Raw genomic sequence first — 144,179 nt, 5'->3', positions numbered from 1 at the left:
GAAACAGACAGAATTATAAATACATTCTAACAAAAACTCAAAGAACAATTAACTTTAATGTTACATAAATTTCTTCCATGACAGAAATGATAAGGGCTTAATACCTAAGCCATGGAGAAATGAAGCAAAGAAGGAAAATTAGAGACTAATATTCCCAACATATTAACACTAAAATGTTAGAAAAGGAGAAATAATCACATGAAAAATTAAACTGATCAGGTTGAATTAGTACCAGGATTGTAGCATTAACTTAATATTTGGAGCAAACATTATATGTAATTGGGAAATTAATATCTAAAAAAATTTACTTATTCAATGCATGCCAGTCAAATTATGAAACTGGAATTCAACCAAAAGAATAAAAGTTTAAAATTTTTTGAGAAAAATATTTTCTTTTTAAATGGAAAGAAAAGAGGCCTTAAAAAATCTGATCTGGAATTACACAAAAGGCAGTTCTATTTCTATTTGATTCTGGTTTAAAAAATAGAGAGAACAATCAATGAAACAGAGTAGTTACACAACAATGAGGATCAAAAGAACACAGTAGCTTAATGTTTGATAAATCCAACGACCCCAATAATCATACTTTGATATGTAGAAAATTTAGAATGCAGTATGAAAGATATTAGGTTAGAATAATATCCCAACTAAACTTTATGTTAAATGTACAAATACTAAATTGAGTATACTACTTTAATATGCTAAATTTAATATAAATTTTATCATAAAATTTATTCTAAAATAATATCTAAATGTATGTGACCTAAATATAAAAAATATATATCATATCATAAACAAATTGTACAGGAATGAAATAAGAATTGAATAAAGGTACAAATATTAGAGGAATAACTTTATAACTATGTACAGAAGAGATCATCATTAACATATCAAAACATGGAGAAATGGGAGGTCAGAAATTAGATATTACTAATTAAAAATAATATTAAAACTGAAAATATCATTGTGCCATAAAAAAATGATAAAAGGGAGGAGTCAGAGAAACCTGGAAAGATTTAACCTGAACTAATATGGAGTTAACTGAACAGAACTAAGAGAACAATTAATATAATGATATTGTAAAGAAAAACAATTTTGAAAGGTTTAACAACTCTCATCAGTGCATGATACCAAACTATCAATAAAAAAGTACTTTTCTTCAATGCCAGGTAAAGAGGTGAGGGTCTGAAGAGACTCAGAAAAAGTCAATCAGTGTGTGGACTGGGAAGAGTGGTACATAAGCCATGGTAGAATGTGTCCTTCTAACATTGCACAGTGAAATTTACTTCATAGTAGATAGAGTTAGGACAGTTGACTTAAGTTCAGGCATCTTTAGGGTCCAAACATCAAACAATTTTCCTGATAACAAACATTTTCCAACAAAGGATTGAGTTGTAGCTTAAAAATTAAAACCCCCCAGCCTCATCCCTTGGGGTTTTTAATTTTTAAGCTACAACTCAATCCTTTGTTGGTTGTCCTCCTCCTTCTCTAAGAAGCATATTGTTAAGCAAATCTCCTCTTTATAGTGGCCTGTGCCCGAAGGATAAAGCTCAGGATACCGATCTTTAAGGTATTGTCAGACTTGGAAGCACTTATTTTAAAATTTTCCTTATGTTAACTTTCAAAGCAGCTCTCCTTTGGACCTGGAGTCAGGAAGACTTTAAGTTCAAATACAGTCTCAGATATTTACTAGCTGTGAGATTTGAAGCAAGTCATTTAACCTCTGTCTGCCTCCACTTTCTCGTCTATAAAATGATAATAATAACAATACATAGGAAAACTAAGCTAAATCCTTCCTTACATTTAGTCTGGACATTGAAGCAAGAGAAAGGAGACCACAAATTTTTCCAACTCATGTTTATAGACTCATGTTTCCTAGAGAAAGGGAAATATTTTTCTACATCTCAATTTCAGCCACTTAAAGTTTCTTGTCATTCACTTTGATCATTAATAACAATGAACATTTATGTAAAATTTCTCAGTCCCCAAATATTTCACCAATGTGTTTATTGCTGAATGTAATAGAAACATGGTTGTTCATCCTGCTTTATATTCACGATAATGGTTTTGCATATTTTTTTCATCCATAGCAAGAAAAATAGCATTTGCTTCCTTTCTCTCCTAAAACCTTATGTAACTCAGTTCATAACCCCTATCTCCCACTCCAACCCAAAGCCAAATTATTCAATAGCAGACATAAGGATTACTATCAAGAAAAATATGTTTCTAGTCATTTTCTTTAGGCCAATAATTAATTGTTTCTCTTGAGTTTTTAGATAAGGGATAAAAAAGTCCCAAAGATACATGCATACATACATACAAATACATACACACACACTCACATTCACACTAATCTCCACCAAGAAAAAAGCAGCTGAATAGGAAGTATGATGTAGTGTAATGTCCACAGGATTTGGAGTTCTTTTTTTTTTTTTTTTCTTTTTTCTTTTTTCTTTCTTTTTTTTTTTTTCTGAGGCTGGGGTTAAGTGGCTTGCCCAGGGTCACACAGCTAGGAAGTGTTAAGTGTCTGAGACCAGATTTGAACTCAGTCCTCCTAAATTCAGGGCTGGTGCTCTATCCACTGAGCCACCTAGCTGCCCCTAGGATTTGGAGTTCTTCAGACTCTTTACTACCAACTAGATGTGTGATTTAAGAAAAATACCTTTTCTAGACTCCTCTCACACTAGGAGGTGAGCAATGCAGTCATTTAAAAAAGTTCCTCAGACCCCCAGGAGTTGCTGAATCTCACTGCTGTTTTAATTCAGTCAAAAGACAACCCAATGTCCTGAGTCACCTATATACAGTGTTGTGGCCTACAGGCCCGTATCCACATTTGCTGCTTCATCACTTGCAGAGGTCCAGAATTTTGGAGAAGTATTCTTGAAACAAGAATACTTACAACAAGGTGTTAGCTCAGTGTGATTGATGAGATGATGGCTGTCTAGTTCACATATATATTTTAGTACTTAGTATGGTGATGTGATGGTTCTCTAGTTCACACATATATAGTGTGCTAAAATGATGTAATTACAATAAGGGCTAACAAGTACTGGAAAAGAGATAGTCTATCTTTGCCTTCATCACTTCTCCACTAATCTGATCCCAAGGACCTCCAGAAAGCTAGCCCAAACATTACATTTTGGTGGCCAACTCGAGTGAGAGTGTGCTCAAGCTCAATCTCAGACTCCAAACTCCAGAGAAATCCTTGAGAAAGCTAGCCCAGACATTACATTTTGGCATCTCAACGTGGGGCACTGAAAGAAGCACACTAAATTTTGGGGCTCTGGATGTAAGGACCTACACTCAGCAGTGTGACTGATGTGATCATAAATTCAATGGAGAAGTTCCTGTGACCCAAAAATAGGGTAAGTACAAAAATAAACAAGAAGGAAACTTTGGTAAGGGCTAAACTAGCCACTTTCATTTTTTTTTTTCAGCTGAAATGAGGACAAATACTAAGAAAAGAGTCTTCTCCACCCCAAGGGAAGTATGTAGAATTCATAGTTAGGTTAATAAAGAAGCAAGGATTGTTGGTAACTTGGAAGCAGATCATTGAACTCTTAAAAATATTAAGAGTGTATATCTCCTTGATTCTCTAAGGAAGAAAAATTAGAGGCAGACATGTGGAAAGTAGTGGGAGAGCAACTATTTGAATATTACGAAGATAATGGTCCTGATTCAATTCCTGAGGAAACATTCTATATATACAACATAATACAATTGGCTTTAAGGAATTCCACGAGTTTTAAAATGAGGAAAAATTTTAATGTGGACAGCCAGACAAGAAAGTGTGAAGAGAAAGAGCAGGAGGGCCACCACAAGGTTGGTCAAAGATGGAATGTGTCATTCCCAGTCCTTCTTAACCCTTATATACCTTATTGTAATTACATCATTACAGCACACTGAATATGTGTGAACTAGAGAACCATTACATCACCATGCTAAGTACTAAGTATATGTATACTAGAGAACCATCATCTCTTCAATTTCACTGAGTTAACACCTTGTAAATATTCTTGTTTCAAGTGTATTTCTCCAAAGTTCTGGCCCTCTACAATCATTCACAACTTCCCAAAGGATTTCAAGATAGATGAGATAGTAAAGTAATAAAATAGTTAATCAGTAAAAGAGTGAATGGTAGGTGATCAATTGCATATGAATTGGATTCAAGTAAGGCAGATTGCACAAAGTTGTCAGCCTCACTCTTCCAGAGTCATCAAAGTCCAGTGGCAAGATAAAATTCAACATGACTGAAGATGGTTATAGATTTTTTTTAAAAAGAGGCATAAAAGAAAATAGATAGGGACAACTTTGAAACTAACTTTAATTTTAAAAACAAATACAAGCAGTATATAATGAAGATGTACCATTTCATAGTCCATAATCTTTTTCATTTCTTTATGTGTATGGAAAGACTGTTTGTCTATGTTTATCAAGTTAACAGTACCAAAAGAAAAAAATTTTTCAACAATTGGAAGATTAAAAAAAATAACTCTAGGAACTAGGGTCAGATAGCCTCCTTTATAGTCTCTTCTCAGAGAATCATGCTTATGATCTTTCTTAAACAGTAAGGTCTATATTTGTCTAATCAAATTCTTTTTTGAGGCAATTTTTATTATTTATCTAAGCTATTAAGGGACAAAAATGCCTGTATTATTGTTCAGAATAATTAATAATGATTAAGAACAGTTAAATAAATCATTCCTTATTTCTTCTCAAAGTTAATCAAAGTTCTTGGCCTTGTTTTTCTTCACAGGTTCTAAGTTTCATGCTTTAAATAGTTTTGCTGTTTTCTTTTAAAATGCAGAGACAACTAATGGCTAAATAAATATACTGGGAAAATTACTTTCTGGCTCTTCTAGGTCACAAAAAGCTTCATAGAGAGTATGTGATCTTGGAAATTATATAAATGATAAAATTCAAAATTCTAAGTGAGTTTCATGATGTGGGGAACAGGAAATGGTTGGGCATATATTCTAAACACTGGAAAAAGGGATAAAATAGGATTCAGTCAGTTGATAGCTATGTGACCTTCACTAAAACCTAGTTATATGACTTTATCTTTCTGAAACTATTTCTTCATCTGTGTTTTCCTTTGCAACTAGGTGGCACAGTTGCTAGAACAATAGACAGGAAGACCAGAATACAAAATCCTTCTTCAGAAGTTTACTAACTATATAAACCAGGACAAAAACACTTAGTCTCTGTTTGCCTTGGTTTCCTCAACTGTAAAATGAGGATAATTGCATTTACCTGTCAGGGTTGTTGTGAAGATCAAATTAAATATCTACAAAGTATTTTACGAACTCTAAAGCACTATATAAGTGCTAGCTATTATTATCTCTATCATTATTATTACTTTCTTATAAAAGTATATAATAATAGTATCTGCCTCACTGGATTGCCATGAGAGCAAATTAGATAATATCTATAAAATGGTTTACAAATATTTATGTATTATATAAATGTGAACCATTATTATCATTATTAAATTTAATTGAATTTCTTTTGTTAAATTATGGGAAGGACTCTTTTATTATTCCCATAAAATTTGTTGGTTCTTCTAGAAAAAAAAATAATAAGAAAATATTTACTTTTAAGCCATTATGGTTTATATAATATTTGAGAATTTTCCAAGGTAATTTATTTATATATGGCTTCAAAGACATTATGATCAGTAGATCTCAACAGTATCTTTCAGCAAATGGTATATTTAATTGTTACTGCTCTCTTCTTCCTTAGATAATCATATAATTGCATATCTGTTCACTTGTAGACTGCAAATTCCATGGGCTGATTCTGTTTTTCATTTTGTCTTTCTATTCTTAGTATAATTCCTTGTCCATAGTAAGAGATTAATAACTACTTGTTGAATTAAATTACTAGGATGTTTTCCTGAGATGAGAAAGGATCAAAGAGTCCCCCCCAAAAAAAAACCAAAAAAAAACCTGAGATACTTTGCATTTGGTAAAATTTTTTTTAATAGCAGCATTTTTTAGTTTGATCTATAGCACAATATGACACTGCCTTGGAATTGTAGCAGATCAAAAGTCAGAAGATATGTAGTAGTCTTTGGAACTAAAGAACTTAGGTTGATATTCTGGCTCTGCCACTCATTAGTTCTATGACTATGGGCAAGTCACTCCCTCCCTCTAGGTTTCAGTGGTGGATTGGTGGATTGGACTAGATCTCTAAGAATCCTAAGAGCTCTCAACTGCTATGACCCTTATGAATTCAGATCAGGGGTTTGAGGATAAACTTGGGGACAACCATGTCAGAGATCAATAAGTCTGGTGAGAAAAGAAAAACAATTTAAGAGACAACTCTAAAACAAACTAAAGTTAAGGCTATAATGAAGACTAACCAATAGATTCTTTTTTATATATAATAACATTTTTATTTTTCAAAATACATGCAAAGATAATATTCATCTACCCTTGCAAAACTTTGTATTCCATCTTTTTCTCCCTCCCTCTCCGGTTTCCTCTCCCCTAAATAACCCAATATAGATTAAACATGTTCATTTCTTCTAAACATACTTCCACATGCTGCACAAGAAAAATCAGATCAAAAAAGGAAAAAATGAGAGAAAAAAACACAAGCAAGCAAACAACAATAAAAAAGGTGAAAATACTATGCTGTGATCCACATTCAATCTCCATAGTCCTCTCTCTGGATGCAGATGGCTCTTTCCATTTCAAATCTATTGGAATTGGCCTGAATGTTGAATGTTCCTTGTTGAAAAAAGCCAAGTTCTTCACAAACTGATCATCACATAATCTTCTTGTTGCTGTGTACAATGTTCTCCTGGTTCTACTCACTTCACTTAGCATCAGCTCATGTAAGTCTCTCCAGGTCCTTCTGAAATTATCTTGCTGATTATTTCTTATAGAACAGTAATATTCTATAATATTCATATACCATAACTTATTCAGCCATTCCCTAACTGATGGGCATTCATTCAGTTTCCAGGTTCTTTCCCCTACAAAAAGTGTTACTACAAATATTTTCCCTTTTTTTATAATCTCTTTGGGTTATAGACCCAGTAGAGACACTATGCACAGTATTCCCTTTGGGCATAGTTCCAAATTAAGCAGTAGTTTTTTGATATGTAAACTAAATATTCAAGTTTTAAAATGTGTTATAAAAGGAGAAAGAAGATCAGGCATCACACTTTTGAAAAATTAAATGATTTTTTAAAAAAGTATTTTAGATCAGGAAAGGGATTTGCATTTGTTTAATAACAACATACATTTAAGTCCATAAAATTTCAGGACAATTTTTCTGACACTCTTTAAGGAAGGAAATAAACATTTATTAAGAAAGAACCTACTAGATGCTTAGTACTGTGCTAAGAGCTTTATAAATATTATCTCACTTGAAACTCACAACAACCCTGTCTGGCAAGTCCTATTATTATTCCCATTTGTTGTTGCTGTTGTTGTTGTTGAATTGTTTTAGTAGTGTCTCATTTGAGGTTTTCTTGGCAAAGATATTAGTTTACCATTTCCTTCTCCAGCTCACTTTACAGATGAGGAAACCAAGACAAATAGGGTTAAGTGTTTTATTCTACGTCAAGGAGTTGTAAATATCTGAGGTCAAATTTGAACTCAAGAAGATGAGGCTTCCTGATTCTAGGTTAGTACTCTATGTACTTTATCACTTAGCTGCCCCATTATTGCACTTTACAGTTGAGTAAACTGGGGCAAACAGGAGTTAAGTGACTTTCCTAAGGTCACAGAACTAGTATTTGAGGCTGGATATAAACCAGGTCTTCCTGATTCCAGGTCTGACTCTGTCTACTGTATTACCTACCTGCCTCTAGTATCAGCATTCTTTGTCCATCAATTCATACTAATTTTTATCATTATAAAATCATGGTTGATGTATACTCTGTCCGGCTTTTGCTTCTTTTATTCTGAATTATTTCATGAAGTCCTTTCCAAGTTACTTTATACACTCTTTATTTTCATCATAGTATTCCTTAACATTAATATAACCCAATTTATTTATTTTTCCCTTATTGTTGAAAATACTGCTTCCAGTTTTTGCAATTTGTAAATTAATTCTATAAAAGTAAGTGAACAGGATGCCTTTTTTGTGTTGTTTCTAATGACATTATCAGGGGATAGTCTTACCAATGGAATTACTGGGTCAATGCATATGACTACTGTTTTGGGAGGTTTTTTCTAAATTTTTTTTTACATGCTAGATCCAATATATGTATACATATTCACATAGCCATCTGGTTGCACAAGAAAAATCATATCACGAAGGAAGAAAGAAAAACTGAGAAAAAAAAGAAACAAAATTCAAGCAAATAATAACAGAGAGTGTGAAAATGCTATGCTGTGTTCTACCTTTTGTTCCCATGGTTCTCTCTCTGGGTGTAGATGATTCTTCTCTTCATCACTGCACAAATGGAACTAGTACGAATCATTTCAATGTTGAAGAGAGCCAGGTCCAATAGAATTGATCGTCATATAAGGACTACTGTTTTAATCTTTAATGTTTTCTGTGAGATTTATCTCCAAAATTTTTTTAGAGTTTTGCAATTTTGCTACCAGTTTCTCCACAATCCCACTAGCAGTGAGGTTCAATGCTTTTTAACTTTTTGTGTGTGTGAAGTAGCATTTCATCTTTTGTTGTTTTTTTTCATCTTTTTTTTTCATTGTTTTTTCATCTTTTTGAATTTTAGTGAACTATGAACTTTTTCAAGTATTTCTTAATAATTTATTCTTCCTTTCCAAGAAATTTTCCATTCATATCCTTTTCATTTATAAAATATGTCAATGTGTCAATTAGACTGGAATCAATCTCTAACCTATGGGTGGTCGGTGCAGAACAAAATAGGTTAGAGAGAGTCAAAAATCAAAGAAAAGTTTAATTTCAAAGTGAGGAAAATGTATAACCAGAAGTCCACCTTTTTGAGAAAAAGAGGTTGTGGCTTATACCAGAGATAGAGATTTTATTCCTGAAAAATCACAAAATGGTAGTACCACAAAATAATTATTCTTAGGCCTTGAGTAAACAATTTCCACAGTTGGCATTTCATGGAACAATACAGGTTATTCTTGGGTCCCTAGTTTATCAGAATCATTGAACTTTGTAATGATCTCAATTCATGAGGATCGTTGAATCTTCAGTGGAGTATAGAACCAGAGTTAAAGGAATGCAGCTCCTAGCTCAGTTCACTTAGCAGTTATAAGCAAGGAAGCTGTCCAGCGTATAAGGAAAGATGATTGATATTGCTTTTTGGTACAGCATGTCAGATGTTGGCTATCAGATCCCTGGGAAATAGAGAAGCTTCAACAAATCTAAGTGGTTACCAATTAATATGAAATTCATAAATTTTTCAGAGAACATCTGGTGCTGGTGAACACAATACATTTTGCCAAAAGGTAAGCACAAAGGATTATTGTTATGCAAAAATTAAGGCACAAGAACTACTTGTTCCACCTTAACTCTGAAAAACAGGGCATCTCCAAATATCTTGTCAAAAGTTAGCAGTTTCTTCTGTATTGTTTAGGTCATATCATATTTTAGCTATTATATTTACTCTATTTTTCCCAACCTACTTTTTTGTTAATTATATTATTTTTATTGTATAATATATAATTATAAATTATATAGTGCATTTAAATGTTTTCAAGCAATCCACTTTGTCTCTAATAATTTGTTTGTTGTAGTGGAAAAAAAATCTATCCTTCATTGTAGAAGGTCACAGAAAGTGGGGGAACTCTTGGTGAGGTGCAAGACCCTTCAGCCCAGAAGGAACCTCTGACAATGTCTGGTTCAGCTCTCAACTCCCTTTGGGGGGGCATCTCAGCCTTCCTGAGAAGTCAGGGGTATGTGGCAACCTATGATCTACTTGAAGCAGAGATACTTGCAGTAATGAGGCATTTCCATATCAATAGCAGAGTGCTTATAGTTAGCACATTTGCCGAGTGCTGTGGTGATGTAATGGTCCTACAGTTAGCATATGCTCATTGTGCTGTGGTATGTAATTGTACTAAGGAATTTAAGGCTGAGAGAACTTGAAATAAAGGGACTCCATATTTGACCATGCATGTAGGTCCCTACCTCATCACTCCTTCTCTAAGACCAAGGACTTGGGCCAGAGAGCTAGTCCTGACAGTACATTTTGGTACCCCAAATCAGAGCTCTAGAAAGCACACTACATTTCATAACTGAGATAACCACATTTTCCCATTTCTATTTTATTTCCACTAAATATAACAACAACAATTTTTTTTTATTTGGGTGCAATTCTTCACAATTCTATTTGGGGATTTCTTGGGATAGATGCTGCACTAGTTGGCCATTTCTTTCTCCATCTTTATGTAGGAAGAAATTGAGGCAAACAGGGTTAAGAGACTTGCCCAAGATCACAGAGCTAGTGTCTGAGGCAAGATCTGAACTCATGAAGATGAGTCTTCCTGACTCGAGCTCTACCCATTCTAGTTGCTCTTGTTTGCAATGGTTTTTTTTTTAAATGTTATAATATATAATAATATATTATTCTCCTGGTTCTGCTAACCTTAATATGCAATCTAAAATTACTTTGAAATTAATCTCTTTTGGACCTGTATGTGCAAGAATGTTTGTGGCAGCCCTCTTTGTAGTGGCCAGAAACTGCAAACTGAGTGGATGCCCATCAATTGGAGAATGGCTGAATAAATTGTGGTATATGAATATTATGGAATATTACTGTTCTGTAAAAAATGACCAGCAGGATGATTTTAGAAAGGTCTAGAGAGACTTGAACTGATGATGAATGAAATGAGCAGGACCAGAGGATCATTATATACTTCAACAACAATACTATATGATGATCAATTCTAATGGACTAGGCTCTCTTCAACAATGAGATGAACCAAATCAGTTCCAATAGAGCAGTAATGAACTAAACCAGCTACACCCTGCAAAAGAACTCTGGGAGATGACTATGAACCACTACATGGAATTCCTAATCCCTCTATTTTTGTCCGCCTGCATTTCTGATTTCCTTCACAGGTTAATTATACACTATTTCAAAGTCCAATTCCTTTTATATAGCAAAATAACTGTGTGGACATGTATACATATATTGTATTTAACTTATACTTTAACATATTTAACACGTATTGGTCAACCTGCCATGGGGGGAAAGGGTGGAGGGAAAGAGGGAATAAAAAAAAATCTGTTCATCAATATTCATTAAAAAAGAAATTAATCCCTTTTGTCATTTGTTATGCCATGATGATGTTCTATTGCATTTATATAATTCATTGTCATTCCTCAATTGACAGGCATCTTATTAATTTCCTTTACTTATGATGGAATTGAATACTACCTTCTTAGACATGGATGAACTATCCTGCTGCTATACGCTATGAAGTTCTCATTTTCTCATTTAGCAGTCTTTGAATTTCCCCATCATTTTCATCAAACAAGTCTTGATTTTTTGACTATTTTGACCCAATGAACAAATGCAGTGCTATACACCAAATTTCTGAAAGTTGCCCACTCCTTTTCTGCTCCATTATTACCAATTGTGTCTTAGCTTAACTTTTCCTCCAAAATGGCAACAAAATGTTCCTTTTCAGCTCCAATTTGTTGACATTGTCTTTTTTTTGCCTTGGTACCACTGCTTTTGCATAATGCAAATATTCAGCTCAGAGAGGATAAGTCTGATCAGTCCACACTCTGACCCACACATGGCCTTTGCCACTCTCACATCCTGTCTTTCTCTTCTTATAATCACATAGTTTATTAAATGCCAATGTTTGCTGCAAGGGTGCATCCATGAAGTTTACCATTTAGGTAAATGGAATACAGTATTGGTGATGAGAAGGTTATGAAATGCAAAAGTCTTCAATAGTAAATGACTATTGTTATTGCTGTTTTCAATTCCATTCCTCCCAAGGACTTCCTTCCATGTCTGATAGTCTGAACCTACTCTAGCATTAAAGTCACCCAGAATTATAAGCTTGTCTTCTTTTGGCACATTGATGATAAAGGTTTCCAAGTCTTCACAAAATTTTTCTTTGACATCATCTATTTAATAATCTAGCTGAGAGTCAGTATAGCCTCAGAAGAGGCTGAGGAACCAGTTGATACAGTGTTTGCTGCCTGACAAACTACAGAAGAAATTCCAGGAATAGAACAGAGGCCTGAAGACAACATCTGTAGATCTGACCAAGGCCTTTGATACCCAGCCATGAGGGCTTTTGGAAAATTATGTCAAATTTTGTTTGCTCAGAGAAGTTCATCACTAGGTATGTCAATTTCATGATAGCATGCTTGCTCAGGTTCTGGACAATGGGCAATGCTCTCAAGCTTTTTCAGTCACCGATGGAACTAAACAAGGTTGCGTGCTTGCTCCCATGCTATTTTTAGCATGATGTTTTCCGCCATGCTGTCAAATTCCTTCAGTGAGGTCAAAATGGAATCAAAATCAATTACAGCACTGATGGTAAAATCATCAACTTGAAAAGGCTACAAGTCAAAACTAAACTGGAGGGAGTATTGATGCATGATTTTTTGTTTGCAAATGATTGGGCACTCAATGCAGCCTCCAAAGCTGAGATGCAGCAAAATATGAATTGATTCTCTACTGCTACTTCTAATTTTGGCCCAACAATTAACACCAAGAAAACAAAGGTTCAGCATCACATCATCCAAATGTGGAACCATCAGTAACAGCAAATGGAGAAGTTTTTAATGCTGTGGATAAGTTTACTTACTTGACAGTACACCTTCCATTGATATTCACATTGATAATAACATTGGCACATGCATTGCCAGAGCTAGCTTGATGCTTGGAAGGCTCCAAAGGAAAGTGTAGGAGAAGAGAGGTATTAGACTGACAATCAAACTGAAAGTCTATGGAGCCATTGTGCTCACCTCATTGCTGTAAGTCTGTGAGACCTGGACAGTCTACAGCACCATGCCAGGAAATGAAATCATTCCAGGTGAATTGTCTTAAAAAGATTCTGAAGATCACCTGGCAGGATGAAATAATCAATTTATGATTCTTTGCTACCACAAAAAGAGCTTCTATAAATATTTTTATGCATATAAGTTCTTTTCAGTCTTTATGTGATCTCTGGAGCATAGGCTTAGTAGTGCTATCAGCGTATTTAACAACATGCATAATTTAGTAACTTTTGGGACATGTCAGAAGTGCTTTCCAAAATAGCTGAACCAATTCACAGTTCTACCAATGGTTTATCAATGTACTTACTAATTACATTGTTAAGTAATTACTTTCTAAGTAATTGCTAAGTGGCACAGTGGATAGAGTACTGAGCCTGGAAGTCACTAAGATCTGAATTCAAATTCAGCCAACTTACTAACTATGTGACCTTTGGCAAGTCTCTTAACCCTATATACTTCAGTTTCAGAACTGGAGAAGAAAATGGCAAAGCATTTCAATACCTTTATCAAGAAAATCCTAAATAAGGTCATAAATAACAACTAAAATGACTGAATAATAATCACAAAGTAATGATTGTAATCTAATTAGCTGCAAATACAGAATGGTATAGTGAAACTCAGTCCTACATCTGCAGTCAATTATTTTGAATTCCTATTCAATCAATCACCTGCATGATGATGACATTTCACCTTTCTTGATATCAGTGTCTTTATTTGGAAAATGAAGGTTGAAAAATATGGTAGCGGATTTATTCTTACCTCTCCAGGCTGTGAATCACAAAGATTTCTTAATAATTATTAGTATGATCATGAAAACTATTTGTTCTTTTTTAGTTTTCAGGAATGTTCTTAAAAATAATAGTGTGCCGCGCTACTACTGGGATTATATCCCAAAGAAATACTAAAGAGCGAAAAGAGACATATATGTGCCAAAATGTTTGTGGCAGCTCTTTTTGTTGTAGCTAGAAACTGGAAGATGAATGGATGTCCATCAGTTGGAGAATGGTTGGGTAAATTGTGGTATATGAAGGTTATGGAATATTATTGCTCTGTAAGAAATGACCAGCAGGAGGAATACAGAGAGGCCTGGAGAGACTTAAATCAACTGATGCTGAGTGAAATGAGCAGAACCAGAAGATCACTGTACACTTCAACAACAATACTGTATGAGGATGTATTCTGATGGAAGTGGAAATCTTCAACATAAAGAAGATCCAACTCACTTCCAGTTGATCAATGATGGACAGAGGTAGCTACACCCAGAGAAGAAACACGGGGAGGGGAATGTAAATTGTTAGCACTAATATCTGTCTGCCCAGGTTGCATGTACCTTCGGATTCTAATGTTTGTTGTGCAACGGGAAAATGATATTCGCGCACATGTATTGTACCTAGACTATATTGTAGCACATGTAAAATGTATGGGATTGCCTGTCATCGGAGGGAGGGGGGGTAATTTGGAAAAATGAATACAAGGGATAATATTATAAAAAATATATATATAATAAAAAAATTAAAAAAAATAAATAAAATAAAATAATAGTGTGCCAAGGGAAAGTCAGGAACTATATGAACAAAACTACAAAATACTTTCCACAAAAATAAAGTCAGATCTAAACAACTGAAATTAAGTGCTCTTGGATAAGTTGAGCAGATATAATAAAGATGACAATATTCTCTAAATTAATCTATTTATTTAATGCTATACCAATCAGACTCCCAAGAAACTATTTTAATGACCTAGAAAAAATAACAACAAAATTCATCTGGAAGAACAAAAGGTCACAAATTTCAAGGGAACTAATGAAAAAAAAAAATCAAATGAAGGTGGGCTAGCTGTGCCTGATCTAAAACTATATGATAAAGCAGTGGTCACCAAAATCATTTGATATTGGCTAAGAAATAGATTAGTTGATCAGTGGAATAGGTTAGGTTCACAGGACAAAATAGTCAATAACTATAGTAATCTAGTGTTTGACAAATCCAAAGCCCCCAGCTTTTGGGATAAGAATTCACTGTTTGACAGTGCTGGGAAAATTGGAAATTAGTATGGCAGAGACTAGACATTGACCCACATTTAACACCGTACACTAAGATAAGATCAAAATGGGTTCATGATCTAGGCATAAAGAATGAGATTATAAATAAATTAGAATATATATAGTATAGTTTACCTCTCAGACCTGTGGAGAAGGAAGGAATTTGTGACCAAAGAATAACTGGAGACCATTATTAGTCACAAAATTAAAAAATTTGATTATATGAGGTTAAAAAGGTTTTGTACAAACAAAACTAATGCAGACAAGATTAGAAGGAAGCAATAAACTGGGAAAATATCTTTATAAAGGTTGTGATAAAGACTTCATTTCCAAAATATATAGAGAATAGCCTCAAATTTATAAAAAATCAAGTCATTCTCCAATTGATAATGGTCAAAAGATATGAACAATTTTCAGATGATGAAATTGAAACTATTTCTACCCATATGAAAATGTGTTCCAAATCATTACTGATCAGAGAAATGCAAATTAAGACAACTCTGAAATACCACTACATACCTCTCAGATTGGCTAAGATGACAGGAAAAGATAGTGACAAATGTTGGAGGGGATGTGGGGAAACTGGGACACTGATGCATTGTTGGTGGAGTTGTGAATGGATCCAACCATTCTGGAGAGCAATTTGGAGCTATGCTTAAAAAGTTGTCAAACTATGTATACCCTTTGATCCAGCAGTGTTACTACTGGGCTTATATCCCAAAAAAGATATTAAAGAAGGGAAAGGGACCTATATGTGAAAAAAAGTTTGCCCTTTTTATAGTGGCTAGAAACTGGAAATTGAATGGATGTCCATCAATTAGAGAATGCTAGGTAACTTGTGGCATATGAATGCTATAGAATATTATTGTTCTGTAAGAAATTACCAGCAGGATGAATACAGAGAGGCTTGGAGAGACTTACATGAACTGATGCTAAGTGAAATGAGCAGAACCAGGAGATCATTATATACTTCAATAACAATGCTATATGAGGATCAATTCTGATGGAAGTGGTTATCTTCAACAATGAGAGGATCCAAATAAGGTCCAATTGATTAATAATGAACCAAACCAGCTACACCCAGCAAAAGAACACTGAGAAATTAGTGTGGACCACAACATAGTATTTACATTCTTTCTGTTATTGTTTGTTTGCATCTGCTTTATTTCCTATCTTAATTTAGTTCTCATACATCAAACAACATCTTACAGAATAGTAAAAAGAGTGCTAATCTTGAAGTCAGGAAGCCTTGGATTCAAATAAAGGCTCAGAATTTACTGGGTAGCTCTGGGCAAATCAACTAACATGGGAAGGAGGTGTCTTCATAGTTAAATAAAGGCAATTAAAAATACCTTCCTCACAGAGCAGTTGTGAGGATTAAATGAGATAATGTAAATTATTATTTTTCCTTAGAGAGGATGAGTTAAATCTCAGAAAATTCACTAAAACTACATAGATTTAATTAATAATCTAGGCAGAATATATTCTGTATTTACCTCTTCCCTGCTGAGAAAACCTTTTGTTGGCTGATATGCCTTGTACAATAACCTGAAAGAGTCACAGTTTATCTTTTATTGGGTCATAGCAATGAAGAATCTAATGGTGCTATCTTAGTGTGCCTTTCAAATCAAATGATAAATTGGAAGTGTTTAACAACATATGGTGGCTTTTTCTTGACATATATCATTAAGAATATATCTTTTTTTTTAAAAATCAAAATGTAAAATACCATCTGTTAGAAGTAACAATTATGATATTGGTCTTATACATTAAATTAATTCACTGTGCTTTCAAATGTAAATATTTTTCTATTTTCTATTTTCTTTCTCTAGATCTGTATTTATTTATAAAACTCAATAATTGTATAATCCAATCATAAGTATAACAATTAATACTGATTTTGTAGCTTGAATATGTTATATTATTTAATCTCTTCCAAATATCATTTACAACTTTTAACAGCTTTACTCAATTCTGAAAGTTTTATTTTTGAATTGCACTATGAGGGGCAACTAAGTGGTGCAGTGAATAGAGCATTAACCCTGGAGTTGGAGGACTTGAAGTCAAATCCAAGGCATAAGACACTTGACATTTACCAACTGTGTGGCTCTGGGAAAGTAACTGAATCTTAATCATCACCCCCCAAAAAGGGAGGGGGCACTTCTAAAAATCTTATGCTATGATTCCTCATTATACTGACTTTTAGTCTTTTTGACACTTGAGAAGAATTTTTTTTTACATACAATTTAATATTTATAACAAATTGGAAGCAATATGATATAGTAGTGATTTTTAAGGTACTAAGCATGTCTAAATTAAATAATTTCTTATTTTTAATGTGTTTCAGCTTTCCAGTATCTACAATGCAGAACTTCAATTGTCTTTTGGGTGATTATCAATTTCAGTTCTTCTAAAATTATAGTAGTAAATGACTCCCAATTACACAAAAGTACCAGAAGAATATTCTTCTAAGACGACTCCCATCCACACATAATAGTTTTTAAAAGATAGGCCTTTATATATTCAAGACTTATGTAAACAGAATTACAAAGCACTCTTTAAAAAGTAAATAACTGAATCAAGCAATCAATAATGATTGCAGAGATATTCACTACTCATGGTGGTGTCTTGACAATAAAATAAAAATGATGCTTTCTTAAATCAATGGACAAATTTAGTGCTATACCAATCAAATTGCAAACAGAATCTTTGTAAAGCTAAAAAAAAGTATGATAATAATGAATTTATAGTAGCTCTTTTCTCAGAACAAAGAATTGGAAATTGAGGGGATGCCCATCAATTGGGGAATGGCTGAATAAATTGTGGAATGTGATTATGATGGAATATTATTCTTTTATGGGAAATGGAAAAAGATGATCTTAGAAAAACCTGGAAAATCCTCCATGAACTCAAGCAAAGTGAAATGTACTGTGTACAGACTAAGAAAAAGAACTGGCTGTGTCTGAAAAAAGATTGAAACATATTGTGGTTTTTTTTCCTTGATGGTTTTTTGAGGGGGAAAGAGAGGGCAATCTATGTTTTCTTTTACAACATGACTTTTGTGGAAATATTTTACATAACTTCATATGTGCCTTCATAAAGAGGACTGGAGATTCAAAGGAAAAGAGGGAATCTGAAACTCAAAAGTTTTAAAAACAAATGAAAAAGTTATTTCACATGTAACTGGGAAAATCAAAAAATTAAATATAAAAAATAAAAAGCAAACTAAAAATTATTTAAAGAAATAAGAAATAAAAAGGAAATAATAAAAGTAGGTATGAAGAGTGTAATATTTTAATGATATTTAAAGTTGAATTATAAAGGAGTAGTTATATTGTAAGGAGTATATTGTAAAGGAGTAGTTATATATATCAGAAACAAATATTGAATTTGTTGCTGATTCTTTCTTAGACTGTTCAATCAATCTTCTTTAACACACTAAGAAAAGATCAGAAACAAATTCAATAATCAGTCTTAAACCAGAGATATAAATTATTTAGGGAAGAACTTTCTATGCAGAAATAAGGTTTAGAGAAACATCTAAATTTTAGATTATTTAATTTCCAATTGATTTTTAACTTATCTTCCCCTATCCCTTTATTAATATGATTTTTATTGCACTGTGGTGTGAAAAGGAAGTATTTACTATTTCTGCCCTTCTGCATTTTATTGTGAGGTTTTTATGCCCTAATAAGTGGTCAGTTTTTGTATAGGTGCCATGTACTGTGGAGAAAAAAGTGTATCCCTTTCTGTCCGTATTCAGTTTTCTCCAGAGGTCTAGCATATCTAGGTTTTCTAGGATTCTATTAACCTCCCTAATTTCTTTTAAATTTTATTTTGTGATTAAATTTGTCTGATTATGAGAGGGGAAGGTTGAGGTTTCCTACTAGTATAGTTTTGCTGTCTATTTCTTCCTGTAATTGGCTTAAAATCTCCTCTAGGAATGTCTGCTCTACCATTTGTAACATTCACATTTAGTACCCTTACTACTTCTTTGTTAATTGTACATTTTATCAAGTTGTACTTTCCTTCCTTATCTCTTTTAATGAGATTAAAAAGAGATCTTTTGTTTTATCTGAGATCAGAATTTCTACCCTTGTTTTTTTTACTTCAGCTGAAACATAATAAATTCTGTTTCAACCTACTCTGTATATGTCAAATGTGTTGTTTGTAAGCTACATATTGTAGGATTTTTTTTTTTAATCCACTCTGCTATTCACTTCCATTTTATGGGAGAGATCACTGCTTTCATATTCACAGTTATGATTACCAGCTTTGTAGTTTCCTCCATCCTATTTTCTCTTGTTATATACTTTTTTTTTCTCTTTCTACCCTATCCTTAGTAGTGGTTTTTTACCTACCTCACCTTATCTTCTATCACCCCTTCCTCCTTTCTCTTACCTTTTTCTCTAGTGTTTCAGCTCTCCTTTCTATCCTGCCACTCCTTTTTCTTTCCTCTTTCTCCTACTACTTCTTTATAGAATTAGATAAATTTCTATATCCTCTTAGAGGCAAAACTGAAGAGATCAAACTTCAGATAATGTTCACTCCCTCCCTTCTTTCTCTGCTTTGTAGTAGGTCTTGTAGGTCTCTTCATGTGACCTAATTTGTCCCATTATACCTTCCCTTTCCTTTTTTTCCAGTACAGTCTTGTAGTGTCTCTTCATGTGACCTAATTTGTACCCATTATACCACACACACACACACACACACACACACACACACACACACACACACATATTTTTTTTTCCCCCTTTCCTTTCTTTTTCTCTTAAGTCCTGTGTTTGAAGATCAAATTTTCTGTTTAGTTCTGGTCTTTTCAATAGAAATTTTTAATTCATTGAAGCCCTGTCTCTTCCCCTAAATGATGATACTGAATCTCTTAGGGTAGTTAATTCTTGGTTGAAACACCAGGTCCTTTGCTATTCTAGAATAAGCTATTCTAGACCCTCTGATCCTTTATTGTAGAAGCTGCCAGATCCTGGGTAATCCTAATGGTTGCTTCTTGATATTTGAATTGTTTTTATCTGGTAGCTTGCAGTATTTTTTCCTTGAGATTGTAGTTTTGAAGTTTTGCTACAGTGTTCCTTGGGGTTTTCCTTGTAAGATTTCTTTCCAGAGGTGATCAATTGATTCTTTCAATGAGTATTTCCCCCTCTTTTTCTACAATATCAGGGTAATTTTCTTTAATGATTTCTTGAAGAATACTATCCAGGCTCTTTTTTTGGTCATGGCCTTCTAGTAGGCAAATAATTTTTAAATTGTCTTTTCTGAATCTATTTTCTAGGTTGGCTGTTTTTCCAATGAGATATTTCACTTTTTCTTCCTTTTTTCATTCATTTTAGTTTGTTTGACTTATTCTTGCTATCTCACAAAGTTATTAGCTCCCATTTGCCCCATTCTAGTTTTTAATATGTGATTTTCTTCAGTTAGCTTTTGTATCTCTTTTTTCCATTTGGTCAATTTTCCTTTTGAAGTTGTTGTTTTCTTCAGTGATTTTTTTTTTTTTTTTTTTTTTTTTTTTTTTTTTGCATTTGGCCAATTGTATTTTTTAAGAAGATATATTCTTCAATTTTTTTTCCTTCCTTTTCCAAGCTGTTGACTCTCTCTTTCATACCTCTTTTCTTAGTTTTTCTTCTACCTCTCTTATTTGCCTTTTAAAGTCTTTATGAGCATTTCCATGAAACCTCTCTGGGCTTAAAACCAATTTATCTCACTCTTTCAGATTTTCTCTGTGGATACTTTGTCCTCATCTGAGTTTGTGTTTTGGTCTGCCCTGTCACCATAGTAGCTTTCTATGGTCAAGGCTCTTTTATGTTTCTTGCTCATTTTTTTTCTTTTCTTTTGGTATTTCTCTCTCTCTCTCTCTCTCTCTCTCTCTCTCTCTCTCTCTCTCTCTCTCTCTCTCTCTTTTCTTAACTTTTAAGGTGGAGCTCTGCTCCTGTGGTAAAGATGGTGCTGTTCCAAGCTTCCTGTGCAACTCTGAGCCTTGGCTTTGAGTATAGTACCCCCTTGTGTTTGCCTGCTCTTTTCAGGAAACAGCTAGTTTCCCAGAGTTTGCCTTCTGAGATGGGACTGGAAGCTGCCCCCCTGATCTGCTTCTCTCCTGAGCCAGGCCTGTGGGTTTTAGTTGCTGATTTGCTGTGATTTAGACCCTCTCACCAGCTTTTCCAGAATCTACTGAGCTGAGCTGAACACTCTTTTCACCCCAGTGAGACTGACCTTGAAGTTTTTCCAGTCTAACTTGAGCTGGAGAGGACGTTCATTCCATCAGACTGTTCAGAGGCTTGGTTTCATGTGATTCCTGGCCAGCTTCCTGGCTTTACTCTGCCATTTTGGCTCCATCCTGCAGAAGATTTCTTAGACAAATATCTTTACCATATACTATCAAACTATCAAAATGGATATGTGGCCTAAATTTAAAAGATACCATAAAGAAATCAAAAGACATAATCAGTATCTTTCATAGTTATAGAGTCAATTGTTAAACACACAAGAGCTAAAAACAATCACAAAAGATTAAATATTATTATTTTAAAATTGACTATTTAAATTAAATGAAAATTAAAATCTTCCAAATAAAAAATTCAATTAGTGAAAGCATCAATTGGAAATTAATTTGTGTACCAAATAGCTCCGGTTTTTGTCTTATATCTAAAATGTATAGGAAATTAATGACAATACATAAGAACACAAACCATCTTCTACTGTATAAAATGGTCAATGGATATGAGCAATTAGTTCTCATTAGAAAAATTTCAAATGGTTTACAACCATATGAAAGATTACTCCAAGTCATTATTAATTAGAGAAATGTTTTAAAATACCTCTAAAGTTTCATTTTATAGCAAGCAAATTGGCAAAGACAAAAAATGGAAATAGTAATGTTGGGAGAGTTGTGGCAAAAGAAGCATATTAAAACATCATTGATGGAAATGTAACTTCATCTAACCATTATGATCTAGAACCAACAATCTGGAATTATGCTTAAAATATAAATTTAAACATCTTTATCTTAACTAAGAAATTCAACTGTTTAGTTGTTTAGTCCCAAAAAAGTTAACGTCACAGAATTGAAATTTATAACAAAATATTCACAGCAGAACTTTTTTGTGATAGCAAAGAACTGGAAACAAGATAGATGTTGATTGGGAAATGGTTATACAAATTGAGGAAAACAAATAGAATGTTACTGAATTCAATAAAATAGGATACAAAAGGATGAACACAAAGAATTCTAAGTAAAGGAAGACATGAAATTATGCAAAATAAGGTAAAACCTAAGATAAACAATGACACACACTTACACACACATATACACAATGACACCAATATAAGTAAGAGTTAACCTGAAATAAAAAAAAGACTACCAAAGTAGCAAAAACTAGGATTGTTAATGGAAATAAGGGAATTGTAATTGCTGCAAAGCACAGAAATCTTGGAGTTCCCAAGAAGAGTGGGACAGAGGACAGGGTTAAATACATTTCAACAGGGAGGAAATCTCACAAAAGGCACAGCTTCAAGATGTTAATTAAAATTTTTTGTACAACTTTTAGTCCATAGAGAAGGCCAGGAAGATCAACATTTGGTCAGAATGGACAACTCCTTTTTTTCTCTTTTTTAACTGGTATCAATACTCCTCTTTTAGGAAAAAGATCCACATGTACAAAAATACTTGTAGTAGCCTTTTTTGTAGTGGCAAGGAACTGGAAACTGAGTGGGTAGATAAGTCATGGTATATGAATGGTTCTATAAGAAATGTTTCTATAATTGTTACATATATATTGTTATATATTATATATAATATATGTATGTATATATATATATATATATATTATGAGATTTTATATATAAAAAACAATAATAAATTGTTCTGTAAGAAATAATCAGCAGGATGATTTCAGAAAGGCCTGGAGAGACTCACATGAACTGATGCTAAATGAATTGAATAGAACTAAGAGAACATTGTACATAGCAACAAGATTATATGATAATCAACTCTGATGGACATGGCTCTTTACAACAAGGAGGTAATTCAGGCCAATTTCAAAACTTGTGATAGAGAGGGATATTTGTATTCAGAGAGAGGACTATGGGAACTGAATGTGGATCACACATAGAATGTGGATCTACATGTTGTTTCTTTGTGTTTTTTTCTTATTTTTTTCCCTTGTTGATTTGATTTTTCTTATTCAGCATGATAAATGTGGGAATATTTATAGAAGAATTGTATATATTTAACATATATTAGATTACTTGCTGTCTAGGGAAGAGGGTGGGAAGAAAGAAAAAGAATTTGGAACGCAAGATTTTGCAAAGGTGAATATATTTTGAAAATAAAAATCTATTTAAAAATAATCCTCCCTTTAACTAGTTTTTAATTACCCTCAGGCAATTGGGCAAGGTCAGCTACATTCAACATTTACTCTTCTTGGTCAAGATGAGTTCCATCACTGACCAAAGGAGGAACTAAGGAGTTAGATATACTACTGAACAATAGTTCAGAAGACAGAGAATAACATAAGTGAAGGTTAGGAAGGCCAGAGACTTAAGGATCCACACCAACTAGCTCCAGGATGGTGGCCAAGCTAAAGATATAAACCTCAAGTCACAAGTTTCATTCTTCTCACTTACTCAAGCTTCCTTCCTATATAAACCATAAGGAGATTAAGTGATATCTGAGAGATCTGTCTTTTAGGAAATTAAAATTCTACTGTACATGGTCATAGTGCTTTGAAAAGAATAAGAATATGTGGGATTTGTCTGGAAGATGGCAATTATATTTTCCACGAAAATATCTTAATGATTTGGCAACACTGTAACTGTTATATAAACTTAATAAAAAAGCATCTTATGCCATCTATCTGATAGTGAATAACAGCAAAATATACATGCAATTTCTTAGGGTGATAAATCTACCATATTCTCAAAAGGAAAAGATGGGTCTTTAGGTTTCTGCATATATATTTGTATGTATATATATATAAAGCTACATATATATATATATATATATATATATATATATATATATATATATATATATATATATATATATATATGAATGAAAAGTTAAACCCCACAGTTTTATACAGTATTATGTGTTTGATTTTAAATTATTGTAAAGCATTCATTGAAGAACTTGCTGACCCATGCTGTCAGCAATAAGAAGGCAACATTATGGCTTAATTAATGTTTTAATATTGATTAAAATGTTTTGATGGCCTGTAAATCATTTGGCATAGATGCACAGAGCAGTGATTAAAGTTAATCTCAATAGCTATCTTGATTTAATTAAATGTGCAATATGCTTTTCGCAGTATCTTTTTTACATTTTCATTAAAAATTAATTGTAACAGTAATCATCAGAAATTTCTTGAGCAGGTATATACACACCAGGACTGCTTATAAGTAATTCACTATGGGGTAGATTTGGAAACATTTAATTACCTTTCAGATAGGAAAGAAAAATTAAAGATAGAAGGTACTTCAGTAAAGTTAGATTTGACATGTCACCTTTAGTATAAAAATGCAACTTGCCTAAAAATACAAAAGCTAAAAAGGAACATAGGCTACCAAAATTCATAAATCTGGCAATGAAATAAAATAACATTAATGGAAGGAAAATGGTTAAAATAGTATGAAGTGCTTTAAAAAAAACCCCACCAAATATTAATAAAACAAATTCTAGTCAAATATCCTATTATAAAATAAAACAATGCTTCTACATACACTTTTCTGCCATTCTAAGAACTGAACCTAAGATACTTAATTTGTAATATTCTTCTGTGCTTATTAATTTAAATTTTTATTTTTAAATTAAAAAATTATGCTTTACCAAAGTGCTTGTTCAATTACATAGCAATGAAAAAATGTAAAATAAATAAACAGAACCATCACCACATTTGAATGCCAAGAGTATGAAAACTAAAATGCCTGTAAAGCTTCTAGGGGGGAAAAAAATAGGACAACTCATTCCCTCATCCATCCAACTTAAGAGAAGGAAATATGTTAAGGGACAGGTCAATTCTCTGAGAGCCTCCACAGGTGTGAATCATAACATCTGAAGGAGTTGCAAGGCAGCCTGTCCTGATACAGGTGTTGCAGACTAGAAATGACATAAATTGGAGGCAGAGGGAAGAGGAGAGAGGTCAGACAATGCAACAGCCTCTCAGTCAAAGAGGTTAGAGAACAGCAATTGTCTCTCAGTCTCCTTGTATCACCTTCTCAAAGAGGAGATTGGGTTGGATCTCCAGCAGCCAAGTCAGGTGGCTCCCGTGTATTCCAACTGAGATGCTAATAAGGATCTAATAACAATGCCCTTATAAGTAGGTGACTTCTGTACCTAAATTTAATGGTCACACAAATGAAATCACCCAAAAGATGCTTATTTTATTTTTTAAATGTATTTATTTAAAACTTTAATACAAATATAAAAAAAATTATCATGTGTTCAGCAGAACTAAGGGAAAATTCAAAATATAAAACAAAACTTTTCATTTAAAGACAGCATCCTATATAATAGTAGAAGATTTTATACTTATAATTGTCAATCTTTGCTTCCTTGTAGTTATCTTTTGTTCTCTGCTATGCGCTTTTTACTCTCTTTTTTTCCCTTCCCTTCCCTCCCCAAAGTTGAACATGGATATACATGCTATACATAACACACACATACATATACTATATATACATACATACACATATATACATACATCATTAACTATATCAGTATGGCTGACATAATATGGGTTTCACTCTTGATTGAATCTTTTTAAACTTTGACTTTGTCTGAAATCAATGACTACTCCTACTTTTTTTTCCTAATAAATTCTACTCCTGATCATTGTCACTATATTTGTGTATATCTCATTTCCTATCCTTAACTCTTCTACTTTATTTTTATGTGTTAACTTACCTTGCTATTACTTTACTTCCCTCCCACCTCAAGATCCCTCCCTCATCTTTTCTTCCCACCCTTCCCTCCAGCACTCCTCCCCAATCTAATTCCTCTGCATTGTTTCTAGTTCTCACACATCATTAGTATAGCATAATTACTATTTTTATCTTTCCCTTCATGGTTTTGCTTTTTTGAATCACATCATATTTAGCTCTACCTCATCTTTCTTTCAGACTACCTAATTGCTAATGACAATCTTAGGCATATAGCTTATATTTCCACATATAAAATATAAACAATTTGTACTGTTCATTGAGTCCCTTGAAATTAGTCTTTGATGTTAGCTCTTATATTTCAAATTTGTTGTTTTCTCCTTTCCTTTTTCATTTATCCCCTCCCTAACACATCAAGCAATCTCATATAGGTTAAATATGTCTAATTCTTCTAAACATATTTCCACATTTGTCATGTTCAAGAAAAATCAGATCAAAAGGGAAAAAACCACAAGAAAGGAAAAAAAAAAAAAAGATGAAAATACTAAGCTTTGATTCACATTGAGTTTCCATAATTCTCTCCCTGGATGTGGATAGCATTTTCTAACCCAACTCTATCGTAATTGCCTTGAATCATTTTATTATTGAGAAGAGGCAAATCCATCATAGTAGATCATCATATAATCTTGCTATTACTACATACAATATTCTCTTGGTTCTGCTCATTTTACTCATATCATTTTATATAAGTCTTTCCAGGCTTTTCTGAAATCAGCCTGCTCATCATTTCTATAGAACTTGGATCTACTTTCTCGTAGATTGGATATGGTAAAATGGAAAAGGAGATTCAAATCTTACAGAATATTCCATAACTTATTAAACCATTTTCCAAATAATGAACATCCACTCAATTTCCAGTTCCTTGCTACTTCAAAAAGGGCTGCTATAAATATTTTTGTACATGGAGGTCCTTTTCTTTCTTATATGATCTTTAGGGGATACAGACTCAGAAATAAGACTGCTGGGTCAAAGGGTATGTATAGTCTTATAACTTTTTGGGCATAGTTTGCTCTTCAGAATGGTTGGATCATTATAACCACCCCAACAATGCATTTGTGTCCTAGTTTTCCCATATCCCCTCCAATATTTATCCAATATTTTCTTGTCATCTTAGCCAATGGCTGAAGTGGTACCTCAGAATTGTCTTAAACTATATTTCTCTAACCAATAGTGATTTAGAATTTTTTTTTCATATGACTAGAAATGGTTTTAATTTCTTCATCTGAAAATTATTCATATCCTTTTGATTATATATCAATTGGGGAATGACTTGTATTCTTATAAATTTGAGTCAGTTCTCTACAAATTTTAAAAACAAAGCCTTTATTAAACACACTGACTATAAAAATCTGCTTCCCTTCTAATCTTGGTTACATTGGTTTTGTTTTTAATTTAATGTAATTAAGATTATCCCTTTTGTATTTCATGATGTTCTCTAGTTCTTCTTTGGACATAAATTCCTTCTTTCTCTACAGATATGATAGGTAATATCCCTCGCTCTCCTAATTTGCTTATAGTATTACCCTTCATAACTAAATCATGAACCCATTTGACCTTATATTAATATAGGCTGTTAAATGTTGGTCAATGTCTAGTTTGTGTCATACTATTTTTCATTTTTCCCAGCAATTCTTGTCAAATAGAAGATTTTTATCCCAGAAGTAGGAGTCTTTGGGCTTGTCAAAGACTATACTATTATAGTCATTAGCCTATTCTACTGATTCACCACACTATTTCTTAGCCAGTATCAACTGCTGCTTTATAATATAGTTTAGGTCTGGAATGGCTAGGTCACCTTTCTTTGCATTTTTTTTCATTAATTCCCATGATATTATTGATGTCTTGCTCTTCCAGATGAATTTTGTTATTTTTTTTCTTGTTCTATAGAGTAAATTTTTGGCAGTTTGATTAGTAAAACACTGAATAAGTAGCATAATTTAGATAGAAATAATTTTTATTATATTAACTTGGGCCTACCTCTGAGGAATTGATATTTCCAATTGTTTAGATCTAACTTTATTTATCTGAAAAGTGTTTTGTAGTTACATTCATATAGTTCTTGGCTATGTCTTGGCAGGTAGACTTCCAAATATTTTATATTGTCTACAGTTATTTTAGATGGAATTTCTCTTTCTCTCTCTTGCTATTGGACTTTGTTGGTAAGATATAGATATGCTGATGATTTATATGGGCTTATTTTATATCCTGAAAATTTGGTAAAGTTTTTCATTATTTCTAGTACTTCTTTAGTTGATTCTCTAGGATTCTTGAAATATATGATTATATTAACTGCAAAGAGTTTTGTTTGCTCATGATGTACCCTAATTCCTTCGATTTCTTTTTCTTCTCTTATTGCTAAAGCTAATATTTCTAGTACAATATTAAATAATAGTAGTGATAAGGGGCAACCTTGTTTGACCCCAGATCTTATTAATGTTTCTAGTTTACACCCATTACATATAATATTTGCTGATGGTTTTATATAGATGCTGCTTATCAAACTCCATTTATTTCTATGTTTTCTAGTGTTTTTACTTAAAATGGGTGTTATATTTCGTCAAATGCTTTTCCTGCATCCATTAAGATAACATATGATTTCTGTTAGTTTTATTACTGATATAGTCATTACTGATAGTTTTCTTAATATAGAAGCAGCCTTGTATTCCTGGTATAAATCCCACTTGGCCACAGTGTATTATCCTGGTAATAAGTTTTTGTAATCTCTTTGCTAACATTTTATTTAAGATTTCTGCATCAATATTCATTAGAGAAATTGGTCTATAATTTTCATTCTCTGTTTTGGCCCTCCTTACTGAAATATCAGCACCACACAAAGATGATTATTTTAACCAAGAGCTGTGAAGTACTGTCTGAATAGAATAAGTAAATAATTCCAGATTTTATTAAATAAATTGTCTATTGTAAAACATATTCAGCTACTAACCATTCTTAGTAAGAGAATAAATACTCACATAGTCCACTGCTTTCAAAGCCTCTTTAAATTCTTGCATAATTTACTTGAATTTCAGAACATGCTCTATCAGTGGTCCTCAAACTTTTAAAATTGGGGGCCAGTTCACTGTCCCTCAGACTGTTGGAGGGCTGGACTATAGTAAAAACAAAAACTCACACTCTGTCTCCGCCCCTAAGCCCATTTGCCATAACCTGTTTTCAGCAGGCTACATGTGGCCCATGGCCATAGTTTGAGAACCCCTGCGAGAGTAACACCATCTTCCCAATCCCTTGGACTCACAACCTAGAAGTGATCTTTCTCTTCTCTGACACTGCTATCATCCTGGTGCAGGTCCTTAGACCTTGAGTAACTGCTTGCTGATGGGTCTACCTGCTTTAAGACTCTCTTCACCTTCCAACCATCTTTCATTCTGTTACTAAAGTGATTTTCCTAGAGGTCAACTCTGATCATGTCACTCCCCTACTTAATAAATTCTAGTAGCCTCTTATTACCTCCAGGAGTAAATACAAAATTTTTTTTTGGCATTCAAAACCCTTCCCAGCTTAGCTTCCCTCCTACCTTTTGCAGGCTTTTTATGCCTTACTCCCTATCACATCCTCAAGGAGGAAAAAGAGATCAACAAAGGCCACAGAGAGGTTAAACAGAATGAAGGTTGAGAGAAGACCATTGCATTTGGCAACTAAAAGATCTTTAGTAACTTTAGAGAAAAATTTTGGTGAAATGATTAGTTTAGAAGCTGGATTATTAAGGCTAAAAAAGAAAGGAGAAAAAGTGAAACCACTTATTGAATAAGGCTTTTGTAGCAGGTTTAGTTACAAAAGCAGAAGAGAAATAAGATGATAGCAAGGATGGAAAGGTCAGGTAAGGATTTTTACAGGATAGGGGAGCAATGGGCATACCTGATGTCCTTGCTGTTCTAGCAAAAAGGCACTTCATCTCTGTTCCAGGCATTGTTTCTAGCTATCTCCCATACCTAAAATATCCTTCCTTTTTGACTCCAACTAATGTCCTCCCTGGTTTCTTTTTAAATCTTAACTAAGATCTTACCATTTACAGAAGCCTTTCCCAATGCATCTTAGTTGCTGTGTCCTCCCTCTATTGATTGTTTCTTATGTATCTAATATATAGTTTGCTTTGTATATAATATACTGCATGTTGTCTCCTCCATTAGATTGTAAACTTTTTGAAAGCAGAAATTGTCTTTTGCTTCTTTTTATATCTTTATATTCTTTTTTATATCATCAGAGTTAGCCCAATGCCTGGCATATAGTAGGTACTAAAACAATGCCATTTCCTTCTATTGATATGTGTATATTTTGCAATCTCCCAAATGTTATGCAAGCAATGTCACCCACAAATGGGAAAATCTGGAAAAAAAATCACACCTTTTAGAATGTATTCCTTGGCCAGGAAAGAGCTAATAGATAAAGAGAAATTAAAGATAAGAGAAAGTAAAGATAGAAGTAGAGGCAATTTACTAGAGAGGAATAGGATTTAGGGTACATGTATAAGTGTTGGCCTTGGTAAGAAAGATCACATGCTATATTCAATTCAAATATATTATAGATATACTTGATATAGGAAATGTGTTATATCAAAATCATAAGAAGATAGGATGTAGAACTAAATTCTATAAGAGGACTGTTCCTTTTTGTTCCTGAGTCATATCTGATTCATGTTGTGACTACATGGACCCCTTACTGCCCATGGGGTTTTCTTAGTAAGGATATTGCAATGGTTTTCCATTTCTTCTATAGATTAAGGAAAACAGAGATTAAATGATTTTTCTAGCGTGTTGTAGCCAGTAAGTGCTTGAGGCTGATTTTAAACTCAGATCTTCCCAATTCTAGGCTCAGTGCTCTATTCATTAGTTATCTAGCTGCCTTGCTGTTTCTTAGGAAGTATATATAAATAATGGGTTTTTGCTAACTTAAATATTTAAAGCATTAAATAAGTTTGTGTTTAAAAAAAAAAAAAGAATGCATTCCTTGAAAGCAGAAATTATGTATTTTGTATTTGTATGTCCAGCCCAGTGATGGGCATATAGTAAGCACTTAATAAATGCTTTTTTGATTGATTTATCTAAAGAAAATTTCTCTTCACTTGAACTCCATGGTGGATCACCGTGACATGTATTTGATTACTATTAATAATCAGAAGGTTCCCAAACAAAATTACATTTTCCAGATATTTCATGTAATGTTGACATATTCATAGTACATATTTTGCTGAAAGAAATTCTTTGAGTTTTTCTGCCTTGTTCTACCAACTCAAATCTTTTCAGTACTCAGCAAAATTGGTTTACAAAAGTTAAGCACAGCGGGATCTTGGATTCTGTCTTTTTTTATATTCTATTTTTATAAAGGTGTGGTCTACTATGGAAACTCATTTGTAAAAACGTGCTAGTTTGCTGAAAACTGCAGGTTTGTATCCTTGACTTTTGTCATTTAACAGCTTTATGATGTGAAGTCCCTTTTCCTTGGGCCTCTATAAAACAAGGGGTCCTGAATTAGGTGATCTCTCTGATCAGAACAGATACTACACAAGACTACGATCTCTATCTAAAAATCAATGAGCACTAAACAATCTTATTCCTTTGAATGAACTATTGGGAAGTAATGCTAAATTTAGGTGAAGAGGCATCCATGGAAAAAGAAAGTGACAATATAGACTTTTCTTGAGGCATTTTTTTTTTTTTTTTTTTTTTTTTTTAGAAGGGATGGTGAGAAGCAGCAAATAATGTTCAGGTTCCAGCTACTACTTAGGGTGACAAACCCACAATCTGTGGGGCGGAGACGCAGAATGGAGAAAGTTTAGAAACCCAGTCAGTTTCTTTCTGCTCTCTCCCTCCTAGCCTGGGGCGGTCCCAGCGGAGCCCCAGAATCTGGGAAGCAGGCGCTCGCGATCCGAGCGTCCGGCGTGGAAAGCGCGAAGTCAAACAAGAAGCGCCGATTCCGACCCAGCCAGGCAAGTTCCCATTCTGTTTATTCCTCCCCGAGAGGTCGTAGCCTCTTACTCACACCCATCTCCCATAGGCTGTTGACGGAACGGAAGCCGAAGAGGATGAGGGTGAACCCGGAAGTGTTTCGCGGCCAAGGCCTGGGCGACTCTTTTGAATGGAATCGAGCTGATTCATCGTGCTTTCTCCGAGCTGGGACTGGGGTGCTAGTCGGAGCTATCGTACCTGCTGCCGCTATACTTAAGCAGCCACGCGTGGAAAAGTCATTTGGCTACCCACCTTCAGGTAAGGACCGTGTGGGGACGAGCTCCACTGGGATCCGGCCGAAAAATCTGCTCGGCTAGGCCGCTCTCAGCCCCGGATTTTCTTTAGTCACGTTGCCCGGTGGAAGCGGTGCAGAATCGGTAAGTCGTCCTTTAGAAGTGTTTGGAGAGAAACCTTCTCAGCCGGGACGTTTCTAGGGCTTTTAGTGATGGTTCCGGGTCATCCATTCCTTTGGCGTTTCTCCACCTAAGATTTGCAAAAAAAAAAAAAAAAGAAAAAAGAAAAGAAAAAAAAAGTCCCAGTTTTTGTCATTACCTTTTAAGAACAAAAGAGGGAAAGCAGAAGGGATAAAGTCAGCGTCTTGTGTTGCTAGAAACTCAGCTCGACCACCAATCACTATTTTCCTTTTGTTTTCAGCAGTGATCCTTTTCTCCCCTGCGCCTTCCCTCCCCAGTTAATTTTTCTTCCTAGAAAAGAACCCCCCAAAACATTGGAACCCATTGATTTGGAACTTTAAAATCTCTTTTTATAACTTAACAAAAAATAAAGTGAAAGCTTTAACCTATTAGATAATTCCGTGGTTGCATCTTCACTCCCACTCCCACCCTTGCGAGAAGAAATCGGAAGTATTTTACTTTTAGGAGATCACTTCCATGGTGAAGAAATTTTCTGGTGTTTCTTTTGGGGGTGGGGGGCGGAGTAATCTCTTTGAGAGATCTCCTTTAAAAGTATAATGAATAAATACATGTTGAAGCCTTTTGCTTCAAACTTTTTCAAGAATGAACAGAAAATAAAGATTGGGTTTAACCTGGAATTTATTTTACAATTGTAGTTCTTACAGACAGTTCAATGAATTGTATGAAATCGAGGGAGAAACCATAAAGTATAGGGAAAGGTAATATGAAAAGGAGAAAAAAAGACAGTTTCTGAGATAGGCCCTAGAAATCATCTTGTCCAAAATCCTATTAGAAGCATTAATGTCTATATATAACATCTACTAAGAAGTTAGATAGCCATCCTTGTAAATTTCAAACCCTAATTCATTTCCAGCTGTTCTTGCCTCTTGGTGGTGACCTTGAAATAGATGTGTGGTTAAGTGAATGAGAAACTTCCAATGAAGTGAAGTTTTGAAAACTGTTCTTCAAGATGTTGCATTATAGTATTTTTATAGGTCAGCTTAATTGAAGTGACCCACTGACCTGGGCATGAAATATTTGTGAAATCAGCCTTTGGGCCTGTTTTAAGCACTTAAAGGTTGAAAATCAACATCAAGAAACAAATTTAGTTTTTATTTTAAAAGTTATTATTTATAATTTTTGTAACAATGTTCTTTGTTTGCTTGATACAATTCGATTATTTAAGCATAAAAGTAACTTTAAAAGGCTGAATCTAAGTACAATACTGTCACTGTAATTTGCACTTTATTTCTAAAAAAAGAATAACTTTTCAGTTCTCCCCTTTTGCATGTAAATTATCTGTTCTCCCAATTCCAGCCCAATTCCTCCTTTCTCTAAAGCTTAATCTAACAAACAAGCAACCGACAATGAAAGTTCTTTCCCTCACATGAATTCTGATCACTTAATGATTAGAGTACTCATTTGGCACTTAACCAGACACTACTTTCTGTTAGAGCTTGTATTATCAATTAACTTTGTGCAGTCTTCTTAGTGAGATTGATTTTAACAGGTACTTTTCACCTAATGTGTGTAAGGGGTTTTGTAACTATTCTATTTTTTGAGTGTGACACATAGATATTTGGTAAATATTTGAAAAATGAAAACAGCACATAATTTTGAACAGACATCATAATAACCATCTAAACTAAGCCAGTCTCAATGAAATTTAATTTTAAGTATCCATTGGTAGAAACACTTTTATTAGATTCTAAGAATCCTTTTTATGCCATTAACTCTGATTTACTTTTAATTCCCATTTTGGTTTTCCTCCCTGAAGGAAGGCTTTAAAACAAGACAAACAAGGGAAAGACTCATAAATTATTCTTTTTATTCATGCCCTGAGAATATTATGACACTCTAAGTAACTAAATATAGCTCAATACTATTAACATCTTAGACATGGTCTTCTAAGCAGTTATTAAGTAAGTGAATAGGTGAAAAAAGAAATAGGCAGGTGTTTTGATAAGCACTGATGTGTCCCCACTCATAAAGGGAGCAAAGTCCCAAACCTTTATTGTCTTTTGGGTTTTTGTTGTTGTTGTTGTTGTTGTTGTTTTAGTTTCTGACTTTTCTTGATCCTGAGAATCATATTCTTTATAGGGTGTTCTTGGCAAACATACTAGAATAGTTTGCGAATTTCTTCAGTGGATTAAGGCAGAAGTTAAATGACTTGCTCAGGGTCACACCGTTAATGAATGTTTGAGCTGGTACCAGATTTGAACTTTGGTCATCCTGAGTCCATGCCTGAACCTATCTACTAAACCAAACAACTGTCTCCTGGTGGGTTTGCTCACCTCCAGTTAGGCAAATGGGACCTATCTAAGCATGAGAGAAATTTTATTTTTAAAAGCAGTGAAGGTGATTTTTTTTTTTTTTTACTTTACTTGATAAATATGTCATTAAAAGAAAATCTACTCAGAAATGTAAAGGTAAGCATAAATTTGCAGCAGTGACCTTAATGTGGATTCCTAGAAAAAACTGTCAGGTTCCTAGAATCCAGGTACCTTAGCAAGCATTAAGTACCTGCCAAACAGTGCTAGTACCTGGGGACGTGAAGATTAAAACAAAACAGCCCTTGCTCTTGGTGAGCTTCCATTTTTTAGAATGGAGCAACATGTACCCAGAGAAGACATTAGCAACTAGAAAGGGATCAGAATAGGTATACTGTGGAGAGGGACCAAAAGCTAAAAAAGGATCCTAGAGTCATCTAAGTTTTGCACAGTCACAGAGGCAGTATTTGAAATCAGATCTTCTGACTCAGGTTTAGCAGTTTTTCCTACTGTACTGAGAATAACAGGTAGTAAACTTGGAAAGGTTGATTGTAGCGGCACCCCCCCCCCCCAAAAAAAAAAAAAAAAGGTATTCATCCACATTTATAATAGCTACTGGAGGATATTGAGCAGGAGAAAGACGTGATCATATTTATGCCTTCTGAATATTAGTTTGGCAGTTTTAGAGAGGAGAGACTTGAGACAAGGAAACCAATTAAGAAACTGCTAAAATAGATAAAGTGAGAGGTAACAAGGACTGTAGTCATGGTAGTGGCTGTGTGAGTGGAGAAGTAGTGAATTCATGAAATATAAAGGAAAAATAAGATTTGGCAAGTGATTAGATAGAAAGGAGAATGAAGTGTCAGGATGTTTTCAGAGTTTCAAATATGAGCAAATGGAAAGGATGAAAGATGAACGTGTTTAGAAAAAGGATATAGTTTTGTTTTGATTAAGTCTGAGAAACATGTGAAACAACTAAATAAAAGTGGTTCTTTGGTAGTTGGTGATCAGGACTGGATATATAGATCTGGGAATCATTCAGATTACAGTGTCTTTATCTTATATAGGTAAACTGAAGATCCTCAGAGAATTCATTTGTCCAAGGGCAACAGAGTAAATCGCAAACCAAACTGGGACCAGAGCTTGCGTTTCCTGATTCTTTGGATTATCAATATTCAGTTAATATATATTAAGATACTAAGTTTACTGTGGCAGGTAAACAAATATGAATAAGAAATATAGCCCCTGCCCTCAAGAAGCTTTCCACTCAAATTGGGGGAGGGGAGGAGAGGGGCAGGGCTAAAGGGCTGAAAAGAAGAGAAAATATCTAGCAGGGGCAGCTACTTGTGGGGAAGTCAAAAAAGGTTCAGAGTGAATTCAGCTTAGTGAAAAATGAAATTCTGAGATGTTACAACTCCATCATGCTTTCTCTCTTAAGAGGATAATGGAAATAGCATGTGAGTCCATGTTAAATTTTTTTCTCTGACCTGTTATGTTCCTTTCATCATGTCCTTGTGCATTTGATTTTTATAACTTTTATACAGAATGTCCCAAAAGCTTTAACAGCCTAAAACTGCACTCAGACTTTTGGGGATACTAAATAAACTTATTAAAAATCCTCCAAATGTGGTGAAGACTGTGCTAAGTGCAGTATGTAGTCAGTCCCTGATTTCAAGGGGGTTATAATTTCGTAGGAGACATATAAGGGAGTGGTGTCCAGAAAAGGAGATTTTTGGTTTGGAAAATTTATAAGGATGATAATTGAAGCCATTGAGAAGCAGATTGATAGACTCTTTCCAGGAGTAATAGCACAATTGATTTAATTATGATTCTAGAACTTGAAAGAGAAGAGAGCTGCATATAGTAGTTGATAAGGGAAATTGGGAGAGAAATGAAGCATAGTTGAAGTCAGACCTGAACATCGTAAATGACTTTCTGTTCCAAAAAAGATTTATCTGGGTATACTGCTTAAAATCAGGATGTTTAGTGTCCAGTGACTTAACTACCTACTAGTCTTGTGTCTTTTGAAGATTTGATAAATAAGGCATCTATATTTTCATGAAAACCACTAATTAAAAATAATGACCAGAATAGGCTAGGGCCCAGGATAAAACCCTGTAGCATATAATCAGATTTGATTTCTTTGACAATAGTTGCTTTGAAGATACAGGTCCATTTTACTATGATCGAATCTATAATCAAAGTATAGGACTCTCCAGAGTTCTTCTAACTCAAAAATGCTATCATTCTGTTAATGCCTTTATATACATACAGAGCAGTTCTATGCTTCCTGGTTCCATTTCTTTCTTGGGAGGATGGAGTGTTGGTATATACAAATGGTGCAATAGAAAAGGTACGTGTATAGGAACCAAAGGACCTAGGTTCAAAATCTGCCACTGATATTTACTACCCTGAAAGAGAAATAAATATAGGGGACAGTTTGTTCTTCCAAATAGATTTATAGATATACTGCTCAAAATCTGAATATTTTGGTCTTAAATGTATTAACTGTACCTCTTAACCTTGTGTCTTTGTTGGACATGCTGTTGTTGTAGGGGAGACAACATATGTATTAATATACAAAATGGATAAAAGATCATTTTTGTGGAAAGACACCAGAAACTAAGAATAAGGAAAAGTTTCATGTAGAAGTTGTTGCTTGAGTGGAGCCTAGTAATTCTGTGAGGCAGAAAGGAGGGGAGTACATTTAGATATAGAAAAAAACCTTTGCAAAGGCATGGGACCAGGACATAGAAGTCTGTGTGAGGAGCCGTAAGAACATTTTGATTCATCCATAATGTGTAAAAGGAAATTGATATATAATGAGGCAAGATTGTTAGGCTTTAAATGTTACACAGAAGATATTAAATCAAATAATAAATATATAAATAATATAAATGAATAACAATAATAATGAGACACTAGAATTTATTTAGAAGGAAAGTGCCAGACCCGCATTTTAATACAATTTCTTTGATAGTTTTTTGGAGGAAGATAAGGTGGATAGATAGGAGAAATTATCTCACTTAGTTTCAATCTCTCCCTGTCTGTTGGATTTCTGCTGCCTAGAAATATGCCCCAAACTTCCCATCCTTAAGAAATTCTCATTTAATAGTTCTAGACCTTTTACCATACTTGCAAGATCTTTGTGGCTAAACTCCTGGAAAAGTTCATCTATTTTAATTGCCTCTATTTTTAACCTCTTAAAAAGCCAGCTTCCCAACTTATAGCTATTGAAATTGCTCTCTCTAAAATTATCAGTGCCAAATACAGTGGTCTTTTCTCAATCTTCAATCACCTTGACCTCTCTTGCAGCCTTTGATACTGTTGATCCTTTGTTTCCTTTGCTGGATCCTCCTCCACGTTATGACATCTAACTGTTGGTATTCCTCAGGGTTTGGCCTTGGGCCTGTTTCACTTGATGATCTCATTAACTCTCAGATTCAATTGCCCCTCTGGATATTGATTTTCAAATCTACCTATCCGGCCCTAACATTTCTTATTAAGTCGGTTCGGTGATGTGCAACTCTTTGTGACCCCATGTTGGATTTTTTTTTTTTTTTTTTTTTGGTGCAAAGATACCCTATTTCTAGCTCATTTTACAGATGAGGAACTGAGGCAAACAGGGTTAAGTGATTTCAGAATCATACAGTAAGTATCTGAGGCTAGATTTAAACTCAGGAAGATAAGAAATCGGCTATGTCATCTTTCTGCTTCCTAACATTTCTGCTAATTTCCAATCTGATATCTCTAACTGCTTTTCAGATATTTTGTATTATATGTACAGTAGACATCTTAAATTCAACATGTCCAAAGCTGAACTTAACTTTTCCCTAAATCTTCTCCCTCTTATCTTCCTTATTCTTATTACCATTAATAATTATAATATAGAAGCCACTACCATCCTCTCAATCCTTCAGACTGGATTCTTCATTATCTTCTCCTTGCCCTAAGTTTGTTGCCAAGGTCTGTTGATTTTACCTTTACTCTTGTATATTCCTCCTTATCTCCTCTGACCCCACTCTATAGTGTAGGCCCTATGTTTCTCTTTTGGATTGTTGTAGTAGTTGCTGGGTTAGTCTACTCACCTCAAGTCTACTCTAATCCATTGTCCATTGAGTCACCAAAGTAATTTTCCCAAATCATAGGGCTGATCATGTCAACCCTCTCTCTGCTCAATAGACTTTAATGTCTCCCTTTCATCTCCAACATCAAATGTAAAATCTTCAGTTTGGCATTTAATGCTCTTCATGATTAGCCTTTTTCTTTCTAGTCCTAGATCTTATTTCCCTCCACATATTCTTCAGTACAGTGACACTCTTTTCTGAATCCACTGAATAAGACCACTCCAGCTCTCTTTTCTAAGCCTTTTTCTCTGTCTCCCAATCTTGAAATGTTCTTCCTCCTCACATCTACTCATGGGATTTCCTGGCTTTCTTTTAAATCCTAACTAAAATTTCATCATATTCAAGAAGCCTTTCCCAATTCCTCTTAATTCAATTGCCTTCTCTCTCATTTCCTGTTTAACCTGTATATACCTTACTTCGTTTACATGTATTTTCACTTTGTCTCCTTGTTAGATTGTCATCTCCATGAGGGCAAGGAATGTCTTTTCCCTTTTTTGTATTTTCTGTGCTTAGCACAATGCCTAAATGACTGATGGGAGACTTGAGGCAAGAGATTAGGAAGATAATATGATAAATATGATAGTGCAGTTGAAGATGATGAGAGCTTTGGCTAATTAGGATGGCAGTGGCCATGTGAGTACAGTGCAGTACCAAATGTGTCAAGTGGTGAGCTTAAAAGTGATGTCTCTTACCCACTTAGATTTGAGGGTAATATATGTAATGCTTTATATAAATGATTTTTCCATTTTATTGTTTTGAGAATGTGAGAGAAACCAGTTTGGGTGGATTGGTGGTAGGGTGAGGAAGTAATATATAATGAGGCCAGAAAGAAAGTTGTAGCTAAGATATAAAAGACTTCAAAAACCAAACAGAGGCTGTATTAGAGGTAGAGGGGAGCCATTGCATTAAAGTAGTTGATGAGATTAGATTCAGGGAACCAAAATGATGAGGTTAGGGTTCCTGGTGGTTAGGGAGTTAAATGTTGAGGCTAGTGGCAGGTTTGGGGTTCAGGGAACAAAATGAAGAGGTTTAGCTCCCCTAAATCCTCTTTAGGATTGGCACAAGGTAGAGAGTTTTGGGAACCCCCTTCTGGTGGGGCAGAGGTCCATAATAATTACGAACTTGAAAAGCTAGACTGATAAAAAGAAGTTTATTATAAGCATTGGGAAGTCAGTCTTTGCTATGCATGAATAGAAAAGCTAAATTCCTTAGTGGCAAGGTGCCCATAGGAGAATAAAGTAGTGGAGGAGTCCTGGCAGAGAAGTAAAATTTCTAGTAGAGAAATCCTGACAGAGAGGTATAGTCTTGTTAGGGAAATAGGTGAGGATAAAGAGAGGGTAGCGCTGAAAGAGAATATCATTCCAGTGGGCAGAGGCTTGCTGCTATGCCAGGAAGAAAGAGTTTCCTTGGCTTGGCATATTAGGTCCTCTGCAAAGATCGAGCCCCAAGTTGCCAATTTTTTTTATAAGGAAATCTGAGACAAATTTCTTTTATTTTCTTTTTTTTAATTTATTTTTAAAATTTTATAATTATAAAGCTTTTTTTACAGTATATATGTATGAGTAATTTTTTTTTTTTTTAATCACATTATCCCTTGTATTCATTTTTCCAAATTTTCCCCTCCCCTCAACTCCCTCCCCTAGATGACAGGCAATCCCATACATTTTACATGTGTTACAGTATAACCTAGATACAATATATGTGTGTAAATCCAATTTTCTTGTTGCACGTTAAGTATTAGATTCCGAAGGTATAAGTAACCTGGGTAGATAGACAGTAGTGCTAACAATTTACATTCACTTCCCAGTGTTCCTTCTCTGGGTGTAGTTGTTTCTGTCCATCATTGATCAACTGGAAGTGAGTTGGATCTTCTTTATGTTGAAGATATCCACTTCCATCAGAATACATCTTCATACAGCATTGTTGTTGAAGTGTATAGTGATCTTCTGGTTCTGTTCATTTCATTCAGCATCAGTTCATGTAAGTCTCTCCAAACCTCTCTGTATTTGTCCTGCTGGTCATTTCTTACAGAGCAATAATATTCCATAACCTTCATATACCATAATTTACCCAACCATTCTCCAATTGATGGACATCCATTCATCTTCCAGTTTCTAGCCCCTACGAAAAGAGCTGCCACAAACATTTTGGCACATACAGGTCCCTTTCCCCTCTTTAGTATTTCCTTGGGATATAAGCCCAATAGCAGCAATGCTGGATCAAAGGGTATGCACAGTTTGATAACTTTTTGGGCATAGTTCCAAATTGCTCTCCAGAATGGCCGGATTCTTTCACAGCCCCACCAGCAATATATTAGTGTCCCAGTTTTCCCACATCCCCTCCAACATTCATCATTATTTGTTCCTGTCATTTTAGCTAATCTGACAGGTGTGTAGTGGTATCTCAGAGTTGTCTTAATTTGCATTTCTCTAATCAGTAGTGATTTGGAACACTCTTTCATATGAGTGGATATAATTTCAATTTCATCATCTGAGAATTGTCTGTTCATATCCTTTGACCATTTATCAATTGGAGAATGGTTTGATTTCTTATATATTAGGGTCAGTTCTCTATATATTTTGGAAATGAGACCTTTATCAGAACTTTTAACTGTAAAATATTTTCCCAATTTGTCACTTCCCTTCTAATCTTGTTTGCATTAGTATTGTTTGTACAGAAACTTTTTAGTTTGATATAATCAAAATCTTCTATTTTGTGATCGATAATGATCTCTAGTTCTCCTCTGGTCATAAATTCCTTCCTCCTCCTCAGGTCTGAGAGGTAGACTATTCTCTGTTCCTCTAATCTATTTATGATCTCATTCTTTATGCCTAAATCATGGACCCATTTTGATCTTATCTTGGTATATGGTGTTGTGTGGATCCATATCTAATTTCTGCCATACTAATTTCCAATTTTCCCAACAGTTTTTTTCAAATAATGAATTTTTATCCCAAATGTTGGTATCTTTGGGTTTGTCAAACACTAGTTTGCTATAGATGTACCCTTTTTTGTCCTTTGTACCTAATCTGTTCCACTGATTGACTGGTCTGTTTCTTAGCCAATACCAAGTGGTTTTGGTGACTGCTACTATATAATATAGCTTTAGATCAGGTACACTTAGACCACCTTCCTCTGACTTTTTTTCATTAATTCCCTTGAAATTCTCGACCTTTTATTCTTCCATATGAATTTTTGTTGTTATTTTTTCTAGGTCATTAAAATAGTTTCTTGGGAGTCTGATTAGTATAGCACTAAATAAATAGATTAGTTTGGGGAGTATTGTCATCTTTATTATATTTGCTCAGCCTATTCAAGAGCACTGGATGTCTTTCCAATTATTTAAATCTGACTTTATTTTTGTGGCAAGTGTTTTGTAATTTTGTTCATACAATTCCTGACTTTTCTTTGGTAGATGGATTCCCAAATATTTTATACTCTCAACATTTGTTTGGAATGGAATTTCTCTTTGTATCTCTTGCTGTTGGATTTTGTTGGTGATGTAAAAAAATGCTGAGGATTTATGTGGATTTATTTTGTATCCAGCAACTTTGCTAAAGTTGTGAATTATTTCTAATAACTTTTTATTAGAATCTCTGGGGTTTTCTAAGTATACCATCATATCATCTGCAAAGAGTGACAGTTTGATTTCCTCATTACCTACTCTTATTCCTTTTCTCGACTCTTATTGCCGAAGCTAACATTTCTAATACAATATTGAATAGTAATGATGATAGTGAGCAACCTTGTTTCACTCCTGATCTTACTGGGAAAGGTTCCAGTTTATGAGACAGAAATTTCAATTGGATGAGATTCCCTTAATGCTGTCACTGCCCTCAGGCCTAGATGAGACCCACTTACTGGGAGTGGTTTTAAGCCAACTATAGTGGTAGAAAACCTTGGAATTGAATGCTTCAACCACTTTATCTTAGTTCCTTGGGGTGGGTCTCATTGAAGCAGGATTCAAGGAGAATTTCTCCTTGAAGGAGAAATTTCAGGGTCCCTCATCATAGTGACAGGTCAGACCTGCACTTGAGGACACTTACTTTGGCAATTGTGTGAATGGAGATTGCACTGGAGTTTAGAGAGACAGATAATGGGTGACAAATTTGAATAGAAAGAAAGTGTTGATATGGGAGAGATATGGAAGTAAATGTGGAAAGATTTGGCAATTAGGTGTGTATTTGTAATAGGGATTTGGGAGAACAGTAGGTTGGGGGGGAGAAGATGTTTTGGATATGTTGAGTTTAAGATGACCTTGAGACAAAGAGTTTGAAATATCCAATAGGCAGTTTAGTGATTATGCCTGACATTCTTCCACATCCCTTGTCACTCCTCCCTTTCCCCCCTATTCCCTACAATCAGTCAGGAACATTTATTAAACACCTGATATGTGTCAGGCATGTATTAGGGACACTGGTGTGTGTGTGTGTGTGTGTGTGTGTGTGTGTGTGTGTGTGTGTGTGTGTGTGTGTGTCTGTACTTTTTAAATCTCAGTTCTTAAAAGACCTTATATTTTATCAGGGAATACACTGTTCTGCACATCTGATAATCTATAGAAAATAAATGCAAGCTTTTGTAGTTAGGGGAGTCAGGAACAGTTTTAGTAGAAAGTGATATTTGAACTGCATCTTAACGGAAGAGAGAGGGATTTTACAAGGTGGAGGTGTGGAACTACATAGTAGACATGGCAAATGAGCAGGGCAAAGGCATTGAGATAGGTCTTGGAGTGACATATATAAGGAACAGAAAGATTAACTTATATGTACTGTAAAATGCATAAGAGGGAATAATGTAAAGTGCTAGAAAGATATATTACATCCAAGAAGTGAGCAATTTTAAAAGCCAAACAGGAATTTGCATTTTATTCTAGTAGCTGTAGGGAGCAACTGGAGTTTGTTGAGTAGAATATTGGCATGGGCAAATTTATGCCTAAAGAATTTACTTTGTCATATGTGTGAAAGCTGGATTGGATTAAGGAGACAGTTGGTACAAGGTGACTAATTAGGAGGACATTACAAAAGTCCACGTGAGAAGTAATAAAGTCCTGAACTTAAAATGTTGGCTTTATAACTAAAGAGGAATTGATGTAGGTAAAATATTGTAGGGGGAAATACAGCAAATTTATCATCTGTTTGGATATATGAAGTAAGGAAAAGCAGGGATTTGAGGATAACACTAAGGTTATGAACTTGAAAGGGACAGAAATAGAAAAGTTTAATATAGGGATAGGATTAGGATAAAGGATTACTAATTTTACTTTCAGCATATTGATTTTTTTAATGTCTCAAGAACATTTGTATTGAAAGGTCCAATGATAATATTTGAAAATCATTTGTGTACAGGTGATAAACCAATAGGAAATGAAGTACCCAAAGGAGAGATTATAGAAAGAGAAAAGGACATAGTGATAGAGCTAAAGGGTATTGATAAGAAAAATCTACCAGAAAAGGTGAAGGATAAAACAAAAATGCAGAGAGGAAAGAGTGCCTGGTATTCCAGAAATAGGTCAAAAAGAATATTGGGTTTCATAATGAGATTTTAAAGAGCAATTTGTTTTGCATGATAAGATCAAAAGGCAAAGTTTAGGAAGTGACAGAAGAGAAAGTAGAAACAAGGAGTGTAAACAAATTTTTTTCTAACAGTTTGAGAGAGGGAGACTTGTGGAATGATGACTTAAGTAGATGGTAAAGTCTAGTGAATGTTTTTTTTTTTTTTTTTTTTAAGTATGGAGGACATTTGTACAGGTTTGAAGGCAGTAGAGAAGGAACCATTAGTGAGGGAAAGGTTGAAGTGATCTAATTGAAGAGGCAATTTATTGGAAAAGAGCATGGAATCAAAAGGTTCTAAAGGTATGAGCTTCACAAGGAAAAGGACCACCTCATTAGAAGTAAAAAGGAGAGAGCAGGGAGAAAAAGGAGATCATGTCAAAATTATCATTTCTTTTCTTAGTAAAGTAAGAAGGTCCTCATTTGAGAGGTTAAGGGTTGATAAAGGAGACTTGAAGAGAAGGTGGAAAGTTTGGAATAGCTTCTGTTCAAAGTGAGAGAATTAATTTGAAAGTTATCAACTCAGTTGATAACTGAAGTGTTCAGAAGATAGTCACCAAGCAAGAGAATGTAGATAGAGAATATAGAAAAAGGAAGAAGAAAAAACAAGAAATTTAGGTAGTCAGAGAAAGGGGAGAAAAATGAGAATGAAGAGTCACAAATAAAGGGTTTCAAGGAAATTTTGGCAAAAGTGGAACATGAATTAGAGAAATTAAAGATGATCTTTAGGAATCTCTATTTAATTCTACTCCAGAAAAGGGTCTACTGTGATATTAAGGTGGGAATGGAGGGGAAAATGAGTCTCCTAGGACCTGCTTCATTAATTCTGCCCTATTTAAAATTAGAGCGTTTGGGGGCAGCTAGGTGGTACAGTGGATAGAGCACCAGCCCTGGAGTCAGTAGGACCTGAGTTCAAATGTGGTCTCAGACATTTAATACTTCCTAGCTGTATGACTCTGGGCAAGTCACTTAATCCCAATTGCCTCAGCAAACACATACACACTTCTCTCTCTCTCTCTCTCTCTCTCTCTCTCTCTCTCTCTCTCTCTCTCTCTCTCTCACACACACACACACACACACCCCCACACACACACCCCCACACAAAGAAATAGAATTATAGCAGTTGAAGGGACTTTTGAGATTCCCCTACCAAAATCATAAGTATTGTCTAGAGGGCTTCTTGTCCTTTTTCTGTTAGTTTAGTGAAACCTATGGACCCCCTTCTCAGAGTTCTCTCTATATAGGATTAAGGGAAATAATTGCATTGAAATACATTTATTAAAATTCCTTCCTTCCCTAGTACCTTCTCTAATCGACTATATCTTCTTTCCTAATAGAACTACTATTATTGACTTGGAATTTTGAAAGTCTCCATTTCTACTATCAATATCAAGGCTACAGAAAAGGGATAGTTTTCATGTACTCTATCTAGGATGTAACTCTTGAATTAATTTTACTTTTCAAAAATGTTTTAAAGGATTTGGGGTGGGAGGGAGGCATTTCTTTTTCAACATAAGCCAATAACCAGACAAACTATCGCCTATCCTAGTACATTTCCATGTAAACATCTAATTAAAATTATTTAATGTTTGCAATGGATACTCTTTGTCACTTTCTATCTTTTCTAGTATTTTGATTAATGTATGCTTTGCCTTTGAGAGTGTGGTAACAAACTTGTTGATTGTATTTGACTAAAGTTTTCTTGTTTCCTTTAATGTTTTCTTTACATTATTGATAGTCATGGTATATGTCAGATTTGTCAAACTCACTTGACCTCCAAACTCCTAAGTGGCTGAATCAAATTAAAATGCAATTGGAAAATATTTAACAAAAATACAGCACAACATAGGTAATATCAATTTGTTATTTTCTAAGTCTATATGTTGTTTGAATTTGAGATCACTGGTATATATTGTTTTTTAAGGTTCTGTCCTTTATATTAAAATTCATTAAAAATAATTATAATAATAAAAACCATTGTATTTTTTACATGACTAATACAAACTAATAGTTCTAAAAAGATTTTGTGTCCTGGCAAGCAGTGATATAAATTTGTTTCAATAGAAAAGTACTTTTCAAATTTTTAAAAAATTACAAAATTGATCATTGTAATGAAAAGAATTTAATAGCTGGTAACTTATTACTATGATAAGCATTGAACTTTGTGGACTCACAAAGCTTCTGTATTGTGGCAGAACATCTGGGGGGAATATTTACATGGAATATCATGATACTGACATGTTAGATAATTCAATAGTGTTGGGAAAAGATGCATGAGAAATTAATTTCTAGCGATGCCTTGGAGTAGAGAAATGATTGGGGCAAAACTTTTTCATTTTTGCTTTGCTTCCTTAATCTTTTTAATCATCAGTTATCTTCCCCCCTCCCCTTTTTTTTTAATTAGGAAAAAAAAGGAAAAAAGGAAATAATTGGGAAGAGTTGCACTTCACAACTGCTACAAGGATCAAAGTTTGAACTAAGAAGAATTTTTGCCAAGTTCAACAGTTTGAAGCCTGAAATTTTATAGTTAGTGACCAGGTGAGAAACAGAATTTATACTTCACTTCTTTGGGTTTTTTTTTTTTCCCCCAGAATATGATTTAAAAAAAAAAAAAAAAAAAAAAAAAAAAAAGGACCTGACTTTGGAAATATATTGTATTTATCTGCCTTGCAAATTTTAATTTGATGTCCTAAATAATAACCCATATTTATAAAGTAAATGGTTCTTAGTAGGTAGTTGGGAACCAGCATTGATTTTGTACCATATTTTAAAATATTGTTTCTATCTTCTATTAACTTTTAAAATAGTGCTTTAAGTGTTTTTAAAATAACATCATTAAGTTTTTTGTTTTTAATATCAAATCAAATTTGTAATCAAAATTTAAACATCAGAAAAAAAATCTTGATTTATATGTATGTAGATCAGTTCTTTTAAAAGTTTTGTTTGTGTAATATATTTTTCTTCTTACTGAAAAACATAATTGTACTGAAAAAACACAAATTTCCCTATAGCCAGATTTTACTTTCCTCTGCTTATTACATTGCTCTCGATTTTCACAGCATCTGGAAATCTGTGTTAAATCTTTTAAAGCTATAAAACACAAAAAGATAAATTAGATTCAATGGAGAAAAACATATTAAGTATTAGATTAGAATACTTTTTTCTTAGTTATGTCTTTTGTTTACTTCTTAAAATTTCGATCTTCAAGGCTGTGTTAAGAAAAAGGATTCTTGTTTTGAGTTTATTTGATGTTGTGCTGAGAACATTTTTCCCTGCTCAATATTAGAGAAATGTATACCAAGCTACTTATTGTTACTATTTACATACTTTGAATATTCTTATCAGCATAGAAATAGTCCATGTAATAGTAGGAATTGTCATAAAACCATAGAGATTTGATGAGGGTTTTTGTTCATTATTTTAGCTACTAATTGAGAATAGAAATTGTATGGTATATTTATTTTTGCTTTAAAAACTCTTTGGAAGCAAACTATGTATTAAGCTATACTTTATCATGAGATTTTTTTTTCCTCCCTTTAATTAAATAGTTATTAAGGTCTAAGTTAAGGGAAATTTAAAAAGTTCCATTTTCAGTATGGTTCAACATGTATGTTTATAAATAGTACTTTTCTTAGTGGTGTGATGATAACAGCACTTTCTTTGATTTCAGTGCCTTTGACAGTTTCACCTGGTAAAACAGTGTAGACAAATGTGTAACCAAGACAGTCATTTTGCTTAGAATTGTTCCCAGTAATAGTAATGACATGTTGTTCTAAAGTACGTGACTTTGGAGGGACAGAAGAATTCTTGAGATGTGGTAGTGATTTTGAAAAAGATGATTACTTAGGGAAAACATAATATTTTAGGTATGCAAGAGTTACAACTTTAGTCTTTTTAAATATTGAGTGTCGATTATGTGGTCATTGAGATCACATAAGTATATATACATATAGATTTTTCTGTGATCTAGCTATTCTATTCTTCATATTCACAGGAATTATTTTTCTTTATCCAAATATGCCAAAATAAATCAAATTGTTTTTATTAATAAGTTAAATCATATTTAGGGACTCATAATTATAATACTTAGTAGATTAATATTTCCTGAATGAAGTAGGTACATTTCTCTACATTTGTTCTCCAGTATCTAAAAGAAATGAAATTTCCGTGTAACTGCTAGAACATTAACTGAATGCATTTAATGTTTACTTTATAGTATTTCTTTTTAGTATAATGAGTTCATTAAAAAAAGCTTTTGATGCTAATTCAGAGATCTATAATCTGCTCACAATGTCTTTCACATGTAGTTTTGATGATAACTGACAAGCTGTAAGTTAATTAGCACAGAACTTACTAATGAGGATGTTAAAATTTAATTTAAAAGTGAGGATTTTTATTTGTACACTCTGGACAAATTGACGCACACTCAATCATATATATGGTAAGTATTCCAGGCACTTCTCTTGTTCAGGTACTGTTATCTGATAACAATAAAAAAAATATAATTAACTGGATAGCAAAGTTTTGAAAACTATGCTAAGATTGCTTGTCTTTAAAACTGGGGATAACCCAAAACCAAAGCAGTAAAATAAGGTCTGTTAATTAGCGTAGAAGACAGCTTCTTGAATTAATATGTGGTGTTAATTAACAGGAAGTCTGATGTTGTGTTGTAATTACCACCAATATTTTTGACATACTGAGTGACTGAAGGTGAATTATATAGATAGCAATTGAGTAAACACTTTTGTGCTTAGGAACATTTTCCTTTGTTTCTGTTTTCTAGAAATATGGACAGACTACTTCGACTTGGAGGAGGTATGCCTGGGCTTGGCCAGGTTAGTATACAGTTTCTCAGTGTATCTTTGAACATTAAAAACAGATAAAATCATTTTCTGGATTTCTAAAAGTAAAAGAAATCTTAAGAAAATGGCCCCACAGATGACCTTATAGCTTTAGTGCTATATTGCCACACTAAAGGTACATGGAGAGCACAGTTCTCTTAATTGATATTCCCCTGGGAATAATAATGTTAACTAATTGTTTTCATTTAATAATTTGAGATATATACAATTTTCAAAGTTGCCTTTTGTTAAAAGGATAAATTACTTGAAATGTCTTACTTGTTTAAATTATAAAGTTTATTAGTAATATTTTTGCAAAATTAGATACTAGTATTATTAGCAGTAATCTAAAAATGATCATCAGAATTAGTTATGTGCTTGAAATCTTACATTATTGGCTACATATGCCTGGTACATAGTAGGTGCAAAATAAATGTTTACTTTTTTTTTAAAGTGATGATTATATGTCTTTTTTCTCCTTTTAATATTTTGTATAGAAATCATTTCTTTTACTTTAACTGATCAATCATTAAATAATGATATGAGTATCTTCTTTGTTTCATTCAATTGATGTGGAAGTTGAAGGAAAGCAGTGTTACTATTCTGTCTTCTGAAACCAGTGAAAATACTCTTTTTTTTTCCCTGAATTCTGCTGCGTATTGCAAAAACAGCTGATGTTTAGTACCAAAAGTAATAAAATTGCAGTCCAAAGAATTGTGTTCAAGTATTATGTCTGCAAATTCATATTAACTTGGTTATTATGGGCAGAATATTCTTTGGCCACTTTCTGAGCCACAATTTCATCATCTTTAAAATTAGGATAATGATATTTCTCTTTCAGACTTTACAGGATTATCAGAAGGATCAAAAAAGAAAAAATATAAAGCACTTTGCAAATTGTAAAGGAGTATTTTTAAAGTCATCTGTCTTTTATCTGTTCTAGTAATCTATGTATCTCTTTATGTTGTTCCTTTCTAATTTTCCATTTTTATAGAAATGTGTTTAGTTGACATATTTAAGTTCATGGTTGAACCCAGAGATAATCTAGACCATTTACTTCACTTTACAGAGCACAGTCCTCTGCAGTCTATTTTTAATATCCCATTTTTGTTATTTGTTTAATCATCAGCATCTCTCTCATTTGGTATTACCATAGGAAATTGTCTTCTTTATTCAAATGTTTGTTGTAAGAACTAATACCTTTGATGTGAAAATTAAAGAAGTTTTTAGATATTGTGTTGTTGAGGCACATTAGCTTCATAGCTTATGTGTAAATTCATTCATTAGATAGACGGCCAAATTCTATTTTGGTTCATAATTATTTCATTTTTTCTTTTGAGCTAAAAATCTCTTCCTGATAGTTTATTGCATCCTGGAGCAGTCTTCAGTTATTTTTAGGTTTGTTTTTTTTTTTTTTTTTTTTCCTTAAACATTTTTGAGTGTTTCTCATGTTTCTTTGCTGCCAGCCTGCTTCATGACTCTTCATTTTTCTAACATCTGTGTAGTCTAATCCTTCAGACGTATGCCTCCTCAGGCCTTTCTGAACTTGACGCCTACCAAAGCTGTTTTGAGAAACATCGTAAATTTTCCAAATGTCTTCTAGAACTTTTCCTAAATTTGATTTGAAATTAATTATAAAAACATAATGATTTAAAAAAAAACACGTTAATATTCATGTTACAGCCAATCATGATAGTTTGTAAATATTTCTTAAGGGAATTAAATTAGCTTATAGAAATATATAAAGGATCCGTAGTCATAGGCATATAGCTGTAGGGAAGAGGCCCCACACATCTCATTTTATAGATGAAGAAAATGAGGCCCAGAGAGATTAATTTACTTGTCTGAGCTCACACCTGGAATTTGAACCTAGGTCTGTAATGTTATTTGTAGGAAATTTCATGGTACAGCAGAGATGGGGATAAATTTTTTTTAAAATTAATTTTTATAATTATAACATTTTCTTTGACAGTACATATTCATAGGTAATTTTTTTTTTTTTTTTACAACATTATCCGTTGTACTCCCTTCTGTTCCAAATTTTTCCCCTCCTTCCCTCCACCCCCTCCCCTAGATGGCAGGCATTCCCATACATATTAAATATTTTATAGTATATCCTAGGTACAATATATATGTGCAGAACCAAATTTTGTTGTTGTTGTTGTTGTTGTTGCAAAGGAAGAATTGTATTCGGAAGCTAAAAATAATCTGGGAAGAAAAACAATTCCCAGTGTTCCTTTTCTGGATGTAGCTGATTCTGTCTATCATTGATCAATTGGAATTGAATTAGCTCTTCTCTATGTTGAAGATATCTACTTCCATCAGAATACATCCTCATACAGTATCATTGTTGAAGTGTATAATGATCTTCTGGTTCTGCTCGTTTCACTTAGCATCAGTTGATGTAAGTCTCTCCAAGCCTCTCTGTATTCCTCCTGTTGGTCATTTCTTACAGAACAATAATATTCCATAACATTCATATACCATAATTTGCCCAACCATTCTCCAATTGATGGACATCCATTCATTTTCCAGTTTCTAGCCACTATGAAAAGGGCTGCCACAAACATTTTGGCACATATAGGTCCCTTTCCCATCTTTAGTATTTCCTTGGTATATAAGCCCAGGAGTAGCACTGCTGGGTCAAAGGGTATGCACATTTTGATAACTTTTTGGGCATAATTCCAGATTGCTCTCCAGAATGGTTGGATTCTTTCACAGCTCCAACAACAATGCATCAGTGTCCCAGTTTTCCCACATCCCCTCCAACATTCATCATTATTTGTTCCTGTCATCTTAGCCAATCTGACAGGTGTGTAATGATATCTCAGAGTTGTCTTAATTTGCATTTCTCTGATCAATAGTGATTTGGAACACTCTTTCATATGAGTGGAAATAGTTTCAATTTCATCATCTGAAAATTGTCTGTTCATATCCTTTGACCATTTTTCAATTGGAGAATGGCTTGATTTCTTATAAATTAGAGTCAGTTCTCTGTATATTTTGGAGATGAGGCCTTTATCAGAACCTTTAACTGTAAAAATGTTTTCCCAATTTGTTACTTCCCTTCTAATCTTGTTTGCATTAGTTTTGTTTGTGCAGAAACTTTTTAATTTGGTGTAATCAAAATGTTCTATTTTGTGATCAATAATGGAGAGATGGATAAATCTTAAGAGTTTCTTGAGGCACAGATAGGATGAGACATTTGTCATGGATCACTTTGCTAGTAAATGTCTGAGGTAGGACTTTTGCTTAGATTATCCTAACGTCATGTTCCAAACATTTTTTCACTCAACCTTACAACTTCTATTTAGGTTTTTAAAAATAAACAGTTGACCTTTATATAGAACTTCCCATTACCTTCACTGTTGGAGCTTCATAGCAGCCCAGGTAGCCTTTAGATAGGTAAAGACAGGCTTAGAGACTTTGCACAAGTTGTCCATGGTTACACAGGTAAAAAGTGTCTGCATTAAAATTTGAACCCAAGTCTCAACTTAATCTAACACTATACCAATTTCCTACTCCTCTCAGTGTTAATTAAGTTCCTTTCGAAGTGACTATATTCATTGTAACACCAGTAGTTTACACAAGAACATTCCTTCTTGAATATCTTTTAAGGACATAAAATAATGGGTGTCATAGTCTGCTTATTGAAATAAATATTATCATGATGACCATTGTTAACCTTTGCTGTATGAATTACTGGAAGGATTTATCATTTGCTAAAATAGCCTTTTTTAAAAAAAATTTTTTTTTTTGATTAATCAACATGAGTATTTAATGGTTGCTTTTTACTTTTATATTTATATTTAGGGCATATTACATAAAGTTCTAATATGACTTGTGCTTGTTTCATATTCCCAAGAAGATTTTAAGCTCTTGAAGCAGTTTAATTCTTTCATCATTCTCTTGAGTTTTATTTCTGTCGTATTTCAGTCATTAGAACTTTGACCCCAGTTAGTGCTAGCAAATGTGATTTCTTTCCCTCTTCCATTTCCCTCCAATTTTTAAAAAAAATTTATTCTCTTTTAACTTTATTCACTTTTAGATATATTTTTTAAAAACTTGCTTATAATGTTTCATTGCAAAATACTTCTCAACATAACTCATTTTAAAAATACATATTTTCTTAATAAGAAAAAGGATGATGCAGAACACTGGATTTGGAATCAGAGCACTTAGCATCAAGTATTAGCTCTGTTCTTTGCTTATGTGACTTAGGGCAAATGTTTATTTAGTCCTCCTGACTCTGACTTTCCACCAGCCAACAGGTTGAATTAGAGGATCTTTAAGATCTCTTTCCACTTTGAATTCTGTGATTTGAAAATCAAAGATAAACTAGTATTTTAATTAATATAGTTACTTATGATTCTGCAATACACATTAATAGGAATAATAATAGCTTGCATTTGTACAGCACTTTCATGTTATAGAGTGCTTTACAGATATTATCTCATTTTACTCTCACTACCCTGGTAAGTTCCATAATATATTTTTCATAGGAAGAACTGAATTTCTGTGCTCTGTGTGTGTGTGTGTGTGTGTGTGTGTGTGTGTGTGCGCGCGCGCGTGCGTGTGCGTGCGTGCGCATGTGCACATGCACGTGCATGTAAGAGTGGAAGAGAGAGAGAGAGACACTCCAACACCAATCATGGCATTTTCTAATTTGACTAATTTTTTCTTTGACTTGAGAGCTCTGTATTTTGAGTCTGGATAACTTATGTTCTTTATATTTTCACTTTGCCCTTTGGTTTTAAAAGATCTGAGAAGTTTGCATTTATATTATCTTGAAATATGGTATTCAGTCTTTTTTCTTGGTCATGATTTTCACTTAGTATGGTGACTTTTAGATGATTTCTTGTTTTGTTTTCCAGGTCAGTTTTTGATAAGGTTTTTTTTTTTTTTTCCAGTCTTGATTTTTATTATCATTATTATTTCTTGTTCCTCAGAATTGCTTTTTAGTTGATCTGATCTGATTTTTATGTAGTTCAGTCAGTTCTCATATAAGGAAAGCTTTTAAACCATTGTCATCTGTTAATCCTTATTGCCTTCTTAACTCATTTCCTTGAACATTACATTTTATATGTTTGGTTTCATTTTCTTTCAAGTATTTTTGTAGTCCATTGTGCTTAGGACATTCTTTTCTCTTAGCTTCTACATGAATCTCTTATTCTGGGTTTACTTTTTGGATTCCTCATTCCAAATTATTTTCTCATTGTGTTCAAATTTTTCACCATTAATATTTTCTGGGTTTAGACCTTGTTCTTAGATCACATCCTTCCCATACATAATCTTGTATGATGTGGGACAGGCTTTACTTGGTTTTAGATGGGGGAGCTAAGACTAAGCTCTCATCTTCTTCAGAACCTGGGTATTGGTTCATTATGCTGGTTTTTCAACTTAGGTTTTGATCTTTGTTACCTCTTTTCCATGTACACTTCCAAACCCTGTCTTTTGCTATGACCCTGACAGGCTCCATATTTTGTTGACTTGCTGTCTATCGACCTTGTACAAGATTCCTTGTATTGTTTTGGACCTTTCTTCTATTGAATGACTATTGAGCTCACTAGGCCCTGTGTTGCAGACTAATCTAGCCTCTTCTCCTGGGGCAGCCTGGGCCCCAGCTACTGTGACCCTAGTTGAGATATTTAACTGGACCTGCCTTCTGTCAGAGAGGGACTGGGATCTCTTTTGTTCTCTAACCTTGCTTTTGATACCCACACATCAGCTCCAACAAGTTTAATTATCCATCTCTATGCAGAGGACTACTTGATCTACATCCAGTCCTCATCTCTTTCTCAAACTCCAGGCACACATCTCCAAATACCTCCTAAACATTTCAAACTCAACATATCCAAAACAGAAACAAATATATGTTTAATAAAACCTTCTGAACATTAATATTTCTACCAAGACATGTGCCCCACCTACTTTTCTGACCCTTATCATACACTGTGATTCTTTCAATATCCTATGGTTCAGTCAAACTGGCTTTTTGATATTCTTCACATATAGTATGCCATATCGAATTCTTCCTATCGCCTTGGCTGTCCTCATGATTGAATGAATTTTTTCTTCACCTCCACCTCTAACAATCCTCTATTTCTTTTAAAACTCAAGTGAAACAGATGTTCTATATTAAAGTATAAAGGGCTGAAACTCTGAATAGGTTCACTTGGAGCACTTAAGGCTAATTACCGCTTGGACAATAACTCTATTAGTATGTTTGGAATTTCTCTTCTCACAATTAAAGCTAGCTCAATGCTTGGGGTTAAGAGATTTGTAGGTAAGAATTAGGGGGTAGAGTGAGAGAGTTGAGAGAATTTCACTTGGTCTCAGGAGGACAAGAAAGGTGTGTAGATTCTGAACTCTAGATCCTTGACAAAACTTGCAGTTTTGTCCATCTCCTGCACTCCTCCCCCTACAGACCAAGGACTTTTGCTTATCCTGACTCCGGATGTTCTTAAAGTCTCTAGAGAGCTAGCCTGGACTAGTAACTTGCAGTCTACAAAGTTGTTTGAAAAATATTTTGATAAATATATTTCAATATAATTCATATCCCTTGGAATGCTAGTTTTTTCTTTTAGTGATTTCAAAACATTATTCTAAAAAGGGACCAATAGGCTTTACCAGACTGCCAAAGGATTCCATGACACAAGAAGGGTTATGAAATTTAAAGACAGTCTTCCATATCATTTGTTGTGTTCTGTGTCAGTTGAGGGAAAATGTACAAAACTTCCCCCTTCCAGCAAATCAGACTATACATACACAAATATTCAAATTTGTAATCCGATGATCAAAATCATTGACTGTAGCCTTACATTGTTTTTCTGTCTGATTTAGTAATTTTCAGGAGCAGTTATACAAAATGACCAGTTGTTTAGAATAATGCATTTTAGTATTTTTCTTTAGTCAAGTAATTCCTAACACCATTTTTTATTTTGTTGAGATAAAGGTTTATAACAAATTGGGTCTACTGTTTGCACTCTTATCATGATTTAAACATACCAGTGATTTTAGAAAATCTTAACTTCCACCTTTAAATACTGGCCTGTTCTAGTCAGAAAAGGATCACAACATTCCTGATAAAAATCCTAAATACTTTGATTTTTATTTCTGCTTCTTGGGCATATTTTTATATATATTTTATAATTATAATACATATTTTATAAACATATATTCCATTGGGCTATATGACCCTTATCACATGATAAACTATTTTAAATGCTTTACATAGCTTTAAAGCTGGCTATTAGAGTTCATACATATTTTACCCTCTACATAACAGAATGTATGCAATACAGTAGCGAGGCAAGACGATGATATTTTAATTTAGTTTTTGCATTGCTTTACCTTACTACAAATAATTTTAGGCCTAAAAACCCTAAAAATTATTCTTTGCTATTAGCACTATTAGAAATGTAGATACTGGGGCAGCTAGATGGCGCAGTGGATAGAACACCAGCCCTGAATTCAGGAGGACCCGAGTTCAAGTGTGATCTCAGACACTTAACACTTCCTAGCTGTGTGACCCTGGGCAAGTCACTTAACCCCAGCCCCAGGGGGGGAAAAAAAAGAAATGTAGATACTATTGTTAACTATACCTTATCTTGTATTTTTACACATTAATAGCTAACATTTATATATATATATATATATATATTTTAAGGTTTGCAATGTGCTTTACATATGTTATTTCAATTGATCTTCATAATAATCATGTAAGTTGCTATTATCCCATTTTACATATGAAGAAACTGAGGCTAAGAGAAATTAAATAACTTGACTAGGCCACATATACTAATAAATGTGTGAGGGTGGATTCGAATTAAGGGCTTCCTGACTTCATTTGCAATTCTTTAACCCCTTTGCCATTAATTTTAAGAAAATTTAAGAAAAGTGTCATACCTCTAACAAACTAATAATGCTTTGGGCTTCTAAAGAAGATTATATCCCTATGATAAGCTATATTGTAGAATGGAGGGAGATCTCATAATCAGTCTTGATATTTCAAGTATTCTGGGTTTTTTTTTTTTGACATTTCAGGAGCCTAGAGCCACAACAGCTAATTAAATTGCTGACATGTTGAGGGAGTTTTGATCAATATTAGTAGAGGGAATACTATATGGATAGAATATAGATCTTATCTATAAGTATCTAAGCACCAAAAATCAGAGCAAGTTGATCGTGATGAAATATGATATCAAAGCAAAGAGATGAGTTAGATTTGCCTGATACTCTTAGGGCAGAAGTTGAGGTGAAAGATTTAGATTTGGAAATGTGTTTTTGTGTGTGTGTGTTTTGTAAAGGATAATTTTCCCCTTTAGGACCTGTGATTTCATTGGTATAAGAGAAGTTTTAGTATAAAAATTCTCTCCCAGGCTGGAAGTACAGTGGCCATTTATGGCCCAATCTCAGTATGGATTGGCACAGAAGCTTTAAGATGTTTCATTTTTCCACTTGGGCCATTTTGCCATCTTCTCCTGGCAGTTCACCATATTGGTTCTGGACTTAGTGCTGACACTTGATTTAATCTTACTACAGCTTACTCCTGGACTTAAGTGATCCACTAGCTAGCCCCAGCTTCCCAGTATCAGGAATTACAGGAATGCCCACCATTCCTGACCACAAATTTATTAAAATATAACTTTAGTGTGCCTTTGTACTTAGAAATAAAATCAAGGCCAGAGAAGAGATTATTTAAAATTTGAAGTAACTGATTGAATTTTTCAAGGTTTTTTCTATCATTCTTTCTTCTTATGTTTTCCTGCCTTTCACATTACTTTCATACTTTTGATTAGCTAGCTGGTGCTACTTTCCTTTAGCTCAGTGGTCCTCAAACTTTTAAAATAGGGCACTGTCCCTCAGACTGTTGGAGGGCCGGACTATAGTAAAAACAAAAATTCACACTCTGTCTCCGCTCCTCATCCCATTTACCATAACTTGGCAGGCCCCATAAATGTCCTCAGCGGTCCACATCTGACCCCCGGGCCATAGTTTGAGAACCACTGTTTTAGCTACTTGAATGTATTTCCTGATTCAAATTTACTTCTGAAGCTTTTAAACTTTATTATATTAAGTTCTAAATCTTTTTCATTAATGACACCAGTAGCAGATTCACTTAATCCTAAACATATAAATATGTTTTCTTGTCTCACATGTTCAATATACCAATGTTGGTTTAGTGATTGGAAGCATGCCAAGCTCAGGGTACTTATTACCATTTTGCACCCACCATGTTGGTTTCCTAATAGTACTTTTTTTGTTCTTCTTTTAAAAATTTGTAATAGTATTTTACTTTTCCAAATATGTAAAGATAATTTTCAACATTCATTTCTATAAGACTTTGTGTTCCAAATCTTTCTCCCTCCCCAAGGGAACAAATAATCCAATATAGGTTAAATATGTTAAATTCTTTTAAACATATTTCCATATTTGTCATGTTGTATGAGAAAAATCAGTTTGTGTTTATGTGGGGGGGGGGACCCTGCTAATGGTACTTTACAAGCCATATTGTGAATGATCTCAGAGTTTGCTTACTCAAACACAAAGTGAATATAGAAGGAGCAAGCACAGTGGGAGGGCTCACAAAAAGTTCATTGACTCATATCCCCCAAACAACAGATAAAATTAGTCTAATTACATTATTTTATTCCCATGTTATTTTATTCCCATGTTTACCTGTGTTTACTCTGACTTTTACTGATCATTTTAGTATTGATTAATTAGTTCTTTATTCCCTGGTATTGTAAATAATAGAAACTAAGTAATAGAAAGAATAATTCTATTTTTTTAATACTTTTTTTATTAGCTTTATAATTATAACTTTTTTTTTTGACAGTACATATGCATGGGTAATTTTTTACATTATCCCTTGCACTCACTTCTGTTCCAAATTTTCCCCTCCTTCCCCTAGCCCTAGATGGCAGGCAGTCCCATTCATATTAAATGTGTTATAGTATATTCTAGAAACAATATATGTGTGCAGAACCGTATAGTTCTCTTGTTGCACAAGAAGAATTGGATTCAGAAGGTAAAAATAACCTGGGAAGAAAAACAAAAATGCAAACAGTTTATACTCATTTCCCAGTGTTCCTTCTCTGGGTGTAGCTGATTCTGTCTATCATTGATCAATTGGAACTGAACTAGATCTTCTCTTTGTTGAAGATATCCATTTAGGAAGCAGATGCTAATAAAAAATAATGTAAGACTTTAACATATTTAACATGTATTAGTCAACCTGCCATTGTGGGGGAAGAAGGAGGGGAAAAATGAGAACAAAAGGTTTGACAATTGTCAATGTTGTAAAATTACCCATGCATATATCTGGTAAATATAGCTATATATATAGATATAGATATGTAATGGAGGCTATTCTGTGACTCAGAGTCATACATGAATATATTAAAGAATATGAGATTTTAAAAGTGGAACTTTTTTTTTTCAAGGAGACAAGTGAATTCATGTAAAAAAGAAATTTTTCTGAGAAATATGTAATTAGAAAAACAGATTAACTTTTCAAGTAGTAAGAGTGAGGAACAACTAAATGGACATCTCTTGTGCTTCATTGATATTCATCTAATATGAAAAGAGTGCAAGGAAAGTCTTTGGAGTATAGTATGAAGTTATAGGAAGTGATGAGTAACATCATTCATAGCCATAAAACTGCAAAGGCAGAATATTTGTATTCTAAAGTAGGTCTTTTATTTCAGAGAGAAGCCTGAGTCAATAAAAGAACTTTGAAAATCATCCAGAGGGCAGTTGAGTGCCACATAGCAGCCATAAGCAGGCTGTACTATATAGCAATGAGCTGCAATTACAGAGAAGTATAGTAGCATATAATCATTGAAAAATATGAGGAAAAAAAGATGGGCTGGTCATATATGAGAACAGGGGTTAATTGATAGATTGACAATTTATAAGCTCTTGGTTAACACACTTTGAGAGAAAGTGAGAAAAACCTGACTCTGTGGCAAACTTTTGAGATGACACGAACAAGAGTTATTCACACAGGATGGACAGACATACATTAGATACATTCTTCAGCCTTGATAATAATACTGTTGACATATTTGAGTGTAAACAAGACTAAACATGGTTGGTAGGCTATCTATATCGTTTGCAGCCTGCATCATTGTCAGGAGTACCCATACTGATGAGGTCACAGATTCATTACAATATTACAGAATACATTTTTGGTCATGTTTAAATATAAAAAGCAATATGTATACTGTAAGTATTTTGAAATAGTAATTTCATTAAGCAATACAGATTTTCTAGTGTAAACAAAACAAGTACTCAGTAAATTGAACAGCGTAGTGCCATGCACATAGTAGGTGTTAAGTAAATCTTTAATGATTTGGTTTTTGTGTAATAAGTAACATTTTGAAACCATATGTAGCATTCATTTTTGTGTAAGGATTTGCTTTTGATTTCTTCACTGGGAAGATTACCAAAAGTTGCAATCTAATAAGGCCTTTTGACAGTGTTATCAAGTGGTAGCATTGTTGAAAAGGGATTCATAAGGACAGAAAGATTTTATGAGATTTTAATAATGTGACTAACAATTGTCACTAATATTTTTATCTTCAGGTTCATGTGATTAAAAACTTACTATGGATTGAGTTAAATAATTCCTTTTATAAAGTCATTCTGATTACCTGTTTCACAGATCAAAAATTGGAATTATTATTATTTTTTCTAAAACTCAGTTAAAAGTTAGTTATATTTTAACAGATGCTTACCTCTAGTAAAGCTTAAATGTTCAAGTGTTTTTGTTGTCTTGACGTATAACATGAAGGCCATTTAGATATGTTTTAAGGACATTTGAGAAGAGACAGTCAGTTTTGCACTTTAATTTTCCTATATCATATTACTTTAATAAAGATTAGTGATACAGAAGCAAGGTCAACTTTTGAAAAAGAATTTATATGTTCCCTATTTCTTTCAGTTCTTGAAAAGTTGTAATTTTTAGAAACCGCATGTATATTCTAAACCAGCCAGATAATTTTATATTGTGTTAAAAGATTGCCCTGAGCAAGTGAGAACTTAAAAAAAAAATTCTTTTAAAGATATTCATAGTGACCGATGTTAGTGTCCCTTGACATTCATTGAAAAGAAAAGAGGTACAGGGAACTGTTCTAGTTGAATAATGGACTTGCCAATTAGCCATCAAGTGCTTCCATCTGTGAAATTGTTGATCAGATGGGTTAGCTGGGATGTTTCCAGACTAGGGCATCATAAATGGCACTTGAAAACTGTCATTTTGATGACGAGGTTTCAAGTATTATATTGTTTGATGCTGTACAAGCCTTTCTCCTCTCCCCCCCCCCCCCCATGTTTTTTTAGAACACACTGATCCTACTTATGAATTCTATGGCATCAAGGAAACTTGGGAGACCTGCCACTGATGTAAAATTCTGCTTAATCTGCTGCTCTGGCCTGCACTGGGATTAAACAGAGTGTTAACATGACCTTTAAAGTAATGTGGTTAGTGATCTGATTGGCACAGGAAGGTGGTATTTTTTTATCCATGAGCTATAAAGTTGGCACACATTGGCAAGCTTCTTTACATTTTCACTTAATATAAACTAATTTTAAAGTCTCCCCATGAAAGGTGTGGTAGCCCAGGTCTACTTAAGTGTTGAGATTTTCAAATGTTAACAACTATATGAAATGATTTTGAACTCAGGCCTATAAAGTAATACCAATATTCAAAAGTGTTTTTGTTTTAATAATAGGGACCAGTCTTTAGTAATTTTAAATTACTTTTAATTTAATTTAAAGTAAAATTAGTAATTTTTATAAAGTGAAATTTCAGTTCTTTGGTAGTTAGAAATATAAATTGGTCAAGATAATGCCGCAAGTCTTCAGAATGATTACAAAACTTAAGAAAATCAGTTGAGTGAACTTGAAGATGCAAAAGATGAATTTTAGTTTCTTATAACTTCAAAATACCTCCTACCATTTTATACCTTTTCTTATATTTTTCCCAATTCTATTAGAAGTTAAAAACATTATGTAAAACATTTAAAAAATAGAAATTTTATATGCCTATACTTCATTTGAATATAGATTTCAGTTATAGAGCATGTAAATATTTATCAGCAAAGTAAACTTATTTTTAAAAGTAAAAATTTGAAAAAGTTTAATTGCAAAATGTTGTAATAGTCGATTTTATCTTCTAAGTCCTTACCTATAAGTAAATAGGCATTTCTTGAGGATCTCTTATGTTATAGATGTTGTGAATAGCAGGCATTGTACAAATAGACATGTCCCTTAGTCTCAAAGAATTCTGTTTTTTCTTACACCCCTTTATAAAGTTATTTCTATCCAATGTACCTCTTTTAACTTGTTAAACTTATTCCTTTATCTTCTTTTCCCATTTCACATAATTTTCACAATAAACAGGTTCTGTAAACTCTTATTTATGTTTTGTTTATGGCAATTTTAACGTGGATTATTGTTGTTATTATTGTTTTTAAATGGCACATAAAACAGTGTCATGAATGCATGGGAATTTAACAGTGTTGAGGTTATAACCAGGATACATTTTATGTTTTACAGACTCCTAAATCCGCTGTCTTCTAGCATTCTTGAACCACTGGAGCTCAATACTAGCTTTAATTCCTAGTTATTGGTGGACAAATAACCAAGTTTTTAAAGCCCAACATATCTAAGAATGAAGGCTGACCAAAGTTAGAGGCTTTAAATTCTATTGAAATTCTCAAAATGTCTTTGGATTTACCCCATTTTGAAAATGACAAAAGTAATTTTGAAAGGCAAAAGTCTTCAAGATTAAAAACATCAATTTCATATTTATAACTTTATTACCTCAGAAAATCTTCCTGTTGCATTCTGTCCAGGTGCTATAAAGTATTATAGCACAAATTTCTCTCTTCTGTTTCCTTTTATTCTTTCTTGCTCAAGCATCAAAAGCATATTTATAGCCTCATTCAATTCAGCAAGTATTTCTTAAGGGACATATATGTACCAAGCACTAGTGTAAACATACAAAGAAGGAAAAAAACAGTTCCCACTCTCAAAAAGCTTACATTTATTATGACGTTTAAAATAATCAAAGGAAATTTTCTTTAAACAAATGGAAGCTCACATCACTTGTGTGTTTTTCTTTGCCTTGGCAGTCCCAAAATAATTTATTTGGTTAAAACTGGAAGACTTTTTTTTTTTCCAACTTCCATTGATACATTTAGATTCCCTTCAGATATGCATAAAATTATGTTACATTTTCATAATTGTGTTTTCTTGACCTATGTAATCTTTAGAGTACCTTTCAAGAATATATCAATTATTTTAAACAGGTGGTCTTTGAGGTAAAATTCAAAGGGAACTCAAGTTCCTAAGAGGCAAGAAGGAAAGGAGAACATTCTAGACATGGGAAAATGTGTAAAGGCACAAACAGGAGACATACAAAGTCTATATTGGGAAGGGGAAATAGCATGTAATCAGTCTGGAGCCAGATAGTAGAAGATTTTAAATGCCGGAATCTCTATTTTATCATAGGGGCAATGGGAAATTGCTCACACTTCTTGGGTAGACTATGTCTGGAGAACTTGAGTAAGGGTCCCAAGAATACTGAGAATCCCCCTTGTAGTGAACTTATAGAAAGATGTAGATGGGAATCCCATTAGAAAGATATAACTAGATTGTCATCTGCATTATTGATTGGAATGCTCACATCAATGAAATTTTAGATCCATTGGAGTACTTAGGTATTCGAGTTATTTGCTCTTTCATATGTGGTATATATATTTAAAAAAATAGTTAAGGAGAGATTATTGTCCCATGTACATATGGATTCATCTGGGAATGTATATGGAGGTGAATCCAGTACATCTGAAACCTTGGAACAAAGAGAGGCGTAAGAGGACAAATTAAATAAGATACCCATAATACAGTGCTTATAGCTTACCCTTGAGTACATCTAAGATCCCTGGGACCTGGGTGCCATTTTGCTTTTAGCTTACTTCTTGGAGCAGATGACCAGCTAGATAAACAGATATATACTGCAATGAAGGAATTGTGAAGTGATGGATGTGTTTACAAATAATGATCTCCCAGTCTTTCTGAGAGGGTAGCTTAGTGCTATTTATTAGGTTACCTTGAATCAACTTTGTATTTATCTTGTATATATACATCTATGTATGTGTTGTTTCCTCTAGCTAGATTGTAAGCTCCTTGTGGATAGGACTATTTTCATTTTTTTATTTGATTCCCACTACTTAGTATAGTGCCTATTATATATTATGAACTTTCTGTTGTGTAGTAAGTATTAATGAATACTTTTGGTCAGTATTTTGGAAGCTATTCGAAGTAATGAAAATCTTTCATTATCAACTATAATCCATTTAAGTGTAAGTATAAACAGAAAATCTAGTTCTCAATTCAGTCAGTAAGCATTTATTAAGTACCTGCTCTATGCCAGGCACTATGCTAAATATTGAAAATAGAAAAAGAAGCTAAAAACTGTCCCTACTCTCAAGGAGCTTATAATCTAATGGAGGAGATAGCATGTAAATAAATATGTACAAAGTAAGCTAAATACATGATAAATAGGAAATAATTAACAGAGAAGACACTAGAATTAAGAGGGGTTAAGAAAAGCTTCTTGTAGGAGGTGGGATTTTATTTGGGACTTGAAGGAAGTCAGAGAGCTCAATAGACAGAATAAAGTAAGGAGAGCATTCCAGGGCTCGGTCTAGCAAGAGACAATATGTTTTGTTCATGGGACAGCCAGGAGACCAATGTTATGAAATTGAAGAATATGTAAGACTCAAAAGCTGTATGGGGCTAGGTTATGAAGGGCTTTGAATGCTACAGCATTTTGTACTTGTACCTAGAGGCTGTAGGAAGCCATTGTTGTAGGGTAGTGACATGACCACACTTGCATTTGAGGAAAATCACCTTAGTGGTTCAGTGAAATAGATTGGAGTGGGAAGACAATTGAGGCAGGCTGTCTATTGCAAGAGTCCAGGTGTAATATTATGAGGGTCTATATTATGACAGTGTCAGAGGAGAGAATGTCTTATTCAGAGATGTTAGAGAGTTGAAATTGACAAATGTTGACAACAGATTGGATGGGAAGAGAGGAGGTGAGAAACAGTGAGGAATTCAGGATGATTCCTAGGTTGCCAGCCTAAAGGACTAGGAAGATGGTGTTGCCAACGGTTCACTGAGGGGCCACTGACAGAGGGTGGGATCTAGTGTATAATCCAGCAAAGGAATTATAGAGACATATCAGATAGATAGTGGCAGAACAAAGAGTTTTATTCTCAAAACCTAGGGAGTATTAAGGAGGAGAGATTGACCAGCAGTGTTAGAGGCCTTAGAGATTGTTAGAATAAGAACTGGGAAAAGGCCATTGACTTTGGCTCCTAAGAGATTATTAGTAAATTTGGAGAGAGGTTTGGTGGAATGATTAGGTCAGAAGCCAGATTATAAGGGGTTAAGAAGAATGAGAGGTGAAATAAGAGACATCTATAGTATTGTCCTTTTTAAGCAGTTTAGATGCTACAATCAGAAAAGTAATAGAATGATAATAGGGATGGAAGGGCCAATGCAGGATTTTTTCAAGATGGGGAGACAAGGGCATGTTTGTAGGCAGTACAAAATGAACCAATAGAAAGAAAGACATTGAAAATAAGTGTAAGTGGAGTTGGCAGAATGGGAATATCTTTTGGGAGAGACAGGATAATTTTTTTTTTGATGGTTGGTTTTTTGGGGAAGGAGTTTTGGTGAGACAGTTGGGGTTAAATGACTTGCCTCTGGTCACACAGCTAGCAAGTGTCAAGTGTCTAAGATCAAATTTGAACTCGGGTTTTCCTGACTCTGGCCCTGGTTCTCTAATCTATAGTGCCACCTAACTAGGTGTAGGATCACTTGAACAAGTAGAAGAGTTATCATTGGTAAAGAGTCAGGCCACTTTATCATATGAAACTGATTAAGAAGAAAGTAGCAAAAGTTACCTGAATGATAGGTAATAAGGAAGAGGGAGTTAATAGTGAACAGCTTCAATTTTTTTTTCCCTGTAAAATGTGAGACAAATTTCTTTATCTGTTTATAGTAAATAATTGAGATTGTTGAGGAGTATTGATATTTAAGAGATTTGCTTATGTTACCTGTTATCCTAAACCTGATAGGCATTATTCACCTCAGTTTCTTTTCCCTTTTTGATGTGCTTCCTTTCCTGGGCATTTAGGTTGAGGCCCTATCACAACAAAAGAATTCCTTTGATCCCTCTGCATATACTAACCTCAAACAGTTAAAAGTACTTATCTAAAAAATTTCTGGGAAGAAATCATAAGTGTTTTATTTTATTTTATTTTTATATCCTTTTAACAAAATAACTTATAAAGAATAATGCTATAACAGGTTGATAACAACTCATTTCTGTTAAGATTAACAAAATGCCTTATAACTGTAAAATAGGTGGTGAAAATACACTTTGCTAATTTTTACAGGTGAATGGAAAGATGAATGAATGCATGAAAAATTCCATGAACAAAAACTTTAGATGTAGAAATAGATGAATTTGTAGATGCTGAATTGTTTCTTTACCTCCATTTTACAATTGAACAATTGAGGAACAATGTTTTTTTTAGAATTTTTTTCCCACAGTATATATGCATGAGTAATTTTTTTTTATAATATTATCCCTTGTATTCATTTTTCCAAATTATCCCCCCTCTCCCTCCACTCCCTCCCCCCCCCATGACAGGCAATCCCATACATAACCTAGCTATAACCTAGATACAATATATGTGTGTGTAAATACCATTTTCTTGTTGCACATTAAGTATTAGATTCCGAAGGTATAAGTAACCTGGGTAGATAGACAGTAGTGCTAACAATTTACATTCACTTCCCAGTGTTCCTTCTCTGGGTGTAGTTATTTCTGTCCATCATTGATCAACTGGAAGTGAGTTGGATCTTCTTTATGTTGAAGATATCCACTTCCATCAGAATACCTCTTCATATACAGCATTGAAGTGTACAGCGATCTTCTGATTCTATTCATTTCACTCAGCATCAGTTGATGTAAGTCTCTCCAAGCCCTCTCTGTATTGAGGAACAATGTTTTAAAGTAACTTGATCAAGGGGGCAAGTAGATGGCACTGAGAGAACTGAGCTTTGAAGACAGGTATACTTGAATTTATATCTGACCTCTGCCAAATGACCCTTGGCAAGTCTTTTGTCCTCTGTCTTCCTCAGATTCCTCAACTGTAAAATGAAGATAAGAGCACCTGCCTTCCAGGTGTTGAGATTATACTTGTAAAGCACTTTGGGATAGTTACAGTTCTATGTAAATAATAGTTATTAGTATGATGGATGATTTATTATGATTACTACTACTATATAACATCATCATCATCAAGGTAACAGCTAGTAACTTGATAAAGCCCAGATTCAGATCTCCAAGGTTTCCAATTCCAGATCCACATTGCCTCATGATGTCAAGTTAGCTCGCATGTCAAGGTAAACAGAACAAAGAAACCTATAAAGCCATAAAGATTAGATGATGAAAATACATTAGATTCATGTATGTTGCTGGAACTTTGAAGACTTGATCACTTTACCTTGATGACTTGGGCAGATTAATACAGCTAAATGATTCTTCCTTGGGCAGGTATTTATTCTGCTTTAGTTTAAGGCTAGAGAAGCAGGCTAAGATAGAAGAAAGAATATTCGATTTATAGTGAGGAAACCTGGGTTTGAGTTAGAGGTTTTGTACCTTACTAGCTGTATAACCCAGGGGAAGCCACAACCACTTTTAACCTTACTTATAAAATAGGGGTAGTATTTACATATGATTTCAAATGAATAGCAATTTAGGACTAGGTTGTAATATGTACAGATTATTATTGGTACATTTAAAAGGTAAACATTTGGGGGAGGAATAATTTTTAAAATTATATTTCATTTAAAGAGCCTCATTCTGAGACTCCAGACATAATTGCATTTGATATAACCTTTGAATTTGCCTATGTAGGTTTTTTTTTTTTTTTTTTAATAAAGTTGGATATATGTCCCTAATAATGCTAATATTTTGTCCTTTGCAAAACATTAACAAAGAAGGTTGGTATTGTTAATATTTGGAACTGAGATATTTAAATGGATATAATGCATGCACATACATATGCGTGTGCACACACAAACATTGTCTTTCTTTTTCTCCCTCTCCCCTTCCCTTCTCTTCCCTTCCTTTCCCTGCCGGCCCCCTCTTCTCCCCTTTTTTTCTAGACTAGTGATTTTATCACTATAGAGTTATTTATAGGGAAATTTCCTTAACTGAAACAGATTAGCACTTCATTGTATTTGACAGTCTCTTAATCTAAGGCTCTGAGTACTTCATTCATTTACTCGTTACAATATATCCAATATGTTGCAGACACAGTATTTGAATCCAGGTTTTGATGATTCCAAGACCTTCTTAAACCACTGTAGCAATTTGCAAGAGAGAAATAATAGTAACTAAGAATCAAGATGACTTCTTCAGGGACAGGTCATTCCAGACTAACCTTGTATTCTTTATCAACAAAGACATTAAATTGATAGAGAAAGCAAAAACTATAAATATATTTTACTTAGATTTTAAAAAATCTGTTCTTGTGAGAAAGCTTGAAAGATGTGAGTGGATTAGAGAGGTGTATGGTTCGAGGGATGCAGGATTCATTGAAGGACTAGATCCTAAAGGTAGCTGTTATAAATGGTTTGTCAATATGAACTTAAGATGAGCTCTCCATTGGAGTGATTGTCCTGGGAATTTGTATTTAGTGCTTCTCTTTCTAACCTTTTTTTTCAGTGACTTTGAATATCATAAATGATATACTTATCAGATTAGCAAATGACCCAAAGCTGTGAGGGATAGCTAACCCATTGGACAACAGAATCAAGATCCACAAAGATCTTAACAAGCTAGGACATTTAGCTGGTGAAATTTCATGAAAAATTTCATTATTAATGTAAAGTCTTAACACTTGGTTTCAAAAATCAACATTATAAATACTAAGGTTGGGGAAGCATAGTTATCCAAAAAATCGTTTTTAAAAATATTTGAGCCTTTCAATGGACTGTGAGCTCAGTGATTCTACAGCATGAATAATTGAATGAAAAAAGGCATTTTTAAAACACTTACCATGTACCAAACATTGTACTGAATACTGGGAATAATTGATGTTATGCTATAAAAATCCTTTCTAAAACATAAGGAATGGGAAAATTTAAGAGAACTTGTCCTCACTTAGGCTCGGTTTTATATAATTATTCATTCACAAGATGAGTTTTGTGCTTTTTGGTAAACCTTACTTATGACACCTTAATTAAACAGTTAAGAATAAAGGTTGTGTCTTCTAGATAATTTAATTTGCTAGTTATTTTAGGTGGTTTACCAAGATTCATCATATACCTCTGTATTCCTCTTCAATTCTATCTCTCTTAACTTTCACTAATATTCTGTTTCCTCTTTTGCTACCTCTTACCAACACAGCTCTTCTTTTCATTGCTGATCTGTTCTGTCTTCCTACTTTTTAAATTTATTTCACTCAGTTTTTCTTTTTCTAAATGAGATAATGTATTGAAAACACTTTTAAAACAGAAAACACTTTTTAAAGTAGAGAAATGGACTTAGTGCCAAGATGTAGAATCAGGATTAAGTTACATAGTCCAGCCTATCTATAGTAGTACTGTAATAGTATAAGATGAAGTCTTCCATGTTTGCAAAGACCTGGTTTACCAGCTATTCCAAATTGAAGATTCCCCAGCTTAAAAAGAGTCCATTCTCTTTTCCTCTCTGTTATGCCTATGTAGTTACTGGTCAGCTCAGTATGATTTAAATATTAATTTATCAGGCCTTGGGTAAGCCACATCCTGTGATCCAGGAGTCAACTTATATCAGTACAGAATTCTAGAGAGTTATGAAATCAGTTTTGGAGACATCTAGCATCTAGCAAGCCTGCTTTAAAAGAAAAGGTGTCGGGGGGTGTTCTGGTTAAGAGTCTCTCCAGACTCTTACAGTTTATCCTGGTCTTCAGCAAATTATTCTTTAAAAGAGACAAAAGTAGTGTTTTTACAAAATAAAATCTAATGGTAAATGAATTTTTAAAAACTTATGGGAAAAACATACTATATCTTGTCAAGGTATTTTCTTCCTTTTGGACAGTCAGGGAATATTAGATTTAATGTTTATAGCAGTAAATTTGTTACTAAATGAAAGGGCATATGAGAAAATATTTTTGACTTTTATAACCTTAAGATTCATTTTTTAAAAAAAATTACTTTTCTCATTCTGAGAAAATATAACTAGATATTTTATTAAAGATAAGAGTTGTGATTTGGGGGTTATAGTGACTTTTTGTAGCTAGTATTATCAGATGGGAAATCTGAATCCAGTTTCTACTTAGTTGTAGAACTGCTTTCTATCTCACTAAGCTACATTTAGATAACTCTTCAAGATTGTAAATTGCAGAGCAGTTGCAGATTTATGTTGATAGAAGGAATTCTTTCACTGTGAGTTCCTAAATGTGCATTTCCTCTTCCTTACCTCATTCCCAAGTTGTAATTCTTTTGTGTGCTGGGTGTTTTTTCTTTTTTAAAAAATTATTATTATGTCTTTTCTATTTACAAAACATCCATGGGTAATTTTTCAACATTGAAAAATGTTGAAAATCTTGCAAAATTTTCTGTTCCAAATTTTCCCCTCCTTCCCCCCACCCCTCCCCTAGATGGCAGGTTTCGGTGTTTTTTCTTAAGAATCTATATTTGTTCTCAGTTTTATTCATTCAGACTTTTAAAATATATATATCTTATATGACAAGTGAAAAGCAGAAAAGTTTTATGTTGCATGAATGGGAAAAAAAAAGTTTTAAAAATATTTGTGGAATATTTCTTCTACCAGGAAACGAGAGCCTTTAATTCTAGCTGCGGATTTGACATTATCTTTATGAAATTGAATTGATGACATCTTCTCTTGGCCAGGTTTACCAATTTTAACAATTAAGAATAAGATAAATCTCTTAATTCCCTTCTGGTTCTAACATTCTTTTGAGCTGTAAGTTCTGTTATCAGAACCTATGAGATTATCATGAATGCATTTAAACTATTAGCTATTAGCTTTAGTAGTTGAATTTATGCATTTATCATACCATTTTAAATAAGTGATCACAAGAACTCAACAGAGAGTTATGGTGGCCTGATAAAACATGCTGACCTCAGTTTACATGTGGCCCACAACATTTTCAAGTGAGGCTCAATCAGATAAAAATATAATTGAGAAATATTTTATTTTTTAAAAAAAAGTATAAATATAACAAAATGCTTTACATTTTAAAATTTAGTGTGCAGCCCAACAGGATTTTTGTGCATAGATCTGTAGGCCTTACTTCTATTTGAGTTTGACATCATTATTCTGGGAAATTGCAGACTGCCATAAGAGTTGGTGTTGTAGATTCATTGTATAAAGTTCTTTAGTCCTTTCCAAAAAAAGTCTTGCCCATCTTGGATACTTTCTGGTAGCATTTTTTTTTTTTTTTTTAAGGTCTTGAAACAACTATACTGTGATGCCTTTATTAAATTTTCTAGGGATAAAATTCTGGTCTATATCAAAGATCATCAAGTGCTGTCTGTTCACTTTTAGTGGGTCAAAATGCAGTGATGGACACCCTCCTGGGTGGACAATCCTGTGAGTGATTGATTAATACAAGACATATAACACTTAATCTCATGAAACAGATGGTACAGAATCCTAACACTGGCTATAGGAAAGAGGGAGTAAGGGTCACTGCTAGTGAGAATTTTAGGCCTGGAGCAAATTAGGCTGTTCCTATTCTCAGCTTTTTTTTTTTTTTTTTTTTTTTTTTTTTTTCATTTGTAATCCCCAAATTTGATTTTTTAAAAAACTTTTTAAATAGCTTTTTATTTTCAAAATATATGCAAAGAAAGTTTTCACCATTCACCTTTACAAAACCTTGTGTTTTTTCTCCCTCCCTCATCCCATTCCCCCTCCCCTAGACAGCAAGTAATACAATATAGGTTAAACATGTTCTTCTAAGCACATTTCCACATTCATCATGCTATACAAGAAAAATCAGATCAAAAAGGGGGGGGGGCAAGCAAACAGTCAAAAAAAAAAAAAGGTGAAAATTCTATGTGATCTACATTCAGTCCCCATAGTTTTCTTTCTGGATGCAGATGGCTCTCTTTATTTCAGGTCTATTGGAAATGGCTTAAATCCATTCTCCAATTGATAGATAGTCAAAGAATATGAACGGACAATTTTCAGATGAAATTGAAACTATTTCTACTCATATGAAAGGGTATTCCAAATCACTATTGATCAGCGAAATGCAAATTAAAACAACTCTGAGATACCACTGCACACCTGTCAGATTGGCTAAGATGACAGGAAAAAATAATGATGAATGTTGGAGGGAATGCCAGAAAACTGGGACACTGATGCATTGTTAGTGGAGTTGTGAACAAATCCAACCATTCTGGAGAGCAATTTGGAATTGTGCCCAAAAAGTTATCAAACTGTATATACCCTTTGATCCAGCAGTACTACTACTGGGCTTATATCCCAAGGAAATACTAAAGAAGGGAAAGGGACCTGTATGTGCATGAATGTTTGTGGCAGTCCTTTTTGTAATAGCTAGAAACTGAAAAAATGAATGTATGCCCATCAATTGGAGAATGGTTGGGTAAATTGTGGTATATGAATGTTATGGAATATTATTGTTCTATAAGAAATGACCAGCAGGATGAATACAGAGAGTCTTGGAAAGACTTACATGAATTGATGCTGAATGAAAGGAGCAGAACCAGGAGATCATTATACACTTCAACAATACTGTATGAAAATGTATTCTGGTGGAAGTAGGTGTCTTCGACAAAGAGAAGATCTAATTCAGTTCCAATTGATCAATGATGGACAGAATCAGCTACACTCAGAGAAGGAACACTGGGAAATGAGTGTAAACTGTTTGCATTTTTGTTTTTCTTCCCAGCTTATTTTTACCTTCTGAATCCAATTCTTCTTGTGCAACAAGAGAACTGTATGGTTCTGCATACATATATTGTATCTAGGATATACTATAGCATGTTTAACATGTATAAGATTGCCTACCATCTAGGGGAGGGGGTGGAGGGAAGGAAGGGAAAAGTCTGAACAGAAGTGATTGCAAGGGATAATGTAAAAAAGTACTCATGCATATGTTCTGTCAATAAAAAGTTGTAACTTTAAAAAAAAAAAAAAAAAGAAATGGCTTGAATCATCTCATTGTTGAAAAAAACAATGTCCATAACAGTTGATCATCACATAATCTTGTTGCTGCTTTGTTCTCCTGGTTGTCTTCACTTCACTTAGCATCAGTTCGTGTAAGCCTCTCCAAGCCTTTCTGAAATCATCCTGCTGATCATTTCTTATAGAACATTAATAAGCTATTACATTCATTTACCATAACTTATTCACCCATTCCCCCACTGATCTATCCTCAACTTTTAATCATCATATAGCAGTTGAAAAGTGAATGAAAAGTTGAAAATAAATATGATGCTTTTTTTGGTGGGGCAATATAACCTAAAAGATAATATAGAGCATTAAATTTCCTAAGCAACCAGCCCTAATGTTAATATATTTTGATGTCTGAGCACTGAAGGACTTGATAGGATGACTATGGAACATCTACTCTGGGAAATAGGTAGAAATGAGAAGAATAAGGCAGTATACTAAGGAGAAAAGGAGAAAGATGAGGGAAAAAAATTTATTTATAGTGATTTAAAACTTCCTATGCCACATAAATTTTTCTTATTTCTGACAGTGAATTCACAGAAAGGTATCTTTTTTGTTAATAGACATATTAGAATAGTACAAGATCCTGCCAACCATTTACATAAAAAAGATGGCTAAATTTCATTGATAGGTGAAATGAATTAATTGATCATCATTGTCAACAAAAACTTAAGTTATCACATGTCAATAGATTCTTTGGAATGTTTAGATTTTAAGTAAGCATAATTGAAAAGGTTATTCAAATATAAAAATTGCAAAATAAGCTTTTATAATAAAAATTAATATTCAAAAAAAGTCATTTAGTGAACACAGAGCTTGCCTTGGAGTCAGGAAGGCCTGGTTCAAATTCTGCCTCTGACTTATGATAGCTGTGTAACCATTGGCAAATACTTTCTCACCTCTTAGTGCCCTCAGACAACTGTCTAAGAAAAGTAATTTCTGCCTGCTGGAGAGAGGACAAGAATGAAATTACTGGTCTAGATCAGAAGAAAAAAAAAAACAAACAACAGAAAACGAATATTCAGAATATCATGTACAAACTGTTTCTTTGAAATTTTGTTGTTCTAGTGGTTACCATTTTAAAAATATATAGAAATGTAGATACACAATATTATACTAAAAATGCTAATTTTTAACATCTTCATCTCTTCCTCTCTCTCTCTCTCTCTCTCTCTCTCTCTCTCTCTCTCTCTCTCTCTCTCTCTCTCTCTCTCTCTCTCTCTCTCTCTCTCTCTCCTCTCTCTCTCTCCTCCCTCTCTTCCTCTCTCCCTCTCTCCCCCTCTCTCTCCCTCTCTCTCCCTCTCTCTCCTTTTTTCCCTCCCTCCCTGAGAATTAATGTGCCATCTGGAAACCTCTGAGATCCTGTCATAAAAGGAATTTTGGCTTTTTGGCAACCAGTCATCAGGATGTGCTGTGGCTATACACCTTCTCAGAATAATGGAATATAATTAGAAAGGTGGACTTAGTCAAAATACATTTGAAGATATATCTGTCTCAGAAGATTCTTCTTTAAACACATTGGAAATAATTCAATTCATATTTATATACCTCAGTTAGTTAAGATTGAGGCCAACAGAGAACAGGGCATTCACATTCCATATCTAGAAATTCAACATAAATAAGTACAAATAATTGAATACCTTTAATTTCAAATGTTCTCTCTATATAGCTCCCATTTTTGCTTAACATTAAAATTAACAAATAGAATTAGTTTTTATTTTAGGGCAAAGACAAGGGGGGCATTATATTGCAATTAACTCTCTTTGCCTTCTGAATAATCTATCCATTGGAACTATCAGTCTGAGAATTTTTTTTGGTAAGCATTTTTTTAAACTCTAAAAAGTAACAAATTTTAAATTAATTGAGGGAAAACAGCTGAAATCAAGCACAGAAAGGGTTAAGTCGACATGAAAGAATTCATTTCCACTTTAATGACCTAGACTTGCTGGGTTAGGACGATGGGGAACATGCTTCTGACTTGTACTCCTATTGCCAATTAACACCTCCTATAACAGGTTGCCTCAGCTAGTCATTGAAGCACAGGCAGTAGAAATAGTTTACATGCAGCTTGTTTTTCACACTAGTTGTTTAATACTCTCGAAATTAAAGTATTAAAAGGTTGTTTCTTACCTTGCTGGGTAAGAGATAAACAATACAGTGGTTGTTATTTGTATGTTTTTAATATTGGCTTATTTGTGCTATTTCTATTTTAAAGGTTTTTAATTGAAAAACTGGAAGTGGTGGCTATATCAAATTTTACATTTTGTGTAGAAATTGCTGAGTGAGATACCGGATACTATAAGTTAAAATTCATTTTGTATCAAATTCCCAAATAATTAATGTGTTATTTCTTTTAAAAAAGTATAATCCATCTCCATTTGTGAAGTCTAAATCCCTCTTGTTAAATACTTGTGTGTTAAGACTTCTATCATTCAGAATCCAAAACAATTACATACATAGCTTTAACCAGTGGTAGAAAAATAAACCCTTTATAGCAAAGGAGGGGGGAAAGCATGCATTTTGTGCACATTTTATAATGTTTTATATTATCACTTTTGCCCACATAATTAACTTCAACTTCAGTTTTAGACATTTGGGGAGCATTGCAGTTCAGTGGTACTATTTATTTTACATTTCTTTAAAGTGACACTTTAGTTCACGTCTAATCAGCAGGTATTTTAATAACATAATAAAATTGGCTAAATAATTGATACCAGTTCACACTAAGAGAAAGGTGGAGTAATATAACTAAGAGTGTTAACAAATTTGTTAAAAGGCCTGAGTAGGTAACACTTGGAGGCCATAGTTTTTGTGCCGTTATAATGGCAAATGCCTTTTTTTAGCACTTAGTCAACAAGGGCTGCCCAAGGAGAAGTCACAGTTTTTATACTGTATCAGATTTTAACCTTCTAAATAACACAATGCTGGGATCATTTAATTTAACTACATTTGAAATTTGTTAACAAGGTAAATCATTAGAGCCTTAAAAAATTATGAATACATAGCTATAAGTAATTTCTTTATATCTAAATGCAATACAACAAAATTGAATTTAAAGTAGCGTATTTATTTCCTTATTTATCCCAATAAAAGGCTTGAGAACAGACATGTATAAATGCATATGTAGGATAGGTATAACTTTTAAGATTGTTTTTCAGTCATTTAAGTAGTGTCTGACTCTGACCTCATTTTATTAGTTTTCTTGGCAAAGACACTAGAGTGGTTTACCATTTCCTTCTCCAAACTTTTAGATAGCCATGAGAAGTAAGCTTTATGGTATTAAGTAGCAAATGTGATCATTTCAATTTTTGGTTTTATAAATAAGACATATATGATGGGAGGAATTATTATTATCTTATTTGTGTGTGTGTTTTTTTTTTTTTGTTTGTTTGTTTGTTTGTTTGTTTTTTTTTTTTTGCGCCTTCATTCTCTAAGGTAGTGTGTAAGGAGATGAAGTTTGGGGGAAGTTTAGGGGTGGACGAGTGAAGTTGCAGTCCCACGGCCTATGCCTAATGCTTGAATTTGGCAAACCAGCAAGCTGTTTTTAATTTGTTCCCACTCACTATAGCCACCCCCAAGATCTTTCCTACTTTAATCTTTGTGTTTTACAAGCAGTTTGATGTATTAAAAAGTTTTTTTTATTGGAAAGTTATTTCAGCGTCATAATTCAGCTTACTTATAAATTCAAAGACATAATTGTTCAGTAAATCATTGGTTAGTTTTAAAGCAGATGTTTTCGAGTACACTGCAAATTTATAGGTCAGCTATTATAATTTCCATTGTACTTTTAATTTAAGAAAACATAACTCATTTTTCCCTCTTTAAATATCTGTTGTCTCTAATGTGTTTCTTTGTCTTCTTGTAACTTTGACTTAAATATAGAAGTATGTTTGAGGTAGTTTGAGATTTCTAAGAATAAAATGGAAGTTAGTTACAAAAATAGTCAAGTCAAATAAACTTCAATTATATAAAAAAGTATAGATAACATCATCTTAGATTTGTTTATTTTTCAATCCCACAAATCTTGACCTGTTAAGTTATTCATTTGACTGTTTTTAAGTTAACCTTAAATGTTGCTTATATTTTAACATAGTCTTTAAAAATGGAATACTTTCTGTATCTTGTTTGATCATTGTAAAATGTGGTAGTGCAGTTATTATGGTGATAAAAGAGTTATAAGGTCATTAGAATTAACTTGAATAAGCTGATAATTCTAGAACTATGCACCAGAGAGAAACCATTTTCTGATGCTTATATTAATAATTCCCATAGCCAATAAACTACTGAGAGAATTATAATTGGTTGAAATTTTTATTTGGAATCTAATTTGGCTCTTTAAGTGTCATAGTTCCTTATACATATGGGGTGCTTAATAAAAGTACATTTTTTTTTTTTAAAGTCTTAGAAAGGATAACCTAGTACATTTAATTAAATATATTTACATGTAGAATTTTAGGGTTGAAAAGGACCTTAAAGATGATCCAGTCCTACTGTTTTCTTTTACAGGAAAAGAAATTGAACCTAGAGAGGTTAAAGTACAGTACCTAATTTGAATTCTTAAAATAAAATTTAAAAAACCATTATTCAATTTAAATGACTTGCCCAAAATGATGGCATTTAGTTGGTAGCATAGTCAAGAAAAGTTAGAACCCAAGTCCCCTGTTTCACTGTCTAGTGCATTTTCCATCATATTTCCTCTAATTTGGGTAAAGGCAACTTTTAAAGTATATATATATATATATATATATTTTTTTTTTTTTTTTTTCCCCTTGAGGCATTTGGGGTTAAATGACTTGCTCAGGGTCACACAGCTAGTAAATATTAAATGTTTGAGATCAGATTTGAACTGAGGTCCTCCTGACTTTTCAAGGCTGGTGTTCTATGCATTGTGCTGCCTAGCTGCCCCTAAAGAATATATTTTTAAGAACATCTTATGTAGTAAATGTCATTTTCTCATTAATTATAAAATTTGCCTTGCTGTATATTTTAGTAGCTTTAAACTGAGAATATTCTTTGGACATCTGGTTAATGACCAAATTCATTGCTATATTCATGGCGTTGTTGTTGTACTTTTGATGAGGAAGCCCCAAAACTCTTAAAACCTCCTTGGACTCTGCCTCTGGGAAGGGACCCCACGCCAAGCACCGGTTCATCCTTATCTAAAAACCCATTGAATTCTATTCAAATTCTAACCCTGCCTGAAACTCAAGCAGGAAGCCAACCTGGGACTTCACCTGGGAGCCCCTTCAGATTGTCCAAAGTCCCTATTATAAAAAGAGCCAAAAAGAGTCTACTCTTTGCAAAGGTCCCAAATATGGTATCCTTACTCCAGCCATGTCAAGAATTTCTGCCTACCAGAACCACCCTGGCTCTGGTGTCTTCTTATCTTTTAACCTTACTTCCAAACCCCATAATAAACCTCTTTTATCAATCTAGGTTTTCGGATCTGTAAATTCCTTTACAGAGGACTCTTGTGCCACTACTAGACCTCGTTTAACTCTGTATCCTTGTGCCGAATCCAAGGGGTTGTAGGGGAGCTCTATTTGACAGGGGTACCCTGAACCTGCCACTAGGCCTCAATTAAACCTAATTTCATTTAGGTGCCCCTTATCTAGTTCTCATCACTTTAATAGGACTTTCTTGGTCCAGGAGCTTTTTTTATGTTGTCTCATCACTCCCAGCATCTCTAGACTAGAGATTGTCCTTTTTATACACTAAAGATACTATACAAATGCTCTTTTAATGTTATTTTCTTAACAGTTTATCTCTGTTGTTTGTAGTTCTCTAAAATTAGCTCTCTTTCACTTTTTGGGGGGGGGGTGTGTGTGGAATATTTACTGTGTCCAGATCAACCTGGGCAGCCACAGTGCAGTATAACCTGCAAGCATTTATTAGGTGCCTTCAAGATGTTCAGAGCACTGTGGATACAAAGAAGAAATGGAAAAACAACCTGGTCTTCAAAATCTTTCATTCTATTGGAACAAGCCTGAAAATTTCTTAAATACAAGCATTTTAAATTTGTGAAGTCACTTATTTCTAATTTTATTATTTCACTAAAATGAATTATGTTAATTAGTGCCTTTATAATTTTTGTGTGCTTAAGTAATTGTAGCTCTGCTTTGACTATACTTAATTGTTGTTGTTTAGTCATTTCAGGTTGTATTTGTGATCCCATTTAGGGTTTATTAGAGTGGTTTGCTATTTTCTTCTCCAGTTCATTTTACAGGCAAACAGAGCTAAGTTTCTTTTCTACAGTCACACAGCTACTAAGTTGCCTAAGGCTGGATTTGAACATAGATTTTCCTAACTCTGAGGCCCAAAATCTTCCACTGAGATACTAACTGCCCCTGTGTAATTGGACCCAAAAAAATCAAGGATGAATGCTTATTTGTATTGTACTTAACTGTTCACTTAAAATTCAGTGATTGAATAAAAAAAATAGCGAGCAGAAGTATTTAGAATACAAATACAGATGAGGAAGTCCAAGCCCTCCAGAAGGTATCATTCTAATAATGGTAGGGTACCAAGAACTCTTGAGTCTTAAAAGTTGTAAGAATGCTGAGTGTAATAATATTTCAGTCATTTGACCCACCGGTTCTAAAGATTGTATTGATTTGATTAAAATTCTCTGAGCCATAAATGTAAATGGGAATTGGTATCCAGGGTTTAGAGTTAAGGAGCTTTTTGTTCCTTTGCATGGTCTTCTTGAACGAGAAAATGTTTGAAATGAAATTTTTCCCATCCTCTATATCAATATTTTTTAAACTTTTCCCACTCATAGACCCTTTTTAGCAAATAAATTTTTATGAAACCTCAGGTGTATATAGATAATATAAATTAGTTATACAAATCAAACATTTACTAATGATAAATCATAATTTCACAACACCCCATTCAAGTTACATTACTCTATATGGAGTTGAGATCCACAATTTAAGAAGTTCTAAGTGTTTGGAATACATTTCAGTTTCTTTTAAATTTTATTTTGCTATCGAGCTTTAAGTTTTATTTTATTTTACTTTTATTTGATTTAAAGACATCACATGTTTCTTCAAGCTCAGCTTTAACTGGATATTTTTGTTGTAGTGCATATGTTGACAAATAATATTTGCCTAAACAGATTCTTTCCTTGTGAAAAGTTGTTTTTCTCTCCTATCCAAATTCTACCCATTTATAATATTCTAATTAGTGTTCCACTATCTCCATAAGACCTTTTTTTTTTAACCACTGTCTACCCACCTTAATCTCTAGTTTCCTTGAGATACTGCTGCTTTTTAAAGCTTATAATAATCATTTGTATTCCTTAACTTTACTTTTGTATGTAAATTATCCCCTTAACTAGATTGTAATCTCATTTACATAGCACTTTAAGGTTTAATATGTTTTCTTATTTAATTGAGACTTTTGAAGACTAAAACCTTGTTTTTGTTTATTTCCTGTCTCTACCAGTATATCAGTACTTCAAGGAGTCATTGTTTCCCAAGTGTAAATATGGTATATAGCCCCTACATATCCCTACATTCTCTTTTGTAAACTTTGTGTTACATTGCAATACTTCAACACTTCATTTTGAAGTAAACCTCAGATTCTCCAAGGCTTTGCCAGGGGATTTCAAGCTTTGTCAAGTTTTCTTCTTCTGGAAAACCTTTGAATATATTCTAATAAAGGACTATCTACTTTCTGTGGTCTTGCCTTCCTGAAGAGGTATGTACTTAGGTTGTGAATTATTTGACTTCATCATTGTTCTAAATAATGAAAAGTACAAAATGGTCCCCTGCCCTGTGTATACTACTTCTGTAGTAGTAGGGACAGAACAGCAGAATTGGGGAGGGGAGAAAGGAGGAAGAGAGAAAAAGTATACAAGATAAATCAATAAAATTTTAGATTGTCTGTAAACTTTTAACAATTAGTATTGCAAGTGTAAAAATTTGTCCAGTAACAAACTCTATATCCTACCGAAACTAAAGCCCTAGTAGTTGTGATATTTTTTAGATAATAGGGATTGGATTATGATTCCATTAATGGAAGAAATTCCTGATAAGAAAAGTCTTTTCTCAGTGAAGGTCATCAATTTCTCTGCTACTTATAGTCTTAAGAGGACCTCTTAGAAGACTTTATAGGTAACCAGAAAACAAAAGACCTAAACAGCAGGAAAGTTCCAATGCTGGTTTCCTTTGTTGAAAGAGCTGTCAGGAACGTTTTTATTATGACTCTAAAGGCAATTAGGAACATAATTTAATAGAACACTGATCATCTCTTATCACATTGCCTCATATTTGCACTGCAAAAAAAGGAAACAAAATTGATCCTTACTTAACAGATGGGAATAGACTGATTACCAATGTGGGGATCATTTCCCAATTAGCTGTGTACATAGACCACCAGATTGTTAAAGCAGATCAAAATCAATATTAAGTTAGAAGAACAAATTAAAATGAGAAACCCAGTATGGATTTGAAGCAACTTACAGTCAAACTAATTTAAATAAACTGTTTATACTTGAAATGGGAAAAACAGATATGAATAAACACTTACAGTTTCTTAAGAATGTTTAATGGAAATCGGTCTCTTCCCCAAGGAAAGCAAAACAATTTAAAAACCAGCTTAGCCAATAAACATTTAGCAAAATACCTTTCAGAATACCAAAATGCCTTCCAAAAATTTATAGAGGAGTTCTTTTACAAAAAAATTATGAATGGTATTTTTCACCAGAACAGTAAAAAAGCAGTGGTGGGGAACAAGTTATATAAAATCTGAGAAGAGAATCAGTTAAACCAAAATATCACACCGGTATTTAAGGATTAAGCTAGAAGAGAAGCAGAAGGGGAAAGAAAGACAGAAGATTGATCATTTTTATAACAAACTTCTCATTCATCAGTTAGAGTGGAGTGACCATATTTGGACTGTAACAGTATACTTCTCATATCCTGCATGAGGAAGTAGAATTGACATTGAAAAAAAACTAAAGATGGGGAAAGCAGTTGGACTACACCAAATATTCACTGGGCATTCTTTATTAAAAGTGATAACATTTAGGAATTATGGAGAAATTTGTGGTCAAAGTTATGGGATTGATTTTTCAAGATATATAAAATGTATAGGAAAAATAATAGACATTATTATAGAAAAAGATGATCAAGAAAATATTAACAAAACTTAACCTTATACTAACTTTTCTCCATTTTCTTGGAACATCTTACACAAGGGTCAGAGGTATTCTTTAAAGAAAGAGAATAGGCAGCCTTTAAAAAAAAAAAAAAAAAGTTTTGTTAATATAGGCTTTTCCCCCCCAGCATTTTTCCCCAATAGCTTCACTCCCCTGACCTTATAATAAAAATTACTAAATATAATTTCATCCAGACAGATACATTCTAAATATAGTCTCTTTCTTTTCTCATAAGAGGATAATATGTTCTAACTCATCAGCCGCAAATATTGATCATTTAATTTAATCTGAGTTCTGCTGTCTTTTTTGTATTGCCTTTTATATTACAGACATTTCTCCTGGTTGTGCTTTCTTAATTTAGTTCATGTAAATTTTTTCATGTTGTTTTGAATTCCTAATATTTATGGTTCCTTAAAGTATAGTAGTATTCCATTACATTAACATACTGAATGTCTCAAAACTCTGAGTGCAGTTTTGAACTAAAACTTAAAACATTTCTTGATCAACATTTCTGTAGCAAACTTTTTCCTTTTAAGTGAAAACTTAAAAACTACATTGAATTTTGGGATGCTCTGGATTGAAGTTGTTCACATTCGTAAATACATGGATACCTTTTTTTTCATTTTCTTCTGCAGTAAGTTGAAATGAATATTTTGCTATCAGAGGAACCTTTCTGTCAACAATCTCTTAATATTGAGTGATGGGGTTAAAGGTCAATGATCCATTAGCTTTTCTCATATAATTTCAAAATTATTTCCAGGACAGTTACTCTAATTCATAGGTCCACAGGAAACCAATTAGTATGACTTTCTTCTCTCAGCCCCTCCAATATTATGACTTTCATCTTTTATGTATTTTGTTAATTTGTTGGGTGTGAGGACAGTACCTCACAATTGATTTAATATTTGTCTTGGTGACTTAGTGTATTTTCGGTTAGATTTGTGGTTAGATTGCATTTCTTATTTTGAAACTCTTCATTCAAGAATTCTTCTTGGAGTTAGAAATTTGTGATGATTTTCTTTATATAAATTTTTGTTGATTTTCTATAAATCTTCAATCTCAAACTTCTATGAAAAATGCTTATTTACTGCAAAGATTTTGTTCCCCCCTCAATCACTGCCTTTTCTATTTTTTCTAGTTGCATCGATCTTGTTGGTATAGAAAAATTCAAAAAGATTCTTGGTGTCTTTTGCTTTTTAAGACATCACTTTCATTTCCAAATATACACTATGTATCTTAACTTCCACATATATATATATATATATATGTAATATTCCACATCCATAGTCTCCCCTATCTTTGCAGAGAAGGAAGAGAGTACATTTTCCCTTTCTTGTCTATCTCTTTTTCTTGGTCTTTATATTGATACTACATTCAACTGTTTTTTTCTTCTTTTCATTCAGATTGTAGTCATCATGTGTGCTGTTTGCCTGGCTCTGTTTACCTCTCTACATCATTCATAATAGATCTTTGCCATATTTTTAAAAATTCTTCATATTGATCATTTCTACAATATAATAATAATCCATTTCTACAATATAAAAAACTTCCAAAATTGTGTACAATACACAATTATGTACCACAGTTTGCTTAGCAGTTAACTAATAATAGGGCTTGCTTATTAACTGTAATTATATGAAACATACATAGAGGAAGCTGCTTGTCTCGCCTGATTTTTTGGTAATATGATCATTTGTTTTAACACTTAATGTGGTATATAGTAAAAGATGCTCATCAAAAGCTATTCTTTGCTTTCTACTCTTCTTATATAGGAAGTTTTTATCAAGTCCTACATTACCTTGTTAATCTGTTCTCTTGATCCTACTTTTCTTTTTTAACTACTTACAAATAGTTTAGTATTATGTTATAGTTTGAGCCATATTAGTTCTAATTCCCTTTTTTTCTATTTTCCCCCGTTATTTCTTTTGAACTGTTTGGCCTTTTGTTTAAATCAGAATAAATTTGAATGAAGAAAAGATAAAATTAAAGAGACTTGTCCCATACATTCATCTAGGTTGTAAAGTGTTATAAATGCTGGTAAAAGAGAAAGTTAGGTGAGAGCCTTACAAAAGCAGATATGAGGATCAGAAAAATAGGGGGAGGGGATAGTTTGTTTTTTAAAAATCCATACAAATTTTCTATTCCTTTCCTTTCATCCTCCCAAAAGAGGGAGGGAGTAAATTATTTCAGAATGAAGTGTGCTTATAATGCTTCTACTTATCCTTTAATACTTTTCTAGGATAGTTTGTAAGAGATATACAGTAGAAAAGCTTTTTGTATAAAATTTATCAGAATTACAGTGTAGTTTTATTAGGATTCTTTGTCAGATGATAATACTTGATACATAGCATGGATCAGCAGAAAGTTAACTGGATTTGGACTCAGAGGACCCTGATTAAAATCCTAGCCCTCTTATATAAGGCTTGTATGACCTTAAAGAGATAAATCATTTAACCTTTCCATGCCTCACTTTTCTTATATATAAATGAAGAGGTTGGACTAACTATCCTTCAATATCCCTTCTTGATTTATGTCTTTGAGGTACTTTATAGTTTCATACAATGCTAGGAACTACTTTTGAGATAATATATATATATCACTGTTCTCTTTAACCAATAAGGAAATTAAGATTAAGGAATCATTTGAGCAGGGTTACATAGCTGGAACTTGAACCCAAATCTGTTATGTTACACTGCCTCCTGGAAAGCTATTGTTTTTTCAAGATATATTTTCAACATCAGAAGTGTAGAAAAAAAGCAAAGCAAACAATTTTTTAAAAATTAATAAACAGCAACCTTTTATTTTACTTATTCATACTGCTATAAATCCACCGGGTCCATCTTCAAAGGTAGAAATGTGAGCAATGACAGCACTGCTCCTACATCAGACTAAATAACAAAACAGAAAGCACACTTAGGATTTGATGCTGCAGAGATACTTTGCAGAATAAAATCACCTGGGGTTTGGTGAAAGAATACACCTGCCATTCTCTTGAGCATCTCTCCATCATCCATCTTGGCTTGAAATGCACTTGCGTGCACACGCGCGCGCACACACACACACACACACACACACACACACACACACAGCCTCTGATGTGTTTCCTACCTGCTTTAGAATAGCCCTTCTATCCCTGGGATATGAAGATTGATAGTGTTCAGAAATGGATTTAATTCAGAGGTGAATTAAAATATGAAAGAATACAAAAGAAAGCTTTCAATATGAATAAACTCTAATTTGGTAGAATAGAAGGTTCTCTGTTTTTAATCTTTGTATTCTCTGTTTTTGTAGTCTTGTCCAACTCCTATTTAGAATAAACCCCCACTATAACATACCACCAAGTGGTAATCCAGGCTACTTTAAGATCTCCAAGAAGGGAGAATCCACACCATCTTCATAGACACTTCATTCTACTTTTGGACAGCTTTAATTATTAGGAAGTTTGTTTTGACATCAAGCTTAGATTTTCTTCTTTACAGCTTTCAGTCATTGCTCTTGGTTTTTCCCACTGGGACCTAAATATGACAAGATCAGTGTCTTTCTCTTCTTTCTAGGCCTTCAAATACCTGAAGACAGCCATCATGTTTCCTTCTACCCTACCAATTACCCTACTAACTTTGCTTAACTCTGTGAATTTTTAAAAGTATATTTTTTTAATTTTATATTTTTGGTAATTGCATATCAGTATCATTAGTTTCCATTGTAATTCTATATGGTTTATGCACTTAAACATTTTCCATGATCTTTGACAGATTTCCAAAGGGATATATGGCATAGGATTAAGAATCCCAGTTTTAAATCTAGAAGCTATTATCTATTTTTTTAGTTTTCCTTCGTACTTTTGTATCATCTGTATCAGCACAGGGGACAGCTACAAACCTCCTGTGGAAACCTCCAGCTTATTGACTTTGTGTAATTAATTGATTGACTCAGGCCATCTAACCAATTCTTTTTTTTTTTTCCCCTGAGGCTAGGGTTAAGTGACTTGCCCAAGGTCACACAGCTAGGAAGTATTAAGTGTCTGAGACTAGATTTGAACTTGGGTCCTCCTGAATTCAGGGCTGGTGCTCTATCTTCTGTGCCCTCTAGCTTGCCCCCCCCCCCCCCATCTAACCAGTTCTGATTGCATTATTGTTTAATTCATATTTCTCTGTCCCTTCATAAGAATAGTATGAGATATTTTTTCAAAAACTTTGCTTAAAATCTAGGTAAATATATGTCTAGCATTCTTCTTACTTTCTAGTGTAGTAATCTTATCAGAAAGAAGTTTTTGATGAGGTCCTGCTGACTCTTTGTAATTGCTATTTCTGAATGTTCTTCGCCTGTCTGTCTAATGGTCTGCTATAGAATTTTCTTATAAATCTGGCTCAAGTTGACCTCTGATTTGCAGATAGTTCTCTTTCCTTTTTTGAAAATCAAGGTAATTATTGTTGGTGGAGTTGTGAAATGATCCAGTTGTTCTGGAGAGCAATTTGTAATTCTGCTCAAAAGGCTATAAAACTTTATATCCTTTGATCCAGCAGTATCACTACTGAGTGTGTATCCCAAAGAGATCATAAAAGAGGGAAAAGGATCCACATATGCACAAATGTTTGAAACAGCCTTTTTTTTGTAGTGGCAAGGAACTGGAAGTTGAATGAATGCCCATTGGTTAGGGAATGACTGAATAAATTATGGTATATGAAGGTAATAGAATATTTTTTTCCTGTAAGAATAATGAGCAGAGTGATTTCAGAAAGGCTTGGAGAGACTTAAATGAATTGATGCTAAGTAAAGTGAGTAGAAACAAGAAAACTTTATACACAGAAACAAGATTATATGATGATCACTCTGATGGAAGTGGCTCTTTTCAACAATAAGATGATTCAGGCCAATTCCACTAGACTTGTGATGGAGAGAGCTATCTGCATCCAGAAAGAGAACTATAGGGACTAAATATGGCTCACAACATAAATATTTTCATCTTTGTTGTGGTTTGCTTTTCTTTCTCATTTTTTTCTTTGTGATCTGATTTTTCTTGTGCAGCATAATGTGGAAATATGTTTAGAAGAATTACACATGTTTAAACTATATTGGATTACTTGCTGTCTGGGGGAAAGGGTGCAGAAAAGGGAGGGGAAAAAATTTGGAGCACAAGGTTTTACACAGGGGTGTTATGGGCCAGAACTTGAAACAAGGTGCTAAGTCAGTAGAAATGATAGAGACAGTGGTTGTTTAGCAGGGTCCTTAACAGTTTTCTAGTTCAGTACATGTATTTACGACTTACTATAATTCCATAAGATTCACACCTTTAAGCTAGGAGCCTCAACCAGGATTCAGTCCCGGAGATTCAGAAGCCAGAGCTCAAGCTCTGGGAACCAAGACTATAGAAGGCCTCTAAGAAAGCTAACCAGGCCACAGGAAAGAAGACAAGACTTGGAAAGAGATAATAAAGGATTTGGACTTTAATACCTGGCTGCATTTGGAATAGAGCTAGAAGTACTAAAATGCTAGTGAACTGGGGAGCCAAAGTTCTTCAGTATTAAGACTGAAGCCATGGAGGATAGTATAAGAGCTAAAGAGGAAGGGAAAACTATGGAACCAATACTAAACTCATTCAGAAATTGGGTAAAGAATGATCTGGAACTTTATAGGTGATAGCATCAAAGATTTGGACAGGTTAGTATAGATGATGGTGAGACTATTAAAGGAGCTGAAATAAAAAATAACTGCAAACTCATATGTCTGGTCCTCTAAGTTTAGAAATACTTGATGAGGAAATATGTGAGGTTGATGGGGGTTGAGGTCCCTTTAAGATTCCTTTCTAATTGCCCAACCTATGGCTGATCTTGATTCACAAATCCTGGTCAAAGGGACCCTTTGAATATCTGGGCCCAGCCCCACTATCTGCTCAGCTTCCCCCAGCCCTCACCTGATCTGAGCTAACTGAAAAGCCCGGCAAGAACTTGGGGGTGCTGCCCATCATCTTCTAGGTATAAAAGAAACGAGCCAGAGAGCTCTTTTCAGGAGCCCTTCCCCCAACACATGGTATCCTTTCAGCCATGTAAGGGTTCCTGCCTGCCCAGCAGCCACTTCTGGCCCTGGCGTCTTTCTAACTGAGCTTTACTTCCAATTTCTACAATAAACCTTTTATTTATCAATCTAGGTTTTCGGGCCTGTAAATTCATTTACAGGGGACACTGTGCCTCATGGGATTATCTTACTATCTATGTGCCTAGAAATGGGGTTCCCCCTTTCCTTTCCCTCATTAATGTGTGTAACATATTTAAGAGAAACCTAGATTTCAATGTTCTATAGTGCATAGTCCATAGGTATGATGAGGTAAATACCTAATGATGAGATTTATACCTCATTAAAATTAGGATTAATTGAGGTCTAGTGGCAGGATTGGGGTACAGGGAGTCACATGGAGCTGCCCTGCAACCCCTTTGGATTCGGCGCAAGGATACACAGTTAAATCAGGTCTAGTGGCAGCAAGAATCCCCTCTAAATGAATTTACAGGCCCGAAAACCTAGCTTGATAAAAGAGGTTTATTGCAGGATTTGGAAGCAAGGTTAAAATCTGGTTAGTCAAAGGCATTAGATAGAGAAGGAAATATACCCCAAGCGGCGGGACTGAGAGTCTCTGATGCAAAGCATGGTTGCCTGGCATGTTTCAACTCTCTGCCAAGGGATGATTCCACCTTGGCTTTTTTATTTGCTTCAAGAAGCCTAGGGCATTGGGCAAATTCTTGGTGGGCTTTTCAGATAAGGAAGAAACCTTTGCAGATAGTTGGGAGTTGAGAAAATCCAAGCCAGCTCAGATCCAGTGGGGGCTGGTTACAGCCCAAACTGGCTCAGATACGATCTTTCCCCATGGAATACAAAAGGGTGGTTCTGACCAGATCTTGTAATCAAAGGTCAGTCCCAAAGGAAGTTGGAAATCAGAAAAGGAATCTTAGAGGGAGGGGTTACACCCTCATCAGGTAGACTTAGTGAAAGAGATTTAAGTAAAAATAGGGACCATAGGATAAACTTGGTCAAGAATGAAAGTGCAAAAGACATAATAAGAGAAATAGTTTTTCACTTAGGCATATAGCAGTTTAGAATCAGAGATTAAAAAGGAATTTGCCAGTCATAGGACATAAGGAACACAAAATTCATAAAAACTTGTTAAACTCAATTACTCTCAAGGTTTTAATTAAAATGATGGTGCAAGACTATCTTGACCAATGGTTCTGAGTAATAAGAGCCAGGTCAAACTTGTGGCTTCTAGGTAGTGCAGAGATGTGGGAGACTTATGTCCATTGTGTTTCTACCTACCCCAACTCCCTTATTTGCATTAAGGTTGGGAGAGGAGGGACAAAAAGCTTATGATGCCTATAAAAAGTCTTTAAAGGTGAAAAACACTTTCAATACTAGCAGAAAAGAATAACCTGACATTGTTGCCTTTGAGTCCTTTTTCTGAAATGTATATTTTTCTACAACTATTTCATACTAAGTAGAATAAGTTCAGAAAACAAGAATATTTTTCTTTGTTTTACTATAATATCAATTATTTCTCTTTTATTTTTGCTTGTTTCAGACATATAAATGACATTAACCATAACAATTTTATCCAGAAGCTTAACCAATATAAATTTATTAGCACACCAAGATCATAAGAGCTTTAGAAACTGCCTTAATCAGCAGACATCTGACTTGTTTGCCAGACGGAGAGAAATGGCTGCCAACAACATTAAGTTAGAATGTAAACTGGTTTGTAAAATCTCATTAAAAAAAAAAAAAACAACAATCTAAAAGCACTATTATTTCACAAAGTAAAGAAGGACAGAAAAGACAAAAAACAATTTTAAGAAAGGTTAGCAATGTTATAATAACACAAACATCCCAAGGACATTCAGGGGTTAAAAATGGAAGGACAATTATTGAAAAAAGAACCATGGAAATGATTTGTAAAAATTCTCTGTCAGATAATAGTCCCTATTTGGACTAACATCACAGTCTCAGATGTGTTTAAAAGACATTCTAAGGAAAAGAAAGATAGGGCAAATAACCAGATTAAAGCTAGTATACATAGTATATATATAGAGGGGGGGGGCGGTTCTGTGCTGGAAGTGATAACAATTATTAATAGAATTGAGGATCAATATACAAGATATTTGAAAGAGGCAAAGATACTAAAGACATAGAAAAACTCTTAGACCTTATTAATACTAAGATAAGAACACCAGTAAACATATATAACCTAGATCAAGGGTTCTCAAACCCTGTGGCCAGCTGAGGATGTTTATGCTGCCCTCGGGGTTATGGCAAATGGGCTGAGGGGTAGAGACAGTGTGAGGTTTTGTTTTTACTTTAGTCTGACCCTCCCACAGTCTGAGGGACAGTGAACTGGCCCCCTATTTAAAAAGTTTGAGGACCACTGACCTAGATGATTACTGTCTGCTATATAAGAATCATCTGTTCATAAGTCAAAAGTGTTATTGATAATATTAAGCAACAAGAAGGCTTTTGTGATATTCAATAAGGGACTGATAACTCTTACCATTTCATAATTAAGAGAAATATATGGAGAGTTTAAGATCTTGTACTTGTATTTAGTTATTTAAAGGCATTTAACTTGGTAAAACAGAGCATCACTTTTACAGGCACATTGACAACAAGGTGTTACTATCATTCAAGATTTTATCAAGAAAATTTTACTACGGAAAGAGCCCTGTTTAGTGACCTTAAGTAATAATAAATACCAGGCAAGGCATAAGGCCAATCAATCAACAAATATTTATTAAGCTACTATTATGTTCTAGGCAGTAAAGATAAAAGGAAGTAATTGTTACTTGCAGTGCAATTACATTATAATTGAAGAGGCATCAAATGCATATGAAATAATATATGATATAAATGTAAAGTAACTTAACTATAAATATGTACAAAGTCATTTGAAAAAGAGAGCACTAATAGTTGGGAAAGGAAAATAAGAAAGGATTCATGTAAAAGATGTTGCTTGAGCCTCATCTAAAAGGAAGAATAAAACTCCATATGAAGTGAGGTGAAGAGAAAAAATATTCCAAGTATGTGAAAAAGCCTACTACAAAAAGGTCCTGAAAAGTGTCTTTATGAAAAAATAGAAAATCAAATACAGAGGGAAGTAATGTCAAGTGAGCCAGGAAAAATAGGTTGGGGCCAGATTATATAGAACTTTTAAGAGTTAAAGTAATTTATATTTTATTCTAGATGTGAAACAACTGAGTTTGGCTGAATAGGTTAGTCACATGGTTAAATCTATAAGGATAGTGATGACTGGAATGGTGAGGGAGTCCATTTGGGAGCCTATATATTGCAATAATCTAGACAAAAATTGATAAGGACCTGGTATTAAGATGACAGCTATGTGAGTGGGGAGAAGAGACCAGAAGCAGAAGATATTATAAAAGTATATTAAGTGAAGAGTCCTCTCCCCTCTCTCTTTTTTCCTCCCCCTCTCCTTCTCTCTCTCTCTGTCTTTGAAAAATGAACATGCTTTCCATGAAAGCAAAGGCACAATATTTTTAACATTTTCTATTGATGTTGCTGTAAGGCAGCAGGATGTAGAATACAACTGCTTTTAAAGAAATTAAAATAAATCACACAAAGAGCAATGGAGTCATACATTATGGTTGTGAGCAGGCTAAAGCATAGAACCAGTTAGGAACGCCAAAGAACAGAAATAAAGAATCTTATCAGGTAATTACATGATAGGACAATAAGATATGTTTATTTTGTGACAAACAAGGAATAGCCAGTGTCTTCCATTGATAAATCCCACAGTGTTAGCCGAAAGTTCCGAAGGCTTCCAGCACATTATAATTCCTTATGGGGAGTTTATGGGTAAAAGGGGGTAGTGTTATACAAGATACCAAGCATTGAGGGATTGTCTTCATCATTGGAAGGACTTTCTGAATTAGGATCATAGATCCATTTGAGAATCTCTACAAAAAATTGCAAAAAAAACTGAGGCACATGTAATTCCTTAGAAAGTTGGTGGTTTCATTTGTTTATTTAAAAAAACCTTTTAGTAAATTCTATTATATATACCTATGGGTGTAATTACTTGAATAAATTATGTTAAAATGTATGTATATCAAATATACTTTTCATTATATATCCTATTATATAAAATGCAATTAAAAAATATTCCCATCAGCACTGCTAGTGGTGGGAAAATGTCAACGAGGAAATGGGATCTTTATTCTCTCCTCCACTCCCTTTCTGCCTTCCACCTTTTAGGATCCCCAAACAATGGGAAAATCTGCCACTATGTGTGTTACTCTTACCTGAGCTCCTTCATTTCTCATAGGTCTTAGATGAAGTGGAAGTCTGACGCCTTCTACTATCCAAAGAATTTGAGAACTCCTTGCCTTATTATTCACATCCATGGTGTTCCAGTACTTCTTATATGCCTTTCCTCCGTGCTCTTCAATGCTTGTCTTTGTCACTAAACTTCCTGGCGAAATCTAAGGACCCTTGGACCCTGCACCTTTGGAACTTTTGGACTTTTTCATCTGCATTGCAACTTAACTTTCTTTTATGTATTGTCTCCTCCCAATTAGAATATTAGTTCCTTGGGAGCAAAGATTGTCTCACTATTTTTTATTTCCTGTGCATGCTATATAGTTCTTGACATAGCAAATACTTGATAAATGCTTTTTCTTTCATTCATTAAACCAACAATGATTTTTAGATTTGTAAAGGATGTTGGGGGGGGGGGGGGAAATACTGTATTAACTTCATTCTGCACAAAAATGGTTAGGGACTGGGTTATATCTTCCCTAAAGATGTAAATTTTCTGGAAACTTTATATCGTTATCTATCTTTTTTGTTGTGCTGCTTATTATAGTGTTATCCTTATGCTTATATTCATTGATAATTTGAAACAAAAGCATGAAGGAAAAAGATTTAAAGATAAATCCAATCCATGAAGATTAGGGAATTTGTGCCTTTATATGTAAAAAACAAATTTGAGGGGTGACTGTGATGAATTTGGTTTTGAATATTACTTTTCATATTCATTTTTTGGTGTTGGTCTCATATCTGAATGAGATTTCCTATGGATACTTGTAGATAAGGGGGTTGTTTAGATTGCAGCTTCTTAAACTGAGGATCACAGTCCTATATAATCTCATGACTTAATATGAGGATTGCAAAACTATGATTTATTATCAATAAAATGTTGATTTATATACCTGTTTATATACCTATATACCCAGGGTCACATAAAAATTTCTAGGGCAAAAAGGAGTTGTAAGTAGAAAAAGTTTAAGAAGCTCTGATTTAGATGCCTTTTAGAGTCAGGCAGATAGAGGTAGAGTGGGTGAGAAAGAACTTTCAAATGTAACTAGATCTTTGTAAGTGAACCTATCTCACTTAAGTCTCTCTAATAGAATTGTTCATAAAGCATTTCACTACATTTGGCTTGTCTTTAGGTTTGGGCTTGAGAACTCAAACCGAATGTATTAAATGCTACTGTTCTAAAAGAAATGGCAAGAAGGATAATTTCAGAAAAAAAGCTAGAAAGACATATTATATGAACTTATGCAAAGTAAATTGAGCAGAACCAGAAGAGTATTGAACCAGTAACAACAAAATTGTATGATGAAGAATTGCAAATGATGTAGCTACTCTCAACAATACAATGACCCAAAATAATCTCAAAGGATTCATCATGAAAAATACTATCTTTAGAAAAAAAGAATATTATCTGAATAGACAAAGAATACTATTTTTCACTTACTTTCATTTTTTCCTTTTTTTTTTTTTTTTTTTTTTTTTTTTTGTTGTTGTTGTTGTTGTTGTTGTTGTTGTTGTTGTAGTTGTTGTTGTTGTTGTTGTTGGAGGGATTTTTGTTGTTGTTGTTGTTGGAGGTTTGTTCGAACAGGGTCACACGCAGCCAGGAAGTATTAACTGTCTAAGGCTGTATTTGAATTTCAATCCTCCTGACTTCTGGGCTGGTGCTGTATCCACTACACCAACTAGTCCCCTTTGGAGTTTTCATATACAAAGCAACCAAGATGGAAATGTTTTAATACACATATATAGCCTATATTAGATTATTTATAGTCACAGATAGGTTAGAGAAGGATTAGAATTTAAAACTCAACTTTAAAAAAATGTTAAAAATTTATTTTAACATATAAGTGTGTGTGTGTGTGTGTGTGTGTGTGTGTGTGTGTGTGTGTGTGTGTGTGTGTGTGAGAGAGAGAGAGAGAGAGAGAGAGAGAGAGAGAGAGAGAGAGAGAGAGAGAGAGAGAGAGAACTTAATATGTGCCAAGCCCTTCGCAAGAAAAAGTTAAAGGAGAGCCTGGTGTAAAGAAACTTCTATACTTTAGATATATGAAAGCCAATTATAAAATAGAAGGTAGTCTTACAAAGAAAGTTCTGACTGCTGAGGTAACTGAGAAAGGTGGTAAATGAATTGAATCTCAAAGAAACCAGAGGTTCTGAGGTTAGGAAGGAGAACATTCCAGTTATACACAGATAGAGATGGGGGGAGGTGCTGTGTGTGTGTGTGTGTGTGTGTGTGTGTGTGTGTGTTTGTGTGTGAGAGAGAGAGAGAGAGAGAGAGAGAGAGAGAGAGACAGCTAGTAAACAAGTATGATTGAACCCTCAAGGACCTTGGGGAGGATAATGTGTACAAAGAGCTTAATTACGTAATTATGATTCCTTTACCCCAAATTATGATGCCTTGAGAAAAATGTTTAGTTATGATTGCTTCTTTGGTTATAGCTTTACTTTTTAATTAATTTATAAATTATTAAAGCAACTTTAAATAGGCTCGTGATAAAGACATTTCATTTGTAATAATAACAGGTAGTAGTGACATAAATTAGAGTATTACACTAGAAATTAAGATTACTAAAGTCTAGTCTCTTTCTCTGACACGAAGTAATATTGTGACCTTGACCAAGTCATTGAATTGTTTTGGACCTCAATAAAAAAATTGTGTTCTAGATTTAGTAATCTGTGATATAGTAGATGCTTCTGAAATGTTATGAGTTGTATTTGATCTCCTCTGATTGCATGAGGCTTTTGAAAATTGGTTTTAAACTTCCAAAAAGACTTGGGAATTTAGTGTTGGAAATACTGGACATTTTTTAAAGTACAGATTTATCAAATAGTTTTTGTATAATGGCTGCTATTAATAAGAGCAATGTGGTGGACATGTTTATCTGAATACTTCCATATTTAAAAGTATAATGTTTTTATTGTAACGTCTCCTCACCAACATAGATGACAATGAAACTTAAATAGATGGTTTTGGAAAGTTATTATAGCCAAGGGGGGGGAGGGGAATCAACTTAGAGCCAAGCCAACTTAGTAGGAAGCTTTGCCAAATTCAGTTCATCTGGTTTTCAAATGGTGAACCCATGCTCAGTTATTTGGGTCTGTATTTGATGCCTTTTCAGCCTTAGAAAATATAGAATCATCTTACTTTGTTCTCATGTGGTGTCAAAGTAGATCTTTAGTAGAGAATATTTAATTATGTCTGGCAACTTGCAGTTACCTTGAGAGTTCATTTTACTGATAGCCTAAACCTTACTATGCTTACAAGTACCTATGTAGTACATTTATTTGCATATACTTATACCTGTGTTTAAATTAGGCTATCAATTTTGGGTAATTGCCCGTTTGACTTTCTTTTGCCTTTTGCTGCATCCAAAAGAACCTTGCAGGTCATCCAGTACTATTCCCTCATTTCTTTTTTTTCAGATGAGGAAACTGAAGCCCAGAGAGGTTAAGTGGCAAGAGAGCCAGGATTTGAACCAGGGTCCTCTAACTCCAAAGCCAGTGCTTTTTCTGCTATACCATCTTGGTTTCAGTACTGGCCTGTAGGGAAAAAAAGGTTAGCTCCTTGACTGTAGTTCCTTTCCCAAGAAAGAAAGTCATTTTAATGGGTATTATATAATTTATCATATTTCAAGTATGCCTCTATACAAGAAGAATAATGAAGCAATACCTTGGATAATAGCTAATTACAATGTTAAACATTTAACATATAAAGCAAATTCAATGATTTTAATAAAAATTATAAGAAAATTAATAGAAAAGGGAGCAAGTGGGTTCATTGTATCTTACAAATATCTTGCAAAATGAGTATATATCGTGATCCAGATGCTATTTGTCATTAAAACCCATATTTTCCAATCTATACTGTATTTCAGGTAATTTAAAAGTAGTCATTAGTTCTCGTGTGTTCTCATCTTACCTGGTCTTTTCTCAACCGTATCTCTAGTCATTTCTACACATGGTGTAGATATTGTATTTTTAGAAGTGTTAGTTTTATCACAGAATTGTATAAGTGAAAGATCTGTAATCTCTATAATATCCTTAGGAAGTATTCTTCCAGTCCCTTCTTTAAGACTTGTTGAATTCTTTATTAAAACACACACTTACAATTGCATAGAATAGAATTATACATTTAGCAAATGCGTCTAATGTATGCTGTAACTATGTGTGTGTAGATATAATATACATGGATTTAAAAGTGTGACATGAATTTGTAGGGATTATTAATTTATAATTTGAATTGCTGACTTTTAATCTACAATTTGAAAATATGTTTTCTATTAGAGAAAGTAATATGAGGATTCTAAGACTCTATAATTGCAAAAGTAATTAATCACATTAATTTTTAGAATCATTTGATATCTAGAATTTTTTAAAGCATGATTGAAGTCATATTTCTAAGATTTTACACTTCTAATTGATAACAAACACACACACACAGAGTTTTGTATGGTACTGATTTAGTTTCAAAATAGACTTAGAACCTTTTGATGATGATTTCATTAATTTGTACTTTTTACTCATTAGAGGACATACCATGATTAATAGCACTGTCTGGTTCTGGTTGAGTTTTCTGAAACATTTCAGTGTTGCGCCATAGTTCCCTCAACTATTTGTTCACACCTTAGGCAACAGTGTTAATTTTGGGGAAAAAAATATTCATAAAGGGAGGGGCAGAGTATTTTGCACACAGCTTTTATACCTAGGGACTGAAGGTTCATTTTTACCCCCCCTTGTATTTGTATATCTGCAGAGAACTATCATAGCCTTAATTCTGCAAGTTACCTTTAGCTGAAGCAGGGGATGAATTTTAATTAACTTTGGATAGTTAGGCAAGTATTTGATAGTACTTATTGATTATCTTGTTTTTTAGGGGCCACCTACAGATGCTCCAGCAGTAGATACAGCAGAACAAGTTTATATCTCTTCTTTGGCACTATTGAAAGTAAGTAGAGCCACTTACTTTAGTGTTTCCTTCTGTCCTTGTTGCAGCTTTATTAGATTATTGACTATTTTGATTTGGAATATATTTCATATTAACCCACACTTCCATGGGTAACTTTAATCATGTAAAATGAACAGTTTTCCTACTCTGAAGAAAAATTAGTTGGGGGATGGGGAAAGTCTGATAGGGCAAATAGATTTCTTAGTCAAGTAAGCCTTGAATCCAGTTGTAATATTCATTCTTCTTTACAGATGTTGAAACATGGTCGTGCTGGAGTTCCAATGGAAGTTATGGGTTTGATGCTTGGAGAATTTGTTGATGATTACACCGTCAGAGTGATTGATGTGTTTGCTATGCCACAGTCAGGAACAGTGAGTACTTTTACAGTTTCTTCTTGCAAGTAAAAGTGTGTTGGGTTTTTTTTTTTCCTTTTTCTATGCTAAATAACTTTTCATCATGTTCCATTTTGGTTTTTCCCAACAGAGGGGGGGAAAATCACAATATTAATGATAGAAATTTCTAGAACATGTCCTGGATCTAGCTCTTCTCATCAGTACTTTTAGGCTTTAAAATAAAATAGCTTATTAAACTTAAATAGCATATATGAAGGAAAGGATGTCAGTACTATATTTGAAAAATCTACTTTAAGGCTTGAATTTAGTAAATAGTTTTGGGTTTTGTTTCCAGTGAATTTGAAAAATATGTCCCTTTTAATACTTTAAAATATGTGACTTATAAGGCTGTATAGAAATCACAGAAAATGTTTTCTTTTCCCCAGATGAAGTAGATTATTTACAGAAGTCTATAGTATATTTCTTGGTTTGCAAGAAATTCATTGTTTCCCTTAATGTTTTTTGGTTTTGGAAGGAATATATCTGACTAGTACAGATAGGTGCATTTTTGTCATTTTCTCATAAGTTTTTTAAAGATGTTAAGCATTTTGCTATCAGCATAGCAGATAAGCCATTATAGCTCTATGGGAATAAAAGCAGAATATAATACAACAGGACAGATGTCTAAATTACTCTTAATTTAACTATGTTATATTCATTCCATGTTAGAATTCATTTTTTTCTTTCTTTTTTTTTTTCTTCATATTTTCACATGGTTAAAGAAAGAATTATATCTGTATTTGGGTTTATAAAAGCATTGACAATGCATTGACCCTTGTTACATTAAATGCACAGTACCAGAGTTTGAGGAAGAAAATCATGAGACTTTGATTTTAATTATAAGTTAACAAGAGATCAACAAATTTCTTCTTAACTGTTTTGTATTAGCAACCAGTCCCTCTGAGGCAAGCATACCTTGTCTTATTTAGATTTCTACAAAGGAAAATCTTATAATTTCTCTATAATTGCTTGTTTACAACAATAATATGTGATGAACTAACTTTGATCACCAAAATCACTGTGCATAAATAAGAATAGAAAGTTTTCTCTCTGAAAAGATTTCTTCTTAATTTTGAGTCCAAAATATTAAGGATATTTTTTGAGGAAATGTTTATGCTAAATAATGAATTTATAAAATAACTGGAGTTAATAATGTATTCCAATGTTATCCATTTATAATGTATGGTCTTATAAAAGAAATGATGATTTGGAAAGCTGTTGTCAATTAAGTAATATGACTATGGGATCTTTCTTCTAAAAATCCCATTTTGGGTACATTGTCAGAAAAAATGTTAATTTTAAAGTCATGGTGATTGATCTGCTCTAGCTTTCCTGAAACATAGTTCATGTTTGAGGAAATTTTTGTTGTCAAAAGACGTTGAAATTAAGTCAGTAGTCAAGTTGTGTATTTATTTAGGCAAAATATATGAGGAAAATATTTAGGATATTTTTATGCTAACAGAATAAATGCAGAATATTTATTTGCCTACTGAGAATGAAGTTTGATCACAATAATCCTGAAATTATAGATCCTAGAGTTAAAACTGGAAGGAGAACTTAAGAGGTCATCTAAGACCTTCTTCATTGAGTAATAAGGAGTTAATAAATGCATACTTATTGACTGGTGGTAATAGAATTGACACAGGATAAGCCTATTGATCCAACCAGAAACTAGAATAATTTCATTGTTATCGATTATAAAGTATAAAAAGCTGATTAAATCTAAATTATTAACAATGAAGACTTTGGGAAACATTTGAAATATAATTGTCTGAAGTTAGTATATCAGTATAAGGTGAGCTGATTTTAAATATCACCACCTCAAAGAATTGTTTAAATAACTGGATTTTCAAGGAGATTAAACTTTCAAGTAAAAAGAGTCCATTAGTTATTTCTGTAGAAGTATCAATTTACCTTGCATTGTGAGGGTTTTTGTTTGTTTGGTTTTTTCCTCCAAAAGTTCCTCGTGTGCTAAAGCTAATCATCTTTCTAAACCAGGGTGTCAGTGTAGAGGCAGTTGATCCAGTATTCCAAGCCAAAATGTTGGATATGCTGAAGCAGACGGGAAGGTAAGAGTTTCAAATCAACACATAAATAAGTAGTTGAAAACATTTCATATGCTATAAAAACTGTTTGATTTTTCAGATACACACCTCAGTTAAGTATATTTGTGGATATTATCACTGGAAAAAACTCACTTGACATAAAAGTATTATCAATATGACTGTGGTACATCACCTACCTAGTTATCTTTTCCCTCCCTGATTTACAAAAATCATAGAAACTTGCCAACCAGCAAATTGCCTCACATTAAAATTCTTGCCTCTCACATAGTCAGCCTGGGCTGTAGCTCCCCTCTCTTCAGCATATGGACTTACTATCTAGTCACTTAGAAATGAAAAGACTTGTGTTTTCTACTTGCCTTGATAGTTACAAGTATATTCATATTTTGAATATTTAAATCTATAGGTATGTGAATTACCATTTAGGTGTAAAGACAGGAGAAGTAGTAAAACAATCTTAGTAGTCTATCAATTTTGGTGATTTCAAGTGAAACCTCTCAACAGTTGTCTTTTTTTTTTTTTTTTTTTTTGCTCAGATTCTTTTACTGTGGAAAAAACTTCAAAATTCATGTTAACAAAAGGCTCAGCAGCTGAACAGAACTGTGCAAATTGCTTTTTGACTGAGTTCCTAGTTCTACTGCTGGTTTAATTGATATTTAATACTTTCATGACAGTGGATCCCAGTGTCCGTTGTTCACAACGGACTTTATGCTTGGAGAAAGCAACTCCCAGAGTTAAGGAGTTAAGGAGTCAATGTTTACTTGAATGCTGAAGGGTAAAAACTGGCTCCAGGAAAGTGTGGCAACAGGGTGAAAAACTGCAAGCCTCACCCACCACTGCTAATGTGCATTTCTTAATGATAGCACTCTTTTGTCACACCGATTCCTTTCCGTGTTTTCAAGATATGATGAAAAATTTCAGTGTTTCTAATGGTGCTTTTTCACACCTTTTCATGCTTTTTCATCTCTTCTTAATTTATATCCTGTTAGTATAGTATTTCTGTTCATATCATAAATGTTTTACTACTTTCATTTAGGAGTCCCTGAATGCCCTCTTTGTTTCAGGCCTGAGATGGTTGTTGGTTGGTATCACAGTCACCCTGGCTTTGGCTGTTGGCTTTCTGGTGTGGATATTAATACTCAGCAGAGCTTTGAAGCCTTGTCGGAAAGAGCCGTAGCAGTCGTAGTGGATCCCATTCAAAGTGTCAAAGGAAAGGTAGAGTTTGTTTTTCTTTTGGGGTGTGAGATGTTGATGGGTCTATATCCAAGTCCTTTTTTATTAGTGTCACATCTCAGTGACCTGTTTATTTATTTCATTACAAATTAAAGTTTCTTTATCTATAATTAGATTCAGTTCACAATTAAAGTTAATAAACAGAGCGTGAAAATCTCTATAAACATATATTCCCCTGTATATTAAGAATATCATTATTGATTTTAAAATTCTGTGATTGTTCCAAATTTAGTTAACTGCTATTTAAATAATTGTGTTTTTTAACCCCTTAATGGTTTGAAAGATCATTTAGAGTGGTAACTCCAGACTCAGAATGTTTTATTAATATTATGACAAATGGTTTAAATAAACTACATTTATGAATAGTAAATGGTGCTGAGTACAGGACTTTAACAGCTAGTTATAAGGCTTTGTTTTGCAGATGTTGCACACGACACTTTCTGGCGTTATGTGTTCCAAATGTTTTAGACAATGCAAACTTAGCCCAAAGACTGGGTCTCAACCATTCACATTTTTGAGTGAGGACACAGATGAATGATTAAGTATGTTAAATGATTCTGAAAAGAGATTAACTTGCAAAGCATATTGGGTTATAGTTGTCCTTTGTTGAAATCTCTTTTGTTCTTGTTTAGTTCTTTTTTTTTTTTTTTTTTATTTCTTTCTTTCTAGCCCCATATGCCATTTTCCTATTTCCTGCCTCATGACAGCAGGGAGCAGCTCTATTATCACCTTCACAGAGCTGTCTGCAAATGTGAGAGGCAATTCGATTTTGCTCAACCACAGGGAGAGTGGATTAGAAAAACTACAGAACGTACAGAAATTGGCTAGGTGGTTACTGCTTTAAAATACTGCTGAGGTGTCTTGTTTGAGCATGTACTTCTATTGTAGTGCAGAATAATTGTTAAAATCACAATATATTTATGGAGTTTTTTTATGCAATTTTGTAAATACTTTTTATATTACTTAAAATAAACAGTGACTTGCAATATATCAGACCTGTATTATAGTAGTAGTGCAGATTACATTTACCACATATCACTAACTCAGACAAACAATATTACTGTTACTTCAGAGTACTTATGTCATGAATTTATAGTCCAACCATTTCTGATGACATATCCTTGTGATGGATCAAAATTGGGGTCTTTCCTAAATCATGATCTTATTAGTCTTGATTTAGCTTTTCAAGATAAAAGCTGCCCACAAAAGAAATAAAAGAAACTACCATATAAGAGAAATTCAAAATAAATAGCATCTAATAACTTTAGTGGATAAAAATCTTTTGACTAATTTAATTCCTTTGACTATGTGTGGTTATTTAGCACTGCAGTATACAGGAGGGAAAGTAAATTAAAGGCATTGACTTTTGCTGGTTTCTTTTAAAAATTAACTTATGGTATTCCATCACAAAATAATTAATGCTCTTTCATTTGTTGCTGCTAATACCATCAAAATTATTTTCCTCTTCCTTTAAAAATAAACAGTAATTTTCAGTTTGAATATCAAATATCACTTTCAAATTTTTCCTGCTTTAAGTGATGATTAATCGTTGAGGCCTGATTTTAATTGAAGGTAGTGCTGTTGTAGCATTGGTTAGAAACTGATTTTCATGGTAGCTTGACTCAACTGAGAAGAGGCTACTTTGAAAAGAAAAAAATAACTCAAAAGTAGTGAAAGAAAATAGTATTAAAAATAGTCTTATGCAACATATTTTGCATGTTTGGTCAATATAGTTTCTATAAACATGGTACACATGTTGAAATCCTGAGGATTAAAGACCTAACTAAAATACAGTATTTTAGGTTTTTGAATGTTGACTTATATTTTTATGACTTATTCTTTTTGATTTTGTGAAAGAAATGTAGACATATTAACAAATGGAACAAGGTTTCACATTCTGAAAGTCATATTGAAAATTTCATAATAGTTTTCATGGCAAATATCTTGAATTTTATGAAGAAATTATATAATATAGGTTTAGTGTTTGATATGGGAAGATATTTGAACAAAGTCTGTAAATATCTAACATAAATAATTCACATGATTTATTTACTTTAACATTTAGATTTATGTTTCATATCACACCACAGCATGTAGACACACATGCACACACACACGGAGAGAGAGACAGAGACAGGAAGAGAGAAATTACTACTTGTTCCTAAGTTCCCTAAGTAAATTTGGAAAATATTAATTCTTTCAAAGTTTTCTCAGAATTATAGGAACTCTAGTCAATATAAGTAATGATCATGACCAGCTTGTATAATAGTCATTCCAAATTGCTTGTTATTGTTGCCTCAAGAGTTGAAATTGCAAACTACATGTTAGATATTTAAATTGAGTCTATATCCTTTATTCAGGAGCCTCTTGGAAATGGTTTTTATTTGCATTTTTATATATTCCATTTTTATAATTTTTACTAAATGAGAGATATTTGAAGAAAATGTGACTATATCAAATTTAATCAGCTTTAAATCATTCATTATTGATATTTTTCATATTATTAGAGTATTTTGGACTTTGCTTATAAATATACAAATTCAATAAATGAAAAGTATTCCAAAAGATCATCTTAGTATACACTTTCCAAACTGTTTTCAGTATTGATAACTCAATTTTATCAATAAAAGTGATTTTACAAATTGGTTGTTATTGACTATTCATCCTAACATCTTTCTTTAACATATGCTTATTTATAAATGATATTTGAGATAGGCATTATATAAATTAATTTAGACAAAGACAGTAATTGCCAATTAGCAGCCTATAATAAGAAAACAACATGGAAGCAAATAAGTAATAATTTTAAAATTCACAAACAATAATATACCTTAGTTGAACCAAGACATGCTACATAATTGATATAGCCAACATATGTTACAGTGATGCCAAATCAGGATGTTTGCATTTGTATTCTAGTATAGAGTAGTCATTATTCCAAGAAACTATCATTTAATGAATTCTGAATATAAGTTTCTTGGGTTTTAAGGTACATGCTTCCTCATTTTGTAAGATGTTCCAGTTCAGAAACCTGATTTTGTTCCTTAAGTTGAAACATCAACTTCTTGCTTGCAAATGTTATATGCTTTCCAAACAGCTGACTCAATCTGTTCGTTAGGTACATTCATTAGGTACAGTGAGTTAAGTTTTAGTCTTATAATGCTACTCTTTAGTCCAGGTAAGTATACCAAGTAATGGTGCAGTACAAAGAGGGCAGGCTTTGAAGTCACATGCCTTACATTTATGTTCCCTCTGACATTACCTGTGTGATTTTGGGTAATTTAGTCTTCCTGAACCTCACTTTCCTCCTTTGTAAAATGAGAGGTCTAAACTAGATGGCTTCTGTTATCCCTTCCCTTTTTTCATCTGTCATCCTATGACTTAGAATAAAAAGAGCTGTGTTGTCGGTTTCAATATTACAAAATATGTATAAAAGGTTCCTACCTGTAGGAAACTGACCAGTTCTTTCTTAAAATTGGTTATCTGTGTCTGTAGTCTAAAGAAAATTATTCTAAAAGAGTGATCATTTAATACAAGTTTTTTAGGAGGTTATTAATTAAGGTGGGTTCCATGTGTGTGTGTAGCCTGGTTTTCCTTGCCATATTGAACTCAATTTGCCATTCAGAGAACTTTCCTATGATAAACAGGAATAGAAAATATAACTGGGGAAATATGACAGGAAGAAGAAGAGATAGACTGATGATATGATGAGGGTGAGAGATAATAGCTGAACAGCCAAAGTGATCCACTAATATCCTCATGAAGTCTAGAAAAATTGAAGAAGGCCTTCAACATATTAGATGGACCTACTATGGTGAACTTACCAGAAGGACATGAACAAGGATTATATGAGTTATTGTAAGTGGGAAATCAAGCCTATAAATCATTTGAATGCTGAGAACTTTCCAGATGAATTATTTATTAAGGTGTAATCCAGTTACCAAATGTTTTTTGTTTTTGTTTTTGTTTTTCTGAGAAGGCAGGATTGAACAGTTCCAAAGAAGGAAGAATACTAGAATTCAAATGAAATATTATTATACAAAGAGTTTATGTGCTAGGAACTATGGTAGGACAGAAAGATCTTGACAAATTCCTTACTTGTCTGTGTGACTTTGGTCAAATCATCTATCCTACCTGAAACTCTTGTTTCTTAATCTGAAAAATGAGGAAGTTTAATTAAATGGTATTTCTAAGACTCCTTCCTTCAGTAAGACCATGATCCTACATAAAGAAGAAATGTCCATGAGAGAATTACCAGATAATATTTTCTTAAATTTATGTGGTAATATTTCCTAAAATTATGTGGTAAACATAGGTCATATGGAGGGTAGGTATATGCATACAATACATGTAAAAGGATTTGAGAAATCAGTGCAACCCAGTATTATCTGGAGCAACTTTAAAAAGGAGTTAAGACTAGAGTTGAGTCCTTGAAGAATAGTTAAAAAGAAGTAAAGAAAAATCTTTTAGATATAGGAGACAGTATAAGGAAAATATTACTTATACTACCAACTCAGGCATCTGTCACAGTGTAAAATCAGTTACTTTTCAGCATTCTCGGGAAAAAAAGAACAGGAAATTGGATGGTAGTATGGAAAAAGAGAAAGACAGAGAAAAGGTGTCATAATAACTCACTCCTCTGAGCCATAAGAAAACCATTTAGAATGATATTTCCTTTCTTAGGATGAATCCTTTACTTAATAAATTTGGATAAATAAATTCAAAAATATATGATGTTTTTTAACTTTCTCAAATGTCACCAAAAAAAATTTTTTTTTTTTTTAAATTAAGGATTTTAAATTCTTGGCTAATTGGGATGGCCAAGAACAAGATCAAAACACAGATATAGTTTTAAGAAATGTTTCTTAAATTTTATCATATTTATAGCTTGCAATATTTATACAAAATTTTTTATCATTGATTATAGAAATAGAGAGATTATTCCTTTCACATTTTCTAGACTGACTAATTTAGAAATAATATTTCCAGGTAATTTCCCCTAGAAATACTATTAAATAAAAGATCTTTGTTGTGTCAGAGTCTGGCTTAAGTATCTGCCAATGATCATTAGTTTCTACTCCACTATTTAGTTGTTTATTTAATGAAAGATTTATCTCTGCTTTCTAGCTCTTAACATATTAAAAAAGATATTTCATTCACAGCAGTTAACTTTAAAAATAAGAAACAAACAAAAGCATAGTTATTTTATTCACTCTATCGCTTTTGATGTACCAATCATTTCAGTGACAACGGAAAGTGAACTTTTATTAAAAAAAAAAAAAAAAAACCCAAGATGTTAGATTGATTTGTCAATAAAAATTCAATCAACTAGTTTATTAGTAAACATTATACTTTATGAGTATAAGCAACTGTAATTCTGTGTCTTCCAAATATTCCAGAAGACTTAGAATCAGCATTTTCTTCATATTATTCTGGTTTTAGTATTCATCTTGTAAATTTTACTCATTGTTAGCTAGGTTGAAGGAAAGCAAGAGGAAATAGAAAAAATGTAAGTCCTATTTCCATATCAACTTTATCCTTTCCAACTTCTTCCAACCAAGACAAATTACTGTATTTTTTATTTGCTCCCTCTTTTTTTCACATGTAATCAGATTGATGTCTAGCAAACTGGTTTAATCTCTGAAGATAACGGGAAAAATTACTCAGCTATGCTAAAGTAGTTAATCATAAGACCTGTACCACATTCTATATATAATTCTATTTAATAAAAATATTTTCCATATATATTCTTTTGTTATTGGTCATTGTTGCATGTGTTAACAATGTAAAAATCATATTCTTTTTAAAGTTCCAAAAAGGGGGGGGGAGAAAATATTAAATAAAGTTCTTTTTAGTTTATGACTATTTGAGAAAAATAGATTCAGAAAACAGAGTCTCAGATCTAGAGCTAGAAAGAACATTAACAGAAATCTAGTCATTGTATAAATTAAGGAACTGAACCTAGGAACAGAATGACTTGATTTTGGATGTTTAAGTAATCCTGGCAAATCCATGATTCAATTTGAGTTCCTCTGACTTCAAATCCATTGTACCCAGTCGTCTCTCAAACCCTGGACTAATTCATTATGACTTTATGGAAATTTTGCCTTTTTGGATGATAAAAGTTCTAGAAGTATCTGGAGCATAGAATGTTCAAATCAAATTTTAAAACACTATTTAAAATATCCTGTTATATTTTGTCCTTTGATAGTAGTGTCCCTTAATAGTAATTTGAGGATAAGGGAGTCTTTTTCGATCTCTTTTAATTCAAGTTCCTCTTTCTTAATTTTTTTCCTATTTATTGTACATGTAATTTGCATATGTTTGCATGTAATTTCCCCCATTAAATTGTGAGCTCCTTGAGATTGGCAACTGTCTTTTGTCTTTTTATCTCCAAGGCTTAGCACAGGCCCTTAGCACACTACTTACTAAATGCTTGTTGAATGAGTTTTAATTTACATAACATGTTTTTCATCCCTATGCCATTTTACAGACATGAGCTTCATAGCTATGTTATGTCAATGTGATATTCATTTCACTATTACACTATTAGAAAAGCCATGGGGGGAAATTATTAGGCCATTTCTCATTCAATTTTGTTACAATTCTTTATTTTTACACTCAATGTAAATTTTTAAGCTTCTTTTTCCCCTCATTATTTAGATTTGGGAGTTGAAGATGTTATCATTATTGTCACTCCCAAATAAATAGAGGTTTCCTGAGTGGCTATTGTGGTGAATTCTTTCTCAAATCCCTTAAATTTCTATCAGTCATTTTCATCAATTTCTCAAAGCAGCAGCTAATTAGATATTCATTTCCACAAATTCTCAGAATGTTAGATTTGGAAAGGTCTTTAGATATCCATTAATGTGAGATTTGTGTCACAGATGAGGAAACTTAGTTCCAGAGGGATTTAGATCTCAACTACTAAAATAGTAGGTCCCAAACTTAGACTTCTAATTCAAGTAGATGCAGCAGTTTCCCTAAAATCTAAATAGCTACATTGGATATTATAAAGTATCATAATAACCATTTTTGTGGCAAAGTCTAACAAACATACCACCTGTCTACCAAAAAAGTTTGGAAGCCAGTGACTTTTAACAGTATAGTCAGTCATTAAAGACTTATAAATGCCTACTATATGCCAGTCACTGTGGTAAGAACTGAGTATACAAATAAAAATAAAGCCATTCTCTGCCTTCAAGGAGCTTACACTAATGGAGAAGACAAAACACAAAAGGAAGCTGAAAAGTTAGGAGGAGTGATGAGGATAGCTAGAGTGTATTTTGTTTTGCCTATAAGAATCTATGTTTCTGTGGCAATTCAAAATAGTTTCAAGGCCAAAAGTCACATGTACATTAATAGGAAAATAAATCTTGAAAGCTACTTGTAATTTAAAAAAATTTTAGGTATGTTAATTGATTTTTATATGTGTGAAGAAAAAAATAGTGCAACTTACCTGTTAATAGTTGGTTGTTTGGGATTTTTAACAAAATGCTTGAAATAATCTTAATCTTGCTTTAATATGATATACACTATCTAACCATTTAAAAACAATGCTGAATAGCTTACACAGTCATCCCTAGCAAAACATTTGGTCTTTGATCATTAAAAAGCATCTTACCTATCAGATCTAACAAGAGAAATGTTAATGAATTTTAGCCTTGAAGAATAGTTTCTAGGTTAAGAAGTACTTGACTTTTGAGTTTGTCAAAGGAAAGCCAATTGTAGTGCATTAGAAAATGAAATAGAGTTACTTATTCATTGTACACAGGCCTCTAAATAGTCATAAGATATTAAACAAAAGGTCAAATTGAGACTAGTGTCTTGGACATGAAAGTTCTACTTCATTTACAGTATTTTGAGAATTCTGCCTTTTCCTTTAGGTAAGCAGAATTTTAGCTTTAACAATTTCTAGATTTACTCAAGATAATTCAGATAGTATTTATTTGGAACATATGATTCCAGTGATATTGAAGTGATAAAGATATTAAGACTAGTCTAAAGCATGCTAATTCATTCTTTTTTATAAGTGATGTGAACATCCAATGTAAATAATGCTTAGGTGCATTATTTTTATACAAAATTTCTTAAGGAACTATATAATTTTCCAATTGAACAGTTTTCTGATTATAAAACAATAAATGTTAGTTGCTTAAATTTGTTTTCTGAAATTCAGCCAACTAATCAGTTAACTTTAAATAGATTTATTATTCAAAGAAGCTCAATCAAATGTTTAGATACTTTTTGCTCTACTAATTTATATAATAATCTTTTGGATTCATTAAGGCAAAACTTATGGCTTACCATTGGAGTTAGGATGCATGTCCTCACTTGTCAAGATAAATGTATTATCCTGCAATCAACTCCCCTACTTCCAGTATATTGAGATTGTACTACAGATCTAGCCATAGTAAGAAATTCTCCAAGGATAAAGCAAGAAAATGTACATACTCATAGGAATCTCTTTTCCGGAGCTAAAATTGACATTTTATAAATAATTTCCATGTTGCAAACTTGAGACTCCCAATCATAGCAATTCAGTGATATGTACTTGGCATGAGTCAGTTTCAGTTCTTAGTGCTTTTCATTGGAAATGGCATCAAAAGTAAGATTTCTCTGAATTTTTAATGCTATGGGTTTACAAGGGACAGGAGATGTTCTTCTCTTAAAGATGTCTGACAGTGCATAGCAGCATAAATAACCAAATGATCATAAACCCATCAGCACTTCCAAGGTCATTTGCCCTTTAATTTTTAAAGAATCTAGAAACAAACTAAGCATTTGATAACAGGTCATTTGTAGGTGATAAAAGATATTTTAGATGGGACATTTCCTCTGTTTCTACACCTGGCATGTTCATACTATTATCTTTTACTTGCTAACTGTTCACTAACTAGTATGTTTGTTTATAAATACATAATCCAAAAATTAAACAAATTCTGGAATTTCAATATATTCTTCAAATTTTGTCAGTCTCAAGCCAAATTTTATTTTTTATTCATGATGCAATTCTTAATTTCAGTAGATCTCAAAATAATTTGCATGTAGAACTCTAAAAAGGCTTCCCAAAAGTTCTTATTTTTAAGGTCCTATAATATTTCTTAAATACTAAGAAAATTCACTTTTTTCTCTTCTATGCTCCTTTACTCCTCAGCAACTCACTTTGTGCTATAATCCATAAAGAAATCCAATGAAGTAGTAGTTTAGAGAAGAAGATTACCTAGAGGCCCTTGCAGTTTTCTTTAAAATGCCTATTAACTTTTTTTAAAGAAGAATTTGCATTAAATGTAGTTTTTTTTCTTTATAGAAATCATTAAAATATATAGTTAAAATAGGTTAGGATTTTTGAAAAATTGTCTTTTGAGTAACCTGCAAGTGATAAAAAAAAAAAAAAACGAGTTTAAAAATGAATAGCATATTGGATGAATTATAGCATATTCATTAGTGAAGCCAAAAGTCATGGATTTAAACTTAATTTGGAAATGATTGCAGTTTTGGCTCCTCAAACCATTCTCATTACTAAAATCAAATTCTGGGTCTTTGACCCTTGGTCATGCTTAGAGTAAATAAGGAACATAGTTATTGATTTTCAAACTATTAAGCTTTTACAAGCTAAGACAGATGTACAAAATGATGCAGTTTTTATTTTGTATTGGCAGCTTCCAAATATTTAGTATCTATTTCCAAGAGTTGCAATTAGTAAAGCAACCATGGTACTGAAATCCGCACATCCCACAAGCTAATTATATTTGCAAGGTCAGAGTGAATACATATTTTCAGAAAAATAAAGGGTTATATAAATATGTGTCTTCTACTTGGCTGTTATATCACAGTTTGTTGATCTGGAGTATAATGTGTACAATTCACAAATTTGTCTGATAACAGAAAGTGGTGTGTGATTGTGTTTATTTTACTAACCAGTATATTCACAGCAATCACTTCCAAATATCTCTCCAGTAAAGATGTGTTAATTACAAAACAGACAAGGTCTTCTATTATATTAAAGCTACTAACAAGAAGACAGCAGGAATCACACATGTAAATAGCATCATCAACCCCTATTTTAGTCCTCTGTTTTGATCTGTGAGTTGCGCATAGACCAAAGGTGCTATTAAAGACTGAGTGTATGAAATAGGCAGCATTATATGAACAAAATTTATTCAACAAGAAAACAGACCTTTAACATGAATTTAACAAGCCTGAGAAATTATAAACTATCATATGCTGCAGATTCATGCAGTGATAATAAACAAAAAAGGAAAGTAAGAGGTTTCCCTAAGCTAGCCAAACTGCTAATGGTTTTGTTATAAGCTGTCTACTGTTGCAGTGACCTCTGAAAAGTCTCAAGGCATTTGTACCAGAAAATATTAAATGGTCAGGATGGTGAATAGATATTCAGTGTGGTATATTGACTTCAGTGTGGAAATGCATTTTTAAAAATCTATCTCATATTCCTGAAAATATTCATCTTGAACTTGGAGATTTTTTGGTTTTTACATATTGAGAGGTAATCTCATATAGTCTGTTTTGGGTCAGTTGTTTGCATTGAAAGGTATAGGCTGCTTTAGATTAATGAACATGTGTATCCATTATGAGAAGAAAAAAAAATGTGAACTGTCAAATTGTTGAAAAAATTCAAAGAGTTGAAGAAAAAGTGGACTTTTCCCCTGTACTTTAATTAATCCTTGGGGGTTCTCTGTTCATGTTGCTGTGTCTGAGATTTCCATTCTTAGCTATGCAGTGACCACTTTGCTGTCATTCTATTGCATCATGCTGTAAATACACAAACATAGAAAAAAGCCTTCAGCTTGTACACACCTCCAAGTGCTCACCAGGGCTTTTTCTTGAATCTTACTGTGGTATAATTAACACCTACTTCACCCATTGCTCATTAGTGCACCGGACATTAATGAGTCTATTTATTTTGATAAGCTCTAAAGGAGGAACCGATTTGTTCTTGTAGTGCAGAAAGCATTTGTAAGATTGTACAGAAATTAAAATGTAGGTTATTTTGCCGTATTTATGCCTTTATTGCGTACTAAGTCTAATTTTGGTCCTGCAGGTTGTTGAGCATGTTAGCTTCCTTAAGACAGTTGCTATAGTGATGGCAGCGAATTCCTTTAATCTTGATGTAGTTAAAGTATTCGTTTTCTATTGGTTATATTGCTACTAAGAAATTGTCGGTCTATTCATTTCATTTTGCGTAGTCCTTCATAAACTAGTTGAATGATACATTTAGATATTTAAATGCTTTTCCTCTGGTTTTCTGAATAGAAGTTGATAGTTGTATATTTTAGATTTAGTTTAACAAGGCATGATAACTACTCAAACTGATCTTTTCCTTTTCATGAAGTTTTATATTTGCTTAGAATAGTTATGAAATATTACAGATATTTCACATGTAAAATAGCTGTGTGCTGTATTACCATTGGTATATAATGTTTGGTGTAAAAAAGAAAAGTATTTAAGCATTATAGTATTACATTTCATGGAATTTTACCAGTCTGGGGTAATACAGCAAAATCCAAAATGCTATAAACCTTTACTGCTCTCAATGCTAGTAATAAAATCAATAGATACATTAGGAAAAATAAGTATACCAAGATAATGATGTTTTGTTGCATTACCATTAGTAGGTAAGGTTAGCCATTTAAAATTTCATCTGTATACAGGTTATCATTATTTTAAACTACAACAAAGTAGTTAGCAAATTATTTCCCCTCCAGAGTCATTATTTATTTTCTTGTGAAAATATTTATTTCTCCTCCCTCCCCCAAAAAATAAGCAAACAAATGTGAAATTACTTTTGTCCTCTCTTGCTTCTTTAACCGAATAACTTATTGTGACCATGCCCTTAAAAGTTAAACTATCTGAAGAAAATATACCATCAGAAATAAATAGACCTTCAAGAGATGGTGTTTTTTCTTATTCTGTCCATTAAAAAATTGTATACAGTGATAAAACTAATAAATGGATTCAAAATAAGCTTATTCAACAAGACCATGTTATATGTAGGGAAATATAGAAGAGTTTAAAAACTGTGTTTTCTTCATGAAGTAATAAATGTTAAATTATTGAACTTTTTTGGCACATAGGTAACTAAGTTCAATGAAGAAATTAAGAGTAACATAACAGAATTCTTAAAGAAGGGCTAAAATTTAAAATCAAATTAGAAATGAATTTACTAACTGACCAGGATAGTATAAAAGCTTTGAAATACTTTATTTCTCATGACATGTTAAATCTGTTAACAGCTGTCTCTCTCAAGTACATATTTTTTCATGGCAAATCTTTTAGAAGGTGTGATTTTTTTTTTCTTGTCTTCAAACTATCTTCTCTAATATCTAATATATTTGCATAATCCTTATTGAAACGTCCCTTTTCAATTTGTTTTATTTTCAAATTAAGATTACTTTCATGTTTATCCCTTGTTTCTCCTTGAATTATGACAACACATTTTGAAGAGAAAATTCTAGTATTTTATTATTTAAGTTTTAAGGATAGTGTACCTATATTAGAAATGTTTTCTATATAAAAGAAGGTGCCTTCTTTAAAAGGCACCAGAGAATCATACTTTATAATATTTTAAACTTTATGTAGTGCTTTAGTGATAATAAACAGGGAAATTAATGTTAAGTGCAAGATAATAATATATCTTGTTCTGAAAGAAGTGAAATTGTGTTGTATAAGAATGTAAAGCCCAAAAAATAATGACTAAATTTAGCACAAAAAATTTGGCCATGGGGTTTTTGTTTTTAATTTGTAGTGGTGCTAGAATGTGGTTATCAATTATGTACTGTTCCTCTTAAATCACAAATGACCTTGGCCTTCTTACATTGTTTCTTAACTTATGATCATGACACTGGCATGGACTTTTAAAGCCATCAGCCGATATTCAAACTCTTCCATAATCACAAGGAGTGAAAGGCATCTGACTAGCACAGAATATAGGAGGCAAGTTCCTAGCTGGTTATAATTTTGTTGTCATTTCAAGTATCATGGTGGTATAATTGATGTGACAGGCCTGGGCCTTAGTTGTGGTCCCTTACCTTGTGCTCACTTTCAGTTTTAGTCTCTCTTTGTCATTCATTTGGATGAGGTAAAATTTAGGTGACAAAACATATGCACACCAATGGAGGCTATATAATAGAAGCTTAGCAATGACGTATTACAGTAACAAGGATTCAAAATTAATATTTTTCCTCACATGAAGCTCATGAAAATTGTAATAATTGGTGTCACCTTACATTACAAGATAGAGGGTGGTGTGCTGATGGCACAGTCAGCAGGAGGTTCTTTTTTATTAATATTATAATTAAATGATTTTCTGGAAATAGGCCAAAAACAGATGCAAGTTGATCATGCCTTGTCCACTGTTGCTTGGAATCATCGCTTGCAATCTCTAAAAAGAATTGACCTGACACCTTGTTTTTACAGGTTGTTATTGATGCCTTCAGATTGATCAATGCTAATATGATGGTCTTAGGACATGAACCCAGACAAACAACTTCAAATCTGGGTCACTTAAACAAGCCATCTATCCAGGTAATGCCTCTTTTTGATAATGTGCCTAAACTCTGATTTATAGTTTTGGACTCTTATCAGGTTAGTAATTTTAAAATATAATATAACTTTCTAATTGGCATGCAAGTTAATCTTTATGGTTCTTTGGAAGGTAATTGTTAAATGGGAATTTGAATAATTAAACAAAGGCCTTTTTGAATATTATGGCATCCTTTTTAGGAACATATTTTTAAAGCATTTTACCCTAGCAAATATTTTCTGATTTGTATGTCCATGATGTTGTTAGACATAGTTTTGAGTGTATTACACTTCATTTTTAAGCTGTTACCATCTATTGTCCAAAATCAAGAAACCCCTGCAGTATCAAAGAAGTGCTAGTAAGTAAAAATCGGGTAACAGTGAAAAGAAGTCACAGATAATTTTAATATTCCTAGAATTTTTTCCCTTTTAATTTTATTTGATTTAAAAGCAAAACCAAAAAAAACAAAGCCCAACAACTCTAAAAGGTAACTATATTAAAAGGTTTTTAAAAGTTGGAGCCTATGTTTTGGGTTATCTAGTATGGCATTGTTGCTGAAAGTTTTGAATTGTTCAAGTTCAGACACTATCCTCTTGAGTGATTAATGTTTTGTTTGAGTCATTGTCATGCCTCATTGTTTTTACACAGACTTTTATTGCCTGCAAAAATTATTTTAAATGTGCCTTTAAATGCACAAGTATTTGTGACCATAGCGCTAATTGCTTCTCTGAAGATTAATTAAAAACAGAGAAATAATCGTACATGTGGTTAAATAGAGCATATAGAACAAAGACAATATAGTAGCCATTACATCTCTCCTTCCTCCACCTAGTACTATCAGATAACTGTCTTTGGGGATTTGTGGCTTTGATTGTTAAACATAGTTTATCAAACTTTGACTATTTAACATTTTTATTTACCTAATTCTATAACAATCATTTAATAAAAAGTCTTGATCAAAGTGAAACATGCTGAATTAAAGAACCAAATTGTGTTGCTTTTGATTTTTATAAGTGAAAACTGTGAAGTATAATGAGTATGAAATAATCTACTAGTGTTTTTGATTGGGTACAGACAAGCCCATGCATGCATGTTTCAAGAGAATATATTACTGGACCTTTTTAGCCTGTAATAATGACCTGCCTGGTAAACCCCCATAGCATCATACAGCTTCATTATTTTTTGCAAAAGGTTAAGTAACATCTCACAATCTAAGATCATTGTGATTACAGCATCGCATAATTCTACCAGAAGTTTACTAATTGCATGTCAACAGCCACCTGTTGCATAGTTCATTTTTTAAATTAGCTACCTTTTTTGTCACTTAAGTTAGTCATTTTAAATGAATTTTAAGTCTAAATGTTATTAATGAGCTACATTTTTTTTCTTATAACTAGGGTTGCATATATTTATTTATTTTTATCCTACCTTTTAAGATATTTGCTGAAATTCTCCGATTTCCTTATAAAGTATTAGCCAGACTAAACTTTCAGGCACCTGGTAGCATTAGATACATTGTTATTGTTGTTTCTTTCATTTTGCAGATCGGTGTTTTTCAACTTAAAATCTATAAATATATTTATTTATTTCACAATTTATATAGCACCCATCAGAATGACATCTATTTGAGTGTTTTACAGTTCTAAGACACTTTCAAAATATTAAATACTTAAATGAGGCAAAGCCAAAAAAGTAGAACAAACCCTATACCTTAAAACCTTTCCTTACTTATTTTAGACTCACCTGTAAAGAAAGGAACCAAGAAAGAATCCAAAGTAAGCAGTAATATTCCCTGATGGAGTTTTAAAGCATTCATCAGAATATGTAATACAAGGGTCAGCAGCTTTTTAAAAGTAGGTTGGCACATTGATAACCCGTTCTCTTCTGGTATGACACAGTTACAGTAACTTTCCACTCAGAATGGGAATACTTCCTCTGGGATACCAACCCCTACTCCAGCAATTAATGGTATCTTTAAAACTTGTTTATAACAAATATATTGAAATGATTAAACAACCATAGTCATTTCAAACTAAAGATAACATGTTTCTAGAGAATTTGTGTGCCTTTGTGTAACTTAGCCCCAAATTGGTTTTGTGTGTTATATCATAGAAGCCCTATATAATATCATTGACAGGGAATGAAAATGATACTGTAATAAAATTTTTCTATTATTCTAATGTATCATCATATAACAGAAAGTGTTATCTGATCTGTAGCAACCTGTGAAATATTGAAATTAATAGAATCTTCCTGAAATTTAATTGATCCTGAAACTGTTTTTTTCCTCTGAGGTAATTGGGGTTAAGTGACTTGCCCGCAGTCACACAGCTAGGAAGTGTTAAGTGTCTGAGATCAGATTTGAACTCAGGTCCTCCTGATTTCAGGTCTGGTGCTCTATCCATTGTGCCACCTAGCTGCCCCCTGAAAGCTTTTTAAAAGTTTTTCATTATAAAAATTGGCTTTGAAAAATTTTATTTTTTAAGAATACTCTTAGAGTAAATGAGGTTGGATCGTCTACCTCATGAAGATGTAATGAATGTTTTAAAAATATTTTCATGTCCTAAGAATAGCTCTGTATTGTTAAGTTTTACAATGTTAGATTTCCTGAAAAACTTCTCTTCTACCCCCAATAATGAAACCTTACCAAAAAACAGCTTAAATGTATACTGTTAGCAAAATATTTTTAGTTTTTTTTAAAGCTTAGTATAATAGGGAGCAGAGAAATTTGTAGTTGAAGTTATTTGAATTCAGCTCAAGCCTTTTACATGTCTTTTTTGCTTTTGGATTATAATTGGCAATTCAAATCATGATCTATTTCCTGCTTTTCCTTTACCAATGAATTCTCCATTCTGTCAGCCCTAGTGGATTTGATTTTCTGTATGTTAGGGTTTCCTCATTTATCTGAAATTTTCCATCATCCAAAATAAGTTCCAACTCTAAGCCATTTAGATTTGAGTCTATTTGTACTTTGCTTTACAAAATTAGGCACATGAACTGAGTTGATATACATGTCATCTGGTGATATTAGTGACCACGTGGCTACAGTCTATACTTGCTACCATGTAGTCTTTATTACTTTGAAGCACTCACCATTCTTGCTTGTCAGATCTGTCCCTGACAGTAGCCATCTGCCTTAATCTCTATTATTACCTGCTCTGTTCTGAGCATTGTACTTAGAACTTGACCATTTTTCATGTTACCTGAGTTAAATTATTGGTCCAGAGATAGATAAGTCAAAATTACAATAATTATAATATCAATTCTTTCCCCCTTTTTTAGAATGTCTTTTTTAGTTTTTAATATGAGTGAAATATGTTCTTGGAACCCACTTGAAACAAAATAATAAGCTTCTGTATGAAGAACTAATTGAGGAAATTATTGGGAATTTGCCAGTTTTTCATCCCCAAATTTCCTACTATTCACCTGCTTAGTTATTCTTGCAAGTCCCTTTAAGCTTAGAATAAATAACATCTCAGATCAATGTTCTTTTGTAAAGGTTTTTATCCTTTATGGAAAAGAAAGGTAAGCAAGGAATTTAAGATGTCAGTAAAACAAATAATCACTAAATCGGAACTCAAAATAAAGTTTCTAAAAGAATCCTTTTAAGGGTAGTTTGAATATTATTTGTTCAATAATTTGGACATGCTATAGGTTAAATGGACTTATGCGGCCTAAGACTATAGCTACCCTTCATGATTTCAATGACAAACCATTTTCTGAATTCTAAATATCTGCCTTAATTATTGAATTTGTAATATAACCTGTAGGCAAGGAATTGCCTCTATTTTCCTAGACTCTTAAAAAGTTTGTGAAGCTTAATATAAAATATCAGCCATATTTGATTGTCAAGAAAACTATCACATGTATAAAATTTTTTTTAACTTTAATCTTTGCTAATTTCCTATTATATAATTAGGTTTACAGATTCAAACTCTAGGGGAAAAAAATTTTTCTGCATTTAGAGTACGTCCCCACCAAGTGGCAGCAAGTGTTTGTGGTTTTATCACATGTGAATAGATTGAATTTGAATTTATTATTTAGGAAGCCATGTTGATATATATCTACTCCCCTTTGACATTTTTCCTCTTAACTTTCATATATTCAGCATTTTTCCTTATTTGAAAGCTAATTCAATCCAACAAGTATATGTCATATTCTAGGCCCTAAAAAGACAAAAAACAAAAAAACAAACAGTTTTCCCTCAAGGAGTTTATGTTCTTCTAAGTTCTGTACTTTTCAGTTTTACACTATGTTCCCTTTCTTTCTGTCCCATCTTCAACCTAGTTTGATTTAAATTAAGGGGCCAGAACAAATTAGATGCCAGAAGCAATTCATTGGCATCACACACACACACACACACACACACACACACACACACACACACACACACACACACACACATCTCTGACCATCACTGGTCAGGAATTTGTATTTTTTAAATTTCTATACATCTACGCATAAGAAGCTAGTTCCTTAAACTTAAAAACAAATTAGTAGCAGAAGTTTTTTTAGACTGAAGTTGAATATCAAAATGTACATTGTCTTATTTACAATTCATTAATTTTTAAATGGATGTAATTATCCACCAAAGCTATTTACTTGGGAAGGTAAAAACTAGTGAAAAGTTTCTATTTCTAAGCTATGTATATATGGGAATATTTGAATCCACCAGAGTTAAAGGAAAAAACGCCAATCAGGGATGTGGATAGAAATATATTCCATCAATCAACAAGTATTTTTAAAGTGACTACTATGTACAATGTGCTGCACTAGGAATTGGAGATATACAGATAGTCCTTGCTATCAGAAATCTTGATATTAAGCTCAGTGAGGCAACATTTATGTACAGGGCATCCCAAACATCTTAGTGCAGTTCTAGGATATTCTGTATATAGATATACCTAACACATTCAGGATTGTTTTAGAAAAAGGCTTCATGTGGAAGGTGATGCTTAAGATGAACACTGAAGGAAATTTGGGGTTCCAAGAAGTGATAATAAGGAGGGCAGTAGAAAGGCATGAAGATGTAATGAAGGAATTAGATGTTTGGCCTTTTGTTTTTCTTTTTTGATAGCAACTAAGTCAGAGAGTTAACTGAATATACAGCAGCAAATCTAGCAGTTTTTGTTTATATCCACCAGCTCAGGTGAGTCTGAGCTATTCTATAACATGCTTTAACTACATAGAAACCAATAGGGTTAATTAACCTCTCTAATGTAATTTTCTAAATTTGTTGCTAGAACAAATTCTCTTAATCTTGCGTCAGAATTCAGAAAAACATACCCTTTTCAATGGACAGTAAATGTAATAACTGACACATACATAGTGTTATAGAACCTACAGTAGATGTTAAGCTGTTTAGTACTGTAATTTGTGCTTCTTAAATAAAGGTTTAAAAATTTTAATTGCCCACCTCTTTTCTAATCATTAAATTTTTGCAGGCATTAATCCATGGACTGAATAGACATTATTACTCCATTACTATCAACTATAGAAAGAATGAGCTAGAACAGAAGGTAAGTTTTAATTTTTGTTTTAGAGAAAGGAAAAAAAAAAACTATTTCAACTCTTATGGCATGTTGCAACATTGTGATTTGAATTTTAATTTGTCATCTTTCTTCAGTTATCATTGTCTCCAGTATTTTCTTCTGTACCGTGTTCCTGTTGCATTGTAGAAGACAATAAAGGAAAGGCTCCTTTGGAATAGGTTACATATTCTCCTCCATAAGGCATGTTTAATTAAGACTAATCATTGGATGCTAAAGCCGGAGAGAAGTGACTAATAAAAATAAATCCAATGTAATGTTTATTTTGACAGATTATAAAACCTTTTCTTTTCTCAGCTTTGTGATTTGCCGGTTAAATTTTTGTTATCCATAAAGTTGTGTGGTTTTTCAAGCTTCTCTACTGTAACTTGTAGCTAAATTATTAACTAATAGAGGCTTAGGTTCCTCATTTTGGGGAAAATACATTGAATGAAATATCAGGTTTTTAAATTTGTATGCAATTATATTCTGAGTAATTTTTTTTTTTTTTTTTTTAGAATAGGGCTGAAAATTATTAAGCCAGTTTTGGTGCTACACACCTGTAATCTCTCTGTGGGGAGGTTGAGCCTGGTAAATCAATTAAGCTTAGATGTCCTGAGCTGTATTGGGTTAACCTAGTCCGTACTGTGTCATCAGATTGATGAACTATGAAAGTTGGGGGTAGCCAGGCTTACCAAAGAAAGGGCAGTCTTACCAATGTCAGAGCTCCCATACAGATTTAGTAGGGGGTTTAGGTTCATGAATGTATAAGGACACATCTCTGTAAGATAAAAGACTTGGGCTCCATGAAAGAGAGGGAAAAGAGAGAAATAGAGAAAATAATTCTGTTAATTAATGACCTCACGTTCAAAATTACCATTCTTCAAATTTCTAAATTTGTTGTCTTAAAAATTTCTTGGCATCTTGGATAGATTAGGATTTTGCTATAACTTTTTTTTCTATTTAACCTCAATTAAGTGTGAAATTCTGTCTCTTGTTTAATATTACTGTTTGAATTCTAGAGTCAGTACCCATCCAGTATTATTGCTTTTTAGGCTAAAAAAAAGTGTCTCAGTGAAAGTTATATAAATATTCATCTGCATGTCCATCTGTATTTTTGTTTTGTTTTGTTTTGTTTTTTGTTAAGTGAGTGTAAGATATAGATTTGCCACCTCCAAAAGTACCTGAGAAGAAAGAACCCCATCTCCCAAACTTACATGAAGTAGGATCATAGAAACTCAAATTTCTTTTTCTACTTTTTTTTCCCATTTTTTAAAATAAAAGTGATAGGATAGAGGTAAATATTATTCTGTGTTTGAATATTTTTTTCAGGTTGTATATATTTTTGTATATAAAAAATGTGCAATAGCTGAACATTCAAAACAAAAAATACAAAAAAAAAATTTCTCTAAATGTTGCCTTTTGGAAATATGCAATTAAGTGACTTTTGAATTCCATCCAATTTGCAGATATCCTATACTACAATCTTCAGATTAAAAAAAAATTAATGGATGTTATTATCTTAAGATAATAACTACCCCAATCTGGCAGCATAGGTCCTGTTTTCTACCCTTGCCCACAACCATATTCATTGAACCCCAAACTTAATCCTCTAACTCTGAGACATGATAAAAATATTCTTTTCCTCTGAAGGAGCTTTTTAAAAGCTTCTAAGTGATAGAAAACTCGCCTCTCACCACTTGTCTTAGGGAAGTTGTCAGAGTTTAACCATTCTATTCTGAGCTTCCTGGGCAGTGTCTTCAAAAGAATAGAGAAGAAGGGTAGAAGCCAGTATACTAACTACAGTCATTTTCATTCGAGGAGAACTTCACTGCATATGTAGCTACTGATAGCATCAACTTGGGTTACATGAACATTATTAACAAAATATTCTAAACAACTCTCTGAAGTTTGTAGAGAAAATTTGTTGGCTTGCATTTCTTCATCTAGGAATTCTCCATATCACTGAAACTACAAGCCCAGGGTCAATTCTAATTTATGTGTTAGAAGGGTGAAAATTTTGTGTCAAATAATCTTCAAAAGTTATAAATTTTAGAAGTCTTTTGTTTTTTGAAAATAGTACAGAGTTTTTTCTGCTACACCATTCAAGATAATGACTTCTTATCTTTGCATTTGGAAATAAGATTGTGCAATATATTCTAGTTTCATTGTATATATACGGCATTTTTTTAATGAGTCCATAAATTTATGAGATTTTAGCTCAGAACCTGGAACAGTCTTAAGGGCCATCTAGTCTAACTCTCTTGTTTACAGATGAGAACATTCAGTAAGCTTAAGCTTAGAAATAAGCATATTTGTGAATGCATTAAACTTATTATATTTAGTTTTTAATTTATTCATGTCAAGGAAATGAAATTGTTGATGCAGGTAATTGTGATATGACTATTTTTCAGATGTTGCTAAATTTGCATAAGAAGAGTTGGATGGAAGGTTTGACACTTCAAGACTACAGTGAACATTGTAAACTCAATGAATCTGTAGTAAAGGAGATGTTGGAATTAGCTAAAAATTACAATAAGGTAAATTGTTTTTAATAATTAAGTTCTTAAAAATAAAATTCTTTTCTGCTACCTAGTAGTTAAATAACTTCAAATTTGGTGTTTTTTCTCTAAAATTATATTACTTTTAAAGATAAGGATAAAATACATTGATATCTAAGATTTTTCTATAAGTTTCTTTCTTGATACATAGTCTTCTATAGGATTTTTAAGCCAATAAAGTAACAGTGCTCTTTTGAAGTATAAGAAAATCCTGATGAAACTATTATAAAAGATATTATTTAGTCATACAAACCTTTTATTCAGCTGAAATGTATCTTTTGCTTCTTTGCTGTTCTTTTGCTTAAAAAATTTATATGTGAGACCATATTAAGAAAATATTTGAAGTATTAGGAACATAATTCAGATGATTAAAAAATATGATAGTATAAGGTATGATATATACTCTGCTCTATATTGAGGATATAATGTTGAAATAATATGAACCAGGACTAAGTATGTGTAAAATTCATCAAAGTTTTACAGCATATGTATTGCTCCTTGTGAAAATTCATGGATTCAAGTCTTAAACAAAAGTCTTAAAATTGACAGGTCATTAGAAACTAAATTCCAACAGTTAGCTTGGTTTTAAAGGACAAGTACTGAGGAACATAGCACTCTGCTGGAAAATCCATAGTAGTGCTAGGGTTGAGATGCTTAATCTTTATAGTTTGCAATTTGATGCTGTGAAGATTATGGAACATAAAACAATATTTAGCATATTTTAGATTATTAGCCTACTTTTTCTTAAAGAATTTTTTTAAATTATCATACGTTCATTAGGTTATGAGGCAGCGTTATGATTGACTGTTTTTTCCACTAAATCTACCATCTCTTTATCAAGAAAGGAGGAGATATTCCCATAAAGTATGAATTAGATAATGTGTTGATGGCATTCTAAAGTCCTTTAGTTTTGTTTTCCTTTACATTATTGTGGACTACATCTGTAGTCCAGATTTGTACTCTCAACTTTTGATTGAGGGAAAATGTAACTTTTTTTTTAAAGAGTATTTGAAATAAATACCACTGCCAAATCAATGCTTTCCTTGTAGCTTCTCATCAAAACATTTTATTTCCCTTCTCATAGGCTATACCACATGCTTTCCTCTTAAAATCCCAAGTTTCCCTCAAAGATCAGTGTGCCCATGAGGGCTTTCTTGATTGCACCAGTTGTTGCTGCCTTTCTTGATATCCTCAACTTCTGCAGCTCCTTTCTTTAGTCTTCATCCCCAAATAATTTGTTTTTTTTATGTGCTTTGCATATACTTATATTTAAACATGTTATTTCTTTTGATGAAATGTAAACTACTGGAAAACAGGTACTATTTTTTTTTTCTTTCTTTTGTTCTTCTTTTTTTTTTTTTTTTTTTTTTTTTTTTTTTTTTTTTTTTTTTTTTTTTTTAATATTCCCAGTGTCTGATACAAGATAGGCAACTGATAAATGCTTATTGATTGGCATTGTACCTAACAATACTGTTTTTAAGTCATATGATTATCTGTGGTCTTATATATAATACATAGAGATTAGAACATTTGAGTAAATTAGTACTAGATAATTTCAATTCTGAATTCAGCAAAGAAAGAACAATTTCAAGAATCCTGAATTTCACTTTTATTCATTTGGTTATCTCCTTAATTCTTGAACTGAAACACCCACATTCCTGCTATTCTAACTCACCTAATTTATTCATGCCAGGATGCATCTGCTATTTTTGTGTCTTATTTTAGTATTTTGATTGCAAAATTTGTAAATGAGTGTGCAGGTGGAAAAATGAACTGCAAAAGAGCATTACTTCTGTGGGTGGTAGAGGAACAAAGGTGGAGAGCATGATGATCCATGAGTAGGAAATCTTTCCCTGCCCCCTTCTTTGTCCACTTGTTTAACCTTAGAATCCTTCTAGATCTTTTCATGTGGAAATATTAGCCCTTTTGAGTGCCAGAAGAATAGTTGCTTTGAGAGAGAGAGAAATAGATAGACTGAGAGCTAAAAAGAACTTCAGGGGTCATCTTGTACAACCTCCTCATTTATCATATTAGGAAATTGAAACACAGAAAGACTATGTTACTTGCCCAACATCACACAGAGAGTAGTAGAGCTGGAATTTGAAGTCAGGTCCTCTGGCTTTTAATTATCACTCATTTAGAACCCAAAAATGTTCTTTAGAACACATGACTACCACTGAGCTACCATAAAAGTCACATTTCAAGTGACAAAAGTTAGCAAAATAATGTTTGCTAACACTTAATAATGAGTTTTTAAATATATAGAAATTCATGGTTTATTTCATCTAGTTTAAGTAAAATTTAACTTATTTATTAAGATATTTAATATCTGCTAAAATATTTTGAATAAACAATGTAATTCCACTCCACCAACATGAAGCATATACTATGTTGGAAGGCCCTGTGATTGATGCTGAGGACATTAACCCCTCCAGTGTTTACCTTGTACTATGTACTTTGCACAATTTACTTTATAACTTGAAGACTATAATAAACTAAAGAGTCAGAGAATGAAAGGATTCTCAGAGAACATGAAATCTCAGTTAAGCCTTGAAGGAAGGCATATCCTGAAGTCAGTAATTTGAAAGGAATACGTTAGAGGCATATGGAATATCTTGTGCTTATAGGAAGCATGAAGGCAGGAATTAAGCTCAGGAAATAGGTTAGCAATCCAGTTTATTTGAAACAGTTTATCAAGAGGAATAGTATGAAATAATTTTGAAAAGATAAATCTGCAGATTGCAGAAAGAAAAACTGTGAGCCTTAGTATCAGTTAGTGGTTCAGGAAACAACTGAAGGCTTTTGAATGAGTCTGTGACAGCAGACCCCATGCCTTAACAACATTGTTTTGATGGCTGTACAGAGATTGGATTAAAGAGGGGACAAAGTGGAAGCAGGCTATTACTGAAAGCCAAATGATAAGGAATGAAGGTTAGATTGGTGTCCTGTGTGATTTCTAAGGTCAGAACAGATAAGCTTCCTAAGGATTTTGGTCACTTTACATATTTTTCCCATTCCCCTCTTTCTTTGTAAACGTTTTAAGACTTCATTTAAGTCCCACCTTCCTAAGCCCATCTTTTATTGTCTCCTTTAGAACTCCTGGAGTATTTATTATCTGTAGTACTAGTGGGTCACTTGTATATTACATTGTATTATCATTTATGCATATGACTTATTCCTTTTCCCCCCTTTACCCTTCTCTATTAGGTTTTTCTCAATTTCAGGTTTGGAACAAACTTCAGATGTCATCTAATCCAGACTTTCTGAATGAAAATTTTCTCCAGAACATTATAAGCAAAAAGCCAGGTAGCTTCTTCTGGAAGCTTTCCAGGAAACAGGACCTTTTTATTTGGAGGCATCTTAAGCATTTTTAAAGCTCTAATTGCAAAGGAAGGTTTTCCTTACATTGGGCTAAATCTTTTTTTTTTTTTTTTTTTTTTTTTTTTTTTTTTTTTTAATTCCTGTGTTTTTCCTAATCTTGCCCTCCATTGCCCAATAAAACAAAGCTAATTCAACTTCTACATGGCCTTGAATATTGGAAGATAACACTCTTAACTCTCATCCTCAGTTCCTTTAGCTGATTCTTTTATGGCATACAGTAGTTGGCTTTCACTACCTTGGTCTTCTTTCTCCAAAATATATATTAATGTCCCTGAAAGTAGGAATTGTGTCTCCCAGAGCATCTGCTATATGCTTGCTTGTGTTAGTGCTTATTAAGTATGATGTAATTGAGCATCTGAGTTTTTCACTATGCCTTCATTCTGCTAAGGACATATATCACCTGAAATTAACCAAAGTTTATATTTATAACATAAATGTTCAGCATAAGATTTTAAAAAATATATCTATGATCTGATACTATTTTATTAAAGATATTCTGCAGATATTTGTGTGCATACCAAAAAGAGCATTTTGGCACATAAGTATGGAAAGAATATACAAAAGTTAAATAAAACTCTCACGAATTTCACAGTGTTTAATATAACTCTAACCTTTTCTTTAGTGTAAGAAGAATAGAATCCCAAAATTACCCTTAAAAGGTAAATTTCTTCAGGATATTGGTAACTCCTGTTAAATTTCTGTTGGGTATCAAGAGTTCTTGTAGATAGCTCTTTCCCCCAAACTTTTAAACTCTCTAACAAAAGAAATCTGATTTCTTGCAACTTAATAAAAAGACAAGACTTTAAATCATCATTTTAGCATGTTTTCTGTCTTCTGTCTTTCCTTCTGACTAAAGTTTTGTATTTGTTTTTTAATTAATTTTAAGTAAACTAAAAATAAGAAAAGGAAAAAAAATGCCATGTATATAGCAGAAGATGAGAGGATTCAATATAAAACAATAAATTTCCATTTCAAGAAAACCTGTATAATAAGTACTACACGTTGGTTTCAAAAGTGTCCAATTTTCCTTTGCTTCCTTGTAGGTTTTCTTTTGTTCTCTGCTGTGCACTTTTTACTTTATTGCCACTATCACCCTACCTCTAGCCTCTAAGAATACTACAATTAAGCATGGAGAGTGAAATAAAAATAAATACACACACACACATGTAAGACCATATTATACTTATTTCTTCTGTTTCTCTAATATGGATAGTATCTACTTCCATAAGTCCATGTTTTCTTACTTAACCAGCTCATTTCCTATAACATAGCAATATTCTAACCCAGTAGCATTTTATCTGAGAGATTATCTATAAAGGTTTTCTCTCAGTTTTCTGCATTCATTTTATTCTTGGTTGTATAAGTTTTATTTATACAAAAAATTTTTAATTTAAAATAATCAAAATTATCACTTTACTTCAATAATGCTCTCACTTTATAATATGGTTTAACCTGCTTCCTTCACATCTTTTATCCCCTGATTTCTTTGAAATTCTTGACCTTTTGTTTTTCTGAATGAACTTTTTAATTATTTTTTTCTTGGCAAGAAAATTATTTTTTGTAATTTAATTGGGATGATATTACTTAGGTAAAATTATCTCTCTCTCTTTTTTTATCTACCCATGAACAATAAATATTACTTTACTTATTTAGCTCTAACTTGATTTGTTTAAAATAATTTATGTTTATATTTGTATAATTCCTGTGTTTATTTTGGCAAATATACTGTCAGGTATTTTATACTGTCTGGTTATTTTAAGAAGTCTAAAACTATTAAATATTATGGTGATACATAGTGTAATATCCTTATTTTAGCTTTAACTTTGAAATCAGGATTACCCCTGCTTTTTTTGTACAACAATTTATATTTCTGACCTTTATTTTATTTATCTCTCATTTCTGTAGGATTTTCTGAAACTAACACATTGTTGAATTCAAATTTTTAATCTGCTTTCAGTTTCTATTTTATGGGTAAATACATTTCTAATCTATAATTGTATATTTTCCTCCTTATTATTTCCTCACTTTTTCACCCTATTCTTCTTATTCTTCCTATTTTTTCTTCTTTATTTTTACCTGTTACCCTGCACCCCTAGTCCTTAACCTATCTACCCCTTCAAGAATCCTTCCCTTATCCTCTTTTCTGACTTTATCCCCTTTCCTTATTTTTTCTGAATTTTGAAGACTTTTCTTCCCCTGTATATATATATATGTTGTTCCCTCTTTAATCCATTTTTGATTAGAGTAAGGTTTCAGCACTACCAGCCCTCCCCCTGCTAACCTCTTTTGTATCCATTTTTCCTTTTTTGCCTCATTTGTATGAGATAATTGTTCCTTTTTATCTCTCCCTAAATAGTTTTATCTTTTTTAGAATCACTCCATCACATTCAGCTTAGCCCAAGTCTTTCTTTCAAATTACCCAAATAAAAATCAAAGTTATAAAAGAACTTATAATAAAGTAAATTGTTTGTCCTTCATGAGTCTGTCATAATTTTCCTTAATGTTTATATTTCTCCTGGGTATAATATATTGAATTTTCCCTTAACTTCCATTATGTTCTGCTGCTTTTATTACAAATACTTGAAAGCCTTTCAAGTTCATTAAATGTGCTTTTGTTTAAATTATATTCAGATTATACTTAAATTTCCTGAATAAATTACCTTTGCTTGTAACTATGAAATATAGTATTCCAAGACCTATAGTTTACAATGTAATAACTGCTAACACTTGTGTAATCCTTATTGTAGCTCCACAATATTTGAATTTTTTTTCTTGTTGTTTTCAGTATATTTTCTTTACCTGTAAGCTTTGATATTCCTGTAAGTTTTTCTCTGAAATCTTTTATGCAATAATCAGATTTTTTTTTTTTTCCCTATTTCTTGCTTTGCCTACTTGTTCTAGAACTCCAGGGCAATTTTCCTTTGCAATTTCTTATAGTATGGTATTGTTTTTTTTTAAATCATAATTCTCAAGAAGTCTGATAATTATATTATTTCTCTTTGATCTCTTTTCTAGATCAGTTGTTTTTCTGAGATGTTTCATATTCTCTTTGATTTTTTTCATTATTTTGATTTTGTTTTATTTATTTGGGTCTTAAAATGTCATTAGCCTTCCTTTGCCCTATTCTAGGTTTCAAGGAATTATTTTCTTCCTTACGTTTTTTTTGGTTCTCTATTTTAAGTTGATTAATTTTTTTTTTCTTTTCATAATTTTCTTGGATTGCCTTTTTTTTTTTTAAATCCCCTAAAATCCTTTTTTTTTTTTAAGTTCTTTCAAGAACTCTTTGTATTTGGGACCATTTGACAATTCTCATTGAAAACAGAGTGGCTTTAGCTCCATTATTTTTCTTTTCTTTTCTTTTCTTTTTTTTTTTTTTGGGAGGCTGGGGTTAAGTGACTTGCCCAGGGTCACACAGCTAGGAAGTATTAAGTGTCTGAGACCAAATTTGAACTCGGGTCCTCCTGAATTCAAGGCTGGTGCTCTATCCACTGACCCACCTAGCTGCCCCAGCTCCATTATTTTTCTCTGAATATGAACCCAGATCTTCATTATCCCCATAGTAATTATCTATGAGTGGGTTCTTTCTCCTTTGTTTTGTCATCGTTATTAAATATTTTTGTGTGTTTTTAATAGCTATTAATGTGATTAAGTGCTAGTTCTGAATATGAGAATAAGGTCCCACTGCTATTTTCTCAGGTATGTCTCAAGGGCCAATCTTGGATTCTCCTCTCCACTTCCAAGCTTAAACTAGAGCAATCTTCCTCCCCCACCCCCCCCATCCTCATATGATCTTACTCCCTGAAGTCCCTCTGATGAACTACAACTGTCCTTTCTTCCCTGAAACTGAAACCTTGGACTCTGCTCTCCTGCAGGTGACCATAGTCTTCAGGGCCCTGTCACTCTTCTACTGCACTCACCAGAAGTGTAGTAACTTGTCCCTGGCAGTAACAGGCTCAGCTGTGCTGGGCATCTCTCAGAAAGTGAAAGTTCCTTCAGTCTTCTCCTATTCAACATTCAGACTCCTTACACTGTCAATGAGATGAAAATTTCTAAGGCTAAGGCTGCCTCGAAAACTCATCTACTCCCAAAGTTTGTTGTTTGTTGATAGAGCAGTTGTTGTAGGAGGTATTTTTGTACTTCACTCAGGCCCAACCTCTGTCCCTGGAGATCAGGTCTTTCCTGGAATCTTCTTAGATTATCACAAGGAAAACAATTGCTTTACCCTGACTTATTTCTTTCTTTTGCTGTATATTCCTTCTGAGGCAATGTTCTGTCTTCTGGGAGAGCTGAAAGCTTTCTGATTTACTCTGCCATCTTTCCAAAATCCTCTTCCTGGCTAAAGTGTTTTTTGGGGTTTTTTTTTTTTTTTTTTTTTTTTTTTTTTTTTTTTGGTCTGGTTCATTTTATTTTTTATTTATTATTGTTTTTTTTAATAGCTTCTTATTTACAAGATATATGCATGGGTAATTTTTCAGCATTGACAATTGCAAAACCTTTTGTTCCAATTTTTCTCTTCCTTCTCCCCACTCCCTCCCCAGATGGCAGGTTGACCAATACATGTTAAATATGTTAAAGTATAAGTTAAATACAATATATGTATACATGTCCATACAATTATTTTGCTGTATAAAAAAAATAAGACTTTGAAATAGTATACAATTAACCTGTGAAGGAAATCAAAAATACAGGTGGACAAAAATAGGATTGGGAATTCTATATAATGGTTCATAGTCATCTCCTAGAGTTCTGTCCCTGGGTGTAGCTGGTTCAGTTCATTACTGCTCTTTGGAACTGATTTTGTTCATCTCATTGTTGAAAATGGCCACGTCCATCAGAATTGATCATCATATTGTATTGTTGTTGAAGTATACAACGATTTCCTGATCCTGCTCATTTCACTCAGCATCAGTTCATGTAAGTCTCTCCAGGCCTTTCTGAAATCATCCTGCTGGTCATTTCTTACAGAACAATAACATTCTATAATATTCATATACCACAATTTATTCAGCCATTCTCCAATTGATGGGGATCCGTTCAGTTTCAAGTTTCTGGCCACTACAAAAAGGGCTGCCACAAACATTTTTGGACATACAAGTCCCTTTCCCTTCTTTAAGATCTCTTTGGGATATACTGGCTAAAGTTTTTAAAAGAAATAATCACATTGATGTATGCAAGACATATCTCCCAGAAATCTAAGTGGAAAATTGTGGAATTGAAAATTGATGTTCCACTTTGTTTTGTATTATTTGTTAAAACTTAATCACTTTACTATATATTAGTGATCAAGTTGCTATGTGTGTTACTTTCCCTTAGTATGTGAACTTGAACTTTCTCTGACCTTAAGCCTATCAGCAAACTCTTATTTTTAATATCAGTTACCCTCTACCCCCCCAAAAAAAATCATGTTTTGTATTGCTAATTAAGGAATATGCACACTTTAATAACCACAAAGAGGGGCAGTTAGGTGGTGGTTAGATAGAGCACCAGCCCTGAAGTCAGAAAGACCTGAGTTCAAATCTAACCTCAGACACTTAACACTTCCTAAATGTATGACCCTGATCAAGTCACTTAATCCCAATTGCCTCAGCAAAAAACAAAAACAAGCAATTTGACCCTGTCCTGTAATCTCCCCAGTAGCCAAGAAAACCCTGAGTTTTAATTTCCCTTTACTCCCACCATTTTTTTTTTTTTTTTTCTTTTTTTGCTGGGGTAAAGAGATTTGCCCAGGATCACGAAGCTAAGAAGTGTTAAGTATCTGAGATCAAATTTGAACTCAGGTCCTCCTGAATTCAGGACTGGTTCTCTATCCTCCCCCACAAAATTTCATTTCAATTACAGAACAATAGTATATCCCCTCAGAAAGCATCAACCAGACTACAAGATTCCTATTTTCCCTTAGAAGGTGTCATCCTTGGAACTTTCTAGAAGATGTTGGTCCAAATGATAAGCCACCTGGTGACTGTCTGATATAATTTATGGTTGTTGATCTTAGTACCAGCCAGTCAGAAATGAGATGTGCTGTTTGCTTAAGATTGTGTAGACTGATAGGTTTCTCTATATTGCATCTAAAAGAGCTGCTTTGATTATCAGATTGATTCTTGACTACTGAGGAACCTTGGATTCTATTTATTAGCAATTGTTAGCTTTGCTAATAAATTGAATGTGCTGGGGGTGGGGTAAATGGGGGGAGAAAAAAAATCACATCATGATGTGGATAAAAACTAATAATGATTTTTTTTTTTTAAGTCAGTTTTCCAGCTCCTAGTTTCCAAAATTTAATCTGTTTTTCTTTTTCTTTGCCCTTCTGTTTGAAGGCACTTCTTCAGGTTTCTTCAGATGCATTTACTTCCAATTGGTTGTTATCAAATGAGATGTCCCCTCTATCTTTACAATAATTATTTGTGGTATAAATGAATTTAATGTTATTAAAATCTGAGACCATATCAGAACTTTACTTTTTTAAGTTATATTTTCAGTACTTCACAAACTCATAATTTTCTGTCAGTGAAAATACTGTCCTCTGTTGCTGATTAATCTTGATGAATTTTTTAATTTTTCATTAGTATTTTATTTTCCAAATACATGTGAAGATAATTTTCAACATCTTCTTTTACAAGTCTTTGTGTTCCAGATTTTTTTCCCTCCTTCCCAAGACAGCAGGCAATCTGATATAGGTCAAACATTCGCATTTCCTTTAAACATAATCCATACTTGTCATGTGCAAGAAAAATCAAATCAAAAAGGAGGAAACCATGAGAAAGTAAAAAACAAACAAAAAATGAAACTATTATGCCTTGATCCACATTCAGTCTACATAGTTCTCTCTCTTTGGATGGCATTTTCTATCCCAAGTCTATTGGAATTGCCTTGAATAACTGCATTGTTGAAAAGAGCCAGGTCTATCACAGTTGATCCTGATGAATTTCCATGAGCAAAAATATGTTTCACCTTGAGCCAGGTTGGGGATGAGCCTCTCCAAACTTGAATTAATTTGTGAAATATGGTCTCTTACTGAAATATTTCTTAGGTTCTTCAGATTGCTAGAATGCAATCATTTTAAGTTAAGTAGAGTTGATTTCTTCACAAACTCTTACTCAAGAAGCTAATTGAAATTAATTCTTCCTTATTCTCCAAGACTATCTTAAGTAAAATGGATAGTTATGAATTAGATCTGATCTTTTTATAAATATCTACTTCAACTACACCTTATTTCCATTTTGAATATTTTCCATTCAAAGTGATCTCATTTTAGTGTTATATTTTATATTCAAGAAGAATTTTATTTTATGTTATGGGCCCACATGTCATTTTAGGCCTGAATTTGAAAACTAGGCAATATATAAGGGAGAGAGGCTTGCTGGGTATAAATAACAAAATAGTAGTTAAAATCTAATACTGAGTCAATGTATGTAGAGAATTGTTGGTTAGAGAGGATGAAAAGTGGACACCTGGAAGCTCTTCCCTGATCCACCTCATTTAAAATACCCAGGGAATTCTCACTTAATGATTTCCTACCCACCTACTTTTTTGGTCTTTTTATCTGCAGAAACTCATTCTGCAAGATGAAATTAACTTAAAATTCAGGTGTCCTCATAATCATTTCCCTTCCCAGATTCATGACTTCAAAATGTCCCCTATTTGTATTCTTCTTCCTCTTCCTCCCCAACTTTTCAGCTTCTTTTTCTATGTTTTTGCCTCCCCTGTGGGATGGTGAGCTTTTTGAGGGCAAAAAATATCTTATCCTTTTCTTTGTAAGTATCTGAAATTTAGTGGGTGCTTAATAAATATTTATTCATTCTCTGACTCTTAACTAAATACCTTGATCTAGAAAGTCATTCAAATTCACTGATTTATTGGTCATGAAGTACATTGTAAGGAGTTTAAATTCACTGTAAAAAAGCTTTTAGACAACTGTTTGGTCATGTATACATATATGGCATTTAATTTATACTCTAGCATATTTGACATGTATTGGTCAACCTGCCATCTGGGGGGTGGGGGAAGGAGGGGAAAAAAATTGGAACAAAGGGTTTGGCAATTGTCAATGTTGTAAAACTACCCATGCACATATATGGTAAATACAAATTATTAATTTAAAAAAAAAAAAAAAGCTTTTAGGAGTTTCTCTAGGTTCCGGACCAAAGAATGATATCATTAAAACATGACTTTAGAAAGATACTTGCTAAAGCCATCCATTTTGTTTCTGTCGTTTTGTAACAGTAAGATCATTCTGAACAGGTTTCTCCAGCAGGTGTCTGGGCCAGAGGGAAAACATTGATACTCTCCTGCTACTTCTGGGGAAGCCAGGAAAGCTTAAGTACTATTTGTGTCACTAAAAGTACAATTATAGGATACACTTAAGTTTTATACTAGGAGGTGGGGGGGGAAGAAGAATCACAGGAGAAAGTATGGCCTCTATTGGACCATGATACTATATTTGCTTTCCTTCTAATCTCAAAGGAACAGATGTCCCTCTTCCTCCACTTAAAGACATTACCTATGCATTTAGTTTCACCTCTTCCTATTTTCTGAAGGGTCTTATTTTTATACTAATCTTTTTTTTTTCTTCACTACCTTTTTTTTCCTGCTTCTCTCTTTCCCCTTTACCTTCAAGCTTAAAAAGGTTTCCCCATTTTGAGTGAAGAATTCCTGCTGTCTCCTCTAGCTACCTTTTCCTCACAAAACTTCTCAGAAAAGGATCCTACAATTTCTCCCTTTGCTTCCTTTAATCCCTTCTTACTCCCTAAACCTCTGCAGTCTGAGTTTCCCCACCATTCCTTTTAAGCACTCTTAAAACCCACTAGTTAACTCCTTATTATAAATTCTATAGTCTTTTCCTTCTTCATTCTTGAAGAATGTTCAGCTTTGTGTTCTCCATGTTATGCTTCTAAGGTATCAAGTTCATTTTGGTATAATAAAAAGAGAAAAGACTTGGAACTAGAACATTCATATTTCAATCTTGTCTTTTTCTGTTTGCTTAAAACTTAAAAGCATCCTTATAAGCTAACCTGAAGAAATGAAAATTAATGGCTTCATTGTTAGTAATGGAAATTGGGAAAAAGTGACTGGAGAGGGTGATGATATTAGGGTTGTTTTTGACATATCACATACAAATTGTTAATGAGATATATGAGATGTAGTCTTATAAATAGTAGTGATTGAAATTATGTGTTTAAATGGCAGAAAAAGGAACCCAGAACTGAGCCTTGTGGGTACAAGGAAAGAAAAATGGAAAAAGAGAGAGACATTAAGAATAACACATTATTTCAGAGGAAACTGAGCTTATGGAATAGCACAAGGAAAACCAGATGGTTAGTTGTTTTGAAGAGGTGAAAAAGAGTGAGAACTAAAAAGAACACAATGGATTTGACCTGGAGGAGATTTCCCAAGAGGAGTTTTACTAAAATGATAAAAATTGAAGCCACAGGTGTTTAAAAAAGAAAAAAGATGGAATGATATTTGAGATCTGGAGGTTGAGTGAAAGCTTTTTAAGACAGGGGAGACTTTTAGGGGGATTATGATCATGCATCAGACCTTGTTCCAAGAATTTTCAAGAACTGTGCAGACAGTGCACGATGGGATAGCCATCTGGGGGTCTTTGTTGATAAACTGTTATAAACGTTTCTAGTGTGAATAGCCACAAACATTTTCAGTGCTTTTTGTTGGTTGAGTAAACCGATGAACATGAATGCAAAAGCAAAATTTGACGCCAAATCATAGAAGTTGCCATAAACACAGAAGTTCCCTAGTGAGGACACTGCTTGTGCCTGAATTTCATTTAATTTTACTGCTACCATTTCTGAATTTTTCTGGTGACTGGCCAGACTAGGAATATGAGTGAAGACAAACTGGTCTAGTCTCAATCTATACAAATAGAGGTAATGCAAGTAGATTGAATGAAATACCAAAAAGCTTTTTGGTAGATGAAGTTGGCCTCTTTTATTACCAAATGGAATATGCTTACCCTTTGGCCATGAAGGTTTGCAACCTTGGTGTATGCCTAAATCTACAGCTGCTCCTCAATCCCCAGATGGCAGATATGGCTGGGAGTACTTTTTGCCATCTGCATTTAACAAGGAGTTTCTGAGAATTTCTTTCTCTCTCCAGGGGGATTATTGGAAATAGGGGTTGGAGGTGGGGGGAGTAATTTATAAGGTGGCTACATAGTGTAAACAATTTTAGTTATTTTATGAGCTAGAGCTGGTTCACCTGCACCTATTTAGATTATGGGCAAGATGTATGGTACTAAGAAATCATTTTTTATTAGCTGTTTTGTTAAGGGATTAGTGGATTGAGCCAAATTCCACAGTTATTGTCTTAACTTATTATATTAGACAATTATTGGCATTTTTTTTATTGAATAGACATAGTATATAAAGTGTTAAATACTGTCCTTCAGATGAGATTTGAAACCCAGCTTTAGATTGATAGAGAAAAGTATATAATATCATTGAACTTTTTAAAAGTAAATTTGCCTGTCAGAGTCTTAGCCATTTAATTACTCCTAATATAACCAATATATGCATGCAAACCAAAACTAGCTGTGATTCGCAACATTATTAATATAATTTATTTTATAAGGAAATCCATATAAATACTAGGGGTGCATGAAGAAGGAAGTTCCCAGTTAAAAAATCAAATTTAAACTATCTGGAAATAATAGGAATGACATCCAACCTTGAAAAAGAACATACTTGCTACCCTAGGGATTCCCAATTGGGGAGGTGTTATTAATTGCTATTTTTCCTTTGCTCATAATTTTGAGTCATAATTTTATTTTTTAATGTGTGTTATTAAATAAATATAATCTAATAATTAGTAGATACAATCCTTAATCTATCATCCTTTCTTTGGGGGATGGTTCTGCTTGGGCAAATTCTCTAGGTAGCTTATCCATTTACAAAATTATGCACTTGCCATTCTTGCTCATTTTCAAGTTCTCTGTTTATAAAACCATTAAGAGGTGTGAAATATGGCCAAACTTCTCTCTTTGTGGAAAACATTTGAAGATGGGTTAAATTTCCTAACTATGAAGAAATTTGGCATTAAGATGATAAATTTGAAGCACCCAGTAGGTATCTTTAATTTGTCTCTCTGTGCCATGTTGTTTTTGTCTCTGTTTCTGTGATTGCCAGTATTGTGAAATATTTCCCTATGCTTTCCAAGTTATTGCTTTGCTCCCAGTTGTTTTCAATTCTATAAATGAATCATAGAGCTGGAAGGAACAGCCCGTTAAAGTTCATCTAATACATTGGTAGAACACAACCAATATTTGCTTAAAGGCCATTGAGTGTCACTCATATTACAGGTTATCCAATCTTTAAAAATAGATCAATAGCAGTTTCTTAACTCTCAAAGCATTCAATTTCTTATGATATCAATATGATTTTATATACTTTTTAAGATGTCATTTAAGTTCAAATTGATAGTAATTAAGTTGCAAAGATTAGCAAAACAAATGTAATTCTTTGAAACCTATGAATAAAGGTTATTGTTTAGTTGGTGATTTATTTATTTATTTATTTATTTTTAATGCTGTGGGAAAAAGTAAACAAAATTGAAAATGCTGACCTTGATCTTTCATTTACAGGCAGTAGAAGAAGAAGATAAAATGACACCTGAACAGCTGGCAATAAAGAATGTTGGCAAGCAGGTAAGATGTACCACATTATATAGTAACAGACTTTATGAATTGTTTGAGTATATTTTAGGGTCTATGTGGGGAACTTTCTTTGTTCTTTCTGTCTGCTGCTTTATTTATTATTTGTTTATTTATTTTGACCCACAATCGGTACTTTTCCTATTTGTTGGCCTATCACTTTCTCCATTTATTCTGCTCTAGACTGTATTCTAAGTGCTTTTTTTCCTCCCTGATGCCAGCCCATCCAACAGTCATTGTACTGTTACCTATTAAATTTTTTTCTGAGCTTTTAAAGCCCAACTCAAAACTCTTCTTTGAGGATTTTCCTAAATCCTTTCATTGGCAAGGACTTTTTCCCTTGGTTGTCAAATATAACTTTGTTTCTAAATCTTTAATACCCTTATTGTATCTTATCTCCTTACAAGATTTTAAGCTCTCTGTGAGCAGAGGGTTTTTAAACTTCTTCCCAAAGTCTCTGCATACAACATGAATTTAATAAATTTGTTGGATTGAGGAAATGTAAAATTAATTTTCAGGGATATTTAATGCTATCTCTTTTTATCTTGAAAAGTTAAATGCCATAGGCTTCACTTACCTTTAAGGCAGTGGGTTTTTTTAAATTGGTTAATAAATAATACATCTTTAAAGTATTAAAAGAAACTTTGGCTGTTAACTAACAATCCAAATTTTAAAAAAAAATCTGTTGAGCAGATATTTGTGTAACAACTGAAATTAAAATCACATACATATAGATTTAAATGATGGTTACCTATGCTTTGATGGGGGAAATGGGAAAATTAAGATTGAGATGCTTAAAAATATGTAATTGTGTTCAGAAATAGGTAGTCTTAGATTTTATATAAGGGCAATAGACATTTTATTCCCCATAATTGGGGCAAGAGAAAAATAAAAGTCTCACCTATTAATGGAGACTTTCAGTGTAATGAGACTGTTTTTTAAAGAACATTGATTACTTTTTTTTCCCCCATTCCATGGAACATGGTTATCATATTGCTGATGTTGGCAGAATCCCGCTATTTCAGATGCAAGACACTAAGCTGTCTTTGCTTTCAGCCATCCTACCATATGCTGTGATCCCATCACATCTCACAAGCTATGTAGGTTTGGGCCAGGACCATTCTTGGATGGGAAATCTCTAAGAAACACCCAGCTGCCACAAGAATGTAGTGTAGATGACTGAGGAGAGGATGTTACCAGTTTAGAGCCAGTTATCCCAGTAAAATACTAAGGGCAAAGTTCATCTTTAAATATAATATATGATGGTCCCATTATGCCATAAATATTGTTTTATCCTCAAAAAAAAAGTAGTGGGAAAGGTAATAGTCTTTTTTGTCTCCTATTTTCTATATTTTTTGGTCATGTGTAGAATTGTATTTTGCTACATATGCAGTATATAATTTTGTTTTTAAGCTTCTGATACACCTCAGACAGATATAGTTACTATGGGGGTTAGAAATTCTTATTTGCAGCTTATAGACAATTTCCCATAGTACTTAAAAATCATTTTTGCTAGGATATCAAGTATTTTTAGTAGTTAGGGCATTTTCTATTGTTTTCACTAACAAAATACATCATAACTTCCTTGTATTTGTTCTATTAATGTTGACTTTTCTTTTCCATTTAGTGAGAAAGGGAAGTAGCTAATTAAAATCAATGAGATAAGAAAAATTGGCACTTTTGAATGTTCATAAGGGATCATCCAAAAGATCTTAGTATTTCAATTTTGGCCTCTTCTTCATGAGGCAAACACACACACACACACACACACACACACACACACACACACACACACACAACCCCCCCCACCCCCCACTTCTATTCGGTTTCTTTTGCAAGTTTGTCTTATCTACTTCACTTTTTGTGCTTTAATTCTTTCCAAAGTTACTGAACAAAATATGATATTGGGGTTTATCCATTTGAATTTGCTGGTTCCATTTTATGAGAATTCAGTGGTAAAAATAACCTTAGGGTGTTAAACAAACAAGTTATGAAGGCATAACCAAGTAATTATTCCACCGATGAGCAATTGTATAAAGTTGAAAGTCTTGGGTATTACAGCAACGTCTATTAGCATTGTTTTAATTAAATATTTGTTTCTTGTGTCCGTTACATACTACCTAGCTTTTTATATTCAATTTACAAACTGCATTTGGGCTGAAACATAGTGATTTTTCCCTGAGTTTTCTTATCCATTATAAAATGCTATAAAGAAAAAGTTATCTCATCCTAATTTAAACGTTTTTCCCTAGCAAAACAAAAAAAAATTAGCCAAATTACCTTATCAGTACTTATGTGTGAGATTGATTAAAATTAGTATTTAAATTCAACTTCAAACAGTAAATTTCAATACAAAAAAATCTCTTTTCCAAATCATTCAAAACAAGATGTATTAAACAAGGTTTATTAAAATGAAATTGGATTTCATTGATCCTCCTTTTCTTCAAGTATATCTTTTTTGTGTGTTGTTCTTAAAAGATTGACTTAGTTATATGTGTGTAATAAGATCAAATGAACAAAGAGTATATAGAATGCATTCTGCTTTTCAAAACCAGTTTCTGGAGGAGTGTAATTACAGTGATATAAACTAATCTGCTATCTTGGAAATTGAATTAAACATAATAAATAGTATGAGTTGAAATTGTAGGTTTTAAGAAATTATACGTAACATAATTTGTCTCAATTTTTTTACATTCATTAATACCAATTATGGAAATATAAATGTACCCAAAAAATAGCTCTAGCTAATATCTTTTTTTTTTTCTTTTGTTCTGCTTTTAGGACCCAAAGCGTCATTTGGAAGAACATGTGGATGTGCTTATGACCTCAAACATTGTCCAGTGTTTAGCAGCTATGTTGGATACTGTTGTATTCAAGTAAAAAACAAACAAACAACAAAAACAAAAAAAAACCCAAAACAGCAGAAAACTGTTAGTGATACTTCCAGTGTATATTCGTCTATTGTTTCTAACGCTCACAAATCAGTCGACTGCCGAAGGTGTATTTGGTTAAATGGAAGACATCTGGCATCATTTGCATTCCAAGAGCAGCACTGTAACACCTTTGGGTCTCTGTTTGCAATTACTTCTGTTTCTTTAGGTCAGGATCTTTGCAGATTCCAAAGTAGTACAAGAATACATCAAAGTGGACAAATTTTATTAAGTTACCATTTAATATTTGAAGAAATCAGTAGTACATATATATTTTGATTGTTGCTACATAATAAAAATACATTTACAATCTATCTAGTCTCCTGAGGTCTTTTTGGCACTGGTAGAATTGACAGTATTACATTTGACAACACTCTAGGAAGCTCATACAGATGAGATGTGTTTTCCTTTACATTTTGAAGCTCTTATAACACATAAAACATCAGTGTGATAACAAAACTTCACAAATGAAAAGTGGTTGCCATTAGTTTGTAACTCTTACATATAACCTAGAGAAAAGAATGTGCATTAACATTTTGTTTAAGGCATTCAAAAACAGGTGAAATTTCATGCTGAATATTTTATTAATGTAGCCTATATTATGCTTTCAAGATTTAAATGAAATAAATATTATGTAGGGAAGGAGAACTGAGTTTGGGGTTTTTGTTTCTTTTTTTTAACACTAACTAAGGACTTAAAATGAAACTTTTGCGCATACAAAACTGACGTCTATAATGAATTCTTTAAGATTCTCATGGAGGAAAAAAGATTCTCAGGTCAGGAACCTATGGATGTCTTTCCAGTATTAATTAATAGTAGAATATTACTAATACTGCCCTCCCTCTAAAAGTATCAATATCCAATTTAAAATTTAGTTCCTCAATGTGTGTCTAGCACTGTATTGAATATCAAAGTCTTTCAGTAAGTTGCTTAACCAACTAAAACCACGGTTTGTTTATCTGTCAAATGGGATAATATAATATCTACTGAAAAGCAATCTAATAGAAAACTGATTTTGAAGTCAGGAAGATCTTTATTCAAATCCTACTTTTCATATAATAAACTGTGACAGGAGGCAAGTCAAGTTAACCTCTAAATATCCTATCTCTAAAGCTATTAACTAGTCAAGTTGCCTAAACAGGTGAGTGGAGAATTTCCAAACCATGCAAATAGAAACATAGAGCTTGAAAATAGTTCTTAAATAGCTCATAAAATGTCTAGGCAAATACTGAACTTTTTTCCCAATAAGTTATTGGTAAAGGTACAAAACTCCTTTAATCTTAGTAAACCTGACAAGGTAGTTTCTTAGGTGAAGATGTTTCCTTATTGTTTCAGGAAAGTTTTAGTTATGTTTGAAGTTTAAATTTAAATAGAGAAGTTACATGAATGAAGCTTTAAGCTAAAATACGGAATTTAAACTTCTATGAGCCTTTAAATAGCCAGGTATGTAACCCATCATTTAAGTGAAAACCAATTCAATTTCCAATATGCCTAAATGTAGTCTGCCCATACTTTAGCGTTAGCCTTGGCTTACTCTGCTTTCTTAAAAATAACAGGAAATAAGACTATTTTTTTATGGTATATGGAATGGATTGGCTAGAATGCTAAATAGTAACCTTAACTCCTGTTAAAAAGCATGAGAAAATGGGTATATTACCAGGAAGCTTTGGGTCCAAAAGGGGTGGATATATTCATACTAAGGGCCTAAATTGATATGGGGACCTATTGGATCATGACTGTGGAATCAGAAGACACTTTGGTTCCCATCCTATTTTGTGTAATTTTAGCAAGGACCTTAACCTCCTTTGAATCTTCATCTTCATCTATATAATAAAAATAATACCTATAGGGCCTATTTCGAAGGATGCATTAAAATTACATTACTTTGGTAGGCACTTTATAAACCATAAAAGTGTTACTTTAAATGTCAGCTATTATGGGAATATAACAGGGAGCAGGTATATAGCACTCAAATTCACAGTATCAGGAAAAAATGTCTGTTTTTGCCTTATGTAAGCAGCATAAACCTGAATGTAAAGAATATTCTACTCTAGTTATGTGTATTTTAAAACATTTCTTTTTTCCTTAGATAAAGATGTGGTAGCTTGTAATTGTAAGATGACCAGTGAGTTTGTAGAGGGTTTTGTTGTTGTTTTGATTTTGATTTTGATAAATATATTCAAGTTAGGAGTACAAATAACTTTAACTTGGATCCTTTTAAAAAGAAAAATTGTTAGCTCTCAATTTCATCCTTACGGAATCCAAGAAGTTTGAAAAGTCTTTCCCAATCCTGGCTTTTATATTTCCCTATTTCTTTTAATTACCCAGCACTTCTCTTCTGACCCTCAGGCAAACTTCCCAAACACAGACCTTGCTGAGATCATGGTATAATCAAAACTCTGCTTTTCCCAGTAGACAGTTTTGAATTTAGGTTACCCACACTCCAAATTCAAAGCTCTTTCCCTCCTGAAGCTGCTCCTAAATTAAGAGTCTGACAGATATCTGTTACAGTAATGCAAAGAGAATTCATCTAACAAAAACTACAGTGTATGTATGCACTTAACACTATCCCCAGTCCTGATTTTTTTTTTCTTTATTATATGTAGTTCTTGGATAAACCTTTATTCTGTGAACCATGTTCAGATAATCAAGTTTGGTGCTGGTAACTATGTAGTAAAGAAAAAGCAAATTTATCTTTGTATCTATCCATTTAATTAAGACAGTTTCAGGAGTGCCTGGTGCTCCTTCCCCAGCTTCACACCTCATCCCAATTTTTCCTTCCAACCTTCAAAATCAAATTCCAGCACGGATCTCTGGAGAATGGTCAAAGAGGAATATAGAGGAAGGTCATTTCTGTATTTAGAAGTGGAAGAAACCTTAGGTGCCCTAGTCCTCTATAAATTAAGAGGCCTAGATTTGTCACAAGTAAAGGAGAACTGAGATATTAATCTGGGCCTGACTTGCAAATTTAATATTCTTTCTACTTGTAGACTTTTAGTTTTGGTTCTCTGGCTTTCTCTTCCCTACCTTCCCCACTTCCCAACCTGTGTTTCCTTCTCCAAGAAAGTCGTTAATCTAAAAGGTTTAGGGAAAGTAAACT

The 144,179-nt window shown here is 33.2% G+C and overlaps 1 protein-coding gene across 1 annotated transcript; it reads left to right on the top strand.

The window, feature by feature from the left end:
* Positions 1-31,928: 31,928 nt before the first annotated feature.
* PSMD14 (proteasome 26S subunit, non-ATPase 14) lies at positions 31,929-141,393 on the top strand. Its single transcript, XM_074303285.1, is given in 12 exon segments — positions 31,929-32,079; positions 32,082-32,124; positions 49,009-49,060; positions 97,715-97,786; positions 98,038-98,157; positions 100,177-100,247; positions 101,306-101,456; positions 114,915-115,022; positions 120,465-120,539; positions 122,963-123,088; positions 138,081-138,143; positions 140,931-141,393. Coding segments are annotated over 12 exon segments (1,116 nt in total). The 5' UTR covers positions 31,929-31,943; the 3' UTR covers positions 141,030-141,393.
* Positions 141,394-144,179: the final 2,786 nt, after the last annotated feature.

The sequence above is a fragment of the Sminthopsis crassicaudata genome, chromosome 3, assembly GCF_048593235.1.
Source record: "Sminthopsis crassicaudata isolate SCR6 chromosome 3, ASM4859323v1, whole genome shotgun sequence".
NCBI classification, from domain to species: Eukaryota; Metazoa; Chordata; class Mammalia; order Dasyuromorphia; family Dasyuridae; genus Sminthopsis; species Sminthopsis crassicaudata.
Note: the sequence above shows the minus strand (reverse complement) of the source record. Positions and strands in the feature narration are given on the sequence as shown.